The 121,701-nt window shown below is 50.7% G+C and overlaps 10 protein-coding genes and 3 long non-coding RNA genes across 21 annotated transcripts; 8 read left to right on the forward strand and 5 right to left on the reverse strand.

Moving 5' to 3' along the window:
• The first annotated feature begins 1,189 nt into the window (after positions 1 to 1,189).
• Znf335 (zinc finger protein 335) lies at positions 1,190 to 19,949 on the forward strand. 3 transcript variants are annotated; one of them, XM_027954219.3, is made up of 28 exons: positions 1,190 to 1,282; positions 1,922 to 2,172; positions 3,656 to 3,896; positions 4,697 to 4,774; positions 5,028 to 5,333; positions 5,423 to 5,557; positions 6,741 to 6,887; positions 7,725 to 7,977; positions 8,074 to 8,251; positions 9,181 to 9,293; positions 10,357 to 10,375; positions 10,514 to 10,630; positions 10,708 to 10,784; positions 10,859 to 11,019; positions 11,487 to 11,719; positions 12,622 to 12,715; positions 12,842 to 12,936; positions 15,337 to 15,596; positions 16,508 to 16,619; positions 16,705 to 17,079; positions 18,053 to 18,195; positions 18,275 to 18,429; positions 18,572 to 18,675; positions 18,766 to 18,843; positions 19,053 to 19,136; positions 19,222 to 19,287; positions 19,367 to 19,448; positions 19,530 to 19,949. In XM_027954219.3, the coding sequence occupies exons 2-28, from the start codon at positions 1,972 to 1,974 to the stop codon at positions 19,655 to 19,657; spliced, it is 4,035 nt and encodes a 1,344-aa protein (XP_027810020.2). In that variant the 5' UTR covers positions 1,190 to 1,282; positions 1,922 to 1,971; the 3' UTR covers positions 19,658 to 19,949. The 3 variants fall into 3 exon arrangements, with proteins under 3 accessions (XP_027810020.2, XP_027810022.2, XP_027810021.2); XM_027954221.3 differs by having other exon boundaries at positions 7,728 to 7,977; XM_027954220.3 differs by having other exon boundaries at positions 5,426 to 5,557.
• A 673-nt stretch (positions 19,950 to 20,622) lies between these two features.
• Positions 20,623 to 32,630, reverse strand: Pcif1 (phosphorylated CTD interacting factor 1). Of its 2 annotated transcripts, none has more exons than XM_027954222.2 (17): positions 32,308 to 32,630; positions 29,942 to 30,119; positions 28,496 to 28,638; positions 28,283 to 28,407; positions 26,947 to 27,084; positions 26,621 to 26,751; positions 26,349 to 26,503; positions 25,566 to 25,713; positions 25,405 to 25,488; positions 25,081 to 25,180; positions 23,628 to 23,790; positions 22,760 to 22,932; positions 22,544 to 22,630; positions 22,278 to 22,462; positions 21,535 to 21,628; positions 21,270 to 21,445; positions 20,623 to 21,164 (listed from the first exon to the last, which is right to left on the reverse strand). In XM_027954222.2, the coding sequence occupies exons 3-17, from the start codon at positions 28,617 to 28,619 to the stop codon at positions 20,915 to 20,917; spliced, it is 2,133 nt and encodes a 710-aa protein (XP_027810023.2). In that variant the 5' UTR covers positions 28,620 to 28,638; positions 29,942 to 30,119; positions 32,308 to 32,630; the 3' UTR covers positions 20,623 to 20,914. The 2 variants fall into 2 exon arrangements, with proteins under 2 accessions (XP_027810023.2, XP_071465146.1); XM_071609045.1 differs by lacking the exon at positions 32,308 to 32,630 and adding an exon at positions 31,689 to 31,811.
• On the forward strand, positions 25,708 to 27,452 carry LOC117794899 (uncharacterized). 2 transcript variants are annotated; one of them, XR_004618777.2, is made up of 2 exons: positions 25,708 to 26,122; positions 26,241 to 27,452. It is a non-coding gene; the product is annotated as an uncharacterized lncRNA (long non-coding RNA). The 2 variants fall into 2 exon arrangements; XR_011706814.1 differs by having other exon boundaries at positions 26,758 to 27,452.
• Positions 32,631 to 32,656: 26 nt separating the features above from the next.
• Positions 32,657 to 36,579, forward strand: LOC117794900 (uncharacterized). Its single transcript, XR_004618778.2, has 2 exons — positions 32,657 to 32,952; positions 33,636 to 36,579. It is a non-coding gene; the product is annotated as an uncharacterized lncRNA (long non-coding RNA).
• A 1,392-nt stretch (positions 36,580 to 37,971) lies between these two features.
• LOC114106984 (uncharacterized) lies at positions 37,972 to 47,977 on the forward strand. 2 transcript variants are annotated; one of them, XR_003585267.3, is made up of 6 exons: positions 44,490 to 44,901; positions 46,131 to 46,343; positions 46,918 to 46,956; positions 47,235 to 47,389; positions 47,523 to 47,661; positions 47,813 to 47,977. It is a non-coding gene; the product is annotated as an uncharacterized lncRNA (long non-coding RNA). The 2 variants fall into 2 exon arrangements; XR_011706813.1 differs by lacking the exons at positions 44,490 to 44,901; positions 47,813 to 47,977 and adding an exon at positions 37,972 to 38,062 and having other exon boundaries at positions 47,523 to 47,762.
• Positions 47,978 to 50,786: 2,809 nt separating this feature from the next.
• On the forward strand, positions 50,787 to 61,309 carry Pltp (phospholipid transfer protein). Its single transcript, XM_027954135.3, has 16 exons — positions 50,787 to 50,852; positions 51,442 to 51,552; positions 51,632 to 51,731; positions 52,502 to 52,630; positions 53,044 to 53,199; positions 54,510 to 54,573; positions 54,656 to 54,719; positions 55,342 to 55,433; positions 57,212 to 57,388; positions 57,474 to 57,533; positions 58,918 to 59,082; positions 59,180 to 59,247; positions 60,137 to 60,179; positions 60,275 to 60,338; positions 60,418 to 60,494; positions 60,883 to 61,309. The coding sequence occupies exons 2-16, from the start codon at positions 51,453 to 51,455 to the stop codon at positions 61,030 to 61,032; spliced, it is 1,509 nt and encodes a 502-aa protein (XP_027809936.2). The 5' UTR covers positions 50,787 to 50,852; positions 51,442 to 51,452; the 3' UTR covers positions 61,033 to 61,309.
• Positions 61,108 to 66,738, reverse strand: Ctsa (cathepsin A). Of its 2 annotated transcripts, none has more exons than XM_027954137.2 (15): positions 66,653 to 66,738; positions 66,287 to 66,465; positions 66,011 to 66,122; positions 65,691 to 65,741; positions 65,515 to 65,601; positions 65,130 to 65,285; positions 64,732 to 64,823; positions 64,325 to 64,409; positions 63,856 to 63,947; positions 63,700 to 63,778; positions 63,468 to 63,607; positions 62,862 to 62,937; positions 62,023 to 62,112; positions 61,766 to 61,870; positions 61,108 to 61,569 (listed from the first exon to the last, which is right to left on the reverse strand). In XM_027954137.2, the coding sequence occupies exons 2-15, from the start codon at positions 66,463 to 66,465 to the stop codon at positions 61,486 to 61,488; spliced, it is 1,428 nt and encodes a 475-aa protein (XP_027809938.2). In that variant the 5' UTR covers positions 66,653 to 66,738; the 3' UTR covers positions 61,108 to 61,485. The 2 variants fall into 2 exon arrangements, with proteins under 2 accessions (XP_027809938.2, XP_071465148.1); XM_071609047.1 differs by having other exon boundaries at positions 66,614 to 66,666.
• A 119-nt stretch (positions 66,739 to 66,857) lies between these two features.
• On the forward strand, positions 66,858 to 69,358 carry Neurl2 (neuralized E3 ubiquitin protein ligase 2). Its single transcript, XM_027954138.3, has 2 exons — positions 66,858 to 67,812; positions 69,122 to 69,358. The coding sequence occupies exons 1-2, from the start codon at positions 67,065 to 67,067 to the stop codon at positions 69,235 to 69,237; spliced, it is 864 nt and encodes a 287-aa protein (XP_027809939.1). The 5' UTR covers positions 66,858 to 67,064; the 3' UTR covers positions 69,238 to 69,358.
• A 94-nt stretch (positions 69,359 to 69,452) lies between these two features.
• Spata25 (spermatogenesis associated 25) lies at positions 69,453 to 72,216 on the forward strand. The gene is made up of 2 exons (XM_071609048.1): positions 69,453 to 70,316; positions 70,689 to 72,216. The coding sequence occupies exons 1-2, from the start codon at positions 70,262 to 70,264 to the stop codon at positions 71,318 to 71,320; spliced, it is 687 nt and encodes a 228-aa protein (XP_071465149.1). The 5' UTR covers positions 69,453 to 70,261; the 3' UTR covers positions 71,321 to 72,216.
• A 42-nt stretch (positions 72,217 to 72,258) lies between these two features.
• Zswim1 (zinc finger SWIM-type containing 1) lies at positions 72,259 to 95,857 on the reverse strand. Of its 2 annotated transcripts, none has more exons than XM_027954335.2 (2): positions 95,770 to 95,857; positions 72,259 to 74,289 (listed from the first exon to the last, which is right to left on the reverse strand). In XM_027954335.2, exon 2 carries the CDS (start codon positions 74,168 to 74,170, stop codon positions 72,800 to 72,802), a length of 1,371 nt encoding a protein of 456 aa, XP_027810136.1. In that variant the 5' UTR covers positions 74,171 to 74,289; positions 95,770 to 95,857; the 3' UTR covers positions 72,259 to 72,799. The 2 variants fall into 2 exon arrangements, with proteins under 2 accessions (XP_027810136.1, XP_027810135.1); XM_027954334.3 differs by lacking the exon at positions 95,770 to 95,857 and adding an exon at positions 75,281 to 75,564.
• Positions 76,611 to 96,368, reverse strand: Zswim3 (zinc finger SWIM-type containing 3). 2 transcript variants are annotated; one of them, XM_027954333.3, is made up of 2 exons: positions 95,770 to 96,368; positions 76,611 to 79,019 (listed from the first exon to the last, which is right to left on the reverse strand). In XM_027954333.3, the coding sequence occupies exons 1-2, from the start codon at positions 95,922 to 95,924 to the stop codon at positions 77,096 to 77,098; spliced, it is 2,079 nt and encodes a 692-aa protein (XP_027810134.1). In that variant the 5' UTR covers positions 95,925 to 96,368; the 3' UTR covers positions 76,611 to 77,095. The 2 variants fall into 2 exon arrangements, with proteins under 2 accessions (XP_027810134.1, XP_071465147.1); XM_071609046.1 differs by lacking the exon at positions 95,770 to 96,368 and adding an exon at positions 81,307 to 81,365.
• Positions 96,369 to 96,431: 63 nt separating this feature from the next.
• Acot8 (acyl-CoA thioesterase 8) lies at positions 96,432 to 109,907 on the forward strand. Its single transcript, XM_027954337.2, has 6 exons — positions 96,432 to 96,559; positions 97,806 to 97,942; positions 104,338 to 104,563; positions 107,135 to 107,292; positions 107,768 to 107,962; positions 109,670 to 109,907. The coding sequence occupies exons 1-6, from the start codon at positions 96,432 to 96,434 to the stop codon at positions 109,786 to 109,788; spliced, it is 963 nt and encodes a 320-aa protein (XP_027810138.1). The 3' UTR covers positions 109,789 to 109,907.
• On the reverse strand, positions 109,908 to 115,556 carry Snx21 (sorting nexin family member 21). Its single transcript, XM_027954336.2, has 3 exons — positions 115,221 to 115,556; positions 114,619 to 114,776; positions 109,908 to 110,971 (listed from the first exon to the last, which is right to left on the reverse strand). Exons 1-3 carry the CDS (start codon positions 115,480 to 115,482, stop codon positions 110,297 to 110,299), a joined length of 1,095 nt encoding a protein of 364 aa, XP_027810137.2. The 5' UTR covers positions 115,483 to 115,556; the 3' UTR covers positions 109,908 to 110,296.
• Positions 115,557 to 121,701: the final 6,145 nt, after the last annotated feature.

Genomic DNA, 121,701 nt, shown 5'->3' on the forward strand with positions numbered 1-121,701 from the left:
ATTCTAATACGTTGTTTCCAAGGAACCACAAGGTCTTGGGCCAATGAGTCTTTCCTCTGGGCCTTGCTCTCCCGTCTGTTCCATGGTATCATGACATGCTGCAATCTTGTGACGTGGTGGCAAAGGCCAGTCTCCTGCTCTATTCCCTCTAGCACAGAAGGAAACCTAGGAAAGGCAAACCTCACCTAGGGAAAAACCGGGGAACCTCCTCATGCTCCCCTCATGCTCGAGTGCACAAAAATAACAGCTCAAAGCACCTTTTGTCCCTTTCAATAGGTTTTCTCCAACAGAAGGATTTTAAGATTCTTTTCCCAAAAATGTGTATTTTCCAATTGAGGGAAAAAAAAAACTTGTGCAACACAAACTTAAGGACAAAACCAGGATACCTCGCTCCCTCTCCAGTGCGCTTCCATTGCAAAATGCTAATAAGCTTCAGGGGAAGGTGGCATTTGGGGCATCCTGGGGAAGGGGCATACATTTTCTGAAAGGTTGGAGGAAGACCTTTACATACACGTACGTTATTTATGATAGGCCCAGGCAGCTGTGGGAGGGTGTCGTGGCGGCAGCCCTATTAATGGGACCAGTGTATGCAGAGGACGCTCCAGTCCTCTGACTCCGCCATCCGGCTTCCCTCCTAAGTCCCTTCCTTGACTCGAAATGGAACCAGTCTTTCCCGTCTAGAAACCTCGGTTTCCCCACCTGTACGACAAGGACCACGTGCTCCCCTCCGCCAGGGCACATCAAACCGAATCGGACGAGATTCCCTCAGGCCCGAGGTCGGCGTTAGGCAATCGGTAAAAAGACAGGCAAGGCGATGGCAGGATTCACTCCTCTCCCGCCAAGTCTAAACTTCCCGCCGCCGCACGCTTTCCAGAGCGGCCCCGAAAGGGCGTGAACGACACACCAGGAGCCACGCCCCGGGAGAGCCGAAGCCACCGCCGCCGCCGCGCCCCGCCCTGCGGCCCGGGGTAGGGACCTGCAGTGACGTCACACGACTTCCTCCGTAGCCGTCCGCCGCGAGAGAAAATAGTCCCAGGCGCCCCCTCGGACCCGTCAGCTATACTAGGCAACAGGTAAAATTCTAGAGTCCCTCCTGACCCAATTATGGTTCTGAGGCCTCAGAGCGACCTTTCGGAACACTGGGAATCTGTTTTTCACTGGGGCTGCGGTGGAAGTAGTTCCGGCACACAGTAGGATGATGGGTTCCTCCGCAGCGGGGAAAAGAGGATGGCGACCTCGTCGATGCCGGAGCCGGAGAGGAAGGCGGCAACGAAAGCTTCAGGTGAGCGTCGGGTAATGTCAGGCCGCCACCCTGCACCCTGCTGTGGAGTAAAGCCCCACTGCCGAGATACCCGGCGGCGAGGTCCCGGGCCGGCGGGGCTGTCCGAACAGGGCCCCGGGGTCCCAGGCCCTTTAGTCGCTCTCGCACTTGCCTGAGCGGAAACCCGGCGCCGCCACAAGATGGCGTCGGGCCTGGGGCTCAGGCAGCGCCGGGGACAGCCCCGAGTCACCAGGCCCCGAGACCGTCTCTGTCAGCCCCCTCCGCAGGGGAGCCAGGGGCGGGGGGAGCGAACCACTGACCCAGGGGGCCTGCGGGTTGTACCACGGACCCCGCACCCGGGGGGACTGTGGGGGGGGCCGAAGGGCTGAACCACGGGGCCAGTAAATCGAGCCATTGTGCGGGGCCGGGGAAAGGGCCAAGATTACCGGCCAGTGACCCACCGTGCCAGGGAACGGCCCTAGCCTAGGAGGCAAGGCTTCCCCGTGCTCTTCCGGGAGCTCCCCTCGCAGTACACGTGAAGCCCCGCCCCGTCGGAGACTCAGTCTTCGCATCTGCAAAATGGGCCCAAGAGTGCAGATGGGGCAGTCGAGGCCAGGGAGGTGGCCCACTTGTTCCAGTTCTGGTCACCTCTTCTCGCAGAGTGAAAGCCCTAAACACTGCGCCCCGCTGTCAGGCGGCCCCCTGAACCGATGGAGGAGAACGAGGTGGAGAGCAGTAGCGACGCCGCCCCTCGTCCTGGGCGGCCCGAGGAACCTTCGGAGAGCGGCCTGTGCGTGTGCACTTCAGAAGCCGTGTCTGCCGATAGCAGCGACGCCGCGTCCGTCCCAGGACCCGGGGAGGCCGACGACTCTGGCGTGGGGCAAAGCTCAGACCGCGGTGGCCGCTCTCTGGTATGGACCGGGCTGGACGGCGTGGGTGGAGGCAGGGACCAGGGCAGCAGTACCTGGCAGCCGTGGAGCAGCAGCCAGCAAGGCTTGCTTGGTGCTAATATTGGTCGTTTCTGAGCCAGGCATCGTGCCAAACACCTGACGTGGATTTTCTCAGCTAAGCTTCATCTCTTGTAAGGCACACGCCAGTTTTTCTTTAAAGAAAAAGGATATCAAGGCACAGGCTGCGGACAGAGTCAGGACGCAGATCTAGGCTTGGGCTTCTCCAGTGCACGGCCCAGTGTCCCCACACCTTGAGAGGCGGCGTCCTGGTTCACGTCTTGGCCCTGCCTGCGTTCACTGGGAGACCTGTCTGAGAAGTGAAGCGGGGTCCCTGCTTCCCTGCCTGCGGGGTTGCCACCATTCTCTGGGAGCACTTTGCAAGCCATCTCTCCCTGGCCCTGCCACTTTGTAGCTCTGAGGTTTTGAGCAAGCTACCCAACTTCTAGCCCTCGACTTCCTCATCTCAAAAGTGGGAATGACAGCCATACTTGCCTTGTAGAGTTTTTGTGAGGATTAAAGGAGTCAGTATATGCAAAGCCGTTGAAACCTCTCTCAGCTCATAGTAAGCACACCTCACTGGTCGTGGTTACCTGCAGGTGGTGGTCTGCAGGACATCTCTCTACAGAGCTACAAAGCAATGGCCCTGTCTCTCATTGGGGTTTCATTAAGTCACCAGAGATGGTCCTGCCATGTGTCCAGCATGCACTAGACCCTAGAGATACAGTTGGGGCCAAGACAGGTGTGGTCCACGCCCTCATAGAGAGTACAGCCGGGCATGGGGGTGATGGTGGTGCAGGAAGCATCCTGCAGGTCTGGGGTTCGAGTGGGGGAGTGCTTCTGTAGTCCTGAGGAATTGCATCCACATTGGGCTTCTCCACTGCACGGCCAGTGTCCCCACCCCTGAGAGGCAGCGTCCTGGTTCACATCTTGGCCCTGCCTGGGCTCACTGGGAGACCTCTCTGAGAAAGCCTCAGAAGTGCAGAAGCACCTGCCATCATGTAGCACAGTGATGGGGACAGGGGTGGCCGCAGCACAGAGGACAGGGAGGTCCTCGCTTGGCCTTGGGCTCAGGGTTGGCTTTCTAAAAGAGGCACCACTAAGTGGTGCTGCAGGCTGAGTAGGGATTGGCCTCGGGCAGTGTGGAAGGTGTAGGCTGAAGGAAGGGTCCATGCCACAGCCCAGTGGGACGCCTCCAGCTGGCTGTGGCAGGGGTGTGGAGAGACCCCTTCTCTTATTTGGGGGCAGCCCCTGACAAGAGTCAACTGGTCTTTTTTTCAGTAGACTCTGACTAGAGAGCTGCTCCCACGGGGCCTCAGTGGGGCTAAGGGTGCGGGTGGCCCCATTTACCGTGTCCTGGGCTGGAGAGCCGAGGACAGCAGGGGAGCTGCAGGTTCCCTGGCTGCCCCTCCCTGGCTCCTGAACTGCCCCATTTCTTGCCACCCAGGAAGAGGTGTCTGAGAGCAGCTCAAGCACCGACCCTCTGCCTCATGGCTACCTCCCTGATTCGTCTTCCGTGTCCCGTGGGCCTGTGGCAGGGGTGCCAGGCGGGCCCCCAGCACTGGTGCACTCCAGCGCTCTCCCCGACCCCAGCATGCTGGTGTCTGACTGCGCAGCCTCCTCCTCAGACCTGGGCTCTGCCATTGACAAGATCATCGAGTCCACCATCGGGCCCGACCTCATCCAGAGTGAGTCAGAGGCCACAGGGCTGCCTCGCAGGGACTTCCCCACGAAGTCCAGCGCCAGCTGTGTGGACACACGCTACTTACCTTTCTGGGACAAGTGTGTGAGAGGGAAAGGATAACCCTGTTTCATGGTGGCAGATGACACAGGATTAAATGATTCAGTGCAGTAACGCTCTTCGTGTGGTGCCCCCGTGGGACAGCATTCGATTGATGACAGAAACAGTTACAGCTGACTTTGTGCTAGGGACACTTCTCACACTTCACATGCAGGAGCTCATCAATCCTCCCAGTAACCCCAAAGGCGAATACTGTCATTATCCTTACCGTCCAGAAGAGAAACCTGAGGCACAGAGTATGTCACCACTGTCACTAGGCAGGGGCGGAGGATGGTCCTGGGCCATAAGCCAAAACAGATAACCCCCGAGCTCATGCTGTTAAGTACCACGCTATGCTTTCTGTCATTAGTGACATGACAGAGGCCCTAGCAACTTACAGAGCCCTGGGACAGTCTGGGAAGCCAACTCAGAAAGTGGCACAGGGAACTCTTGACCCTGAAGAAGTTGGAGCAGGAGGAGGAGCACTTTCCAGGTCTCAAATGGCCAGGGACATGGGGTAGCCGCAGAATCCTGGTGACTGGGCCTGCGGCTCACCCACACCAAGCCTCCCACCTGCCCTGCAGAGATGCACCCGAGGGTCAGTGGACCATGGAGCTGGTTTCTAGTTGCAGGAGGTGGGGGACCTGTGAGTGGGCCTGCCCTGTCACCCCCTTCCAGGAGGGTGACCTTCGTCCTCTCTTTGCCTAGGCTGCATCACCGTGACCAGTGCTGAAGATGCTGGGGCTGAGGCCACTCGCTATCTGATCCTGCAGGGCCCAGATGATGGTGAGACCAATAGCAGCCCCGGAGCCCTGCAGGGAGCAGGGACGGGAGAGCACAGGTTCTGCCACAGATCGCAGAGCCCTGTGTGGTCTTGGCAGATTGTCCGCTGCTCTGGCCTCGCGTTTCTCTCTTGGCAAAGTGCCTCTGGTGGGGAATTTGGTTCTGGGATCCCTGGGCCTGCCTGGGAAGGACAGCTGGAGCTCATGGCCAGTCCTGCCTTATGCTAACCTCCCCCAATCCTCTGACCTGTTCCCAGGCGCCCCCATGACATCACCAATGTCCAGTTCCACCCTGGCCCGCAGCCTGGCCGCCATCGAGGCCCTTTCAGATGGCCCCACGTCCACATCCACATGCCTGGAGCCACCGGAGGAGGTGCAGGGTGGGGCCAGCTCCCTGGCCCAGCTGCCCCCAGCCTCTGGCACTGAGGAGCTGGACCTCCAGAGCCTGGAGGCCATGATGGAGGTGGTGGTGGTGCAGCAGTTCAAGTGCAGGATGTGCCAGTACCGCAGCGGCACCAAGGCCACGCTGCTGCGGCACATGCGGGAACGGCACTTCCGTCCAGGTACATCGCAGCAGCCTGCCTGGCGTGGACGGCATGGAGGGTGGAGTCCTGGGAGCCGGACACAGCAGGCTCGTCTACCCTTGCCTCAGCAGCAGCAGCAGCAGCCGGTAAGAAGGGACGTCTCCGGAAATGCGGCCCATCGACCAAGAGCCAGGAGGAGGAGGGGCCCGAGGAGGAGGAGGAGGATGACATTGTAGATGCCGGTGCCATTGATGACCTGGAGGGTAAGCCACCTTGGTTCCCAAGCCTGCCGTCCCCCCGCCCATCTCAGACACTCACTGAGATCCTTCTGGCCCCCGTGGGAGCCGATATACCCAAGGGGACTTCCACTGTAAGAGCGAAGGCCGGCTGTGGGACCAGGACTCTGCAGTTGTGCAGGCTGCAGGCTTAAAAGAGAGCCCGGGGCCTTATTCCCATTTATTCAACAGAAATGTAAGCAAAAATGCTGCCCGAGGCCGGCAGCTTCGGGGCTTTTTTTGTAGTCATGCTAAAAGTAAAAAAGAAAAAGGTAAAATTGATCATATATCTTGTTTACCTGACATCTGAAATACTATTTCAACACATAATCGTTTATTTTATTTTTAAAAAGTGAAGTCATTTTACTTCAGTTATTTGTGCTAATTTTTGAGATCATATCTCAGTTTGTCATGGAACTTTTTTTTTTTCTTTTTAGGTACTGGGGACTGCGGCCACTGAGCCATACCCCCAGCCCTATTTTGTATTTTTTATTTAGAAACAGGGTCTCACTGAGTGTTTATATATATATATATATATATATATATATATATATATATATATATATGTATGTATGTATGTATTTTTTAGTTTTAGGTGGACACGTATCTTTATTTTTTATCTGTATGTGGTGCTGAGGATCAAACCCAGGGCTCTGCGCATGCCAGGCGAGCACGCTACTGCTTGAGCCACATCCCCAGCCCCTAACACTCTCACTTTTGCTGAGGCCGACTTTGAACTCGAGATCCTCCTGCCTCAGCCTCCTGAGCCACTGGGATGACAGGCCTGTGCCACTGTGCTGGGTTGGAGGAGGCACTTTTTAAGTGCTCGGTGGCCGTCTTGGCTGGTGGCCGCTGGGTAGTGGTGCAGTTTGTGGACTCCTGTTCGCTGCAGCGGTTTTCTGGTGACTGTCTTGAGGAAGGGGTGCTGTTTTCTGCTTCACATAGAGATACTGCTCGAGCTCAGCAGGTGCCAGGAAGGACGCAGAGAAGACAGTGGCCTGGAGGGAGGTGCTGGCAGTCTATGGGGCCCAGGAGGGCTTCCTGGGGGGTCTTACTGGTAGGCTTGGGGGAGGAGCAGGCAGAGATGGGGAGGTGGCCTCTTCCCAGGGGAGCCAGCCTAGGGGTCAGAGCTGGAAGGGCAGGCCCAGCCACTGTCCTCCTTTTCCCATAGAGGACAGCGACTACAATCCAGCTGAGGATGAGCCCCGAGGCCGGCAGCTTCGGCTCCAGCGTCCCACACCCAGTTCCCCAAGACCACGACGGAGACCTGGCCGGCCCCGGAAGCTGCCTCGTCTGGAGACCTCAGACCTGTCTGCTGGTGAGACTTGGTCACGGGCAGGGTTGAGAGTGGGTCAAGGGTGGCCTTCCTCCCTGCGCGCTCCCGTGGAGCACTGAGTCTGCCCGCAGGGCAGCAGCCTTGCCCGGGCTGGCCCACAGGCTCTCCAGGCCCCAGCCAGGGAAGCTCTAGCACAGCTTGTGAAGGTGACGTCCAGTGGCAAGTTGTCACAGCAGAAGAGGCGTGTGGGTCTCTGTAACTGAACAGTCACCAAGTGTAAATATTACTGAACCGAGATCACAAACCTGAGGCCTGAGACCATGGGGACCGCAGCTAGAGCCGCAGTGCGGGGAGAACCTGGCGCATGCCCGCCACCTCCCACCTCTCATCTGTGAGGTTTGGTTCTTAAAGTGGCCGACTCGGCACTGGTTGAAGAGGTGACACACTCAGATGGCTTCCCTACAGAGGGTGTGAGCGGCACAGTGCCTCCTCCTCCCTGCCTCCCACTGGCCCCTGGCCACAGCCTCCCTGGGAAGGCCAGCAGTGGAGCACTGCTGTCACTTCCCAAGCCCACAGTAGACCACTCGACAGATAGGACAAATGAGGCTTGGAGGGGCGGTGACGTTTCCTGAGAACGCACAGCAGTCAGTGAGGAGCTGACACGAGCCCAGCATCCTGCCTGGGAGGTCCCCAGATCCCTTGCTGTCACCCCAGACTGTCCCATTTAAGCCTGCCTCTCTGACCTTGGGTGGTCTGCAGGTGACCCAGTGTGTGCACTGGTGGTCCGTGACTGGGTGTGGGGTTATCTGGCTGGCCTCTGGCCCGCCTGTCCACATCAGTCCTGTGCATCTGGCTGATCTGTGACCTGCACGTCTGTAGCAGGTGGGGGAGATCCTCTAGTGAGCTCGCAGAGCACCAAGAGCCCTCTGGGGCCACCAGATCCTGAGGCTCCCAGCTCCTCAGGCCCCGGACACCTGGAGGCCCTGGGCAAGGCCGGCAAGGTCACCATGGAGCCTGGTGTGAGCCAGTCAGACACAGAGATTGCAGCCCCATCCTGCCAGGAGGAGCCCGATGCCCCACCGCGCCGCCGTGGTCGACCTTCACGGCGATTTCTGGGCAAGAAATACCGAAAGTACGCGGAGCAGAGCTAAGGGGGAAGAGGCGGGTGAGGGGCTCCTTGGGGTCCCCTGGAGCTCCCAGCAGACCTCTCCCCACACCCTCTTGGCAGGTATTATTACAAGTCGCCCAAACCGCTTCTGCGGCCCTATCTGTGCCGCATTTGTGGCTCACGCTTCCTGTCCCATGAGGACCTGCGCTTCCACGTCAACTCCCACGAGGCTGGTGACCCCCAGCTCTTCAAGTGCCTGCAGTGCAGCTACCGCTCCCGCCGCTGGTCCTCACTCAAGGTGCCGCAGCAGGGGGAAGGGGAGACGCAGAAGCAGGCAGAGGCCACTGGTGGTGCTGGGGCGGGTGGCCTGAGCATGCTGCACCTGTCCCTTCCTCTCAGGACACCTCTGGCCTCAGCATGTGCAAAGCAGTAGTCCTTCTAGCCTCACTGGGACATTGGGAGGGGCCTGCAGAGGGCTGCTGAGGTGGTGTGGAGGTGGCCTAGTGACACCCTATTTTCACCGGTACCATTCCCATTGTGGATGTCATAGCTTTGCTTGTTGCCACCCCACTCTGGCGGGAGTGGCCTCTTCGGTCAGTGTTGGAGCTTTGCAGCAGAGGGAAGCGATGTGTCTCGAGAAAGGGGCTCCTTTTCCCCTAACCCAGGGTGCCACGTGGGCCTGCAGCAGCCCCGAGCCCGTCTTCGTCTGGCTAATCTTGTCCTCACATGGCCCACGAGGTGCAGGGTTTCAGGAGCCCCATTTTACTGTCCCGGCAAGCTGCTACTTGGCCCGGCCAGTGTGCTGTGGCAGGTCGCAGCTGTAGGGGTACGTCAGGCACTGGGGTCCGAGTCACAGGCTTTCTTTTTGTACTGCTTCCTGCAGACAAGGACCCTGACTTGGAAGTTGTTTTGTGGACGCCACAGGGGTGTTCCACAGCACAGTGGGGAGGGCGGAGCTGAAGAGCCGGGCCGCCTAGCCACGCTCCAGGCTCTGCATCTCAGGGCCTTTCACCCGGAGCTGTTTCCTGTTTTATCAGATGGCAAGTTGGCACAGGCTTGGCGCATAGTGGGTGCTCTTGCTGGGGAGAGTGCCCAGCCTTCACAGGCCTTGGCCCTTGTAACGCGCCTGCTGCCTGCACACCCTTGGTCTGTGAGCCCCGTGGAACCCCACGGCCGTGGGTGCACGCAGGGGAAGCCGGGCCCAGCCAGTCTCTGCCTCTCCTGCAGGAGCACATGTTCAACCACGTGGGCAGCAAGCCCTACAAGTGTGACGAGTGTAGCTACACCAGTGTCTACCGCAAGGACGTCATTCGGCATGCAGCTGTTCACAGCCGAGACAGGTCGGTGCGTGTGGGGTGGTGGGGAGGGGCTGCTGAGTGGGGAAGGTGGAGGTTCACCATGGTTCCCAGTTACCACACTCCTGCTCCGGGCCCACCCGATTCACAATGAATTAGAGACAGGACCAGGAAGCCAGGGTGATTATTCCCGTCAGGTCCGCTAGGATAGGGCAGGAGTGAGGCCTTGGGGCCCCCATCTGCTTTCTTTTCTCATCTGGAAAATGGGGACAGTTGAGGGGATTGAAGGGAATTTTGTGCTTGGGGTTTCTGTAAATGATGAGCGATCCTGTGCGCTCCACATCACACTTCTGTCAGTGCTGAGAACAGACCTAGGACCAGAAGCAGCAGGTGTGCCTGGAGGCTGGTGGTTGCTCACCAAATTACAGTCAGGTCTGCAGCTTCCGCAAGGGATGGTCTCCCTGGGAGCAATGTGTGAGCAGGTTGGGGGAGACCACTGGGGCCCTGGCTCAGAGTGGGTCTGTGGAGAGAGAAGTCGGCTTTCCAGGATGCCTGTGGGTTTCCTTAAAAACCAGGTGTGGGATTGCACACCTGTGATCTCTGCTACTTGAGAGGCTGAGGCAGGAGGGGTCACAAGTTCAAGGCCAGCCTGGGCAGTTTAGACCCTATCTCAAAATAAAAGGGCTGGGGTGTAGCTGAGTGGAGACAAGCCCCTGGGTTCCGTCCCCAGCAGTGGGATGTAGGGGGATAGAAGGAAAGAGGAAAGGAAGGAAGGAAAGGGAAGGGGATGCGGGGGGAATGGAAGGCAATTTGGGGGCCAGGTAAGATTGGGACCACCAGGCGGGTGCCTGTCACCCCACAGCTCTTTCCTGTGGGACTTTCTCAGTACTTTGTGATTGGGAAGGGAGATGGTTTCCCAAGGTGGCCAAGTGCAGGACGTGTCACAGCATGTCTCTCAGCATTGTCCCTAGTGAACCCTATCCCGGAAACCTGAGGAAGGATCTTAGGGGGGAAGAGAAGAACTTAGGACTAAGATGGAGTCGGGGGATGTGAGGGCGCATGCGGGCTGAGGAGGCTGAGCCTTAACTCCTGGGTCTTCCTTTCCTAGGAAGAAGAGGCCAGACCCGGTGAGTGGGGGCCCTGACCTGGGAGGATCCTGCCTGGGGGCCAGGGCTGAGACCAGCAGTGGGCAAGAGGTGAAGTCTGACCCTTCTCTCTTCTCTTTCTCTGTCCTCTTCATCTGGCCTCCTCTCATGTCTTCCCAGACCCCAAAACTGAGCTCTTTCCCCTGCCCTGTGTGCGGCCGCGTGTACCCCATGCAGAAGAGACTGACACAGCACATGAAGACGCATAGCACTGAGAAGCCCCACATGTGTGACAAGGTGAGTGGGCCAAGCCCTGGGTAGGGACGAGGGCCTTCCCCAGGCCTTCCCCCTCTGACTCCATCCATCCCCTGCAGTGTGGAAAGTCCTTTAAGAAGCGCTACACCTTCAAAATGCACCTGCTCACACACATCCAGGCTGTCGCCAACCGCAGGTACGTCCCGCCGAGTCCCCCGGTGATGGGAGCACCCCTCCCCTTGCTGAGCTTCCCCCCTCTTTCCGCCCCAGGTTTAAGTGTGAGTTCTGTGAGTTCGTCTGTGAGGACAAGAAGGCACTGCTGAACCACCAGCTCTCCCACGTCAGCGACAAGCCCTTCAGATGCAGCTTTTGTCCTTACCGTACCTTCCGGGAGGACTTCCTGCTGTCCCACGTGGCTGTCAAGCACACAGGTCAGGCTGGCACAACCCGCCCCCCACCCTCGGTTCCCCATGACCCAGGTCGGAGGCTCCTCTCCGTGGCAGCCCAGCCTGGGAGCACCTAGTCCTCAGGTGTGAACGGGCCTTCCCTGCGCGGCCAGGTCTCACCCGGGCTCCGCAGTGCAGCAGGCAGGCCCGGCGTGGAGAAGGCGGTGTTCTGTCCCCTTGGCGCCCAGCCGCTGGTCGGCACACTGGGGAGCAGAGAAAGAGCTGGAGTTCCCTTAGCCAGGTTCACTTTTCCCTGTGGGGGGTGTGGCCATGTGACCTTGGAAACTGTCACTCTTAGGAAGACTGAGTGCAGCTGGTGGCCTGATCCATTGCCGTCCTGGCCACCACTGTAGAAGCACAGGAATGATTTGCTGGGAGTGGCAGCGGAGAGGTCCCGGGTTGGGGACGGTCTCCTGGGGGCAGTGAGGGAGCACTCCCCGCTGTGCCCGCAGGAGCCAAGCCCTTTGCCTGTGAGTACTGCCACTTCAGCACGCGCCACAAGAAGAACCTGCGCCTGCACGTGCGCTGCCGCCACGCGAGCAGCTTCGAGGAGTGGGGGCGGCGCCACCCCGAGGAGCCCCCCTCCCGCCGCCGCCCCTTCTTCTCCCTGCAACAGATTGAGGAACTGAAGCAGCAGCACAGCGCAGCCCCTGGGCCACCCCCCGGCTCCCCGGGGCCTCCTGAGGTGAGCAGGTGGCAGTGGAGGGCTTTGGGGCGAGGGCCAGGTGTGATGCCACCTCTCCTGACCTCAGTGTCTTCCTTTGCACATTGGGGTTCAGCGGAACAATCCCTGCCCTTTACACTGTGATAAAGGCCAGCTGAGTCAGGTGTGCCACCTCAGGCTTAGAGCAGGCATGGCTTCCAGTATACGTGGAGAGAAGGGAAATGCAGGCAGAATTCCAAAGGTCAGGAGTCGGGGACCCGTGTGGCAGCTCCAGAGGACCGGGCTGTCAGCACTGTCACTCAGCCTTCCTAGACATATAACTTCCATCTTGCGGTTGCCCATGGTCCAGTCGGTTGTAGAAACACCAGCCTTCTCAGCCACATCCCATAGAGGAAGCAAGAGGGAGGGATGGGGGAAAGGTCAAAAGGATACCTGCCATCTGCCTTTCTATCTTTCCCTCGAACTTTACCAGAAGTCCCTTTTTTAGCTGCGTGGCCACACTTTACCTAGCTGTAAGGGAGGCTGAGAGGTGTAGTCTTCAAGCTGAGTATGTTCCTCCTGTGGTGAAACTCAGAGTGATGTTAGCAAGAAAGAAGGGAAGGATGGATTCTGGGTTGGTGGCTCTCCTTCTCTGCCACGTGAGCGCCTGCAGTTGCCCCAGAAAACATGGAGCACGTGGTGTGCTGGTAGAACACAGGCGCCAGAGGTGGACGGTCCTGGTTCCAGTCCTAGCCCTTCTTAGCCAGTCACTCTCTGAGCCTCGGTCAGTCCGTCTGAGCATTGAACTGGTCAGCATCTCTGGAAGAGTGGCTAGAAGGTGAACAAGCCAAGAGAGGTGAAATGCTGACACCTCCAGGGCACTCATGAGTGGCGCTTGAATCTGGGCCACCCCCCTCAGGCTCGGTCCTGTCCTCACTCCACAGATCCCCGCAGAGGCAGCACCTTTCCAGGTGCCTGAGACTCCCCCGCTTCTCTGTTCTGACACTCTGGGCAGTGCCACCATCATCTACCAGCAAGGTGAGCTCTGGGAGGCTGGGAGCTCCAGGTGGGCAGCGCAGGGTTAGGGTTAGTGCTGCTGGGGGACAGCGTGGAGCGGGTGCTGGGTGCCAGCCCTCTCTTAAGCTCAGGTGTCACCTCACCCAGGAGCTGAGGAGTCCACTGCAATGGCCACCCAGACGGCTCTGGATCTGCTGCTGAACATGAGTGCCCAGCGGGAGCTGGGGGGCACAGCCCTGCAGGTGAGCTGCCTGGGCCTCCACCCGGCACCCAGCTGCATGCTGGGTCCTGGAACGGAGAGCAGCAACCCGGGCCTGCCCTGCCCACGGAAGCTCCCAGTTAGTGGGGGCACAGGCCCACTGAAATCTGGTGGGCAGACTCGGGGACCTGGCTCACAGCCGGGGGGCTCTAGGAGACCAAGGAGGGCAGGGGATCTCTCTCCACTCTCCAATTCCTAGTGACCTCTGCCATTCTGAGCAGAGGTGATGTTGCCTGTGGCCTCTGGGCCCTATTCTCGTTTGGTTTTCCTCCTCGCTCTGTGGCTACCCTGCTCCTGCGGATGCTCCCTCAGGGTCTGAACAAGCTTCCCCTCTCAACAAGTCCCAAGCCATCTACTGCAGCCACAGACTCTCGAGACTGCCCAGCTCGGGCCTCTCTCGCACTCCAGTGACTGGCGTGTTTGCACCTCACCCTCAGTTCATCGTCCTCATCCTCACCCCTTCCTTCCTCCACCCACTGCCAGGGATCACCCACACTCCTCTCTGCCCCCACACATCCAGGCCACCTCCAAGGCAGAGGGCGTCTGCTAGTGCCTCCTTTGTCCCAGACCCTGGGAAAGATGGAGCATGTGCGTTACAGATGATGAGCTCTAAAAACTTGGAGCAGTAACATGCTGCTGAGCCAGGCAGAGAAGACAGAGGGTCTGCGAAGAAGGGCTGGCGTGGCCTGGAAATGGTCATGGAACAGAGTCCATGTGTTCGGGGCCATGTAGAAGTTTACGCTCTTATATAGTTGATGGGTTTTGCCCTTGATATGATCCCTAGAAAGACCTACCCCAACCTTTACTCTAAGAGCATAGAAACATGCATCTGTATTTTTTCTTAGGGTTTTATTTTTCACAATTGAATCTTTATTCCACCTAGAATTTGATTCTGGTGTATACAGAAAGGTAGTAGGGGTCTAACTTAATTTTTTCCAAAAGTTGTCTGACAAGGCATGTTAAAAAATCGTATCCCTATGGTTTGAAAGGGCCCCATTATCATGGGCTGGATTCCACATGTGTGGGTGAGTGTCGGGACTTTCTGGTTGTCCTGTTGATTGCTGCTCAGACGCCTGTTGCATGTGTTTTGTTTTCTAATTATAAAAGCATACACTTGGCTCAGGAGGCTGAGACAGGAGGATCGCAAGTTCAAAACCAGTCTTGGCAAAAAGCAGGGTGCTAAACAACTCAGTGAGACCCTGTCTCTAAATAAAATACAAAAAATAGGGCTGGGGATGTGGCTCAGTGGTCACATGGCCCTGACTTCAATCCTTGGTGTCCCCCTCCACACACAAAAAAGGTATACATACACTTGGGAAAAAACCATATCTAGGAACTGTCCAATCTACAAGGTGAAGTCCTTAACACCCTCCCTTCTTCGGATACCAGTTAACAGAGTAAGAACTTCTTTAGGATCTTGCCCATCTACACATACAACCCTAGACGTTCATTTCTTTAAAAAATGGGATCGCACCAGTTATGCTCCTCAGCAGCACCCAGCGCCTGCGAATCTCGTTTTCCACGTCTCCACGCCATGCTCTTCATTCATTACATAGATGTTCTGGCAGTTAGTCAGTTCTTTATTGGTTGGGTTTTTTCTAGTTTTTCACTAATTCAAGCAGTGCAATCTGATGGAGGCACATTTCATGGTCTTAGTTTAAAACATGATTGTAATTGAGGTTGGACTTCTTCATATGTTTGTCAAAGACCATTTTGCTCCTTTCCTGAATCACCTGCTTGTATCCTCCGTCTCTTTTTCTATTATCTTTGTTATTACTTTACAAGAACTCTTTTTTTATTCTTCTTTTAGTACTGGGGATTGAACCCAGGGGTGCTCTACCACTGAGCTACACCCCTAGCCTTTTTTGTTTTTCATTTTGAGACAGAGTCTTGCTGAGTTGCTTAGAGCCTTGCTCAGTTGCTGAGACTGACTGGCTTTGAACTTGTAATCCTCCTACCTCAGCCTTCCAAGCCACTGGGATTACAGGCATGTGCCACCACACCCACCACTATTGACATTTTGAGCCAGATAATTCTCTGTTGTGGGTACTGTCCTGGGAAGTGTGAGATGTTTAGCAGCTGGCTTCTACCAACTATATTCCAGTGACATCTTACTTTAGTTGTGACAAACAAATGTCTTTGGACATTGTCAAATGTCCCCTAGAGAGTACTGTTACTGTCCCATTATTATTAGCTCTTTCCAGGTGCTAAATGGGATTTGGAAAACCAGGGTGTGTTTTAGAAAACTTGGGCTGTGCACACGAGTGGTGACAGCACCGGATCTGGCCAGAGTGTGGATGAGCCTCGAGGCGCTGAGATGGAGGAGGGTCTTATCTGCTCCTTTGCCAGGCTCTGCCCATCATGCCCAGTCATGCCATTGCAGGTGGCCGTGGTGAAGTCAGAGGACGTGGAAGCAGGGTTAGCGTCTTCTGGTGGGCAGCCCTCCCCCGAAGACACCACTCCACAGGTGGTCACCCTCCATGTGGCAGAGCCTGGGGGCAGTGTGGCTGCTGAGAGCCAGCTAGGCACTCCTGATCTACAGCAGATCACCTTGGCACCTGGTCCATTTGGTGGAGCTGGCTACAGTGTCATCACAGCACCCACCATGGAGGAGGGGACATCGGCTCCTGGCACACCTTACAGGTGAGATGTGTCTTCTGCAAGGCCCATACCACCTTCTGAAGGTGTGCTGTGGCAGTCAGGTCTGGGCCCATCCCACTCACCCTAGGTAGTAGGAAGTCACAGGCTGCTGGAAGATTCTGTCCTTGGGTCAGGAGCTTCCATTCTTTGGCCACTTAGCTGTTCAAGGAACTTGATATCCGGATCTCATCTAGCTCATTCCTGTGAGATCCATGTCTCCCTCCTTTACAAACATCGAAGTAGGCCAGGGAGGTCAAGTAAGTGGACTAAGTCAACACGGGGGAGTAAGGCTGTGAAGCCTGGTCTCTCTGGTTTCTAATCCCAAGTGCCCTTCGTGTTCGATGGTCAAGGTGCTGCCCACATTTGAGGTCTAACCTGCACTTGGCTTCCCTTCAGTGAGTGAGTGTGAGCAGAGATGTTAACATGCTTGGGGAACTCCGGCCACTGCGGGAGCCGGAGTTCTGCAGTGTCTGCAGCCCTGGGCAGGCTGCCTCTGCATCTTCACTGTGCTCTTGGCTGCAGGTCCTAGTTGGCCCTGCCTCCACAGGGACCAGGCTCATGGTGGCAGATCCACCCATTTGTTCCTGCCCAGCCCTCTCCTATCCCACTGGCCAGACTTGGGTCAGACTCCTGGGGCTCTTTGCCTGGCTGCCTCCTGCCCATCAAAGGGACAGAGCCGACCATTTTTTGAGCAGTACAGTTTATTGAGCACTTGATAACCATTTACAGAAGAGACAGCAGAGGCTCAGCTGGCACAGGGCAGAGCCCCAGGGTTCATCCGGTGATGTCCAGATCATCTGTAATGGCAGTTGTCTGAGGAAGGGGTTGATGCTGGCTGCCTGGGGGAGGGGCTTCCTGTGGCCCTCATCCTCACCCAGAACTCCATCTCACCATCCCCTTCTCTGTGCCCTCAGTGAAGAGCCCCCAGGGGAGGCAGCCCAGGCTGTGGTTGTAAGTGACACCCTCAAAGAAGCTGGCACCCACTACATCATGGCTGCTGATGGGACCCAGTTGCACCACATCGAGGTGAGTCTTGCAGTAGCTGGCCCCAATCTCCAGCCCCTCCCAGCCCTTCCCTGGCACCTCATATTGTGCTGTGATCTCTCCACAGTTGACTGCAGATGGCTCCATCTCCTTCCCCAGCTCAGATGCCCTGGCCTCTGGAGCCAAGTGGCCCCTTCTGCAGTGTGGGGGGCTGCCCAGAGATGGTTCCGAGCCACCGTCTCCAGCCAAGACCCTCCGGGTAGGGGACTCCCAGCATTCTGCCTCCCCACCTCCTGCAGCCAGCAAAACCCTGGGCCTGGCAGTGCCCCCTTCCCCACCATCTGCAGCCACTGCAGCATCAAAAAAGTTTTCCTGCAAGATTTGTGCTGAGGCCTTCCCTGGCCGAGCTGAGATGGAGAGTCACAAACGGGCCCATGCTGGGCCTGGCACCTTCAAGTGCCCTGACTGCCCCTTCAGTGCCCGCCAGTGGCCCGAGGTCCGGGTAAGTGCTACCCCCACCATGCCTCTGCTGTCATTCATTTGGCCATGAGTTTGTGTCCTTTAGTTAAAGGCAACCCCTCAGCAAGGTCCCGCCTCTTAGGAAGCTCAGTGTGGTCAGAGGCCAGCCAGACTAAGTAAGGCCAGACAGCATTCCCAGTGTGAAGACAGCGTGAGGCAAGGGAGTGCCGCACAGTGCGAGTCAGTGGGGAGGATTGGGGAGTCCTGCTGAGGGGGACGCCACACAAGTGATGGTGGAGCTGGGTCTGCGTGGGCACAGGTGTAGAGGGTGACAGGGTGGGTGGGGAGCTTGAGCTGTGTTGGAGGCTGGCAGCGGGGTGCTGTGCAGGCACACAGGGCAGCTCCCAGGTGCATCTCTTGTTGAACTCTTCTCCAGTACTACTTCTCCAGACTGATCCCAGGGCACCTTACTACTGAGCTATTTCCCAGCCCTTTTTAGTTTTTGAGACATTGTCTCAGTCACATAAGGCCTAGGTTGCTGAGACTGGTCTCCATCCTCCTGCCTTGGCCTCCCAACTTGCTGGTGTGACAGGTGTAGACCAGGCCCAGCCATACCAACATTAGCCTAAGAATCCAGTTTCCAGATCTAGTCATGCACTGCATCCTAGCTCACTGAGGGGCTAGGACCTTGAATCCCGCCGAGGCCCAGCTAAGCAGGACTAAGCTCTACAATGTCACAGATTCCCTCACGCTGCACCTGTCAGTCACATCTGTATAGAGCCAGGACAGGATTTTCCAAGTGACCTAACGGTGGTGCCTCTGGCCTCGCACTCCAGGGCTGCAGCCGCCCCGTCTTGGTTTGGTGTGTTCTTTTCCACCCAGCTCCTCACAGCCTACAGGGTTTGGGTTTCCCTCAGTCCAGTTCAGCTGGCTCCATGACCAGTTGCTTCCGAGGACCTAGGGGCTTGTTGCCATCTGTCCTAACCCAGTGGTGCCCCTGACTGTGCCTTCCGCAGGCCCACATGGCACAGCACTCAAGCTTGCGGCCCCACCAGTGCAGCCAGTGCAGCTTCGCCTCGAAGAACAAGAAGGACCTGAGGCGGCACATGCTGACCCACACCAATGAGAAGCCCTTCTCGTGCCATCTCTGCGGGCAGCGGTGAGGCCAGGTGCGGCTGGGCAGGGGCTGTTGGGCCCGTCTGGCGGAGCCACCCTGAGCCGCCTTCCTTCCTATGCAGTTTCAACCGTAACGGGCACCTCAAGTTCCACATCCAGCGGCTGCACAGTCCTGACGGGAGGAAGTCTGGCACCCCGACAGTCCGCACCCCAGCACGGACCCCCACCCAGACCATCATCCTGAATAGTGACGACGAGACACTGGCCACGCTGCATAGTGAGTGGCTCCTGGGGCCACAGGGTGGGCACCAGGAGGGTCCAGAGACTTGAGCCACTGTCCCAGAATGCATCTCTGGACCGGGATAGTCTCGAGACCCCCCCCAGAACCCCTTGGTGAGCACCTTCCTCTCTCTACCCAGCTGCCCTCCAGTCCAGTCACGGGGTCCTGGGCCCAGAGAGGCTACAGCAGGCCCTGGGCCAGGAACACATTATTGTGGCCCAGGAACAGACGGTGACCAATCAGGTAAGAGCCAGGGCCAAGGGCCATGCTGGCAGGTCATGGACAGGATGGGGGCAGACAGAGCTGAAGCTAGAGCTGGCTTGGTCTTGGCAGGAGGAAGCCACCTACATCCAAGAGATCACCACAGCCGATGGTCAGACGGTACAGCACCTGGTGACCTCGGACAACCAGGTAAGCTCCTACTCACCCCTCAGTCTTGACCTCTTGCTGTGCCTCCTCACCATGCTCGCCCCACCTTGGGGGAGAGCAGTACTTTCCATGCCACTGCTCCCATGGTCCCTGTGTGCAGCTGCCACGGGTGTCCCTGGTTCTCCTGCCTTCCCAGCCGAGTACCTGGTGAGTGAGGCCCTACTATCTGCTTCCTCCCCGCTCCTCTGTAGGTACAGTATATCATCTCTCAGGATGGTGTCCAGCACCTGCTGCCCCAGGAATATGTTGTGGTCCCTGATGGCCACCACATCCAGGTAAGGCCAGGCTGGTGTGAGGTGGGTTTGGGAGGAAGGCTGTACAGCCTCCTTCAGGGGGTCACGGTCGGCTTCCTCTCTCCAGGTACAGGAGGGCCAGATCACACACATCCAGTATGAACAAGGAGCCCCGTTCCTCCAGGAGTCCCAGGTGGGGCACTGCAGGACTGGACAGGCTGGGCCTGGAGAGCCTCTCCAGGACCACATCTCATCAGTTTCTCCCCCTCCAGATCCAGTATGTGCCCGTATCCCCAGGCCAGCAGCTGGTCACACAGGCTCAGCTTGAGGCTGCAGCCCACTCTGCCGTCACAGGTACAGGGCTGGAGTATGGGGGCTGGGGCCACACGCAGTTCTGGGGCCTTGGGCTCACCATGCTTTCCCCTCCCCTGGCAGCGGTGGCTGATGCTGCCATGGCCCAAGCCCAGGGCCTGTTTGGCACAGAGGAGGCAGTGCCCGAACACGTACAACAGCTGCAGCATCAGGGCATCGAGTACGACGTCATCACCCTGGCCGATGACTGAGCCCAAGGGCCCAACGCAGATCATGGATATCGGGGCCAGCTCTCCTGGGGTGGGGGCATACACCTCCCTGTCCCACGTAGGTCTCCAGATACTGGGCAGCCAGCATCCTGTCACCCCCAGAAAGCCAGACCTGTGTTCAGGGGGTTGGGAGGCAGCCGTGGACCCCAGCCAGGACATGCTGGGTGCCCAGCCTGCAGGCAGGCTTTGGGAAAGAAATTTTATTTTTGTTTGGATGGACCCACTGGTCCCTCAGTCTCAATAAAGGGACCAGAGTCCAGCCCTGGCCATCTTATTTTGTCCACTTGCTGCTAACAGTCTGAACCAGACAAGGACGAGGAAGCAGAAGGCAGGCGCCAGGAAGAGCCCACCACAGGTGGGAGAGTGAGGTGGAGGCTACCTGGCCCCGAAGCACAGCTGGCCCTGCCTCTGTAAGTACGGTGGTCCCACCGCAGGGCAGACCCTCACTGCAGATGCCTCATCTCAGGAGAGGCCCAGCTGGAGGGAGCCTTGCCGAGCACCTCCAGCCTGCTTTCTACCCTGGGGTCTCTGCTCAGAGGTCCTTAGAGAGTAGGCACCACACCCTGAGGTCTGAGGCAGCTCTGAGGCTGACTCGCTTCTAAGCTTTGACTATAATAAAACATGTAGCTGCCCACTCACAGGGTGGCGCCAGGGCCAGCAAGTGGCTTTTGGCCTGGGTACAAGGCATAGCTGTTGGGCCTGCCCAGACCCTTCTGGGGGAGATGACCAACTATGGAGTTTGGAGCTAAACAGTGCAGGCTCTGGGTTCTTCCAACCTGTTATGCAAGGTGGACACCACCAGGGACCAGTTGTATCCCTTGATGGGGTGTAAAGGCCCAGGGGTCATGAGAAGGTGAGCCTGGGTATGAAAGGGAATTGGTCCCAGAAGTAGCTCCAGGTTCTCAGCCTTCTCTGTCCTCAAGACCCTCACAAGTTCGGGGGCGGGGTGTGTGTGTGTGTGTCTGTATTTCCTTTTACAAATGAAACAAGGCGCCAACAGGGGCAGCGTGAGGGGGGCATTGGGCCTATTTACAAGGGACTTGGAGTGAGTCTGAGGCAGGCAGTGGGGATGGGCAGGGAGGGGGAGCCCTGGCAGAGCCACAAGATTCCTATGTCATTGGCAGCCCAAGTCCTGCTGCCACCCCAGGGGCGGGCCCTGGAATCTGCTCAGCCTCCAGAGGCCCATGTCCCAGCAGTCCATACCAGCACCCCTGGGGCTCCTCCTCCCTGCAGGGTGTGTTAAGTGGGGTGAGGCTCGCGGCTAGGGCCTTGCTCGCGGCCTGAGTCCCGGTCCTTGGCCTCGGAGGAGGAGGAGGAGGAGGAGGAGGAGGAGGAGGAGGAACTGGAGCCATGGTTGCGGCCTGACTGCCGATAGGCTGCGTTTAGCTCCTGCAGCCGCTCAGGCGTCGGCCCCCACTTGGCAAAGCCAGGGTCGTTCTGCAGGAACAGCACAGCCGTGTTGTGCAGGGCCTTGTAGTGCATCTCCTCCCTGTGGACAAGGTGGGCAGCTGCTCAGGGTGGGGCTTGCCTAGGCCAGATGAGCCTGGCCTGGCCAGCCATCCCTCCTGGCCCTGCTTTCCCCCGGGGCACCCACTTCTTGCAGATGTGCTGGGAGCCACTGCGGTACTCATGCTCAAAGGCGGGCAGGACCAGCTGGTGGCGTTTGAAGTGGCTCTGCTCCATGCGGGTGAGCGCTGGTGTGGGGGGTTCCCGCCACTCAGGGATAAACACAATGAAGGACAGGGGCTCTGGTGAGCTCTCCAGCAGTTTCTGTGGGAGGAAGAACAGGGTGGACATCAGAGGCTGCCCTCCAGGTGGCTGGCAATTCTGCCTCTCCCCCAGCAGGGTGACACACCCACCTCGAAGTGAGAGACCATGGCATCCATGAGCTCCTCGCAGAATGGAGGGTTGGCCTCAAAAGAACCGCTCAGCGGGGCAAAGTCCAAGCAAGGCCTAGGGCCAGAGGTGAACACTCAGTCCCATCGGACCTACCTGTCACCCCCATACCCCATAGGCAGGCCAGAGGCTAACACTTGCCCTTCGTGTATCTTGGGACAAGGCATGACCCTGTACACTGAATGGGTGAGAGGACAGAGGCTCAGGCATGTTGTGGTGCCATGTGCTCCACACTAGAGAAGCACCTGTGCTGAGTTGCGGTTGCCACAGCACAGGGCATACCCAAGGCTCCCTGGCTACTGAGCTGTGGCCTCTTGCTCTTGTGGCCACTTCTTCCCCCTGAACACAGCTGTGTTCTTTCATCAGTGCTCATCCCACCCCGTGAATTTACCTGTGAGGGCTCTGAGGTGGACACTGCTCAGAGCTGCCCTCCATGTAGCTAATTCACCCAGAAGCCCCCCAGACCAGATCAGGGCATTCACATGCCTGCCCACAGAGCCCGAAAAGCTGAGGCTATCAGAGTTAAGTTAAGCCACCTGTCCAGGGTCTCACAGCTGGTAAGTGATGAAGGCAAGGACTGCCTCCAAGGCTGCTTGACTCCAAAGCCCTAAGACATTAGGAAGCAGCGGGCCAAGGTGGGCCCCATGCTCTGGCGGCCTGCTTCCTAGGCATGGGCAGAAGGGGCCCAACCACCCCGGGCTCTCACCCGCGGGAGCCAAAGTAGCCATCTGTGTCAGGAAAGGCGGAACAGTACTGGCGGAAGTAGCAGTTGAGGGGTGAGGCAAAGCACTCGAAGCTGACGCCGAATAGTCGGTGAAGAGCCTCAAAGACGTGTACGGGCAGTGATCCCTGCAGGCCAGTCCCCTCGTAGAGGCCCACACCAAACATCATCTGTAGAGTGGCTTCAGTGAGTGTTGGGCTCAGCCTCCCTCCTCCCCCAAGAGCCTTCCCGCTGGGACCCCAAGCCTGTACCTGGTACCGTCGGAGAAGACACCAGACCCTGGGCAGGAACCTCTCGAAGGCGGAGTCGTCAATGCAGCTATAGCGGTAAAGGAGCCACTGCAAGACCAAGGCGCTGACTTCAGCAGTGGCCCATACCCTGGTCACTAGCCGCCTCCTGAGGACTTGGTTAAGATCCCAGGCCCCAACTCATGCCATCAGCTAGGGCCCTTCTCCCTCGGCTCTTACCAGCTTGCTGAAGTAGTTGCGGCTGACCTTGACCATCTCTCCCTTATACCGGATGCAGACCACATTGTTCTCCATGTGCATCTCCACACTGGGCATGGGGGGTGCGGACACAGCCAGCCTCACTGGGTAGCAGTACACCAGGCGGGGCTCCACCTCGGAGGCCTCCGCCTCCTCTGTGGGCAGGGAGAGCAGTGAGGGGCTGTCCTTCCCCCATGGCCTCTGCATCTACTATGTGACCAAGCACTTTACACCGAGGGAGAGAAGTTTCAATCCATGGATCAATTAATTGTGGCTCAGTTTCAGTAACAGGGAACCAAAAACATTTTTAAAAGCTACCAGTTGGCAGAGGAATAAACCGGTGGCCTGTGTCCATGTGCTGTGGATATAGCTACTGATGCAGACCCCACTCGGCATGCCTTGGGGCCTAGTGTGCAAGTAGGCTTGGGACGAAGGTCTTGCTGCTGGGCACGGGTTTGAGAATCACTCTGCCTTCAACATAATAGTTATACTACCTTATTTGGGGACCCCTGGGGTCCAGGTGGCTTATTTGGGCTGCATGTGAGTATTCAAGATCCTATGGTCAGGTAATATGCCTCAGTCTGGGAAAAGTGAGGCCTGCAGAGAGTGGATAGAAATCCAGTCCACCTCACTGCTTACTGGCCTTTCTCATCATATCTCCGCATTTCCCCAAGGAGTGCTGAGAGCTCCTAGCCAAAGGGCACAGTAGGCCCTCCCCAAACACTGTGGGGAGAAATGCACTCCCCCAAGCCTGTCCTTGGCCTTGAGGCTCAGCCTTATTTGTTCCTTCAGTCAGGGTGTGGGACACAGTTGGTGGCATCACAGAGGCTCCCCACTACTTCGCCCCTACCTGAGATGTTATTTTCCTTGAGGATGGCAAGATGCTTCTCTCGGATCCGCTTGACATACTCCAGGGAGATGTGATAGATCTTACTGCAGATGCCTTCCACGGAGTCCTTGGCTGCTGCTGAGACATGGGGGCCACACTGCCTCCGCAGGTGTTCCAGGCGGTCCTGGAGAAAACTCCTGATCAAGACACTTGTGGGGGCCAAAGGGCCTCAGTGGGGCTGGCAAGTAACTGCAGGGCTCTTGAATTCCAGCAGTCCTTGCTTTGAAACTGGCTTCACTACTTACTAGCTGTGTCCCTTAGACAAATCCCTCAGGTTCTCTGAATATTACTCCTCAATGGTCAAAGGAACACAAAATACCTAACAGGGCAGTTTGAACATTAAATGTAACCAGGCCCCTGGGATACAACAAGTGTCCAACAAATGCCAGCAGTTTCTGTTGGGTTCCCCATGATGACTACAAGGGGAACAGACCAGCCAGGCAGTGGTCCCAGCTCACAGCATCTGTGCTCCATCTATCAGGGCACAGTGATTACAAAACAAGGAGCTTGGTTGGTGTGGATTTAGAAGTTGAGCTTTCAGCTACTTGCAAGGATGACTGCAGGCATTTGTAATTTTGCTGAATCACGCCTGTGAAACTGCAGAGTGAAAATGAGTCACTCCAGCTAGTGAGTACACCTACCTTTGTCACTCTCTACGTGTCAAGTACACAGTTACTATCGTGAAGTGCGAAACCTTGTCTCTTGTGAAAAATGGTCCTGAAAAGAAAGCCCATTGCTAGTGCTGGTGGAGAGGCTTAAGAAGTGAAAGGTTTTGGCCAGAAAACAGAATGGTTCTGGACACATTAAGAGCAGGGAGTTGAATCTGATGGTAGCTTTTAACTGTAATATAAACACACACAAGGAAAAGCAGTTTGTCAATCTGTTTCCAAAAATCTACTTGGGAGATGTTGAACATTCATTAAGTTGGAAAGGCAGCCATATGTGTGTGGCCAAGCCTAAGGTTCTGTTAAGAATGTTAAGGGAGCTGGGCTTGGTGGCGCACGCCTGTAATCCCAGCAGCTCGGGAGCCTGAGGCAGGAGGACTGCAAATTCAGATCCAGCCTCAGCAATTGAGTGAGGCCCTAAGCAACTTAGTGAGACCCTGTCTCAAAATAAAAAGTAAAAAGGGCAGGGAGTGTGGCTCACTGGTTAAGGCCCCTGGGTTCACTCCCCAGTACCAAAAAAAAAAAAAAAAAGAAGGGAAGGGATGAGGGATGTCCTTTGGGGAGAAAGCCAGGAGCCTAGACAGACGCCTCCACAGTCGTGAGTCTGGGGACTGGTAATGTCAAGGTCTGCGGTACTGCACGGGACAGGCTGCCACAGGAGCCCTGCCAGCCTGGGTAGGCAGAGTGAGTTTCCTGGAGGGAAGTGGCCAGAGAGCCTTCCCAGTGGCCTCACCCTGGGGTCCACTCACCATGTAGTCCTCCTTGGAGGCCGAGTGGTCTTTCCGAAGCCAGCTAAAAGTATCTTCCACGTTCCACTTGACCACCTTCCTGCTGTCAGGGGATGCGCTCCTGCCAGTCAAGGATGAGAGAAAGCAGGCTCAGCTGGGTGTAGGGCCCAGCCATTCGGGTATCTGCGCCACCCTCCCCTCCCAATTCCACGTCGCTGGTGTCCAGGGCATCAGCCCCCAGGCTCACTTCCCAGCCCTTGTCTGCCTGTGTGAGCACAGGCCAACTGGCCTGAGACCTCCACTCTGCCCACAGACCCATCCTGTGTGGTGCAGTGACGGCCTCACCTGGACTCAATGAGCCGCCTGGCAGCCTCTGCGTATTTAAAGAGCAGGCGCTTGGCTTCCTCCCGGAACTTGATTCGGGATAACCTGGGTTAGAGGGGGACAGAATTAGAGCCCTTCTACATGACTGGGCAGCACTGAGCGGTGCAGCTGCAGAGATGTACCTGATGGGAATGTCATTCATGATTTCACGAAACATGGAAGGTGACACAACTGGTTCACAGTTGCTCGGCAACAGGGGGTCAGATCCTTTGTCCACCACCTTGCGCTCCAGCATCCAGCGGTTGAAAGACTCCCGTGGAGGCTCAATACCTGAGGGACAGAGAGCTGCTGAGGCTCTGGATTTAGTCAACAGGTTCCACTTTGGGGTGGGCACACAAGAGGCACCACACTGGTCAGTAAACAAGACCTGGGCCCTGTTACTTCAGAAGTTTATTTTCTAGATTTCATTTTCCAAAATATATTCTGAGAATCGCTAGTTTATGGTTATGTCAATAAGTGTCACATAGGGTTAAAGGGAAGAGAAGGACCTACATTTCAGCAAAGTCAAGCAGGTTTATTTATGTAAAAGTTAAAAACTGCAGTTCACTAATAGGACACTTGGTCATTTCACTCACTGGTTTTGACACTTGTGAGATACAGGTATTCTTTTTATGTTCTTTTTCAGGTATGTGAAGAGTTGACAGTGCCTGGCAAACAGAAAGCTCCAGCCACCCTGTAGGTAAGCACTGCTTCTACTCCCTCCTTACAAGTAAGGGAACCACATGTGCAGTGTTGAGAGCTGAGCTTAGAATCAGAAGTAGTGGAACCAGGAGCCAACAGGTCTGTCCGCTCCACAGCGCACGCTCTGACCATCAAGCTCCCCTCACCATCCCTAAGACCAGATGGCAAAGCCCTGGCTCTTGCTAAGAGTGACTGGAAACCAGGGGACTGGGGCCCAGGATTACCCTCTCGCTGCTGGCACAGCTCCCGATAGTGCTGCCGCAGCTTCAGGATGAGCTGGGAGCGGAACTGCTCCACTTCAGGGTGCGGTGGCAGCACGTCAGAAGGCCCTCGGTGCTTGATGACAGCGTTGGTCTGGATGTCCAGGTCCCAGTACACCCTTGGGGCACACACAGAAGCAATGAAGATGCTCTGCTTGCTGCCACCATATCCCCCAAAGTCCCGGCAAGCTGACCGTTAGCAATGGGCACCCCCAAGCCAATTAGCAGGGACTCACTCAGTGGGTCGAAGGAGAGCTGCTTGCTGTTTATCTTCAGGGGATGCACCCCAAATCTTCAGCGTTGGAGTTCCTGGGACACTGGGGGAGCTGGGCACTGACTGGCCTGTGGGTGTCACAGGAATTTCAATCTACAGCAAAAGAGAGACAAAGGGACTGGATCAGAAGACTTAGCAACCAGGCTCCAACACTGCGTATCTGGTGAGCTGTGTCCTGGGCCCCCCTCCTGACCAGCCTGCCTAAGCCCAACTCTTGCAGGGAGCCTGTTGGCTGCCTGCCTGAGTTGGTCACTTACCAGCCAGGTCCTGAGAGCCCCGGACACTCACCTTGGGCTTCTTCACACCATTGCCGCTTGGCTGCTCTTCCGAGAGCTGCCGCTTTCTGGGCTTGTTCTCAGGCGGGGGGGTTTCCACCAAGCTTGAATCTTGGGGCAGTGGGGTCGCATTCAGCCCCAAAGGGTCCGACTGGTGGAGGGAGACCAGCAGAGTTGCAACCAGGGCCAGGTGCTTCGGAGCCCTAGTACTTCGGACTCTCATGCCCTCCCGCCCTGCTCTACTCAGCGGAGAACACGGAGGCTGGGATGCTGGCGGAGAACACCGGGCTCTGCTCCGGCCCGCTACCCGGAACTGTGTGGCCTTGGGTGAGCTACTTCCCTTCCTAATTTCCTCACCTTCCAAATGGCCACACAGAGCCCCACCTCACACTGGAGATTACTACGTGAATCAGCGAGTCCAACATACAGCATGAGATCGGTGCTTGGTACATTATTTTATTTTTCTTAAGAATGAAAGGAATAAAAGAGACTCAGAAATGTTCATATTCAAAAGATCAAGACCCTGTGAGTGGACCTCCTTTGATGACACCAAAAGTATGTGTGGTATGTGAGCATGTGGTCCTGAAATCACAGCAAAGTGAGTTCCTGCTCTGCCTACTGCTAGCTGTGAGGCATCAGGCCATTTGGTCCCTCTGAACCTCAGCTTCTTCATCTATAAAATGGAGATGCCAGGTGGCTTGCTTGTATCTAATAAAAGCTGCTCCAGCTGAGGAACCCTAAGCCCATACTCCCCCCAGACAGCCTCTCCCTGCCCTTCCTCAGCACTCTGACATTCAAGTTCTTAGAACACTCTTCTCTCCTCTTACACTTTCACTTAGTTAACTTCACCTTAAATGCTGATTCTCAGAGCAGTGCTTCCTGTACCTTCCCCTTCCCCAGACCAAGTCAGGATCCCTGCTGTCTGGTTTTTTTCCTTTGGGTGGTGCTGGGGATCACACCCAGGGCCTTGCACATGCTAGGCAAACACCCCTAACCCGCCCTGCTGTATTCTTCACACCATACTTCACACATATCTGCACCTGTAATCCTATGGCTCCACTCTAGTGAACTGTGGGGAGACGGCATGTCTATCTTTCTCACACCTGTCTCCCTGGCACAGTGCCCAACAGGTAGCCGAACTTCACTGTGCTACTCTATGATAATCATCTGTTTGTCTGTCTGCCCTATTTGAATGTAGGCTCCAGGAAGGCAGGGACTGTATCTGTCTTAACACTGTGTCTGCTGGTGTCAGCACAGGGCTGGGCACTAAGAGATGTTCAGAGTACGCTTGGGGAAGACGACCCATGTGCCAGAGGCTGTTGAGACCCCTGGGCTAGGCTGGCACTCACAATCACATCATGCTGGCCCAGCACGGGCATCTCCCACAAGGACTGGTTGGTGAATCGGTTGAAGTAGTAGGGACGGTTCTCCCTCCGGCTCCAGCACTTCTCCCAGCCCGCATGCACCAACTCCTCTGCAAACAAGCGCAGAACCCACCAAGGTCATGGCTGCCCTCGGAGGACCCTTTCTACCCCACTGCCCACCACTGCCCCTGCCAGTACCTGGGAGGTCCTGTACCAGGCGGACTGGCTTTGGAGAGCAGGGCTGGCTCTGGGTGGAGGTGCCTGGGGAGTGACTCAGCAGAGATGCTTCTTCCCGGGGGCTGCCGTGATTCTCATTGGCCATCTCAGCACCCACACGGGACCTGCCACACAGAGGACCAAAGAGTCAGCTCCATCTCACCCTCCAATTACAACCAAGTGCCCTGGTGACCACCGGCAGATGCGCTGAAATCTAACCCAGTCCTGCTCTGGAAGGCCAGTATGGTACTTCAGAAGGAGCCTTGGGACCTAGGCTGCAGTTCCCTCAACTATAAATTGGGTGCCCTTCTGCTGCTCCCCTGCCCAAAACAACCTTCCCCTCATTCTCTGCCTGGCTTGCCCCTAGGCTCACATCCTCCAACAAACCTTCCTCAACTGCTCCCTCCCAGACTAGATGGTCAGGGCCCTCCCCAGCGCCATGAACACCAGTGCTGAGTACTCAGATGGTTTGGTGTAAACTGGATTTATCTCCTCATTATAGATTTTTAACCCTTCCAGGAACAGGAATTCATGCCAATGTATCTCTCTCCAGAGCTCAACATAGTACCTGGACCCAAAAGGAGCTCTATTAATTCTGTAAACATTTACAAATCAAGACTGGCAAACAAGACAGAACAGTGTCTGCCCTTGAGAAGCTATTTCTACAAGAAAGAATGGGAGCTCCTACTCTTGAGAGGATTTTTACCGCTCACATCCAGTAGAAGATATATAAGTAAACCAAAGCACAGCTGGGGAAGGAGCGTGGGATCTAATTGGTCACTCGTTTTACGCTACAGGGCAGGAAGCAATCTGTTGCTAACAGAACCAGTGCAACCAAAAAAGACTACCTAATTCAATTCTTCAGAATCCCCAAGTGAAAACTAGCATTAAGAACTAGCAAGGAGGCCAGCTCCTTCAATTTGTATTCCCTACCAGCCCCACCCAAAGTACACCCAGCACAAGCTTTGATGACCAAATCGGTTTCTGGCCAGGGATTGTTATATCCCTAGGGGGCCAACCAAGATCAAATTGTTGATGCTGGAGTTGTTTTCAATATGTCACAATTGCCCACAATAAGACCACAAAAGCAGATTTAAACATTCATTATCTTTGCATGCTGAAATTTTACCAACTCATTGTGGCCACACTGATTAGCTCATGCTGATCAGGAGCTCTGGTTGGCTGTTGACGACATCATAGCAATCACTGGGACACTGATTTTATTGTACACTTAGTCATAGTCATCTTTGTTAATTTGGAAAGGGAAAAGTCAATGATTACTTCATCAGTACAGTTTGGCAGATAAAATGCAGGGGCACAGGATATATATACAACGAAAGAGTGCCTTGACAACAAAAGGGTTTGGAACTGTTCCTTGGGGACTGAGCCCATAGGTTCCAAGGCTGAATGAGGTCCCCTTTCTCTCACCCTCTGGGGTCTGCAATGCTAGCATGAGAGGGTTTTCTTCTGCAGCTGGACTGACCCCCACGTCACAAGGTCCCACAGAGATTGGGGAAGGCCTGCAGCAGAGGAAGGCTCAGCACAGGTGGGTGAACTGGTCAGCAGTGGAGTGGACAGGGGCTCAAGGAACTCCTTGTATCAGCAACTGGAGAGCAAACAAAAAGACAGTCACTGACCTGTAAAATGTTGCAGGGAGAGGACAATAGGGACAAGGACAAAGAGCAAGTTGGGAGACTAAGACACGGCAGGCAGTAGACAAACCCAGCCTGGAATTTTTAACACATACACATTTTTTGAGATGGGGACTCTAAGTTGCCCAGGCTGGCCTCAGGGAATCCGGAAACTCAGGAGATGAAAATGGTATTTGTCCAGTCTTCCAACCAATAGGTTTACTGAGTAGGTTTTTGGCCTGCATGGTTGCACCAGGACCATGTTCAAGAGGACCCAAAGCTTGGTTGGGCAAGGGCTCTACCAGCCCAGAATTTTTCAAATCTATATAACCAGATGTGGTGGTGCATGCCTGTCATCCTAGCAACTCCGGAGGCTAAGGCAGGAGGACCACAAATTCCAGGTAGCCTGGGCAACTTAGCCAGACCCTGTCTCAAAATAAAAAGGGTTGTGACTGTACCTCCGTGGTAAAGTGTCCCAATCCCCAGTACTGCCCAAGGGGGGTGGGGGCATGAAGAGGAAGAGAAAAAAATATCATGTATCTATATGTATATATACACACGTTTTTCTTTGAAGACAGCATATTGCTCTGTTGCCCATGCTGGTCTTGAATTCCTTGCCTCAAGCCATCCTCCTGCCTCAGCCTCCCCTGTGGCTGGGAGTACAGGCCACACCATTGGTCCAGCTTTTAATAATTTTTAAACAAAGGGCCCACGATTTCATTTTGCACACTGGGACCCACCAAATAAACTATCCTTAGCCCAAAGAAAAAAACGTATACACATACATATCACAGATCTGAGGGCACCAGGCCAAGCCACCCACACTGAATGAAAGACACACTTCTCTGAATGTCTTTAAAAAAATTAAAACGTAAACACATTATATAACACATCTCATTCATCTTTATTGAAAAATATTTTTCCCAAGAAACGTCCTGTCATACAGATGCACCAGGTAGATGCACTTTTTAGATGAGATGGCACAGTTTAGCTTGAGGCCAAATGAGGACACTGCAGTATTTTCAAAACTGTGCATCAGAATCATTTGGGGCTTTTAAAAGAAAATACCTCAGATTCCTCTATCTCACTCCACATCTTAAGAGCCAGAAACGGCGAGAGGAGGTTCAAGAGAATTTATAATTTTTACACACATTCCGGTAGAACTGGGACTCTAGATGACTTTATATCACTGGAAATCTTTACCAATTTAAATTCTCTAAAGGGGGGGGGGGGGTGCAGCTTGGTGCAGAGCGCTTACTTGACATACTTGAGTCCTTGGGTTCGCAAAATTAACAATTTTAAGAATTAATAAATTCGCTGAGTTTGGGGTGCAACAAGTCTGTGGCCTTACTGCTGATACAAGTACCAGCTTTAGGGTCGGACACAGTTCCAGGCCCTGCTGCCGCTTCCCGGCTTCTACACTGGCACCGCTCAACCTCTCTGCGCAGAGCCTAACCCCTCGTGAGAAGGGGTTCCGCACGAGAAGCTGTCCTTGTCAACGTAATGTACTCATTCCGCAGGTGGCCTCCCGACCCTCAGCGTACCGCAGTTCAAGAAGCGCAGCGGAGCCTAAGGACAAACAACTGTATCTGCGCAACCCGAGGAACCCACTAGAAGGAAGAGTCCGATTCCGGGATTGGAGGAAGACGAGGCGGGAGCATCTCAGCAGTGTACCAATCAGAACTTTCCGGCCCAGACAAGAGGAGCCACAGGACTTGCAAAGTACGCAGGCGCGAGGGCGCGCGAAGGAGGGGCAGGACGAGGCCCAGCGCGCGTGCACCTGCCCTTCTCCCAACCCCAGCGGGGGCGGACTGTTTGGCGCGCGCGCGCCGGCCCATCTCCCGGGCTCCGCCCCCCGCCCCGCCGCGCGCTCCCGCCCCCGGGCTGAGGCGACTCAGAGTCGGAGCCCGACACAAAGGCGGTGGCGGCGGCAGCAGCGGAGGGGCCCTGGAGGCCGCTCCGCCCGCGCTCTCCGGGCCCACCTTCCTCACTCCGGCCACCGGCCCGGCTGCCCACCCGCGGGTCTAAGATGGCGGCGGCGAAAGAGACCAGGCAAGCGGCAGCCCTGAGCGGAAAGCGCCGGAAAGGCCACCGCTGCCCGGCTTCGGATTCCCGGACCCTGGCGCGGCTCGCGGCGAGACCATGGCTTCCTGGGGTTCTTACCTGTCCGGAGCGGACTTGAAGAGATGCGGCTACACGTTCTGCTCGACCTCCCGTTTTGCCGCCTCCGCCTCGCCCTCCCCAGCGCCGCTGCCGCCATCTTGTGTCCCGGGCCGGGACTCCGCGCTGCGCATGCGCTGGTACCGCCTCTGAGGGACCTCGCCACGACTGTGCCGCCATCTTGAGTGTGGCCGGGCTGTCTGGCTCCCTAGAACTTGCTGGTTTCTGACCCCCTCCCCTTCCTCCCTTCTCTGCTGTCCCAAGCGTTTTTGAGGAGAGGAAAAAGCTTTGCTCCCCCCGGGTTGTGAACAGAGCGAGAAATGAATTCACCAACGTCCTTGCCTCAGTTTCCCCCGAGAGTACACCTGCAGGGTCCAGAGGACCCAGTTGGGCGCACCAGGGGACTCGGGGCCGATTTGGAATCTTCTGGGGGCCCGGGCTCAGACGCCGACCCGGGGGTGGAGTCCTGGTGACGTAGGCTTAACGTAGTGGGCACCTGGGTCCTAGCCTCCGCGGGTCTGTGCTGCCTCAAGCCAGCCTCTTGCCCTCTCTGGACCAGCGTCGCGTAGGGTTCCAGAGTGTGTTCCACCCCTGCCCCCATGTCCAGGCTGTGTGCGAGTGACCCTCCCGTTAGCGCCTGCACGAGTTGTAAGTGCTCGGAGTAGAAGACACTTAGCCGTGGGGCGGTGGAAGAGTGCTTGGGGGCGCTGAGAATGAAGGCGGCTTTGGGAGAGTTAGGAAATTAAATACTAAACTCATCGGAGAGGCTTTCCAGCACCAACGTATCGGTGGCCATTAGAGCTCGTGGGCCACGCATGAGCGAGGCCCTGGGTACTGTCCCCAGCGCCGCAGAAACCCGATCGCAAGCCTCGCTGAGGCCTCAGAGCCAGCGAGAGATTGGCAGCTTTGGGCGCCCCCTGCCAGCCTTCGGTGGGCGCTGGCGAGCTGCCTGGGATAGGCACCCTTCCGTCTGGCCTGCCGAGTGAGCCCACTGCCCGTAGCTTGGGAGGCAGGTTTGGCCCCTGCCGTTAGACTAGTGCTTGTGTGGAGCCGAGGGAACCGGAGCGCCGGCGTGATGCCGAGACGCTGCTGCCTGCAGATTGGGGCGGCGCCGGCTGTCAAAAAAAAACCACTAAGAACCAGGCATCTCGGCAGTCTGGGTTCAGATTCAAGATACATGACCTGAAGAATTTAACCTCTTTCGACTTTCGCTTCCTCAATACAACATGATGAACTCACCCACCTCCTTAGGGGTTGGAGAGGGTCACCTGAGGTGATGCAGCTGATGTACTCAGCACAGCACCTTACACTTAGTGCTTAATAAATGTTAGCTCCATGTAGATTCGAGCCCTCCAGAAACAAGAACAAGCCAGCTTCATCAGCGCCGCAGTGCAGCAGTCCTGTCCTCTCACCTTTTGATGGAAGACTAGGAAGCCAGACAGCTGGGCTCTATCTCACACCCTGCCTCGGAGGACCAAATGGCACGCCTTGCCTGAGACATGGAGTTACAGTCACTCTAAAGAGTGCCTAAATATACAAGCTCACCAGTAGTTCATTTTTACACTAAAGTGTAAGAACCATGTAGTGATATCTGTTCTCATTAATACTGATTGGTAACCAAGGCACCAAACTTCCCGAGTGCCTGTTCCAGTTTTACCAGGAGTTCTGAGTAGGAATGACAGCGTAGACTCTGCCCATGAAGAAACTGAGGCTAGGGCAGGTCAGGGATGAACAACCATGAAGTAACAGGACTGTAGTATTCTCAGAATCAGAACCTTAACCCTCCCTGGCTTGCCTCTCTGTGGGGAATGGAGTCCCAACTCCTGGGAGGTGACTCATCTGACTTCACCAGCTGCCATGGACTTACCACTTCAGTGTCTTCCGGGTTACTTCTAACCAGAGTGTTCAGCACTGCTCTTCATATTTCTGGGTTTTTGTGGTCCTGGGGCTTGAACCCAGGACCCTGTCCATGCTGCCAGGCACTCTACCAGGACCCTGTCCTTGCTCTTCACCTTAATCTGCCTCTCCTTCTGATGTATTTCCTATCTCTTTCCTCTATTCATTTTTTTTAAAGATAGAATTTTTTTAATATTTATTTTTTAGTTTTCATCAGACACAACATCTTTGTTTGTTTGTGGTGCTGAGGATCGAACCCTGGCTGCACGCATGCCAGGCGAGCGCGCTACCGCTTGAGCCACATCCCCAGCCCCCCTCTATTCATTTTTCACAGTCAAAATCAGCCTTCTCCCTCCATCTTCCTTTCCACTACTTTAGAGGGAGCCTCTGCCAGGAACGGTGGAGCATGCATGTAATCCCAGGGGTCTGGAGGCTGAGGCCAGGAGGATCCCGAGTTCAGAGTCAGCCTCAGCAAAAGCAAGGCTCTAAGCCACTCAGTGAGACCTTGTCTCTAAATAAAATACAAGATAGGGCTGGGAATGTGGCTTAGTGGTCAAGTGCCCTTGAGTTCAATTCCCCACCCCCAAAAAGAGGGAGCCTCATTCCTTTTTAAACCTTTTATTAAGAATAGCACATGTATCAGTTGGTAGAGTGCTTGCGTCACAAGTACAAGGCCCTGGGTTCAATCCCCAGCACTGCCAAAAAAAAAAAAAAAAGAATAGCACACATGGCGGGGCTGGGGTTGTGCTCAGTGGTAGAGCGCTCCTAGCACGTGCAAGGCCCTGGGTTCTACGATCCTCAGCATCACATAAAAATAAAATAAAGGTATTTTGTCCAACTACAACTAAAAAAAAATTAAAAAAAAATAACACATAATCTGGGGGTTGTAGCTCAGTGGTAGAGCACTCGACTGGCATGTGTGAGGCACTGGGTTTGATCCTCAGCACCACATAAAAATAAATGTACTGTGTCCATCTCTACTAAAGAATTAAAAAAGAATAGCACACATGGGCTGGGGTCGTGGTTCAATGGTAGAGTGCTCGCCTGGCATGCATGAGACACTGGGTTTGATGCTCAGCACCACATTAAAAAAAATATTGTGGCCCCCTAAAACTAAAAAATAAATATTAAAAAAAAAAGCACACATGAGCTAGGCATGCTTGCATGCCTATAGTCCAGGGAGGCTGAGGCAAGAGGATAACTTGAGCACACCAGATTCAAGACCAGCCTGGGCAGCATAATGAGACCCTGTCTCAAAAAAAAAAAAGTGTGAAGCTTAATAATGTATCTTCCCCCACCCCTCCATACTGGGGATAGAACCTAGGAGGCGTTTACCCGCTCAACTCCATCTCCAGCCCTTTTTTCGTATTTTGTTTAGAAACAGGGTCTCACTGAGTTGTCTAGGGCCTTGCTAAATTGCTGAGACTGGCTTCGAACTTGTGATCCTCCTGCCTCAGCCTCCTGAGCCGCAGGGATTACAGGTGTGCACCATCACACCTGGCCTGACTGCTTTTGTGGCAGTTATCCCTTGCTTTTGCAATTGTACCATCTGAGCATTTGTTCCTAAAAACTAGAGCTTTACCCCTTCCTTAAATTTTATATAAATGAAATCACAGAGTGTTACTTTGTGGCTGACTTCTTCTCATGAGCAGTGCACTTGCAGTACTCATCTGTTGTCACGGGGAGTCACAGTGAGTTCCTTTCCATTGCTGTGTTTTGTCTTCCACTGTACATTTATCTATTTGATTGTTAAGGGAAATTTGAAGCCTCGCACCTCCCATACCTCTTGGTTTGGGAGGTCTGCTGGTCTGCTGGTCTTCCAGCAGTGCCCCTCTTTTAGTCTATTACAATCTTCAGCCACAGGGATCTGTCTAGTCATATTGCAAACCTGACATAGTTGCCTTGTGCTTAAAGCCCTTGAGTGTTTCTTCAGTGCAGGACAAAATCCCAAACCCTTAGCTTGGCTTGCAAGGCCTGTAATTATAAAAAGCTACCATAGCAGAGCATTTACTACATTCATTACATTCACAGTCGAGACCTTTAAATTATCTCTTCTTGATCTGGTCCCAGCCATCTTGAACTGCTTGCAATTTTCCTCAATGTGCCAGGTTCTCTCTTGACCCTGGACCATGGCATATGCTGTGTGCTCTCACTCTTCCCTCAGGCTTCAAGTCAGCCCTTAGATGGCACCTCCACTGGCAACTTTCCCTAAAAGATATCCCATCTCTGGCGAAGTCAGCTCGGCTCTTCTGTGCTCCCCTGCTGCCCCATGCTCAAGTATCTGACCAATCTTTATCCTATAGACTGTGGGCTACATATGGGTGGGAGCTGGGGCTTGTGTGCCCTTATAGCCATCATGCTCAGCCTGTGTCAATCACACTGAATTGAAGTCTGAGTGATTTTTTTTCTGGTACCCCCATTTCTATTCCAGGCTCTGGTTTCTGTGGTGGGAACACCAAGGCAGTGTCCTTGGGGAGGCCAAGGAAAGCATGAGCTGCCTGTTTGATCTCTGTCACCAGCTGGAATCCTCTACACCCAAGATAGGGATGAAGCTTTCAGCAAAGATTTTGGGACTTTGAAGTTCTCCAGCAATGTTTCTGGACCAAGAAGCTTTGCTGACAGCAGGCCTGGGCTAGGTGGCTGAGATAAGCAGGATCCTCCAGCTGGGACCAGGGCAGCCTCGTGGGTTTAGAAAGGCCCTGTGCTTAATGTTCTGTCACTCTTTTTTTAGTACTGGGGATGGAACCCTGGGCCTCACACATGGCTAGACAGGCGCTCTGTTGCTGAGCTGTGTCCTTGGCTTCCGTCACCATATTAATCCTTCAAAGTTTTGAAAAAAGTTCTCACATTTTCATTGTACTCTGGTCCCTAAAAAATCATGTAGCCATTCCAGGCTAGGAACTCACTGCCAGGGCCTGTGAGGACCCCGGTCTCAACTCAGGACAAAGGCTGGCCTCCATGCTGAAGCAGAACATAAACATACTAGCTCAGTAGAAAGGATTTGGACTGTTTCAACACAAAGAAGTGAGGTGATGGAACCTAATTTATTATATTGATTTTCACTAAGGTTACTATTTGTGTGTGTGTGTGTGTGTGTGTGTGTGTTTTACCCAGGACTGAATTCAGGGGCACTTGGCCACTGAGCCTCATCCCCGCCCCTATTTGTATTTTATTTTGAGGCAAAATTGAGTCTCACTAAATTGTTTAGTGCCTCGCTTTTTGCTGAGGCTGGTTTTGAACTCACAATCCTCCTGTCTCAGCCTCCCAAGCCACTGGGATTACAGGCATAAATACGCACAGCTACTAAGTTTACTATTTAATTTTGGTTAAAATGCAATATATTTAGAAATACAAGAAAATATGCAGTTAAAAAAAAAAGAAATGGGATGATGGAGATGCCAGTTACCCTCATCTTATCATCACACATTGTGTATGTATGTTGAGGTGTCACATTGTGCCCCCTAAATGTGTATACCATTATGTCAAAAATAATACATTGAAAAAAATACCATATATCTTAGCCCCCTGTTCTCTGCCAGTGTAGTAAGAGCAGCAGTTGCGCATCAAGGACTCTCTGAGGTTGAAATTACACTGAGGCAATGTCCAAGGCAAGTGGGCCTGGCCCCAGGAAAGCTGTGGAAGGGAGGCTTCCAGCCCAAAGTGTGGTTGCAACAGGGAGTGGCTCTCTGGCCATTCTGGAACCAGATGGCAGAAGTTGTTTAAGCTAAGAATAGATGAGGGGAATGGGCGTCTCCTCTGGTCTTCCTGGCCCTGTGAACATCTGATATGGTGTGTGTTCCCTCCATTGCTTCACGTGGCCAGACCCATATGTACTGAGCCCGTCTGAGAGCCTTGAGAACAGGTAAGACAGGCCCTTTGTCTTCAGAGCCCACAAAGCATTGGGGGAGGCAGATCACAAAAAACCCTCGGCCACAGGCAGATAAGCGCTCCCAGGGACAGCCAGGCAAGTGGGTGTTTAAGGAAGGAGGCTTCAGAGGAGTTGACAATGAACTGAATCTTGCTAATAGAATTGGATTTTCCAGGAAGGCAAGGAAAGGGAAAGGGTATGGCCTCTACCTAGAGGTGTAGAAGGGAATGACGTGTTTGGAGAACTGGTCAACCTGAGCACAACAGGGGAATGTGGTCTTTCCAGGGCCTTGGGAATCCATATTCAGTCCCTGACCTGAATTAGTGCTCAGCATCTCCAGGTGGCAGTTGATCATATCAGGACAGGAGCAGAGGACACCTGGATTGTTTCCTCCATGCTCCCACCTATTCCCTAGGATACCCATTGTTTTTCTACTTTGAGCAGAAAGGCCAAGACCGGGATGTTTACATGAGAGTCTACAGAATTAAATTCCAGACTTCTCCAAAAAAGAAGACACGGCGACTGCTGGCAGCTTCCTGAAAGTCTGAGATCAGAGGAAACTTTGACCTAGAGAGGAGGAAGAGGAGGACATCTAGTTGAGATTGGGTCCCAGCTAAGGGGTTCCTCAACACTTGGCTTCTAACACAGAGACCTCAACACTAGGGGAGGAAAGTATCTTTAATATATTTATTAGGGTGTAACTTAACATACTATGAGATTCTCCTGTTTCTAATATACAATTCAGTGATTTTTAGTAAATTTACAGAGTTGTACAACTGTCACCACAGTCAGCTTTATTTTTTATTTATTGATGCTGAAGATTGAACCTAGGGCTTCACACAACTAAGCACATATTCCATCCACAATTAAGGATGACCTACATCCTCAGCCCTTTTTATTTTTTATTTCAAGAGAGGGTCTCTCTACATTTCCTAGTCTGGCTTTGAACTTGCAATCCTCCTGCCTCAGCCTCCTGAGTGGCTGGGATTATAGGCATACACCCATGCCCGACCACAATTCAGTTTTAGAACATTTCCATCACCCCAGAAGGATCTCTTGTACCCATTTGCAGTCCATCCTTATTCACACCCCAGCTCAGGTGAACATTAATCTGCATTCTGTCTCTATAATAATCTCCCTTTTCTGGACCGCTTTGCATGATGTTCTTGAGATTCATTCATGTGAAAGCTTGTGTCAGCAGTTCTTTATTTGTTATTGCTGAGTTGTATTCCATTGTACAGATATATCATATTTTATCTGTTTACCAGTTGATAATCTTTTAGATTATGTCTACTTTTTAAAAAAATTTTTTAGTTGCCAATGGACCTTTATTTTATTTATTGATATGTGGGACTGAGGATCGAATCCGGTGCCTCACACATGCTAGGCAAGCACTCTGCCACTGAGCCACCACTCCAGTCCCTTATATCTACTTTTTTACTATCAAGATTAATGCTGCTGAGCATTCATGTACAAGTATTTTATATAAACATACATTTTTCACTTAGTGGGGTAGGTACTTAGGAGTGGATTTGCTGTATGGTAAAATTTTTTTTTAAATATTTATTTTTTGTTGTTGGATACAATACCTTTATTTTATTTATTTATTTATTTTTATGTGGTTCTGAGGATCAAACCCAGGGCCTTGCACGTGTAAGGCAAGCAATCTATCGCTGAGCCATAACCCCAGTCCCTGAATGGTAAATTTTTTAACCTTTTAAGAAACTGCCAAACTGAATCTGGGGATATGTCTCAGTTAGTAGAGTGCTTGCCTTGCATGCATAAGGCCCTGGGTTCAATTCCCAGCACCACAAAAACAAACAAACAAACCAAAAAACCCTGCCAAACTGTTTTCCAAACAGTTTTAATATTTTACATTCCTGTCAACAGTGAATGAGCATTCTAATTTCTCTGTTCTATGTTCTTTTCAACATTTGTTCACTTATTATTGTCAGTCTTTGGAGTTTTTTGCTTTGTTTTTGTTTTGGTACTAGTTAGTGATTGGCATATGCTAAGCACATGCTCTACCACTGAGCTATATCCCCAGACCTTTTTATTTTTTATTTTGAGACAGGGGCTCACTAAGTTGTTTAGGGCCTTGCTAAGTTGCTGAGGCTGGCTTTGAATTTGTGATCCTTCTACCTCAGCCTCCTGAGTTGCTAGGATTTTCAGGTATGTGTCACTGTGCCCAGCTATCCCAGTCCTTTTTACTTTTTTTTTAAAATATTTATTTTTTAGTTGTAGTTGGACACAGTACTTTATTCATTTATTTATTTTTATGTGGTGCTGAGGATCAAACCCAGGGTCTCGCACATGCAAGGCAAGCGCTCTGCCGCTGACCACAACCCCAGCCTTCATTTTCACTTTTGTACTTTGAGATGGGGTCTCACTAAATTACCCAGACTAGCTGAAACTTGCAATGCTCCTGCCTCAGCCTCCTGAGTCATTGGATTATGGTCATATACCACGCTGCCTGGCCCAGCTGTCAATCTTTCTTGTTATACCCTTCTGCAGAACTTTTTTTTTTTTAATATTTATTTTTTAGTTTTTCGGCGGACACAACATCTTTGTTTGTATGTGGTGCTGAGGATCAAACCCGGGCCGCACGCATGCCAGGCAAGCGCGCTACCGCTTGAGCCACATCCCCAGCCCTCTGCAGAACTTTAAAAAATATACACAATGTCTTGGCTCTATCTCAGACCAATCACATCAGAATCTTGGGGTTTGGGACCTTGGCATAGGTATGCAAAACGAAAACCTATCTACTTTAAAAGGTGTTACTATGCAGAAGAGTAAGGGACTAGAGGTTCAACCTCCGATCAGAAGCTCTGCCTTCCCCAGCACTAAAAAGGGAGCTCAAGCCGGCCAGCGGTCTCCCCCACACCAAGAGACAAATGGTTTGGAGCATGGGAGACAAGATTCCCTCCAAGAAAGCACATGTGTGGTCCCAGGATGGGCCAGCTTATTGACAGGGCATGATGGTGCCCTCCTGTAATCCCAGAGACTCGGGAGCCTGAGGTAAGAAGATGCAATTTTGAGGCCAACCTGGGGCTACTCTGCAAGATCCTATTTCAAAAAAATTTTTTTTAAAATGAGAGGGTTTGGGGTGTAGCTCCACAGTAGAACAAATAACTGGCATGTGTGAGACCCTGAGTTTAATCCCTAGTATGGGGGGTGGAAGGGCATGTTGGAAGGGAAAGTGAAGGAGCTTGGAAGTGGGTTGTGTGAAAAAGTCCCAACTTCTCCAGGCATGGTAGTACATGCCGCCTGTAATCCTAGCTACTGGGGAGGCTGAGGCAGGAGGATTGCAGGTTCGAGGCCAGCCTCAACAACTTAGCGAGGCCCTGAGCAACTTAAAGAGACCCTACCTCAAAATAAAAAATAGCACTGAGCCTCCAGGTGGAACGCCTTGTATGGTGGAGCTGGCTGCTTCTGGGTTACCTCCAGCAATGCTGACGTAATGCTAAAACAGTTCATGAGAAGGCAGCAAGTTCCCATGCTCTACAGAAAGATTTTGCGAGCAATTTGCCAAGTTTCAAATGATTCTGATCTCAAGTACCTGAAAGACTGGGCAAGAAGAATTCAAAAGAAACAAAAGTGCCACCAAAGAGCATGCAATCCAGACGATGATTACTCAGGGCACTATGCAGCTAAAGGAGTTAGAAGAAAACACTTGCTTCAGCAAAATCTTAATATAGCATTATTCTGGAGGATCTTCAGTTGAGCCTGGTTGCAGTGGACAGCTCAAGGCCAAGTCAAACTGTATGTACAGTACTTGAGCAAAATATCCAGACAGACAGGCTGTGTTACAGAGAGCAGAGAAAATCACATCTAAGTAAATGCCTGGGGACTGAAAAATATACTTGAGTTTTGAAAATGAAAACTAATGATAAAAATATAATAAAAAAGACTGAGTGTGACCCATCACACACACACAATAAAAAAAGAAGGAAGGGAGGAAGCTGGGCAAGGTGGCGCACACCTGTAATTCCAGTGGCTCAGGAGGCAGAGGCAGGAGGATCGAGAGTTCGAAGCCAGCCTCAGCAATGGTGAGGCTCTAAGCAACTCAGTGGAATCCTGTCTCTAATAAAATACAAAATAGGGCTGGGGTGTGGCTCAGTGGTTGAGTGCCCCTGAGTTCAATCCCTGGTATTCCCCCCCCCCACAAAAAAAAAAAAGAAGGAAGGAAGAAAAAGAAGAAAGAAAAGTCCCAATTTCTGCCTAGCCAGCTAAGATTGCAACAGGGCACTTCCCATGACCTTAGGGGTCGGTCAGGCCCCTGGGGAGATTAGGGAAGAATGACATTCCTGGCTGCAGACCAACTCCAGACAACCCTGAAGAATCGCAGAGAGATGGATGGTGCCACCGGAAGCAGAGAGAGCTTAGAGGCTCAGCTGGGAAGTAGGCCAGGGCCACACAGGCTGCCATAAAATTCCTCTTTTTGAAGAGTCTGTGGAGGATAATAACCATCCATTCTTGAATTCCACAAATGTTTATGGAGCCCTTCCATGTGCCAGACTCGGCTAGGCACTGGACATTCAGCCAGGAGTAAGAATGCCAGGCTCCCTCCCACCCCCGTGGGGCAGCACAATCAATAAATATCTAGGCAGACAGAAGGACAGGCAGTGAGGGGACAGGGGCCTCTCATTGGGGTGACATTGGAGTAGAGGTCTGAGTGAACGGAGGAAGCCATCTACGTCAGGTATGTGTTTGAAGATGCACTGGCAGAAGAGCTGGTGGGAAGCCCACGCTGCTCAAACTGGTGTGTTCCGAACCGCGGGATAAGATGGAGCCACAGAGGGAGGGGACAGGAGCTAGGTCACCTAGAATGTCTTGGGGGTCACGACCAGAGATCCAGGTTGAATTTTGTGCACCATGGGGAGCCAATGGAGAGTTTGAAAAGGGTAGAAAAATGTTATGTCTTGCATTTTTCAAAAGATCGCTTTGGTTGATGCAGAGAAACTAGCCCTACAGTCGGAACTGTGAGGAGGGGGATGAGGCCAGTTGCCCAGGAGGACAGGACGGTGATCTGGACTCCTGTGGGTGCTCATGGGGACAGGATATGGATGTGGAACATCTTTTGGAGTTAGAGACACCAGGATTTGCTGCAATGAAGCATAGGATAAAAGGGGCAAGAATGTTTGACTTGAACGTTCACTGTGTGAAGGGCAGTGCTCTGATCTGGGATGGAGAGACAGAGAGGAACAGCATTTTACACTGGTGGGGGAGGGCTTGCTCAAACATGGAAAAGAGGAGGAAGGTCAAAGGGCTGTGATGTCCTGATTGCCGGCTATGGGTGGGCAGTCCTTGTTAGACCAATGCACATGCTATGTTGGGACTCCAGAGACTGTAGTATTAGGGCATCTTGGAAACAGTCAGTGCTGGAAGGTGTTGGCTGCTTCTTGCAACTTTTAGGAAGGCCCTCCAAAAAGGAGACAAGTTTAAGCTAAAGATGGACCTAACATTATTATCAAAAGAAACAGTCCCACCAGGTGTGGTGGCTCAACGCCTATAATTCCTGTAATTCAGGAGGCTGGGACAGGAGGATCACAAGTTCAAGGCCAGCCTCAGCAGCTTAGTGAGGCCTTGTCTCAAAATAAAATGGGCTGGGGATGTAGCTCAGTAGTAAAGCACCCTGGGTTCAATCTCCAGTGCACCCTCTCCCCGAAAAAGTCCCTACCACTTATCACCTCCTCCCTTCAGTCACTTTGAAATGTCAACTGGTTTATGAAACCCAGCCATCTAGGTGGCACTGTTACAGATGCCCCACCCCTTTCTCCAAACAATCTGAGGCTGGAAAACCCATGCAGAGTGTAAGGAAACCGAGGGTTTCCTTAGAGGAACAGAGAGAGAGGACTGGCCCCCATGAGTAAATCAGCGTCAACCAGCAGCTGACACAGGCCTAGAAACGGGAAGATGGGTGGAACCAAGAAAAAAGGAACTCAGAGGGAAAATGAGCTGCTCCAGGTCGACATTCAGGCCAAGACCGAGAGGGCAGGTACCAGTGCAGATGACCCAGGGCCCGGGAAGCAGCACCTTGTCAGAAACCTCACAGTCCTTGAGTTTCAAACCTGGAAAGTCCTTCAGGGACCAGGTGGCCAGCTCTGTCCCCGGATAAAGGAACTTGTCTTCAAGGAGGAAATGAGAAAGGAGAACACAGGGACAGGTCTCCTCCTAGCCTTAGAAGCCACAGAAACTCAGCCAACAGTTCTGCCCCGGCTGAACTTAGAAAGCCCCAATCTTTTTTTTTTAATATTTATTTTTTAGTTGTACTTGGACACAATATCTTTATTTTATTTATTTTTATGTGGTGCTGAGGACTGAACCCAGGGCCTCGCACGTGCTAGGCGAGCGCTCTACCGCTGAGCCCCAGCCCCCAAGTCTTATATTTCCCCTTTATTTGGTAACTGTCCAGTCCCCAAGGGGCTTGTTCTGTCCAGCTGTTTACATTGTGGGAACAGATGTAATCAAGTTCTTCCTGGGCTGCTATGTGTCCCCCTCAGGCCTCTCCCTCATTCCGACTGCAGCCCCTGTCACATGTCCTGGGCACACCCAGGATGACCCACACAGACACATGAGCTGCGTGCTCTTGGCCCGGCAGGGTGAACAGCAGGGGTGGTGCCATTTCCTGAGGAGCAGCTTGGCTGGACTGGAGGTTGGGGACAGTCGGAGGGTAGAGGAGCCGATGCAGCTTCTCCAAGCTAGGCGGAGATCCAAAGGACACACAGCTGGAGACAGGAGAAGCAAGCCAGGTGACCCAGCTGACATCCTGGGCAGAAACCCAGCTTGGCATCCTATGGCCACTGTCACCTGTGCTTACGTACTTGGACCAGGTATTTCTTCCTGCTGCACCTCAGTTTCCCAACTTGCAGAACAGGGGCAATACTAGCTCTCCCCAGGGGTCGATGTAACTGGGGTAATAAACAGAGAAGTTGGGGGAAGCTGGGTGTAGTGGTGCACACCTGTAATCTCGGCGATTTGGGAGAATTTGGGAGGCTGAGAGAGGAGGATCACAAATTCCAGGTCAGTCTGGGCAATTTAGCTGTCTCCAAATAAGAAATAAAAACTCCCTCGGGGGCTGGGGTTGCGGCTCAGTGGTACAGCGCTCACCTAGCACGTCCGAGGCCCTGGGTTCCATCCTCAGGACCACATAAAAATAAATAAAGGTATTGTGTCCAACTACAACTAACAACAACAACAACAAAAACTCCCTCAAAAAACAAACCAAAGCAAAAACAAAAAACAAGAAAGAGCTGGATGTGGGATTACATACCTGTAATCCCAGTGGCCCAGGAGGCTGAGGCAGGAGGATTGCAAGTTCAAGGCCAGCCTCAGCAATTTAGTGAGGGCCTAAGCAATTTACAAAACCCTGTCTAAAAATAAAATACATTAAAAACGGGGGGGTGGGGGGGGTGGGTGGATGTGGATTTTGCTCAGTGGTTAAGTGCCCTTGGGCTCAATCCCCCATACAAAAAAAAAAAGACAAAGAGTGGATAGTTGAGAGCATGGGCTCTGGAGCCAGACCAACTTGAGCTGATTACTTAACCTCTCTGGTCTCAGTTGCCTCATCTGGAATCTGGGGGATGATGATACTTACAGGATGTTACCAGGTGTAAGTGAATTAGGATTTGCCAAATACTTTCTGCTTGTTAACAACTGGCTAAGGCTAATTATCAGAATCGTTAATTGGGCCCTCTGGTACACCATGAAGTAGTTCTAGCACTTTATATGCTTTAATCACATAAAATCCTCACTTCTAGCTGGGTGTGTAGCTCACACCTGCAATCCCAGTGGCTTGGGAGGTTGAGGCAGGAGGATTGCAAGTTCAAAGCCAGCCTCAGCAATTTAGGGAGGCCTTCAGCACTTAGTGAAACCCTATCTCTCAATAAAATATAAAAAAGGCTGGGGTTGTGGCTCAGTGTTAATCGCCCCTGGGTTTAATCCATGGTACCAAGAAACAAAACAAAACAAAAAATCCTCACTGCTCCCCAGGACAGATCATCCCCGTTTACAGAGGTGGAAGCTGAAGCTCAGAACTGATTGGCTTTTCTATTTCCTCTAGAACAAGGGCTGGTGAACCAGGGCTGAGCAGGGACTCCAGCCAGCAGCCTGCTGTCTGAACACTCTGGAGTCGGCTTCCGAGACGCAGTGGTGGACTCAACAAAACCCGAAATACGAACCATCTGGTGCTTTACCGGAAAGCTTTGAAGAAGCAGGACTGGAACCACGTCTGTCTGGACCAAGCACTTAGTGCTTTCCTGCCTGGGTCTCAGTGGTGCGCCGAACTCACTCTAGATGTAGAAAAGCATCTTTCTTTCTTTCTTTCTTTCTCTCTCTCTCTCTCTCTCTCTTTCTTTCGCTGGCCATGTTTTATTTGTCCTTTTTCTTCAAACAGGACAGCCAAGATACAGACGTACTGAGTAAAATAAAATAGATGGACAGATCCTAAGAGACTGCGATGCACAGGCTACATTCAACCTGATTTTATTCATGCTTGCCTTGGGGTGGGGGAATAGATCATTCGGTAAAAACATACAGTAAAAATAAACAATGTTTTACCATGTACAACTTTTAAACTACAATAATTATGTACCTTAATTACTTCCTGCACACAGGTCTAACATTACAGTATTTTTAAAAAAAATAAACACAATTAAGACTTCTAGGAGGGCTGGGGATGTGGCTCAAGCGGTAGCGCGCTCGCCTGGCATGTGTGCAGCCCCGGGTTCGATCCTCAGCACCACATACAAACAAAGATGTTGTGTCCGCTGAGAACTAAAAAATAAATATTGAAAAAAAGACTTCTAGGAACATTTTATCATAAATTAATTCCTAATTTTTCTTTGTAGATAGATCAAGCACCTCCAAAATACAAATTCCTATCCACGGTGAGTACTTTACTTAAAATGTAGGAAAGATTTCTTCCCAGTCCCTCTGAGTGCTGGGAATACTCCTTTCCCTCTTCAGCGGAAGGGATTTGGGGATTCTCGTCTGTCATCCTTCAAAGCCAAGAAGTTTGGGGTCAGGGACACAACCAAAGCCCTTCCTCCAACATCACTCTGAGCTGTGAGGGCTGAGGACAGTTGTTGTTTGGTGCTGGGATTGAACCCAGAGGGACTTTACCACTGAGCCACATGTCCACTCCTTTTTATTTTTTATTTTTCAGACAAGGTCTTGCTATATTCCTTAGGGCCTCGATAAGTTGCTGAGGCTGGCCTCCAACTTGTAATCCTCCTGCCTCAGCCTTTGGAGTCACTGGGATCACGGGCGCGTACCACTGCAGCTGGCCTGAGGATGGTTTTGAGAGAAAGAGAAACCCAGGTAATGGAGAGGGGCAGGCTAGTGGGCAGGTCCCTGGAATCAGGGCACCTCTGAAATGGAAAAGAACCAAAGGAATGCCATTTTGCTCTGACCTGCCTCCATTTTATGCTTGCTTAAAATGTCTTCTTTCCAGCCTCCTGACGCTGTATCTGTGCTGACAGTACAGTAGGACCTTCCCACCCCCTGACTAAGGCCCTGATGTACAACAGAAATGACTCTGAAATGGATAATCAAAACAATTCTCTCATGTTACCAAAATATGTCTCAACAAGGTCTTTTCTGGGGCTTGGGATGTGGCTCAAGCGGTAGTGCGCTCGCCTGCCATGCGTGCGGCCTGGGTTCGATCCTCAGCACCACATACAAAGATGTTATGTCCGCCAATAACTAAAAAATAAATATAAAAAAAAAAAAAAAAAAAAAAAGGTCTTTTCTGACCTACATCTGGCTCAACTGTCTTTGTGGTTTTTGTGGGTTTTGCCTTTATAAACTCTATACTTTCAAAATTCAGGAGCTGGGAGTTCTGGGAGGCGCTAGCCTGCTCCCAACCGCTTGCCTGGCACACTCATTAAAGGACTTTTCCCCTTTCAATTTGGCTTCATAAGTGTGGTGGTCTGTCATTCTGCTCGCTGCCTAACACCTTCTCCCCCACCTGCCCAGCTCCAGGCTGTGCGGAGTCCACGGAGCTGAGGCCGACAAGGTGCAGCAGAGGAAAAGAACCCCAGGGTGCTCTAGGTCCTGCCTTCTCCCCAGGGTATTCCAGGGCTCCAAACCAATTCCATCACTGAGCAAATATGTATTCAGCACCTTCTGTGTGCCAGGCGCTGTTCTAAGCACTAGGGATAAAGTGTTGAACAAAATCCCAGCTCTTACAGAGACAGACAAATACACAAGAAAATATTTCAAAACATACCTGTCATCCTAGGGACTTGGGAGGCTGAGGCAAGAGAATTGCAAGTTCAAGGTCGGCCTCAGCAATTTAGCAAAGCCTTAGCAACTTAGCAAGATCCTGTCTCAGATTTAAAATTTAAAAGTGCTTGAGATGTAGCTCAGTGGTAAAGTGCTTCCGGGTTAAATCCCCAGTTATCCCCGCCCACTGCCCAAAGTAGTAAGATCTATAAGGAAAATAAACCAGGCCGACATGATTGAGAGGAACTGCTAGAGAGGCAGGGAGGGACACATCTCTGAAGTAACACCATTAAGCTGAGACCTGAATGACCAGGAACCAGCCTTGGGAAGTTCAAGCAGGAAAGTGTCCCAGGTGTCCCAGGTAGAGGAATGGACACATGCAAAGGCCCTGAGCAAGAAACAGAAAGGCCAGTGTGGCTGAAGCAGAAGGAAGAAGGCTGAGAGGAGAGAGATGAACCAGGAGAAGCCCCATCACATGCCTGGAAGCCAGAGCACAGAGGCAGGAATTTCATCTTCAGTTTGCTAAAAAGCCATGCCCATTAATGCTACAGACTGTGTACCTCGAGTTTTTTTGAGCACTAAGTACCAACTGCTTATTTTTTTTTTTAAGAGAGAGAGGGGGCGAGAGAGGGGGAGAGAGAATATATATTTTTTTAATATTTATTTTTCAGTGGACACAACATCTTTATTTTATTTTATGTGGTGCTGAGGATCGAACCCAGGGCCCCCTGCATGCCAGGCGAGCGCGTTACCACTTGAGCCACATCTCCAGCCCACCAACTGCTTATTAATCCTTCCAACATAATGACCTATTTAATGTCCACAAGCAATCCGAAAAGGGAGGTGCCCTGATTATCCTCATTTTGTAGATGAGGATACTGCGGCCCAGGGCTGTGGAAACACTGGCCCAGGGACACAAAGCTCTATTGAGTGCTCACAGGAGCTGTTGTAGGGACAATGGGTTACAGGGAACAAGACCCTGTAAGGGATAAAAATGATACAAAGATGGAGCTTGCATTTCAGCAAAGAAAAGAACAGGTAAGTTGGGTGCAGTGGCTGAAGTCTATAGTCCCAGCTCCTTGGGAGGACGAAGCGGAGGATCACTTGAGCTCAGGAGTTCTGGGCCAGCCTTGGCAATAGAGTGAGACTCTGTCTCACAAAATGGGGTGGGGGCCAGGCGCAGTGGCACATGCCTGTAATCCCAGCACCTTGGGGGGCTGAAACAGGAGAATTTCGAGTTCAAAGCCAGCCTCAGCAAAAGCCAGGCACTAAGCAACTCAGTGAGACCTTGTCTCTAAATAAAACACAAAATAGGGCTGGGGTGTGGCTCAGTGGTTGAGTGCCCCTGAGTTCAATCACTGGCACCCCCCCCAAAAAAAAAAAAACACCAAAAAAACAAAAGGGGGTTGGGAAATGAATGAGGAAGAAAGAGAGAGACGGAAAGCTAATGCCCACTATGTATCACTAAATTGCTGAGTTTGGCCTTGAAATTGTGATTTTCCTTCCTCAGGCTCCCAAGTTGCTGGGATTACAGGCGAGTGCCACTGAGCCTGACTTTAATGGCTATAAAACCCACCTCCCACTCCCCCATAAACACAGTCACAAAGTTGCTTCAACCTTTCCCACCAAAGAGAGCTCATAAGAGTGACATCACAGGTTGTTAGGAAATCATATAAGTTGGCCGAGATATAGAGTGACCAGCTCTCCTGGTTTACCTGGCACAGAGTGGGTTCCCAAGTCAGTTTTGAAGCCAGCTGGTCATCCTAACTAGATGAGTGCTTGGTGCTAAGACTCCTTCCCCTTTTCTGTTTCATTATTTGACAACAAAAAGGTAGCAGCACCTACTCCTGTCCTAGTTGCTTGGAACCTTGTAGGCAGTAGATGGGAAACAGGGGTACTGTCCGGAGCACCTAGCGCCAAGGACTCACCAAACCAGGGTCTAAGGAAACAGCAGACCCCCCTCTAGGGTGATTCCGGTCCCCTGAGTGTTGCCTTCCTGGGCTGATACACTTGTTTGGACTTGCTTTCCCAAATGGGAAGGGTCTCTGGGTCCTAAGGTCCCCAGGTCGACTCGGGGACTCCACAGCAAAGCTAGGCCAGGATGGCAAGGCCTAAGAGATAGTTCTTATTGTCACTCATATTTTGCTGGATGAAGAAACTGAGGCTCAGCGACCCAAGTGAAGCGATTTGGCCAAGATCATGCAGGAAGATGGTGCAGGAAGAGATGAGTAATTGGAATTCGATGGCTGTGCTTGAGCAGGCCTGCTCCTGTACTTCCCTCCCTCTTGCGGGGCTTGAGTCCCCCACTTGTCTCGACAGCAACCGAACTTGTCACGGGGCTCGGTTCAACCCTCTCCACCCTCCCGGCTGCCAGCGTCCCGCCCCGTCCCCTCCCAGCCCCCAGGGAGGAGGGGAGTGCTGCAGCGAGGAGGGGGGTCGCGGAGGCCAGGCTTTATAAAGGCGCTGGAAGAGCGCTGCCCGCCAGACCCTGCCGCACGGATCTCGAGCGCTGCCCGCCGCCCCACGTGACCGCGCCGTGCCCCAGCTCCACCGCTTAGTGAGTTGGGGCATGTCCCCATCCCACCCCGGCCCTGGCCGCGAGGTCCTTTGAACCCGGGTTGGGGAGGAAAGCCGACGAAGGAGGGCGCTGAGATGGGGGCACCAGGCAGAATCTCCAATGGAAGAGATTTAGGGCCAGAGGGAACCGGGAGACCTCGGAGCCCGCGGCCCGGCTGGCCATTGCGGCACGGGACCTAGGAGACCCAAACCTCGCTCCAGGAATGCGCGTGCGGTTGTTGCCACGGCAACGGACTAGCCAGAGCCCGCCGGTCTCCAGGGGAAAGGGGAGGTTGTTGGGGGGATGGGGCTGGTTCCCCGGAGGTCCAAACTCGTCACGCGGCGGTTGCACGAGGGAACTGAGAATGTCCCTTTCCCGGTGCCCCAAATCCTTCGGTAGACAAAGCGTTAGTCTCATGGCCTCTCTGAGCCTCAGTTTCTGCATCTGCCAAATGGAGGCAAGACTATTGGTTCCCAGCTCCCTGGCGAGTTATAAGCGGGTAACGGTCCGGCCCAGTTCCCTCTTATTGGACATCCCAGGAGCGGGTCTTAGCGGCCCAGACGATCCCTGCGACCCCTCCCACCCTCAGGCCCGCTGGCCATGGCCCTCTTCGGGGCCCTCTTCCTAGCGCTGCTGGCAGGCGCCCGCGCGGAGCTCCCGGGCTGCAAGATCCGCGTCACCTCCAAGGCGCTGGAACTGGGTAAGGCGTGGGTGCAGGCGCGGGGGCGGCAGCGGTAGCCGTGGGGGGCGCGGAGCTAAGGGTCTCACTGCTGCCTCAGTGAAGCAGGAAGGGCTGCGCTTTCTGGAGCAAGAGCTGGAGACCATCACTATTCCAGACCTGCGGGGCCAAGAGGGACACTTCTACTACAACATCTCCGAGTAAGTCGGCCGGGGGCGGGGCCTCGGGGCCGGGGCGGGGCCTCGGGGCCGGGGCGGGGCCTCGGGGCCGGGGCGGGGCCTCGACGGCCAGGGTGCCCTAGGCCTCCGGAGGGGGCGCTGACGGATCAAGGCCGAGGGGACTGGGGGCGTGGCCAAATTGAAAGGGCGGGACTTAAACAGGATGGCCCTAAAGGTAACCGCCAAGACTGCTACCGTCGGCGGGACCAGGAGGTGGGCGTGGTCTAGAGGATGTGGGCGGGACCAAGACGAACCCCGCCGGTGGTTTTGAAGCCTAGCCCCAGTGCCCTGGAAAGGCGGAGAGGAGGCATTTAGCAGTGGAGGAGAGTGAACTCCAGGGCATGGGTTGGAGCTAATGGGAAGGTGACTTAGGAGAGGAGGGATAGGAGAATTGGTGTATGGGCAGAGCTTAGCTGGGGAGGGTGTAGGAGGGGAGGGGGTGCAAGCAACAAGACTTCTAAGAGATGGGGTTAGCCGGCATGGTGGTCCAGCTACTCAGGAGCTAGGAAGGTTGAGGCAGGATTGTTTTAGCTCAAGAGTTACACACCAGCCTGGGCAACAGAGAGGGCGAAAGATGGGTGAAGTTTACTTTTAACACTTAGGTTAGCGGGAGCTAATCTCTGAGCCACCCAAGTCCAGGCCACCCACCAGCTTGCCCCGCTGGACTGGAAGAGGAGAGAATGACTTTTCTGTGGTTGGGTGGAATCTTCTCTTGGCCCTGGATCTGGATCTGACCCTGAGGCCTCCTACAGGGTGAGGGTCACGGAACTGCAGCTGACGTCCTCTGAGCTCCACTTCCAGCCCGAGCAGGAGCTTACGCTACAAATCACCAACGCCTCCTTGGGGCTGCGCTTTCGGAGACAGCTTCTCTACTGGTTCTTGTGAGGACACTGACCCTCAGCGGGGTGGAGGGAGTGCCAGCTGCACGGGGGTACTGTGGGCCTGTGGGCAACCCCTTACATTTTCCAAGTTTCTCCATCCATACACGAGGAACAATCGTGTCTACTTTGTAAATATCGATAGGAGGGTTTAGTAGGATGTCTGGTAAAGTATGAAGAAATGAGGCCTTATCAAGAGGTTCAAGCAGGGCACAGTGGTGCACACCTGTAGTTCTAGCAACTTGGGAGGCTAAGGCAGGAGGATTGAGATTTCTAGGCCTCCTCATCAACTTAGTGAGACCCTGTCTCAAAATTAAAAACAAAACAAAAAAGTTAATGTGGTTATCATGATGGAGGTATGGGGGGTTGGGGGGCCGTGCAGACTCGGTCAAGCTCACAGCCACTTCCTATGGCAGCTATGATGGGGGCTACATCAATGCCTCTGCAGAGGGTGTGTCCATCCACACGGGTCTGCAGCTCTCCCAGGATTCCTCTGGTCGGATGAAAGTGTCCAATGTCTCCTGCCAGGCTTCTGTCTCCAGAATGCATATGGTCTTCGGCGGAACCTTCAAGTGAGCCCCCGCCCCCCTGCATCCCCTTTCAGCCCCCCAGCCCATTTGCATCATGCAGGGCTCAGAAGTCAGACCCACAGCCTCCAGATCTTAGCTCCACTAAATGGCTGTGTGAACTTGGGCAAGTCATCGAAGTTCAGTGCCTCAGTTTCCTCACTGGTAAATTAGAGATGATAATATGACTTATTTTATAAGTTCATTGTAAGGGTTATTTTGTTAATATTTACAATATTATTATAATATTGTTGTAAACATTACAATATTTACAATAATAATGCAGTATTTACAATATTACAATATTTATATTATTTACAATATTATTAAATTAAATATCACAATATTTACAAAATATTTATAAAAACACTTAGAATAGTACCTTGCATATGATAAATGACCATATAAGTGCTAGTCACTGAGATAGGAGTAATTGTGAAGATTAGTATGGATAGTTGGGCATGACTAAGTTCTCAATAATTAGCTCTTTTTAAAAAAAAAAAAAAGTTTTAGATGTAAATGGAAACAATACCTTTATTTTATTTATTTTTATGTGGTGCTGAGGATCAAACCCAGGGCCTCACACGTTCTAGGCAAGTGCTCTACCACTGAGCCACAACCCCAGCCCCCATTAGTAGCTCTTTAAAAAAAATTTTTTTTTATATGTATTTTTTAGTTGTAGGGGGACAGTATCTTTGTTTTTATGTGGGGCTGAGGATGGAACCCAGTCTTCACGCATGCCAGCGCTCTACCACTGAGCCCCAGCCCCAGCCCCAGCCCAATTCCGAATCTGGTCTGAGAAGGGGACTTTGTGCTGCTCCTGGGGGTGGATTCCTCATCTGGGGTTGGTGTACTGTCAGTGTTCTGCCGAGTGTATGCCGAGCCCGAGGATTTGGAGAGCAGCTCAGGGCCTAGCTGGAGCCATGAAACATTCATCCTCAGGGTCCTGAGAGGGGCACCGAGAAAGCACTCTGGGATGCCGAGGAGGGTGATCTGGGTGGACTGTCTGAGTGGAGGACACAGGGCAGAGCACCGAGGGTGGAGGGAGGCGGAAGCCGCAGGAGCAGGATGCTCTGAGCAGCTGGGAGCCACTGGACCTGCAGGGCCCGGAGCAGGGCCGGAGCAGGCCAGGGGGTCTTGAGAATCAGGCTGGGGGTGGGTTGGGGCCGGATCTTGGAAACGTCTACGGAGGAGCTAGTAATTGAGGCTAAAGCTGAGGAGTCCCTGTCACCACCGTTTCTCTGGCTGCTGTCCTTTGTCCTGGATCTGGATGGGGTAGGGCAGGGCTGGGCTCACCGGCCTCTCCCCTCCTGCAGGAAGGTGTATGAATTTCTGTCTACGTTCATCACCTCCGGGATGCGCTTCCTCCTCAACCAGCAGGTGTGGGCAGGGGCAGGTCGGGGGCAGCAGGGTGGGCCTGCCCTCCTTTGAGAAGGCCTTGACTCTGGCCCCCGCCTTCCAGATCTGCCCTGTGCTCTACCATGCGGGAATGGTCTTGCTCAACTCCCTCCTGGACACTGTGCCTGGTGAGTTGGTGCTCGCGGGGCCAGGGGCCCAGGGGAGGCCTGGGGAAGGTGGGTGGGGAGGAGGGTGGCTGCCACCAGCACCCCAGGAGGCCCAGCCGTGGGAAGTCCCGGGGTCAGTGTGCTGCTGACTTGCTGGGTGACCTTAGGTAAGGACTCACTTCTCTCTGGGCCTTGAATTCTCCACCTGGTGGCCAGCGCCTCCCCTTGGGGTTGTCACAGCCCGTCCTCAGGCTGCGCACTGGACCCCACTCGGCTTCATCATCTGGCACGTAACAGGTGTTCAAGAACAAATTTCTTTTCCCCAGCGATGACCCCTTGCTGCTGTGAGAGAGATCTTACCCCATCATGGCAGGGTCTGGAGGGAAGGAGGAAGAACCAAGGAGAGGATTCCTTTGCCATTTTCTTTAGCAATTTGATGAAGCCCTTGTAGTATTCATAGTAGGAATAATACAGCAATAGAAGCACTTACTACACACCAGGCCCTGAGTGCTTTCCACACAGAACTAATGGGCTCCTCCTAACAACTTATAAGTGGAGTTATCACCAATTTATTGATGAGAGGCTCAGAGAGGTTAAGCACAGACCTCACACAGCTTTGAACGACTTGCGCTCCTCCTTGCAGTGCGCAGTTCTGTGGATGAGCTTGTGGGCATCGACTATTCCCTGCTGAAGGATCCTGTGGTCTCAACCAGCAATCTAGACATGGAATTCCGGGTGAGCCACCCAAGTTGGTGTGTGTGTGTGTGTGTGTGTGTGTGTGTGACCTCTGACCTCCCTCCCCCTCTGTGGCTGATTTTAGCTTCCTAAAGTAGAGCTCTGATGAGGCCACTCTCATTACTGAGAATGCCATAGCTCCCTATTGCTGCAGAAGTAGGTTCAACTGGCGTTTGAGCTTTGTTAATTACATCTGGCCCTGCCTTTCTAACTTCATCCCATTTCTCCACAGCTACTCTTTCCTCTCACTTCCCACCCCAGGGCCTTTGCTCATGCACAGCCTAGCCCCATCTCCCTGAAGGAGATGGACATAAAGTTCTACGTACATAATGTCATTTCGTTTTCTCACAACCTTGTGAGTGAGGTGCTAACATTTATACAGTTGTCCCCAGGATCCAAGCATGCTCAAGTCCTTTATATAAAATGGTATAGTGTGTGCACAGGTTCTATGCATTCTTTAAGCCATCTCACGCCTGTAATCCCCATGACTCAAGAGGCTGAGACAGGAAGATCCCAATTTCAAGGCCAGCCTCAGCAACTTAGCAAACCTTCTCTCAAAATAAAGAATAAAGGGGCTGGGAATGTAGCTCAGTGTTCATGGGTTCAATCCTCAGAACCTAAATAAAGATTATTTATAACTCTTAATGCAATGTCAATGCTGTATAAAGAGTTTTTATACTGTATTGTTTAGAGAATAAAGACCAAAAATGTCTGCCTGGGCTTGGAACAGATGCAATGTATTTTCTTTCTTTTTGATACTGGGGCTTGAACCCAGGGGCACTTATGCACTGAGCCACACCCCCCAGCCTTCCCACCCTTTTTAAAAATATTATTATTCTGAGACAAGGGTCTTGCTTAATTGCTGAGGCTGGCTTTGAACTTGTGATCCTCCTGCCTCAGCCTCCCAAGCCAATAGGATCACAGGTGTGCGCCACTGCCCGGCACAATTTTTCTCACTTATCAGTTGGTTGACTCGTTGGGCTCAGAGGGCTGACTATTCTCACTTTAGGATGTCAAGACTTGCTGAGGGAGGTGATGACACTTGCCCAAGGCCACATGGGGAGTAGGTGGCTACTACCTTCGCTCCTCTCAGAGAACTTTAGAGCACAATCTCCAGAGCTAGAATGGCTGAAGTTCAAATCCTGGCTCCGCCACTGAAGAGCTGTGTGACCTTATGCAAGTGGCTTAACTTTCTGTGCCTGCTTCCTCATTTGTAAAGGCCAGTGATACGTGTAAAGCCCCTCATAAGGGCTGCCCTATGGATTAAAGGAGTCCATCTATGCCAAGAGGCTGGCAGAGGACCTGGCACGGGGGACCCACTCTGCTTGTGCAAACAGTGGCTTTTTTTCTTTTTTGTACTGGGAAGTGAACCCAGGGGCGCTCAACCCCCGAGCCACATCTCTACCCTTTTTCATTATTTTATTTGGAGACAGGGCCTCACTAAGTTGCTCAGGGCCTCACTAAGTTGCTGAGGCTGGCTTTGAATTTGAATCCTCCTGCCTCGGCCTCCCGAGCCACAAACAGTGGCTTATTACTGCCCTCAGCTTTCAGGGCCCACTCAAATGCCACCCATCTCATGAAACCTTTCTTGATCTTCCCTTTTCCAGTCGGATGGGGTTGCTGCCTGCAGCTGCCGAGCTGCTCTCCTAGCCATGCCTGTGGGTCCCCCCAGAACAGCAGCCGGTGCAACCCCACCATCCCCCACAGGGCCAGCACAGGGCTGGGAGACACGGGCCGGGGCCAGTCTGCCTTGACTCTACCCTGACCCCTCACCCCAGGGAGCATTCTTCCCCTTGGCCGAGGGGAACTGGAGCCTCCTGAACCAGGCGGTGGAGCCCCAGCTGCAGGAGGAGGAGCGGATGGTGTACGTGGCCTTCTCTGAGTTCTTCTTTGACTCTGCCATGGAGAGCTACTTCCAGGCAGGGGCCTTGCAGCTGTCCCTGGTGGGAGATAAGGTGTGCCGGAGCTGTTGGCAGGGTGGGCAAGGGGGGCAAGGTGGAGCTCCCGAGGGCCCGGCCTCATCCCCGATTCCCTGTCCAGGTGCCCCACGATCTGGACATGCTGCTCAGGGCCACCTACTTTGGGAGCATCGTCCTTCTGGTGAGCATTGACTAGGGCTGGGGGTGTAGCCAAGCTTGGGGGGCATACCACCTACACACCTTTGAGGCAACTTGTGGAGGGGGGACCCCCGGGGCAGCCCTGGAGGAGACAGGCCTGGCCTCTTGCCTGTGGCCAAGTCCCCATCTTGCCAAGCCCATTCCAAGTCTGTGAAGTGGGGTCGCTACTTCCTGCCCTGTCTGTCTCCACACGGATGATGTGAGGCTGGGAGAGAGCCCAAGCCCTGCAAGTATAGGGCAGGATGGGCAAGGAATGAGGATGGATGTATTCTTTAACTCCCCCTGTTTAGGGCCGGGGTTGTGGCTCGGTGGCAGAGCGCTTGCTTCATACAGGTGAGGCCCTGGGTTGGAGCCTCAGCACCACATAAAAATAAGTAAACGAAATAAAAATATTGTGGTCGGGATTGTGGCTCAGTGGTAGAGCACTTGCCTAGCATGCGTGGGGCACTGGGTTAGATCCCCGGCACCACATAAAAAAATAAACAAATAAAATAAAGGTATTGTGTCCATCTATAACTAAAAAGATTTAAAAATAAAAATAGTGTGTCCACCCACAAATAAAAAATTTAAAAAAAAATTCCCCTTGTTTAATGGGGAGAGGGGAAGGAGTTCAAAACTTTGAAAGTTTTCAGTTATCATTAAAGGATATGTCCTCATTTTCAATTTTGTGAATCAAGTGCTGGAATTTGAACTTGGATTTGAACCTGGCCTCCTCTGCACTACACAACCTCACAAGGTGGTCATGAAAATTAAAATGAATTTTCAAGTAAAGCAATTGACAGCACCTGGTACACAGCAAGTGCTCAATAAACACCAGCTGCTGTTATGACGATCCTCTTCCTCCTCTTCACACTGGGGCCAAGCAGTGAAGAGCAGGGACTCCTGCAGGCTGTCCGAGTCCCCTCCCTGTCCCCCAACCGAATGCCTACATGGCCTTGGACAAGCCACGCAACCTCTTTAGGCCTTGGTCTGTCCGTCTCAAAAACGACAATAACAAAACCTGGCGCGTGCTGTCACAGTGAGGTTGAGAGGAGCTCACGGTGTGCAGTGTGCAGGGTCAAGTTCAGGGGTGAGTCAGCACTTGAACAGCTTCCTCCGAGGCCCCTGGGAGAAACCGTGCAGAACCTCCCCGGGAGAGGTAGCAGGAAGCTGGAATATTCATGCCCCTGGATATTGGGGAGAAAATACTGGGAAGAAAAGGAAGGAGCATCCCTTTGTGTAAGGCCGCAGCACGGGGCAAAGCCTAGGTGCACACAGGAGGGGTTGCGAAGCCCCAGCAGTCTTGGTGCTGGTCACTCCTGGGCTACCAGAGGGCAGGGCTGCGGGCGGTCCTCTGTGGTGTGACCTGCCCTCCTTGCTGTCCCCAGAGCCCTGCAGTGATTGACTCCCCGCTGAAGCTGGAGCTGCAGGCCATGGCCCCCCCACGCTGCACCATCAAGCCCTCGGGCACTACCATCTCCGTCACAGCCAGTGTCACCATCGCCCTGGTCCCACCCAGCCAGCCCGAGGTCCAGCTCTCCAGCATGATCATGGTGCGGGCCCCAAAGCAGGGGCAGCAGGTGGTCTGGGAGAAGTGGGTCGTGAATCTTCCAGTTCTGTGATGTGCGCCCCCCCTGCACTTTCCCTCAGGACGCCCGATTTAATGCCAAGATGACGCTCCGGGGCAAGGCTCTGCGCACACACCTGGACCTGCGCAAGTACGTAGACAGGGAGGTCCTGGGCAGGCCCCAGCCTCCTTGCCCTTGTCTTCAGGGTGACCACACCTGCCCCACAGAGACAGAACCCGGGCTAACACTGAGCCGCACCTCTGATCCCAGCAACTCAGAGGCTGAGGCACAAGGATCCCAAGTTTGAGGCCAGCCTCAGCAACTTAGAGAGTCCCAAAGCCTGACTCAAAATAAAAAGAGCTGGGGCTGTAGCTTGGTGGTAAAGTGCCACTTTATAGGCATGTGCCACTCCGCTCAGCTAGCATCTACCCCTCATGCTGTGCTGTCCAGCGTGGTATCCATTGACCTCGTGTGACTATTCACCTTTAAATTAACCATTTACTCAAGTGCAGAAAGCCATACTTCATTAGCCATAGAAGGCTAGTAGCTTCCACAGTGGACAGTGCTGTTTTACGAGCTAAATGAGTTAATGCAGGGTCATGGTTAGGGACTTAAATTCCAGAGGCAGGTTCTGATACTTATTGCTGTACGATCTTGGGCAAATTACCTAACCTCTCTGTCCCTCAATTACTCATCTATGAAGTGCATTCCTGATAGTGCCTGCTTCTTGGGGTTGTTGTCAGGACCAAATCAACTGGTAATTTAAAGTAGTTCAGATAATATTTACTTCTCTAACATGTTTAGTGTCTGACCGAGTAAGTAACCCCCGCAGAGCTGTCAGCAGAAGCGACATATATAGGTGCTTGGCAAATAAAAACTAGCAGACCTGGAGGAGACCCACAGAGGACACGGCTGGCTCAGGATGCACACCTGGGGCATGGTAGTGCCACCTGGAAAGGCTTGTAGACAGGTGGGCACCTCCCGCAGGGTGGCCCGCGGAAGGGGGCGCTCCCAGCCTTATGGCCACTGCTCTCCCCAGGTTCCGAATCTACTCGAACCAGTCTGCGCTGGAGTCTCTGGCAGTGAGTTGAGAATGGAGGTGGGCCAGGCGGGGGATGGGCAGTCCGGGAGAGGCCACCACCCAGGCACTGCCCTCTCTACCCCTCTTCCCTGCCAGCTGATCCCGCTCCAGACCCCTCTGAAGGCCATGCTGCAGGTCGGGGTGATGCCCATGCTCAACCGTAAGGCTGGGTACTGAGGGGGGGAGGGGGAGGGGAGAGCTGGGTGAGCCAGGACTGAGCCTGCTGCTCCCACCCACAGAGCGGACATGGCGTGGGGTCCAGATCCCCCTACCCGAGGGCATCAACTTTGTGCGTGAGGTGGTGAAGAACCATGCGGTGCGTAGGGGCAGAAGGCGGGAGGTGGGCAGGGCTTCCCCCTCCCGGAGGAGCCCCAGCCCTCCCCTGTCACCCCAGCCCTCCCCTGTCACCCCAGCCCTCCCCTGTCACCCCAGCCCTCCTCTGACACCCCAGCCCTTTCCCAGGCCAGGCCTCCTCCTGGAGCTCTCCTCCAGCCCAACCTCCACACCTACGCATCTTTCACGCCAGCCCTCCATGATGCCCAGTCAGTGCTTCTGTAGCCTCTTAGCCCCCTGGAGTCACGGGAAGGAACTGCTCTGCCCATCTATCCCACTAGTGAGACCCCTCAAAGTCACGGGCTCTCTCTCGCAAGCTCTGGCCTCAGTGACGGGATGAGTGACTGGGACCGTCTCTGCCCACTGCACAGGGCTTCCTCACCATTGGCGCTGACCTCCACTTCGCTAAAGGGCTGCGAGAGGTGATCAACAAGAACCGGCCTGCCAACGCCAGGGACCCCCAGGCATCCAGTGCCCCTCCATCCTCCACAGCAGCTGTTGCAGCCCCACCCCCACCCTAGTAGCTTCCGCTTGGGACTCCACCCCTCTCAACCCTCCCCTTTCCCCCTTTAGTCCCCAGTGCCAGAGAAGATGGGTTGAAGCCGTGCCCAATTTAATTTCATAATCGATCCATCTGCTGTAGTCCTTCCCCTCCCCCTCCCCCTCCCCAAGGGCTGCCCTGAGAGCTCAGCTGGGGTCCTGGGATAGGACCCACACATCCAGAAGGACATCTAAGCAGGGAGGGCCAGCCCTGCCCTCCAGGTACTGCTATAGGAATAAAGTGCTAACTTGTCCCCAGGCTGTCTACGGAGAGGCTGGGCCCAGGCTGCCCTGCACAGGGTTGGGGCTGTGGGAAGTGGGGCAGTCCTGAGTCGGGGACCTGCCCACAGAGGCGTTCTGCATAGAGGAGGAGCTCCCTCCTAGTGGGAGGGTTTAGATCAGACAGTGAGGGCTTCCACGTGTCCCCTGGGTCCTCAGTATGGCTCTTTGTTGAGGAAGCGGGAGAACATGGTAAAGGCAGCTTGGGGCTTGTCAGTGGGGACCATGTGTCCAGCGCCCTGGGGAACAAAGCTCTGTGAGATTCTGACCCCCATGGTTCCCTCCCTCCTCCTTCATTCTCAGCCTCCCCCGAGCCCCCCAAACTTGCCCTTACAGGGCCAGAAGTAACCCTGAATAAAAGGAGGTCAGGGGTAAGGATGGGTGGGCTCTGCCCTTCCCTCTGCCCCAGTTATCCCTTGCTGGTCCCAAGCCCACCTTGATGGTGAGAAAGGCAATGTGGGAGAACTCCTTCACGAAGCCAGCGATCTGCTCCCCGCTCTCGCCGTAGTCCACTAGCCAGGGCCGGCGCTGCACCTCCATCTGCCACCAGGAGAGACATCAGCCCGTAGCCCCACCGTCCCTGCCCACAGCTACAGCAAGACCTGGAGTCCAAGAACTACCCTCCAGGTTTGCCCAGCGTGGACCAGAGCCACCCCAAGCACCTGCCCTCCGGGATAGGAGCCCTGCCTTACCTTCTGGTTGAGGGAGTCCACAAACCACTCATCCCCCAAGAAGTTGCAGGCCATGTCCACGTCTCCGTTGTATAACAGGATCTGGTATCTCTGAGCAGGGCCAACGGGGAATGCGCTCAGGCCTAGCTCAGTTGTCGGCACTAGAGCTTGAACCCAGGGGTGCTTGACCATATCCCTCGCTCTTGTTTTATATGTTACTTAGAGACAGGGTCTTGCTAAGTCCCTTAGGCTGGATCTAAACTTGTAGTCCTCCTGCCTCAGCCTCCCAAGCCACTGAGATCACAGGCCCCCCCACTCAGCTCGGCCCCACCTCTTCCCTGGCTTAAGGTCCAGGCCTCCAGGGAATTTAAGGGGCCCAGCTAAATAGCACAGACCAGGAAATTCTTGTTTTCTGTCAACTTAGAGCCTGTCTGGTGAGCACTGATTAAACCATAATTATCCTCACTTTGGGACATCGTAGTTAAAGGTATTTAAGAAATTCCCCCAGGGTTGTGTGACTACTCAAAGGACTTGCCCCTGGTCTGGCAGGACTGTGGGCAAGCCCTCTCTTGCCCTGGACCTCCATTTGCATTGTGATGTGATCTAACCAGCTCTTCCCATTCTAAAGGCTCTTTGGTGGCTGCAGACCCCTTAGCCTCCTAAGCAGAGCAGCCTGGGGTGGAGACAAACCTGGGCTCAAATCTTTTCCCTGCCACCCATAGGACCTTGGCACAGGACCTTACCTCTTGGAGTTTTAGCTTCCCCTAGTCCTGAAAGCACTCTGAAGGGGCCCCCAGCTTGCTGAGCTACTCCAGAGCCCTACAGCTGCTATTAGATCCGGCTGTGCTGCCCCTACACACCTGTGAATTGAGCAGCTTCAGGTACTGAGAGTTCATGCTTTGGTAGAGCCGGCGGTACTGTATGTTCACCAGGAAGCTGCCAGGAGCATGTGCACAGGCCCCAGGAAAGCCAGGCCACAGGGGGAGAAACCGTCAACAGATCAGACCTCTCTCCCATCCCCGAGTTCCTGCCTGGGAGGCAGACAGCACTAACCTGGGGACAGGGGCTGGGATTCAAAGATCCTCGACCCACCCCCATTTAGAAAGGTCTAGGGATACTTTTGGTTGTCACAATGACTGGGATGCAACTGGCATCTGGTATCTAGGGACCAACAGGTTTGAAAGTTACCACATAGGACATCCCTGGATGGCCCCTGCTGTGCCAGCTGGAGGTGGCACTGGAGTAGGTCAGGCAGTGCCTATTAAGTTCAGAAGAGCAGGCGATGTGAACAGCCAGTGTGGCCATTTACAAAACATCTGGGATAACAGGTCATTTCCATGCCCTGGGTGGCCTTGCTGCATGTGCCTTTGAGAATTCTCAACCAGAGGACCCCTGGAAAACTTGCTGATGCCCTACGAGCCCCACAGCTCACCACCCCAGAGCCACCGTTGGCTGCAGAGCCTTACTTGCACATGTCCCAGCGGGGCAGCTGCTCGGGGATGTGGAGGGCCTTGCGCACATACGGGTTGTTGAGGTAGGTGGAGGCGGCCGTGGTGTTGGTGCAGGGGGGGTCCATGCGCACCTTGTCCCCGGAACGCAGCAGTGCCTAGTGGGGCACAGATACAGGGTCAGATCTTAATGTGCCTGCCCTGCCATACCCCACACCCCATGGGAAAGGTGCCCCAAGCTCTCGCACACCTGGTGCCACGTCCGCTTGAATGGCAGACGAGTGAAGATATTGCCAAAATCCTGGACCACAGCACTGTCCTTCTCATACCTGCAAGTGAAGTGGAGGGATGGGTGCTGGGCTCCAGGTGGGGCTGGCTGGCCTCGGGGGTGCAGAGCGGCACCTACCTTACGTGGCCAGGTACCCCCCCAGCACATGGGGCATAGAGGTTGTAGATGTTGAGGCCAGAGTTGCCCACGATTCGAGATACTTCCTGAAGCTGGGACAACACAACACACGTGTTACAGACCCCTGGTCCTCCATGACCTGGCCCCTCACCAAGATTCTTCCCGCTTACATCCCCGTCATCTCCCTTTACCCATCTTTTTTTCACAGGGAAACTGAGGCTCAGTGAAAGGAATCTTCCAGACCTGGGTCCACATCCTAGCACTACTCCCTAGCCTTGTGACCTCAGGCAAGTGACAAAACATTCTTGGCCTCGGTTTCCTCAATGGGGTTCCAGAGAACACATCGCTCAAAAGTGCAGGATAGAAAAGCAATGGGGCCGAGGGGACAGGGAGTCACTAAGGGGGGGTGCGGTTCTGTTTTCGGGATTGCGGGGGGCAGGGCTGAGGCGAAGTAGAAGCAGAACCTCACATTGGTCACACATTCCGGGTCTTTGTTGTCATAGAAGTTACACTTGTTCTGAGAGCAGCAGTGGGTCTGGAGCAAGGACCAGAGCCTGCAGGAAATGGGGGAAGGGCTCAGCTGTAGGCAGAGGTGGGCGCCCTCCTTCCTCTAACCTCCACCAGGACCTGACCCAGAGATCTGTCAGCAGAGATTAGGAAAGAGATCACAGGGTGTGGATATGGGTCTATGCCATACAGATGGCCCTCCTTAGTTCCTTTACATTCAGATGTCTACTTTTGACCTTCTAGCACCAAATTCTTCTGGCAACCCCACTAGCTCATAGGCCAGGGCAGGGCCAGGATATGGTGCCTGGAGGATGACCTGAGATCCCATGACTGGCCCCACCCTAGATTGCCCAACTCTGTCTCCCATACCTGTTCCCCAGAAGGCCATGGTAGTAGGCAAAATAGACGAGCGAGTTGTCGTTCTGCTCATAGGAGGAGAGTCCGTTGCCCACAGCCAGCCCCTGTGAAAACACCCAGGGCTAGCTCATCTGGAGGGTGGGGAGGAGGAGGAGCTCCCTGACCCACACCTAGACCTTCTGCAACCTAGAATCCCTGGGTGGTCTGTGGGGTGGGTTGGGGGGGGTCACTCAAGGTACAGAACAGAGCTGGCAGCCTGATAGGTGGTTTCTAGTCATGGGAGGCAGCAGGCAGATAGGGTCGCTGGTGGCTGGGAGGGAGACCCGCTGGGCAGGGGTGCTGGGCAGTCTGACCTTGGGAACTACAAGGGTCCCCAGGGGCCTCCCTGCCCTCCTGCAGCTGCCCTGCACCTGAAGGTTCATGCTGGGGTCCTGCATGAGCAGCACAGCTAAGGTGGGGATGTAGATGCCGGCATAGCTCTCGCCCGTCAGGAAAAGTTTGTTGTCCTTATACTCCGGAAAGAGGCGGAAGAAATCTTTAAGGGCTTCAAAATTGCCCTGGGCAACCTGGGGGTGGCAGGATGGAGAGAATCAGGACGCACTGACATCTGAGCTAGAAAAATCCTCAAGAGGTAATGAAACCAACCCTGGGTGTGAGAGGAAGTGACTTGGTTACAATCACACCAATAGCGCATGACAGCCAGAAATGGATCCAGAGGCCATGTTCCCACTCCCCTCTTCACGCCCCAGTGGAAGGCCAGGGAAGCTGGAGTGGGTGGGCAGGCACCAGACTCACCTCGGTGTCATTGGTGGCATAAACCTTGTCATCAGAGTAGGAGAAGCCCACCCCAGCTGGGGATTCAATGTACAACACATTGGCAATCTAGAGGGGAGGAGGAAATGAAGTGAAGAGGGGTCCCCACCACATTGGAGTGCCCAGACACCCCGGCAGGACCCACAGCTCAGCTATACCAGGTTCCATGAATAGGGGTTGTACTCCAGAGTGACACCATCTGGCTGGATCTGCGGAGGAAAAAGAGGGAATGAGCACCAAGGACCAACTGGGTGGAGGGGAAGGGCCCCAGTGCCAGAGGTCCTTTACACATGGACAACCCCCCAGCAGGTAAGGACAGTTAAGTAAGCCCCAGCACAGTGAGGAAAACAGCAAGGTTCAGGAAGAAGAAGACACTTGGAAGACCACGAAGTCCTTTTCTCCCCACCTTTTTCCCTTGGGTAACTGTCCCTTTCCCCTCTTTCCTGGGTCACAGGAGGAGACAGCAGCGTCCACTCACCAGGAAAGGGCCGTGCTCCGTCAGGAACCCATCTAGGGAGCTGCAGCCCGGACCCCCGTTGAGCCAAAGCACCACCGGGCTGCTCTCTGGATCTTTCTGGGACTCCACAAACCTGGGAGGGGTCAGAGAGAGTTGGTGCGGGCGGAGGGCCCCTCCTGCCCTCCCCGCTCGCTCCCGGGAGCCCTCCGTCGTCCCGGGAACTGCCTGCAGCCCCCATCCCGCCTGGTGGGCTTTGCCAGCCGCCTCCCGCCCGCCCTGGGAGGCAGGGCCGCCGACCAGTAGTGCAAGTGCTTGGAGCCGGCGGCTCTGAGGTAGCCCGAGAACTGGCGGAACGACGGCTGCTTGGCCAGTCCGGGGAGGCACTGAATCTGGTCCTGGTCGGGGGCTGCCTGGACCCGGGACGCCCAGGACAGGAGCCACAGCAGGAGCAGCGGCGGCAGCGCGGCTCGGACCATCTGCGGGAGGAAGTGGCGGCGCCTGCAGTTTACCCGCTCGCTCGCGGCCAGGCGCTCGGGAGCCGCAGTCCCCCGGGAGGAGCTGGGCGCGCCGCGAGGGGACCCCGGCCCGGACCCCGGCCGCCGAGGCCCCGCCGCCGCCACCGACCCTGGGCGGGGGGACCCGCTCCGGCCGAGGTCCCCTCACCTCTGCTTCCTCGCGTCCTTGCTCTCCGGGAGGCGCCGGGGACTGGAAGTCATGTGTACCCTGAGTCACGTGAGGGCTGGCGTCACGTGTCAGCCCTCCCCAGGCCCCCTTTTTGCTCTCTGAAGGCCTCAGGGGAGGGAGCGGTCAATTTTCGGGTCAAAGTCCGCGGGCCTCGAAGGTCGTAGTCCGGGAGCCAGCGACCAGGTGATCTGGGTGTGGACGGCCAGGTTTCCCGGCCCCCGGGGACCCCGGCTCTAGGCGGGATGCCTGAGCAAGCGGCGCTAGGACCCCCGAGTAGAGCCTCGGGAAGGGAGTCGGGGGAAATGCCTTACATGGTTCCCCGACTGTCACCATCTAAGTCGGTGGCCCAAAATAGCTCCGGGCGCCGTCTGTCCTGCCACATGGCCCCGAGATGGCTGCTGCCTCCAATCCTGTGGAGTTGGGTGCCTCCTGGGGACCCGCGCGCCCAGAGCCCCCTCCCACCCGCTTCCACCGGGTGCACGGAGCCAACATCCGCGTGGACCCCTCGGGGACGCGGGCCACGCGCGTGGAGAGCTTCGCCCATGGTGTGTGCTTCAGTCGCGAGCCGCTGGTCCCCGGCCAGGTATTCCTAGTCGAGATCGAGGAGAAAGAGCTGGGCTGGTGCGGCCATCTGCGCCTCGGCCTGACCGCGCTGGACCCCGCCAGTCTGGCCGCCGTGCCCGAATTTTCGCTGCCGGACCTGGTCAACCTTGGCCACACCTGGGTCTTCGCCATCACGCGCCACCACAACCGCGTGCCCCGGAACGGCCAACCGGGGGCAGAGGCAGAGGCCACGGCCCCGCGCCGCCCCCCGGCCCTGCTGGCGGAACCATATCTGTGCATTGAGCAGTTCCGAATACCCCGGGACCGCCTCGTGGGCCGCAGCCGGCCGGGGCTCTACAGCCACCTCTTGGACCAGCTCTACGAGCTGAACGTGTTGCCTCCCACCGCGCGCCGCAGCCGCCTGGGCGTTCTCTTCTGCCCGCACCCGGATGGCACCGCAGACATGCACATCGTCATCAACGGGGAGGACATGGGCCCCAGTGCCCGGGGGCTGCCCGCTGCCCAGCCCCTCTATGCAGTGGTGGACGTATTTGCCTCCACCAAGAGCGTGCGTCTGGTTCAACTCGAGTATGGCTGTAGGTATCCCACTCCTGGGCAGCGACCTCTCCTGGCCCAGTGTAGACACAGACACCTGCTAGAACCCGTGGGCCAGTTTCCTAGACCTTGGTCTCTCCAGCGTTAGTTTAGAAGAGGGAAACCTGGAGGGCTGAAATCTGTAATCTCGCTTCTGGAGGCTGAGGCAGTAGTACCACAAGTTCAAGTCCAGACTATCTCTAAATAAATAATTTTTAAAAAAGGGCTGGAGATGTAGTTCAGTGGTGAAGAGTCCCTTTAATTCCCAGTGAGACGAAACAGCAGCAAGAGCATCAAAAACAGGAAGAATCCAGCTTGGAATTGCACCTCTGTTTGTAGTTTTGCACCAGTCACTCCCCATCATTGGAGGGTCTCCTTGCCCATGCCTATCCCAGGTGATCGATTAGGTGCCTTGTAGGTCCCTTTTAGTTCTTACAATGTTTTCAATATATTTTTTTAATATGTATTTTTTAGTTGTAGTTGGACACAATACCCTCATTTTTTATTTATATGTGGTGCTGAGGATCGAACCCAGGGCTTTGCAAATGCTAGGCAAGTGCTCTACTGCTGAGCCATAACCCCAGCCCCAGTGTTTTCGGTATTAACCTAGAAAAAATGCTGATAGATTTAGGGGGGTCTATCCGTTTAGAAGCATAGAGGCATCATAGACCTCAAATTGAGAGCTTTTTAATTCTGAGATCCAGTTCCACTTCCTTACAGCCCTATCAAACATTTTATTTATACCTCAGATCCCATCTCATGGATTCAGGGAACTAGAACCTGCACTGGGAACTGTGGTTGTATGAGCAAATCAGACACTACCCTGCCCACAGAAGCTGCTAACTGAAGGGGGAAGAGCTTTGTGCTGTGCTGTTATAAAAGCAGGGTTACATCATTGAAGGTCTTCAGGAAGTGGTTTTTTTATTATAATTTTTTGATACTGGGGATTGAACCCAGGGGTGCTTAAGCACTGAGACACATCCCCAGCCCATTTTATTTTTCATTTTGAGACAGGACCTTGCTAAATTGCTTAAGGCTTGCTAAATTGCTGAGGCTGGCTTCAAACTTGCAATCCTCCTGTCTCAGCCTCCCAAATCACTGGGATTACAGGCGTTGGCCACCATGCCAGGCAGGAAGTAGTGTTTATTTCAGCTATATGATCAGCTCTGTGAAGCAAGCTGAGCCTGACAGCAGAAGGGAGTTACCCATGCTGATGGCAGAATGAGAACCAACGAAAACCTAGGTTTTTTTGGGCCTGGCCTCAGACCCACCCTTCAGTTTCCTGTGCCTTTGACCGCCTTCTTTCCACAGTGCCATCGCTGCAGACTCTGTGCCGCCTAGTGATCCAGAGGAGTGTGGTGCACCGGCTGGCCATTGATGGACTCCATCTGCCCAAAGGGCTTAAAGATTTCTGCAAGTATGAGTGAAGGTCTGCAGCCACCCAGAGGGCCCACAGGAGCACTCCTGGCCTTCAGACCCTGTCTGAAGCTGGTAACACTGCTGCCAACCAGGACTAGAAATAAACAGCTGATGCTGACATTCTGATCATTGGAGGGTCTCCTTGCCCCTGCAGTGTGTAGAGGCACTTCTAGAATCACTGCAAATCAGCAGGTCAGAGCAAGAGAGAACATTTTCGATGCCATCTAGACAAGGGCTTGTTTAATTGGGATACTTAAGGAGTACTGATGCCCCACACTCCCAGGAAACTTTCCTTTGATGGTGCAGGCCTGGCCACTGTATATTGAAAAAGCCCTCCAGGAGATAGAAGGGACAGCCAGGTGGAGAAACACTTCCTTAGAACAGGTTTCAGGTTTGGTGCATATTATAATTGCTTGAGGAACTTAAAGATACCAATATTGGTCTGGCTCTGGGATTATGACTTAATTGGTTTGGGATGAGTTGGGCATCACAGTTTCTCAAAGTGTCCCAAGAGATTCTAATGTGCAGCCTGGTCTGAGATCCAGTGCCCTACACCAACTATTTCATTTTGCAGAAGGATAACTGAGACCCCGAGATGAGAATGCATTTGTTCAAGGTCAAATAGAAAATGATTGAAGAGCATCCTTGTCTGGCACTACAGGACACAAAACCCTGGACTCTACTTGTATCTCGGATTATTTGGCTCCATACAGATAGATGGTCCCACCTCATCCTCATAACATCTGGTGGGGGTAGTCATCACTCCCATTTTACAGATGAGGACATTAAGGAACAAAACTGTCCAGGTGACTTGCCCAAGGTGAAGGCAAGAACCTAGAACACCCTGGAATTGGTACAGAGCTCTTTTAATCCCATCCCATTGTTATACATGGGTTCTAGAATGAACAGGTCAATGCTGTGAGATGGGTTCCAGGTGTAAAGGGGAGGGACTATGAGGTGACATTCTAGAAGGATAGGGTAGGACAGGAGGCATATGACTATTCCCTCACAAACAGGGCCTTTGGGGCAGCCATGTCCTACTTCATGTCTCCCCAGACTCATCCAGGTCTTCTACCTTCTAACCAAGGTGAGAGGGGTCTAATGGAACTGGAGGAGGCAAAGCAGCTTCACATGGGCGTTTCCTCCTGGTTCCAGGGAGGGGGAGGTTCTGCTGGGCATTTGGGGGCTGACCTTGGAGTCAACTCTTGGAAGAAAAGCCATTCCAAAAGTCCTTGCCAATTACTAACTACCACTTGCTCACTTAGTCATTCAGCAAACACTGCTCCATCATTTGCTCAGTGTTGGGAAGTGGGGATATGGATGTGAGTAACACTTAAGGCCTAACCTCTAAACAGTCCTCTTGAGCTGGTTTTAATTGCTCCTGCTCCTAAGCCCTGCCCCTCAGGGCCTCTTCTTCAGAGACCAAGAATAACATTCCATCTCATTCCTGTCTCTGCAGGTGGGGCTGCTTCTCCGGGTTCGTCCCTTGGCCTCTATAGTCCTACAGAGCCAGTGGTGGTGGCCTCTGGTGGATTAGGCCCACTGAACCAGAAAGCTGAGCAGGTGGTACCTGCTGCCCAGACCTGGGGCCCCACCCTGGCAGTGCCTGAAGCCAGGGTCTGCTCTGGGGGTGCTAGCTGGGAGATACCACGGAGAAAGGAGTGCAGCCGATACTGCCACAAATTCCCCAACGTGAGGCAACCAGAGAGCTTGGGCTGGGAGAATGGCTGCTCCAGAAGCAGAGCTCCCCACCTGAGTGGCCCCAGCAGGCCTGGGCCCCTGCTGCTGTGTGGGCTGTCACCAGGGGTTCTGCCAGTGCCCTCTGAGGCAGTGGGGAAGGAGGCCGGCTCCCAGCCTGACATCTGCATCCTTACCCTGGCTATGATGATCGCCGGCATCCCCACCGTGCCTGTCCCAGGCCTGCGGGAAGAGGACCTGATCCGGGCAGCTCAAGCTTTCATGATGGCCCATCCAGAGCCTGAGGGAGCTGTGGAGGGAACGTGGTGGGAGCAAGTGCATGCCCACACAGCCTCTAGGCAGATGTCCCTAATGAGATCCAGGAGGGGCCAGCCTCCTGGCTCCTGCTTGTAGCTGGATGAAATAGCACCAGACACATAGGGTGGCTTCTCTGTATGGTTTTTGGGTAGACAGGGTTGGGGGGGTGTATGGCAGGGGTAGGCTGGGCCACTGACAAACTCTAGTTCTTCATTAGGGTCCAGACCCCAAGAAGTTTCTCTTGCTGCCACTAACACAAGAGGTAGATCTTATCAGATAGATAAAACTGAAATTACCTACATAGGTGATCCTGTTTTGACAGTGGAGGCTCCTATATTGAATACTTGATCAAAATTTCTTTTTTTTTTTTTCTTCTCAGTAGTAGGGAATATCTCCCTATATTGCCCAGGCTGGCACTGAACTTGCTATCCTCCTGTCTCAGCTTCCTGAGTAGCTGGGATTACAGGTGTGTAACACCACACCCAGCTTGATCAAAGTTTCTTGTGAAGTCCTAGCAAGGTGAAATTTCCTCTTGCCTTAAATTTTCTAGCCTCCTGAAGGCAGAAAGGAAGGAAACTGAACACCTGGTTGAGCACCATGAAGCATCTGGATGAGTAGAATTCCCTCTTTTTTAATCTGACCAACCCTGTGAAGATGCCCATTTTTACAAATTGAGTTTAAAGAGTTGACCTATCCTGAGTCTCACAGCTAGTAAAAGATGAACTATGCCTTAAAAATAAGTCAGGGATGAGCCGAAGCTGTGGTATATGCCTGTAATCCCAGCTACTCGGAGGCTGAGGCAACTTAGTGAGACCCTGTCTCAAAAAACAAACAAAAACAACAACAACAAAAAAAACAAATTTAAAAGGACTGAGAATGTAGCTTAGTGGTAGAGCAACCTTGGGTTCAATCCACAGTATTGCCAAGGAAAAAACATCTGGATTCACGTGTACTATCATCTTCCAACTCTAAATTCTATTTCTTCCACAATATATCCCAAACTGCCAGGTATAAAACAAAAAACTAGAAAAATATTGGAATTTGCAACATTTGACTTTATTTATTGATCCCAAGATGGAGCCAGGAGAAAAAATATTGGGAACCTGGCTCAGTCACTTCCCTGAGCAGCTTCCTCTGTGGGAAGCTCCCGGGCCAGCTCAATCATGGGGTGTGCGTCAGGTGAGTGATCTCATGACTGGGGCAGCTGTTACCAAGCCCTGGTCCTCAAACTTAGCACCCATGTCTTGTCTTGGACCAGGAGTCGCCTGTTTTTGTAAGATCTTTGAGCTAAGAATTGTTTCCACTTTATGAAAAGGCTGTCAAAACAAAACCAAGAATATACAACAGCCACTGAACATGAGCATCTAAGTCTAAAATATTTACTCTTGGGCCCTTTACAGAAAAGATGCTGACTCCTGTCTTAAGGAGCCATTCTTAAAGACACCTTCTAGGTAGCAGACTATGGCAGAGTAGAAGACTCTTGTCCTTATTGTGGAAGGAGTGATCGTGGACGGACAACAGCATGAGTGTACGTAGGGGGAGTATGTGAGTGTACACATGGGGCATCAGGAGTGATCAGAGCTGCACCTGCTCGTAGGGGCCGATCCAGCTGTCAGCTAGCTCCCGCAGGGTGCTGTACCGCCGCTCAAACTCCTCCTTGCTGCAGTGCTGCAAGAGCTGACCCACCTCCTCGGTTAGAAGAGTCACTGCCAGGTGCTTATCCAGGGTCTCACTCCACGTGCTGCTCAGGATGCTGTCTAGACTGGTGGCACAGCTTGCTGTCCACTGAGCTGGCAGCATGTCTGGCTGGAGCACCTGGCGGCGGGCACTGAGCATAGCCAGGATGTGGCGGCAGGGCAGGTGGAAGGCCTGGTTGAAGTAGCAGCTGCAGCTGGCAGGGGGCTGAGGCTGCACCTTGTGGGTATCCTCCAGGATCTGTATGTTCATCTTTTCTGAGCCACAGCCGATGAGGTGCATGGATTTCTGGACCACAGCAAGTTCACCCAGGCAGAGCTGGGCTGCTGGCCCTGTGCAGATGGCATTGAGGGAGTGCTGAATGCGAGCTTCTACCAACTGCTCTGTTTTGGGGCTGTCGGGGCCGGCATCTGAGGGGCTATGATTGTTCTGGGGACTCAGGCCCAGGTTGAAGCTTGCCTTGTCTCCTGGGTTTTGCTGCATATACCGGAACAGAGAGGCCATGCCTTGTTTCTCGGATGGGGTGGTGCCAAAGAACTGACTGAGGATGCGGGTGGTGACCTCCAGGCTCTGGAAATAGCGCCTGCTCTCAGCTCGGCTCCTCCAGCGGTGTGCCAGCCAGATGCGGTCGTTGAGCAGCCAGTGTGGGTGGAGCTCGGGCAGCCGGGCTGGGGGGACACAGTTGCTCAGGAGTGTATACAACCTTCTCAGGTTGCCGGCTGTGGCTGAGCACATGGTGCTCTGCAGGGAGGTCAGGAGCACCCTCTCCATAGGCCGTTCAAGGGACAGCTGATAGAACTTGCCCTGGAGGAATTTGCAAATGTGAAAGGCTGAGAACAAGACCTCAGCTGTGGGGAACTCCATGGCTAGGGTGGGCAGGGGGAGGAAGTGGGGATCTACCAGGATGGTACAGACTCTCTCCCATGCTGGGTTAAACTTCTTGAACACCTGCAACATCTGGGCGAGGCCTTCAGCATCCTCCTTGGCAGGGATGGCAAAGTAGACTGCCCGAGCTAGAGGACCCTCCAGCTGCACTCGAGGTCCATCCACCAGGAAGGTGTACAACACCTTGCCTCTTGGGTTATAGGTCCGATGGATAAATAAGATCTCAGGGAAATGGGAAAAAACATCTTGCATGAAACAGCTCTGGTAGTTGAAGCTATCTAGCTGTGGAGCCCTGCTAACCTGGTGCAGCAGCACAGGTGGGCTTGAGTCCTTAATCAGAAGCCCATTCAGCATTGTTAGGGCCATGGGGAAGATGGGAAATGTCTAAACGCCCAGGTCAAAATACTTTCTCTGCAGGTTCAAGCTTCCGTAACTCAAGGCTTGAGGCTTAACTGTAGTTTCCAGATCTTGTTCCAAAGATGTGCCTATGGAAAGGAGCAGAAGTATAAGGAGACAGTAGGGACTTGGCTCTTCAATTATTCATCTAGGTTATATTGACTGAAAACATACTATGTGTCATCACTATAAGTAAACAAATAGGGATATATCAGATAATGAGGGTTACAAACACCATAAAAATAAGTAACAGGTTGGAGAATGAATCCAGGAAGGTGGACACTTTAAGGTGGTTGGGAAAGGTTTCTTTGGGGGTAAGGAAGATGACACTGGAGATGAGACCTCAACAAGAAGCTAGCCACAGAAAGACACATGGTTCCAGGGGATGTAAATAGGTGTGAAAGCCAAAGCTGCCTATAGTCTTTGGGTTTTGTTTTGTTTTTTTTAAAATTTATTTTATAGCATTCTAAATACTTGTATAGCCTTTATATTTGCAAAGTACTACTTGGCATCCATTCTTTCTTTTGGTCCTGGTACATATAAAAGTAAGTGGCTCAGACTTGCTGGGGCAAGTCAGTGATCACCTTTGAGACTCAATCCCTTCCACCATCAAATGGGATTAACAATGGTGCTTAGTTTCTCCTGCTTCTACACAGGCAAGGCTTGTTATTCAAACACTTCTAAACTGGGCACGATGGAAACACCTGTAACTCCAGCTACCTGGAAGGTTGAAGCTGGAGTATCACAAGTTCAAGGCCAGCCTGGGCAATTCAATGAGACCCTGTTTCAAAACCCAAAAAGGGCTGGGGGTGTAATCAGTGGTAGAACACTTGCCTGGCATGGGCGAGACCCTAGGCTCAATCCCCAGTACTGCAACAAGAAAAGTAACCTCTGGTTGGTCCCCAAATGGGTTTTCACCCCCATTTTACAGATGAGAAACCGAGGTTCAAAGTTTTTAAGTGATCTGCCCTCCATTACTGTCAGTAGATGGAAGCCAAGTTTTTGGCCCAAGATTCTGACGATTTCCCACAAGGTTCAAAAACCCGGAACTGAGAGGGAATGCGGGCTTTGACCTCTCACCTCTGACCCAGGTGGGAGATGGGGATGTCTGACGTTGGCTTTCAGAATCCAGCAGAGCTGAAGTCAGCCTCCCACTCTTCGGGAGCTGTGCGACGGCCGCCGTGGCGACCAAGTGGTTCACACCTCCACTCCCCCAGAGAGCACTCTCCTACCACCTGGCTCGGTCGCCATTTCCCCCAGTTGACCTGCCTGATTGACCTCTAGGCGCGCCAACCACAGCGCCAGCTTCGCAATGACTCAGGCCAATGACCTGAGGAACTTGGCTTTCGGTCTTTGATACCACGGACCAATCGCAGACCCGAAATTGAGGGCGGGCCCTGTTACCAGGGTTACGAGGGGCTCGACTGGCAGAAACCAATGAAAGTCTAAGGGAGTGTGCTCACCTCCGAGCCCCGGGGCTGAACTCTGGAGCCTCCCTTCAGGCTAGACACCAGGCAGGGCACCTTATTAGGGGAACTTCCCTCAAAGGCCAAAAATAAAAATGAAAATAAAGAGCTGTGCTTTACAGAAATCCTGTGTGTGTGTGTGTGTGTACACCCTCCCTTACAGAGAAACTGAAGCCCTGTTCTCCAATTCTGCCTCTTCCTTAGGGGTCAGGAACTTCCCCACTGGCATTGTCCAGCCCAATTCCTTCCAGAATTTTCACAACAGATGCAGAATGGCCTTGTGACTTAAGGTCCCAGAGAACTAATGCAAGCGCTGATAGACTTCCATCTTTATCTGCAGTTCCCCTGAAGACAATCTTGGAAAGATGAATGACTACCAGGCTTTAGACAACGAAGACCACCAACTAGCAACACCAAGTCAGTGTTGATTCTTATCACCGCATCAAAAATGTTTATAGAGACCTAGAGAGGAAATCCTGGACCAGAACAGGCCAACAGACTAATTTTTAAGAGGAGTTAAGCGGGTCAATGAAATTAGGGACTTGCTCATGTCCCTAATTAAGTTGCTGGCAATCTAGGATTCAGATTTCTTTCAGTCTATTTGGCGTCCTCCTACAAGAATATAAGGCAACCTGAAATCAATGCTGAAATTGGTAGGAAAAGGGCAAAGTAAATGGTGGCTTGCTAACTGTGAATTTATAGTAGTAGTAGGTTCTATTTGGCTCCACAACCCCATTAGACAATACTCAATTTCCTTTATAATTAACAAATCCTTCTGGAGCTGGAATGTAGCTCAGTAGCAGAGAGGCTTGCATTCAATCCCAGCAATAAGAACTAAAAAATAAACCCACCCCGGAGTGCCCAATTCCTAACAGTAGGGTCAGGAGTCCTGCTGAGCAATTGGTCTTTCTTTGCCTAATCAAGCGGAACACATTTCCCCTGGTAATTTTTTATTTTTTTAAAAAACAACTTTATTTAATATGAATAAAAATAGGTACAAATAACAGATTCTTCATAAAGAGCAGCAACAAACAAGATTCACTCTCCTTCTCTTTGTTCCTGAAAACAGGCCCCTTTTACCAGGCCCATTTTGTCTCATCCTGTCTTCGGGTAGGGGTTCATCTCTGTAGGGAGAAGACTTCTCTCAGGGGTTGGGGAAAAAAGAGGTAACCTTTCAGTATGGAGATAACTTTGGCTTTGAACAATGAATGCAGTGCCCATGGAATGCCAAAGGGGAGGGCTGAAAAGGGGCAGATTCACAGTGGGGTCCCTCTCCTATATATATAATTTTTTTTTTTTTTAAATAATCTTTCAATCCCTACCAAGGAAGACATTGGTCAAAACACTGACCCCTATCATGACCTGCCCACTCTGAACTCACAAACTTCCTAGGAGAGGGGTTTGGTCCAATTGTGCCAGTGCAAGTGATTCAATCCTGAATTGTGGCTTCAGCAGGAGGGAGTCCCTCTCCTTCTTCATGTTTTCCCCAGAGGAAAGGGAGGCAGCCTACGTCCCTGAAGTCTCCTGGCTGCTGAATGGACTCAGGAGGCTGACAGGGGACAGCCCAGATGTCCACAATCTTGCGCAGGGTAGAACAGCGCTCCTCCAGCTCTGGGCCCTCGGTCTGCATTAGCAAGTTTGCCAGCTCTCTGCTTAGGTCCTGAATCATATTGTTCCGACCTTGCTTTTCAGGCTGGTCTGTGTGTGGGATCACACCACGGTCCTGGAGCTCCCCATTGGGCCCCAGGAGGTGCTGATACTTCTTCTGCCACCGTCTGCACACCATGGCTTCACCCACGGGTTGCTGGCTGGTATGCAGCAGCGCCAAAATGTGCCGGCAAGGCAGGTGGTACCATCGCTGAAAGGAACAGCTGCAGCTACAACCATCTTTGCTAACTTGGTGAGAGTCCTCTAGCAGCTGAACATCCACCAAGGGTCCGGCCATGCCCACCAGATGGGTGGAATTCTGCACCACCTCCCACTCTTTGTTGCACAACTTATAGGCCAGTTCAGAGCCACTTTGGTTTAAGGTGTCTAGCATGTCACCCAGGGAGGGCTGCTGCTGCAACTGAACTTGCTGCGAGTCTGGCTTCGTCTCTTCCACAGAGAGCCCATTAAGGCTCCCTCCACAGATTCCAAAAGGCTTCTTGGCCTTTGGTGGCATGCTTGGAGGCCGAGTTCTCTTTAACTTGGGAGGAGCTGTGGGTAAATTCTTCAAGCCCTTAGTATTGAAGAAGTCTATGTAATCCACAAAGCGGAGGATGCAGTCCAGCAGGGACTGCTGTTCCCGAAAGAGGCTTGACACCTTGCTGGTGACTATGTCTAGGCTGTCCATGTAGGTATTACACGCATGCAGGCCCTTCCTTACGTGCATGTACCACAGCAGTTCACAGGAGAACCAGTGGGCCTGTAGGAAGCTGAAGAGATCCTCGTCTAGCAGAGTTTGGGACATCTGACAAAGATTTTTAAGGCTGGCTTCAGAAGTGACAAACACAGCCTCCCGCAGGGCTTCCTTCATGAGTCTTTTAAAGGATGGATTTGCTGAACTACGATGTAACTTCTTCTCCAAGAGCCGGGTTGTGTGGTAGATGGAAAGAAGGATGCGGGCAGCAGGGAAGATCTCCTGCAGAATGGGCCGGTGAGGGAATGAAGGGTCCACAAAGACCACCTTGACCTTGGGCCAATCAGAGTTAAACTCTGTGAAGATGCTCAGCATCTTGGCGACAGAGGTGGCTGTCTCAGTCTTGAGCACAGCAAAGTGGACAACTCGACCTTCTCGTTCCTTGTTCTCCACCAAGAAAGCGTAGAGGATGTGGCCCTGGGTATTCTCCACCCGGTGCAGCAAGAGATTCTCTGGGAATCGGATGAACAGGTCACTCATCTTGCTGCTCTGGAAGCTCAGCCGGTCCAAGTCTCGGCTGGTGCCCACACTGAAGGAAGCCATGGAACCCTTATCTACCCTAAGAAAGTTTTTCATCACTTTTGCTATCTTAGCCAGATCAGAAGGAGTGATGCCTTCCTGCTCTGGTTTTGAGGGCACTTGTACATCATTTAGACAAAACGATGGTTCTACTGGGGACTTCTCAGCTTTATCAAGGTCCTTCTTGAATGTGGGCAGCACAGGCTGGAGTTTCTGCAGACACAGTGTCCTTTGAGATTTGCAAACGGTGTCTCCTCCAGGAATAGCGGTTTTGGAATCAACGTGTACGTGGTGGGTGTTAAGTTCACTGATAAATAGTCTATCTAGTCTCTCGTTGTACCTCAGGAGCAAATATGCTGGGCACATGTCCGCCTCCCGTGTTCTCTTCCTGTTTGACTGGGTCCGAATACAGACAAATTTCACCTGCACATATCTAGGGAAGGTAGAGGTGACAATGAGAAAGGTGCTGACCACCCCCTCTCTCTTATATGATTAAGGCCCCGTAGGGATTTATATAGGCTAATGCTTCCTAGAGACTACAACGTAGTGTGGAATGGAAAGAATCATCTGGGTGCAGTGGTGCAAGCCTATAATCCCAGTGGCTTGGGAGGCTGAGGCAGGAGGATCGCAAGTTCAAAGCCAGCCTCAGCAACTGAGCGAGGACCTAAGCAACTTAGTGAGACCCTCCCTCTTAATAAAATATAAAAAAGGGCTGGGGATGTGGCTCAGTAGTTAAGTGCCCCTGGGTTCAATCCCTGGTACCAAGAAAGAAAAAAAAAAAAAAAGATTTACATGAACTCTCTAGTCCCAAAGTATTTTAGCTCTTTCTTTAAGACCCTCCTCAACTATAATTCCTCCATAGCAGTTCTAAGCCCCAACTCCTTTAATTCTCTTTCTGTTGCCATTTGTGATGACTGTCAACAGTTCAATCTGAGGCAGGATACAAGGGAAAGAAGACAAGCAGCAGGATGCCTGGCTGATTGCTCTCTGTTTAGAGTGTCCCCCTTGTTCCTGTTGTTGTCTTTTTTTTTTGGTGGGTGGGTGGGTGGGTGGGTAAGCTACTGCCTTCTTCTCTAGAAAGTAAGGATAAAAGTAAGGTTCAAAAGAAACTAGACTAGATCAGGGTTATCAACTGAGCTCTTCAGAGCCCTCAGGGGATAGGGTATATCTGGGTACCCTCAAACAAGGAACATCCCTGCTCATCTTTCATTTCAAGAAAAATATCCACACCCTAATTTGCGTGTGTGTGTGGGAGTGTGAGACAGGAACTGAATCCAGGGCCTCACGCACGGTAAGCATGCACTCCACTGCCGAACTACACCCCAGCCCTCTAAGAAAGTTTGATAACCACTGAGTTAGATGAGCTTTAGGGTCCCCTCCCCTTTTGATACTGGGGATTTAACCCAGGGGCACTTTGTCACTGAGCTACATCCACAGCCCTCTTTAGCTCCCAAATCTCTGGAATCACAGGCTTGTGCCACTGTGCCCAGCTCTTTAGGATCTCTTCTAGCTTTGGCATTTTAGGCTGAAAGTGATGATTCAAAGGAGAATGGCTATTAAACTGAATATCTGGTCCGGTGAGGGAATGAAGGGTCTCTCTCTCTTTCAGTACTAGGGATTGAACCCAGGGCCTTGCACACGCCAGGTAAGCTCTGTACCACTGAACTATATATCCCTGGCCTATTTTTTCTTTTGAGACAAGATCTTGCTAAATTGTTGAGATAGGCCTTGAACTTAAGATCTTCCTGCCTCAGCCTCCTGAGTAACTGGGATTTCAGACATGTGTCACTGTGCCTGGTCCTTCCTCTTTTTCTATTCCCATTCAACCCATGCTTCAGGATCCAACCAGATCCTACCTTGTTGGTGAAGCCTTTGTGGGTGCCATCAAGCCACAGTAATTGCCCAGTTCTGAATTTATAGCATGTATTCTAAAAGCTTGGCAGATTCTGTGTGTGGAAGTTATGCCTAATAGTGAGACAAGGGGGATAGTGGAGGCCAACAGCCTAGATTTGAATACCAGTTCTGCCACTCAGAAGCTGTTTAACCTGAGCAAGTCATTTCATGTCTCTGGGTAATTTGTTCATGGTATAGTGAGATAATCTCAGCTAGGCGAGGTAGTACACACCTGTAATCCCAGTTACCCAAAAGCCTGAGGCAGGAGGACTGCAAGTTCAAGGCCAGCCTAGGCATCTTAGTGAGACCCTGTATCACAATAAAAAATTTAAAATAGGTCTGGGGTTGTAGCTCAGTGGTAGAGTACTTGCCTCATACATGTGAGGCACTGGGTTCAATCCTCAACACCATGTAAAAATACAATAAATAAAATAAAGGCATTATATCCATTAACAACTAAAAAAATATTTAAAAAAAAATTAAAAAGAGGAGGGGAGAGGTCTGGGGAGATAACTAGGTGTTTTTGCTTTAGCCTAACATGTGCAAAGGCTTGGGTTCAATCCCCAATACTGCAAGTAAGTAAGTAAATAAATAAATAAATGATCATCTCATTAGGGTTATCATTAAGATTAAATGAGCCACAGGTAAAATATTTAGCCCAGAGCCTGCTTCAGACTTTTATTTGTTAATAAAAGCTAGCTGCTGCTGCTGCTATAATCACAGCTCCTGTGCCCACAACATTCTGTGGGATGTTTGTATAGTACCTTTCCAACTGGATGGGGATGTCTTCAAGTATCAGGATCAAGTTATGTATTCACACCACCTACCACAATGCTATTCCTTCTGCAGATATGATGAATGATTCATGGACCACCAGTGTGTGGGATGGGTTACACCCCTGCCTCCCCAGGGAGGGACCCAGCCTAAAAGCCAGAGGAGGGGAAAAAAATCTCAGCGGCTGACATCACGGAACCACCTAGAAGCCCCACCTACACATTTCCAAACACTCAAATCCAGCTGGTCCTGTTTGCCCACCCTCAGAGGGCAAGTTAGGAAAACAGGATATGTCAGTCCTGTGAGCACAGGGTGGAGGGGCCTGGGGCTGAGAACATCTGCATGTGGTGTGCACTGTGCAGGGGTGGCGCCATCTAGATCTGGGCCAGGAGGCTGGGTCAGTCCAGTACAATGGCAAGGCCGGTGAGAGGCGGGTGCTGTGTGGCCTAGGCCCACCTCACTAGTCTTGTTTTCCACCCTCTCCAACCTTGTTTTTCTGTCTTAGACAAATTGCCCACGATTTCTTGTGTTCATGGTGAGGCATTTCACTTCCGGGGCTTTACTCATATTTGTAAATTTGTCTGAAATTACCTTCTACTTTAAAAAAAAAAATTTTTTTTAGTTGTATTTGGACACAGTATTTTTATTTATTTTTATTTGGTGCTGAGGATGGAACGCAGGGCCTCCCATGTCGAGGCAAGCGCTCTACCACTGAACCACAACCCCAGCCTGACCTTCTGCTTCTTCATCTCAAAGCTTACTGTTTTTTAGGACTTTGAGAGACCATAATCTTTTATAAGAGGCCTTTTATCAAGCACTTAAATTGGGCTTTACCCTTCTGCTGGCTCAACATCTTGGACTACTCTAGCTCATCAAGTTATATTGACTGGCCTGGGCGCGTACCTCGGTGGTAGAGTGCTTGCATAGTATGTGTGAGGCCCTGGGTTCCACCCCAGCATTGCAAAAAACAAAAACATCATATTGACATTATGTGAGCTAACCCCCCAAAAGATACTGGTGACTACCAATCATAAAGCTCTTTCCCTCATTCTCTTGCTAATATCCAATGTGTTTTCTTCTCTCTCTTCTTTTTAAATGCTGATGAACAAACCAGGACCTCACACATCACACAAGCGCTCTGCCAGTCCCACCCCCACTTTTTTGAAATGATCTTGTTAAATTGCCAAGGCTGGTCTCAAACATGTGATCCTCCTGCTTCAGCCTCCCAAGTTGTTGGAATTATAGGCATGCACCACCATACCTGGCTTGTTAATAAATCTTCTCCTTCCATTGCTACATTTACTGAGGATTTGTTATACACCAGGCTATATTAAGTCCTTCATCTGTATTATTACTATTATTACTAGGAAAGGGGTTCTATTACCATCTACATTTTACAGAGGGAGAAACAGGCTTAAGGAGGTTCTCAAGATGAGAATTTAGAATTTAATCCTCCAACTAAGACCTGAACATCTGACTTGACTAAGTGTGCTTGTGTACAGTCTGACTAGTTAACCATTATACTGCCTGTTTCCTTCAAAAAATATTTCTCCTTTCTCTGAATTTCTTTTTTTACCCTTCTCTTCCTGACCCTCACCATACTGGCTAGGTTCAATAACTTCCTTGAAGATCTCTAAATAGGGCTGGGGATATAGCTCGGTTGTTAGAGTGCTTGCCTAGCATGCACAAGGCCCTGGGTTCAATCCCAAGCACCAAAAAACAAACAAACAAACCGCCCCCCCCCCCCCAAAAAAAAAAAAAAACCAACAAAGATCTCTAAACATACTGTCCTCACTGGCATCATGAATTTCAAACTTAATTCATATTAGATCGAACTTGTTTATATCTAAGTGCATACAACCAAGGTCTGGAAGGAGTTAGTTGGTTTCAACTCCTTTCTATCCACTCTTTAGGAGTTTATATTTTCTACTGTACTGACTCCAGGGTGCAGGGAGCCATTGTGCCCCCAGTGTCTGGCACTGCGTCTGGTACATAGTAAATGCTCTATAACCATAGCGAATAAATGCTTAATAAGTGATTGTGAGGCATAGTAAGCTCCTCCTATAAGACAAATAGTATTTTGGGAAGACCACTGGGGTAGAGTTCTGTCAGAGGCTTGGCTCCTAGTCTTAGCACAAGTAGTTACTGTTACTAACTATAGTTTTGGACAGACTCTTTAATTTCCAACATTTACTGAGTTCTACTATGCACCAAACTTGGTATGAGTTATTCTAAAGGTTACAGAGACAAATTAGAGAGTCTCTCCTCTCAAAGTCTAGTGAGAGGAAAGATTATTACACAAGTGGCCAGTCAAGTTAAAAATAACTGAATGGGTAGGTCTGGGGGAACAACTCGGTCATGGAGTGCCTGCCTAGCACGCATGAGGTTGTTTTTGATCCCTAGCATAGTGGGAAAAAAAGTGAATGGCAAGTAGACATTACATAATACAAGCAATATACATATAACTGAATAAAGAGTGATTTACTCTGATTATAGGGTTGATACATATTAGCTAAGGCTTTTCATTTATTTTACATAAGATAAATATCCCTGTATATAAATAGCACCTTGAAGAATAAATAGGTTTTATTTTTGGGCAGGGGAGAGTGCAAGGGTACTGGGCATTGATTCCAGGGGTACTCTACCAGTAAGCCATATCCCCAGCCTTTTTAAAATTTTTTTAAATTTTGAGACATGGTCCTGTGAAGTCATGATCCTTCTCCCTCAACTTTTGGAGTCACTAAGATTATAGGCATGTGCCACCATGACCAACTGAACAGGATTTTTACAGGTAGAAAATAAGTAAAGCCATTTTAGATAATGTAAGGAGTTAAGAATAAGACTTTGGGATAAAAATATGTTGAAGATTCTTTTTTTTCTTTTGTGATAATGGGGGTACCCTATCATTAACCTGCATCCCCAACCCTTTTTGAAACTTTTTGAGACAGGGCATTGGCTAAATTGCCCAGGCTGGCTTTGAACTTGTGATCCTTTTGTCCCAGCCTTGAGTTGCTAGAATTTTTTTTTTTTTTCCTTCCCAGACAGATTCTTACAATGTTGTCAAGGCTGGCCTCAAACTCCTGAGCTCAAGTGATCCTCCTGTCTCAGGTTCCTGAGCACCTGGGACTACAGGTGAACACTACCATGCCTGGTTTAAGATGTGAGTTTAATTCCGTTGTCAGCTATGTAACCTTGGATTCCTTATCTATAAATGTGGAAGTAAAAATGATGATAGTAGAAAACTGGTCTAAGAATACAATTGGCCTTCCATATCCCTGGATTCTATATCCTCAGATTTAATTTACCATGGATTGGAAATACTGGGGAAAATTTTTTTTATTTCTTCTGGGCATGGAGGATTGCAAGTTTAAGGCCAGCCTCAGCAATTAGGTGAGGCCCTAAGCAACCAAGTGAGACCCTGTCTCAAAATTTAAAAAAATAGATAAAAAGGGCTGGGGATATATGCTTCAGTGGCAAAGCACCTTTGGGTTCAATCCCAGTACCCTCCTCCCCACCACAAAATTTCATTTATATTGAACATACATAGGTCCCTCCTTTTTCATTATTCCCTAACAATATAGTATCACAACTATTTATGTTGTGTAAGGTATAATAAGTAATCTAGAGATGACTTAAAGTATATAGAAGGATGTGTGTAGGTGATATGCAAATATTAGGCCATTTTATATAAAGGACTTAACCATCCAGTGATTTTGATATACAATGGAGGGGTCCTGGAACCAATCTCCCTCAGGAACTGAGGGACAACTGTGATAAGTACCTGATCCAAGAACAATTAGCGCTACTTAAAATGAATTCAGTTAAAAGCTGTAATAGGAACTGTTGGTTGCCAACCCAACATCCTTTTGTTCCCTTTCCTTACTAACAAAGAACCAATTTTGTTCAGAGTGCCATTCCCCCTCCCACTCATAGCTACTTCTTTGAGGTTAGTCTAAGCCAATTAAGGTAATCCCATTAGGAATGGGCATGGATACTGGCCTGATTCTAGACAAAGGAGCATGATACAAAATCTGCAAGCAAGAAACCAAAGACTTCCCAGGCATGTGTCTTCTGCATTTGTGTCATGTGGGGAGCCATCTTGAGGGCAAGCTAAGACTTGAAGATGGTAGAACAGAAAGATGTAAGCAAGTACCCTGGGTGATGAAAAATCACTTTTAGATCTGGGCCTACTTGTATATTAATTGCAGCCCAAAACACCCAGAAATATTTCATAGTGATTAATGGAAACAAACATTTGAGGAGAACTTAACTAAAATTATAAAGTTAGTACTATATTTAATAAAAGGTTATAATGTTAGTTATATGCCAATTCTTAGAATATCAAAGAACAATTAAATCATTAACTGTCACCCCTCCCAGTACAATTTGCCCAAACACTGATGCTTCGTTTCCTGTCTCATTTTCACAACATACAAAGGTGAGTTTTATCAAGTTTCCCAATGGCTGAATTTAATTCTTTGCAATGCCAACGTGCTTTTCAAGTTCCTATCATCTTATGTCCTTGTTGATTTCCCTTTTCCATTTGTTAAATGGTATTGAGGCCGAAAATTTGCTTTCATTACTTTCAGGACTTCACCTAGTCCTGCAACTCCTGGGAGATGGCACCATTCCAGTTCACATGGTTTTATTTACGTTATTAATATCCTGATGTTTACATCTATTCATCAGCCAGATATTAAAAACACTGATTGAGCTGGGGCTATAGCTCAGCGGCAGAGCACCTGCCTCACATGTGAGGCACTGGGTTCGATCCTCAGCACCACATAAAAATAAACAAACAAAGATAGTGTGTCCATCTACAACTAAAAACACAAAAACAAATACCCCCCCCTCCCCAAAACCCAGATGTGGTGCACATGCCTGTAATCCTAGAGACTAAAGAGGTTGAGGCAGGAGAATCACAAGTTCCAGGTCAGCTTCAGTAATTTATCAAGGCCTTAACAACTTAATAAGACCCTGTCTTAAAATAAAAAAACAAAAAGGGTTGGGGATGTAGCTCAGTGGTAGAGCATTCGTGGGTTTAATCCCCAGTATACCTCCCCAACAAACCATCCCTCTCCCCCCAGAAAAATCCACAATGCTGATAGGACTGGCAGGGATAAACAAGCGGAAATAATTACTAAATAGTGAATTATAAGTAATTAATTTATTGGCAAATTTCTGTGTTATGCCCTTTTCTTTCCTATACAGCTTTGTGACTATTAATGAAAACTGTAACCTCAGCACAGTGGTGCATACCTGTAATCCCAACTACTTTGAGAAGCTGTGAGGCAGGAGGACATCAAGTTTGAGGCCAATCTGGGCAACTTAGTGAGACCCTGTCCAAAACAAAGAAAACTCTGGCTGGGGTTGTGGTTCAGCAGTAGAGTGCTTGCCTAGCACAAGCGAGGCCCACATAAAAATAAATAAATAAAATATAGATGATATTGTGTCCATCTAAAAATATATATATTAAAAAAGAAAAAATGAAAAAGAAACTCTGATAACCAGAATCTAGTTCAAAGTGTGTGGTAAAGATTAATAAGACAATGCCTGTAACGTTCCTAATAGAAAACCTGTGTTTTCTATATGTGCCAGAAAGTGCTAAAAACGGAAGCTATTAAACTGAATGCAGTGGAGAGAAATCAGAGTACTTCCTGGACCCTGAGGACCATCATCCCCAGAAAGTCATAAAAAGGAAAACACACTGTTATGGTTTGGACGCAAGGTGTCCCACAAAGGCTCATGTGAAACAATGCAAGAAGGTTCAGAGGAGAAATGATGGGGTGGCGAGAGCCTTAACCTAATTAGTGATTAATCATCTGATGGACTCAACTGAGTGATGACTAAAGCCAGATGGGGTGTGGGGAGGGGGTGGTGCACTGGGGCGTGGCTTGGGGTATATATTTGTATTTGGCCAGTGAAGGCTCTCTCTGCTTCCCCTGCCTCACTCTTTCCACAGAATGTCCTGCCTCACCTCGAGCCCTGAGGAATGGAGCCAGCCCTCTATGGACTAAAACCTCTGAAACCGTGAGCCCTCAAATAAACTTTTCCTTTTAAAATTGTTCTGGTCAGATCATTTAGTCACAGCAGTAAAAAAGCTGACTAAAACACACACCAGCCAAAAAATATGAAAGGATAAACTACATATAAAGTCACAGACTTCCCAGTTGAAAGGGATCTTAGAGAAAAATAAAAACAGAGGCCACAGTTTAGATATAAAGGTGATATTTTGAAACATATACTTGGTCTTTGTCCTGTTTCCTGGCATTTAACTCCTAAAACACTTGGGATTCTCCAAAGTGATGTGTGTTCATGTATGCTAATGAGCTGACCACTGAAGGCTGGCAACTGGCTGGGGACTGGTCACTGAAAACCTAAAGCAGATTAGAGCCAGGCTGGTGTAGGCTTGCATCTGTGATTCCAGAGGCTGATACAGGAGGGCTGCAAATTCAAGACAAGCCTGGGCAACTGAGCAAGACCCTGTTTCAAAATAAAAAATAAAAAGGAACAGGGATTTAGCTTAGTGGTAAAAGGCCCCTGGGTTCAACCCCCAGTACTGGAGGAAAAAAATTAAAGGAATCAGTTATAGACAAAACAACTTAAATACCTCTATTTGCTGTAAAAAGAATGTTAATGTGTAACAGTCAATTAAGAAAAAGGTCAAAATACTTCCATAAACTGCAGAGTGCTGCTAGAGGGGTATCTCACTAGGGTGGACTTTGAAGTCTCTGTTTCAAATTGTTCTTTTCCACAATAAACTTTGTAAGAATTTTCTAATTTTATCCCATTTTTATTTTTATTTTTTGGGTACCAGGGATTGAATTCAGGAGCACCCAACCACTGAACCACATCCCCAGCCCTATTCTGTATTTTATTAGAGACACGGTCTCACTGAGTTGCTTAGCGCCTCACTAAATTGCTGAGGTTGGCTTCACTTGAGATCCTCCAGCCTCGGCCTCCGTTCTGCCTCCCAAACTGCTGGGATTACAGGAGTGTGCCACCACGCCCGGCATGATTTTATTTTTTGACTGGAACTTTTTGTCATTTAGTGCTAATTCCTGTGGTACTTTCTTTTTTCAGTGTGTGTGGGGGGGGTACTGGGGGGGGGTACAACCCAGGAGTGCTTTACCAGTGAGATACATCCCAGTTCTTTTTATTTCTTAACTCCGACAGGGTCTCACTAAATTGCTGAGGTTATAGGTATGAGTCACAATGCCTGGTGTCATTTCTTTAACTCTCTTTAAAGTACCTACCACTTTCTATCATGCACTTTAGATAAGGCTGCAGCAAATATTACTGAACACTGTTTCAGCTAACATAGGCATTTTCTTTTTCTTTCTTTCTTTTTTTTTTGCGGGGGTGGGGTGGGGTACCAGGGATTGAACTCAGGGGCATTTGGCCACTGAGTCACATCCCCAGTCTTATTTTGTATTTTATTTAGAGGCAGGGTCTCACAGAGTTGCTTAGCGCTTCGCTGTTGCTGAGACTGGCTTTGAACTCACGATCCTCCTGTTTTAGCCTCCTGAGTTGCTGGGATTAGAGGCGTGCGCCACCTTGGCCAGCAAATACAGGCATTTTCTTATTTAATCCTCACCAAATTCTCATTTTATAAAGGATGAAACTGTCACAGAGGTTAAAAGTCTTGTCTAATGTCAAGGGCAAAAGCTATTTCTCTGACTCTGGAGTTCTCACTTTTAACCATTATGCCAGTTTTTCCAGAACTTGAATGAATACAAAAACTACCTGGACATCTTCCATAGCCATCCATGTAACATTTACACTATTATTTTCAAACAGTTTTCTTTAAATCAGCTTACTTCCTTTACTGTTTCTCAAGGAACTTATACTGACATAAACATTTACTGTTGAAATCATCACCCTAGTCACTCAGTAATATGCATATTTAGCTATGGAAACATCTGCTAAATTACCTCCTAAAAATGTTTCCACCATCTGCCCTCCAGTCTCTGAAAGCAGCACTTATTCCCAAACATCCAGGTATTTCTCAAAAAGCCCCAAACACACACCACAAAGAGTGTACATGATTCAAGAATATCCTTTGAATCACCCAACCCAAAACAGAAAAATATAAATAATACAGCCCTACCAGCAGTTGACTTGTCCCTGCCAATGCTGCTCAGGGGTTAGGGTGAGGGCTAGTTCAATCTCTGCCTTCAAGGGCAGATCTCAAAATCTACTCATCTTTGTTCCTCAGCTCAGTGCTAGGTCATTGGTAAACACCCTCTTCCTACAAATTTGTTGAAGGAATAAATGGATAAGCAACATTGGAAAGTTACTGGAAATCGCCAGGTGTGATGGTACATGCCCTGCCTGAGGCAGAAGGGTAGCAAGTTCAAGGCCAGCCTCAGCAATTTAGTGAGGTCCTAAGTAACCAAGACCCTGACTCAAAAAATAAAAAAGGGCTGGAGATATAGCTCAGTGGTAAAGCAACCCTGGGAAGGGAGAGAGGGAGGAAGGGAAAGAAGGTAGGTAGGTATTCAGTCGAACACCTAAGGCTTTCTTACAGTTTCTTGATATCTTCCCCCTTTTCCTGGGGACTTTTCCTCATTTCTGTTCCTTCCCATTCTTTTGGCTTTGACTGTACCAAATTCAGATTCCCCTGGCTTACATTCAGATAGCTCTGGGGTAATAATGCTTTTGTCACAGATTCACTTATTATTTTCCTCTTCAGGGTCTTGACTCTCTTTTTATTTATTTATTTTGGTATTGGGGATTGAACCCAGGTACATTTTACCACTGAGCTACATTCCCCAACCCTTTTTACATTTTTTTATTGAGACAGGATTTTGCTAGGTTGCCAAGATTGACCTTGAACTTGTAATCTTCCTGCCTTAGCCTCCTAAATGGCTAGGACTACAGGCATGTGCCATCATCACACCTGGGTTGTGTTCTGCTCTGCTCTTGACTGTATCAATCCATTCCTTCTCCATTTTTCAAGCATGTGCAACTCAGAGAAACAACCCTCAAAAAGTAGAAGAAAGAGCTAGAAACTATTTTATCTCTTAACATTTGACTTTTCTTGGCTGTGTCTCATCAGCAAAATAACAATAATGCTATTTATGGGACATTTTTAATGTGCTATGCCCTGTTGTAAGCACTTTCAAGAAATTAATTTGTTTAATGGGAATAACAAAACTTGCCCCCAACAAGATTATTCAGAGGACCACATCAGATAATGAAGTTGCACTTGCACGTGCTTTATAAACCATCTCTGCATAATGTCAGAGATAACAGTGTCTTTTTCTGACCAATAGCTTGCACTGGGCTGGACATGGTGGGGCACACTTGTAATCCCAGGGACTTGGGAGGCTAAGAAAGGAAGAACGTAAATTAGAGACCAGTCTCAGCAACTCAGTAAGACCCTGTCTCAAAAAAAAAAAAAAAATGAATAAAGGGCTAGTGATATGGCTCAGTGGAAGAGCACTTGCCCAGCATGTGCAAGGATAAGGGTTCAATCCTCATCAATGGAAAAAAAAAAATCTACAGATAAATAGAGCTGGGGAATGTAGCTCAGTGGTAAAGTACTCCAAGTTCAATCCCAATCTACCGCCAAAAAAAAAAAAAAAAAAAAAAGTGTGTAATGGTACAGTGTTCCTCCTGCACCCCCACAACCTCCACCACCAGACAGATTGTTTCTCTGTCATTTTGCCACTCAGAGCCCTGGACTTTGCCTTTGGAGCTCTTACCTCTATTTTAAGGGAATACTTATTTCTGTGATTATAGTTTAATATTTGTTTCCCCAACTAGAGAGGAAGCTCCATGGCAACAGACATCCATTTTATCTTTTTCAACCATGTACTTTCAGACACTAGCATGGAGTAACTTTTCAGGAAACAATTGCTAACATCTGTGAAATCAATAAAAATCAAATCAACTCAACACTGATATAATGGAATAAACAATGTGGAATTATCTCCCAGATTCACTGACAGGTGAGAAAAATCAGGTTTAGAAGGATATATATAAATAGTATGCTGCCACTTGTGTTAAAAAGGAAAAATTAGGACTGAGGATGTAGCTGTGTGGTGGAGTGCTCACCTAGCATATGGAAGACTCTTGGTTTGATCCCAGTACCACAAATGAGGGTCTGATTTTAAATCCCAGCACTGGGGGGACTGGGGAGACATACATGCATATATAAAATGGGCTTGTATGTATTCAGGTTCAGTGTCTCTGGAGGGTAACCCTGGTAGCCTCTAAATAGTGTAGTGAAAATAACACTGAACTTTACTCTTCTTTACTGTTTAAAATTTGTTTTTGAGTTATACTCCCAGCTCCCGTTTAAGCAGGGGGTACAGCTTAGTGGCAGAACACTCACACAGCATGCATGAGGCTCTGGGTTTGATTCTCAGCAACACACCACAAAAAAAAAAACAAAAACACCCCAAACAAGTAATTCAGATTTCATTGTTCATCCTCAAAAAATAAAACATAAAACTAATCCCACCTCTTGGTCCCTCCAATTTTTCTTTTCTGCAGCTCCAGCATAAATCCTTCCTTCTTGCTAAGCAGGTCTCCTTGCAGCTTTCTTTTGGTGTGTGTATGTAAACATAAATCACTGCTAACAGAAGCCTATCGTGTTAACATCAGCACTAACAACTCATGCCAGGATGTTAATTCTCACACAGAATGACCCCTCAAAGATGTCCTTATCTGAAGCTGGACATGGTGACACAAGCCTGTAATCTCAGTACTCAGGAGGCTGAGGCAGGGGAATTGTAAGTTCCAGGCCAGCCTCAGCAATTAAGCAAGGTCCTAAGCAACTTAGTGAGACCCTGTCTGCAAATAAAAAATAAAAAGGCTGGGTATGTGACTCAGTGGTTAAGTGCCCCTGGGTTACTTATATTTGTACACACACACAAATAAACCTGTGAATATGTTAGGTTACACAGGTTGCATAGCAAAGGGGAGTTAAGGTCACCATCAGGCCAGGCATGGTTGTGCACTCCTGAAATCCAAGCTACTCAGGAAGTTAAAGCCAGAGAATCTAAAGTACAAGGTCAACCTGGGAAACTCAGATCTTGTCTCAAAAAAATAAGACTAGGGATGTAGCTCGGTGGTAAAACATCCCTGGAATCAATCCCCAGTACCAGGAACGGATAAGGGGATAGAAAGGTTTCTATCAGATGGCTTTGAAATATGGAAATTAGCTGGAAGATAGCTTTGTGATAGTGTGTACTTGCCATGTACAGCCCTAGGTTTGATTCAGAAAAGGAAAAGTAGAGAGGGAAGCCAGGTGCAGTGGCATCCCAGCTACTTGGGAGGAGGCAGGAGGTCAGCCTGGGCAACTTAGTGAGACCGTTTCAAAATAAATAAAAAGATAAAGCTCAATGGTTGTGCAAACCTGTAATCCCAGCCTACCAAGCACCCAAGGCCCTGGATTCAATCCCTAGTACCAGAAAAAAAAAAAAAAAAAATGTGGAGGAAGGTAGAAGAAGGAAGTCTAAGAAGGAGGTGTGTAAGACAAGCAAGGTCAGAACAATGTGATGGGAGGACTCAACCCTGCAATTGCCAGCTTTGAAGATGGAGGGAGCCACGAACCAAGGAATGTAGACAGCCTCTAGAAGCTGGAAAAGACAAGAAAACAGATCCTCTTCTGTGGACTCTAAAGAAACGCAGCCCTGCGGACACCATGATTTTAGTCCAGTGAGATCCTAGTCTGATTTCTAACCTAGGGAACTCTTTTAGGTATGCTGGGTGTGGATGGCGCATGTTGAGGCAAGGAGGATTGCAAATTCAAGACCAGCCTCAGCAATTTAATAAGGCTCTAAGCAACTTAGTGAGACTCTGTCTCTAAAAGGACTGGGGATGTGGCTCAGTGGTTAAACACCACTGGGTTCAATCCGCAGTACCAAAAAAAAAAAAAAAAAAAGTTAATTTTGAGCCACTAAACTTCTTGTAATTTGTTAGAGCAACAAATAGAAAACTATTGCATGCAGCTCATAACACCTCCCCATATTTGTGAGCCCAGCTCTGTCTTCTCTAGTGCATAGTAGTTTTTCTTTCTTTGGTTCTTGCAGCACCCATTTCCCTGAGTCACATGTTTAGCACTTGATAACTCATTTTTTTCCTACAATTATTAAATGGCTATTATGGGCCATAGTCCATGCTAGATGCATACCTGAAGGGTACTTAAGGGTAACTTTTTTTTTGTATTCTTCTCATTGCTTAGTAGGGTGTTGTGACATGAGATGAAGCCCAAATATCTCACAACAGTAAGTAAAGACCCTTCATATAGATTCCAACTAACTTCATCTCCTGCCAAGTATGGCAGCCCACACTGTTTCTCTAACATGCCACCTTCTTTAATATGTCTGTGTCTGTTCTGACAGCTCTTTATGCACAGCTCCTTCTGGTCAAATCCTAGATGATACTCAGTAATTAACCCTTAATCTACTCTAGCCCTCTACATTCATCCACACTGGGAAGCCTTACCTACCTCCCCAGCATTTGTTATTTCTTTTTTTTTTTTTTATATCTCTCTTGAAGCATTTATCACCTACAGTTGTGGTTCCAAGACACCACAATCCAAAGATGTTCAAGTCTCTTATATAAAATGATGTAGTATTTACATATAAATTGCCATATACTTGGGGCTGAGGCTGTAGCTCAGTGGTAAAATGCTTGCCTCGCATGTGTGAGGCACTGGGTTCAATCCACAGCACCAAATAAAAATAAAAAAGATACAACTAAATAAATATTTTTTAAAAAATTGCCATAAATTTTAAATCTCTAAATTACTTATAATACACAACACAATGTGCTACGTAAATAGTTGTATGCTACATTGTGCAGGGAATGAGAACAAAAAAGTCTGTACATGTTCAGTAGGCAACAATTTCTTTCTTTTTTTTTTTTTTTAAGTATTCTGATCCTGTACTGGTTAGCTCACTTGAGTCCAAGTGTACCTCCTAACTCTTTTCCTTGGCAGTACTGAAGATCAAAACCAAGTGTTGTGCATGCTAGGCAGTAATCTACCATTGAACTTCAGAAGAGTAGTGAAAGACAGTCTGGCTCCCCAGTTGGGGAGTTTTGGCCAAACATCTCCATCCAGATCTCAAACTTAAGATATACTTTGATTCTCAGAGTTTGCTTATGTGGTATGTGTTCAAGTGTGAACTGAGTTCCAATTTCTAACAAGTGGACAAATGACGTAGTCTGGATTACTGACAACAAAATGTTAGCAACATCAAATCTTCATTTTCACACAGCAACCATCCACTGAGTTGACTAGATGGGCCTGCTTTTAATTTTGCGCTGTTCACATTTCTGCTTTATCCAGCACAAAGTCCTGATACTGGTTTTTATTTCATCTTTTTCTTTTTTTCTTCTGGTACTAGGGGTGCTTTACCACTGAGTCACATCCTTAGTCCCTTTTAATTTTTATTTTCAGACACGATCTTGCTAAATTACCTAGGCAAGCCTCCAATTTGTGAACCTCCCGAGTCGGTGGGATTACGGGCCACTCAGCCATTTTTCTTTTTCGTTTTTTGGTAACAGGAGGTTGAACCCAACCGGTTTTACTACTAAGCCACATCCTCAGTCCTTTTTATTTTATCATGAGACAGGGTCTCATTAAATTGCTTAGGACCTCATTAAATTGGGGAGGCCTCCAACTTGTGATCCTCCTGCCTCAGCCCCCAGAGTGGCTGGGATTACAGGCACTTGTTACCATGCCCAGCCATTCTGGTCTTCTTAAAGTAAAATTAAAGATTAAACTTTCTTATTGAAACGAGGTGCTTTACCACTGAGCTACATCTCCGGCCTTAAAAAAAAAAAAAAAAAAGTTTTATTTTGGCGGGGGGGGGGGGGTCTTCCTAAATTGCCCAGGCTACCCTTGAACTTGTGATCCTCCTGCGTCAGCGCCCCCACTCCCCCCTCAAGATTAAACTTCCTTAACACTAAGCTGTTTGCCTGAGCCCTAAAAGCATTTGAGTTTTCAATTTATCCTAGCCTCTAAACCTGTTTCCTCCTCCGTCGAATGAGAATAAGATTTATCTATAATTCTTAAAACCGCTCTGTAAAGCAAATCTTGAATAGAGAACGCTACCTGAGACGTGGTGTGGTAAGTGTTGGAAAAACAGCTGTCAAGAGCTCAAGAACTATTTACCAAATGAATCAATGAAGGAACGAAATTAACCAACCAATGGTCATGTTAACGCATTCTAAGGGGAGACCAAGGAAGGAAATGATCGCCAAGGCGTTTTTATCCATTTGTGAAGGCCACGCTTTGGGCGTGGGGTGCTGCAGAGGCTCAGAACCACTGGAGAAACCGCAGTTGGCACGACTGCTAGAAAAGCTTGTGCATGAGGCAGTGCGTGCAAATGAAGTGGGTGGCCGAAAAGCCATGCTGTGGCGGCTTCCCTCATTTCCTAAGGCACACAGCAAGTGCTCCTGGAGTGCCAGTGCCGGGACCCGTCGCATTCCCTCCTCCCCCGGGCCGCCCTCGGGACCGGCCTTCTCCCCACCCTCCTGCCGCGCCCCGCCCTTACAGGATGTCCTCGCGGATGGAGGTGCCGTGGTTGAGGTTGTGGAAGCGGACGGAGACGCAGTCCCTGAGAATGAAGGAGCACCTGTTCTCCTTTTTGTAGGCGCTGAAGCACTCCTTGAAGTCCTCGTAGGTCTTGAAGCAGCTGCCCAGCTCCATGGCTGTCCCTTCGGCCCACGCCAGGGACTGGTCCTCGCTGGGTCCAAGATCACACCAAGGGTCAGAGGTCACACTGAGTGTTCACAGGCTGGCATGGGCCCAGGACTCCTTAAGGGGCGACCCAACCTGGTGACCTAATACGAAACTCAAGAGGCTCCCGAGGTAGGACCTAGCTATTTGGGGCTGGGGGCGTCTTTGCTATCTGACTGAAAGGAAATGATACTCAGCCTATATTATCCATATCCAAGGCTCCGCCCCCTCACCGTTATACCCAATCACCCACGGAATTCCCAGACTGGCATTTGTTTACACCAATAGCTAGATAAAGATGGCCACACCCACTCGACAACTGACAGGAGCTCTGGCCAATCATAACCTGCACTCAGTCTCAGAGATCTGTACGGGACTTCCGGTAGCTAAGGCAGTCTGCCGGAAGCGCCGGGATCCTATGTAGGTCTCCGTGTGTCCAGCTCAGAGCGGTGTCCCGACCCACAGCAAGGAAACAAGATGTCGTCCCCACAGGTCCCGGAGGACGGGCAGGGCAGTGGCGACAGCGGCGATCCCTCCGGGGACCTCCGTAGCGTCCTGGTCACCAGCGTGCTCAGCCTTGAGCCGCTAGACGAGGATCTCTTCAGGTAGCTAGCCGCACCTGGTTCGCATCCCTCCTTTAGTACCGAGTTGCCTGATCTTGACTGTCGCCGCCGCATGGCCCCCAGCTCTGGGAATAGAACGGGCTTTGTGCGAGGTGCGAGATATGCTGCATTTAAGAGAGAACTTGTCCCTGACAGCTGTTCCTCTCTGACACCTAGGAGGTCTGGGCACATAAAGTGGGGACCTGAGATACCCTGTTCGTCCGCCTGCCCTGAACCTCCACTGGAGGAGCCAGCCCAGAGAGGGCAGAGATTTGCCCAAGGGCACACAGCTGATCAGGCTTAAAACCTATACACAGCTCCCTGCACACTTGCTATTCTTTTCCTCTCACATACCCCATCCCCAGCACCATTTGCTGGGGTCTGGTAGCTCATTACTCATTCTGAGGCCTGAGTCTGCTTCCTTCCCAGCATCACTGAAGTGACTGCAGCAGGGTTTTTGAACAGCTTTGACCTCCAAAGCTCCCTCTGGCTTTAATGGAAGCTCTCTTTGGTCTCCCTTCCTTCCCACTTAAGGAATTATAATTCACCAGTGGGGGCCCGGATGTTGTGGACAATGATAAACTCAGGCTGGGTAGGGGAGGCTTTAGCCTCCACAGTCCATGGGCTCCTCCTGCACTGAGCAAATCTTCTCACATCTGGGGCCCAACCAAGCCTTTTCACTTCTGGGGCCGAATCACAGTATCCTTGTCTGTATAAAATTTTACAGCCCGAGAGAGAGAAGCTTGCTGTCTGAGGGCCCTTCTAGTTCTGATACTAGTTATTGGAAGAAATAGGCTGTCCCAGTTGGGAGTGTAAGTGGCAGACCTTAATACTGCTCAGCTCTTGGGGTTCATTTTGGTCCATTCAAGGCCTTGAGAGGCTTCTGCCTTACCTTGGTTTGTGTAGAGAAAGAAACACTGGATGCGAGACCAAAACTCCCAAGTAGTGCCCAGGCTTGGCAATGTTTAAACACTTTGAATATGAACTTGCCCATGTCACTTTCAACCTCTGGTCCCTTTTCTCTATAGCTAGAGTCCACAGGAGGATTTGGATGGTCATAAAGGCTGTGAAATTTTATACAGTGAGGTGAGGATATTTACCTGGGGAAAGAGTCCACAGCTTTCAGCAAATTCTCTAAAGGATCCCAAATCCCAGTAATGATAAGAGGTCCTGTGCTAGAGGCTCATTGGAGGCACACAGAATTTGGAGCAGCCCTCAAGTCTTTCCCACTTTCCTCCTCTCCCCACAGAGGAAGGCATTACTGGGTACCCACCACCCAGCGGCTCTTTGGGGGTCAGATCGTGGGCCAGGCCCTGGTGGCTGCCGCCAAGTCTGTGAGTGAAGACATCCACGTGCACTCCCTGCACTGCTACTTTGTCCGGGCAGGTAAACCCCAGCACCCTGGTCTTGCGTCCAGCTCAGCCCTGGTGGACCAGGAGACACTTCTTTCTGGCTTTGGGGGCTGACTGAAGAGAAGGGGTAAGAGATGGGGAAAATTAGAGAAGGGAAAGGCTGAGGGGGAAGAGAAACAACCCCCTGCCTAGGGAGGAACAAGGTCTGGGGCCAGCAAAGGACCTTGGACCTCACATTCACTGAGGCTCACTGGGGACTTGTTTTTTTGGTTCCTGATGACACAAGACTTTGTTGCTTAACTGCTCCCAGTGGGCCTTTTGTTTTTCCTTCTTTACACACTTTCTGGTGCCAAGACTTGCTAGAACCTCTGGAATGTTTTAACCTCTGCTAGGGCCTTGGGGGCATGTGCATAGTTGGAGAAGGGTGGAGAAGAGGGAGCCTCAGTCAGAACAAGGAGAGATCTAGGGCCATTTCAGTTTTGCAATAATTTGCTATGGGACCTTTAGTGAGATTACCTCCCTTCCCTGGGGCTTGGGTTTTTTCATCTGTGAAAGGGGGGAGGGGTGAGAACAGAGGTACTTTAGTGGCATGTCCTCTATAGGTGCTTACACTTCTGGGGTCCATGAGGGAGAGTAATTCAAAATCCATGCTCTCTAAAAAACACTAAACAACAAAAATCTTGCTTGGGGGGCTGGGGTTGTGGCTCAGCAGTGGAGTGCCCGCCTGGCACAGGCGAGGCGCTGGGTTCGATCCTCAGCACCACATAGAAATGAATAAATAAAATAAAGGTGTTGTGTCCAACTACAAATAAAAATATATTTTATTTTTATTTTTACCTACCGATCCTCCTGTATGTATGTATGTATGTATGTGTATATATGTGTGTGTGTGTGTGTGTGTGTGTGTGTGTGTATATATATATATATATATATATATATATATATATATATATATATATATATATATATATATATATAAAATCTTGCTTTTCCTCTTTTTCCTTCCCCCTTAGGGCAGATGCCCCAGTTTTAAGTGCCATTATCTTTAGCATAGACCCACCAGCTGAGAAAGTTTTGTCAATTTTACAATATGTGCTGAGTGTGGTGGCACATAGGCCTGCCTGTAATCCCAGCCACTCAGGAGGCTGAGTCAGGAGGATTGTGAGTTTGAGGTAGCCTCAGCAATTTAGTGAGACTGTCTCAAACTTAAATAAAAAAGGAGGGGCAGAGATGTAGTTTAGTGGTAGAGTGTCCCTGGGTTCAATTCCTAGTACATAATAAATAAATGTTATTATAATTAATACACTTTTATCAGGTTCCTTGTTTTCTCATCCTTTTCTTGCTTTTCCCTCCCAGGTAGTCATTGCTATAAAGCATTTGAATTTTTTCCAGTAGGCCCAGCCTAGTCCTTACCCTTGTGTTAGCTGAGAGTAAAAGTGTATTTTATTACTTCAATTTGGTTGTAAGCTCCAGAAGTGCTAGCCTTTTAACATTGTAATCCTTCTGGTTTAGAGAAATACCTGACTGTTTTGTTTTGTGGAGTAGGGGCATTACTTGAACTCTCTGAATCTTCATCCTGTGTTGAATTCTGAATCTTTGCAGGTAAATACCTGCAAGGCCTGCATATGCAGGGCCTGGCATATTGCCAGTTTATAAATAATAACTATCATCTTGATAGTGAACTTATGGGAGCAATTAAAATATGCATGATAGAGAGCACAGCCATGTACACTATCTTCTTCAGTCCTCTTAAGCAGTGTCTTTATTTCTTCCCTTTGTACTGGGGATTGATCCCAGGAGTGCTTTACCACTGAGCTACATCCCCAGTTCTTTTTTTTTTTCCTTTTTCTCTTTCCACATTTTACCAGATCTTTATTTTTTCATTTTGAGAGAGGGTCTCACTAAGTTGCTGAGATTGGCCTTGAACTTGTGATCCTCTTGCCTCAAGCCTTTTATTTTAATTCTAGAATCAGGCAATACTTCATTCCATGAAACTGAATAAGTGCTCCAATGAGCTGAGCAGAGTAGGTTGGTTTTATAGACATAGAAAGGCTGAAGAAAAGAGACACAAAGAACAAAAAGCACATTGGCCACTTCAAAGCTACTTTCCTTGGGGCTGGAGGCGTAGCTCTGTGGTAGAGCACTTGCCTAAGGCCCTAGGTTCATCCCCAGCAAAGGAAAAAGAAAAAAATTACTTTCCTTGTAAGGTAGGGACAGGGAAATATTTTAAAATAACTTATTTTAAAATGATGTGGGGTTTTTTCTTGTTTTTTAATACTGGGGATTGAACTCAGGGGTGCTTTACCACTGAGCTACACCCTCAGCCCTTCTTATTTTTTATTTTGAGACAGGGTTTTCTCAGTTGCTTAAGACCTTGCGAAGTTGCTGAGGCTGGCTTTGAATCTACCGATCCTCCTGTTTCAGCCTGCCCAGCCGCTGGGGATTCCAGGCCTACATGGTATCCAGCTCCTTTTAGTTTTTATTTTGAAACAGGATCTCACTGTATTGCTAAAAGCCTCACTAAGTTGCTGAAGTTGGCCTCGAACTTTTGATCTTCCTGCCTCAGTTTCCCTAATATGTGGGATGATGGACCTGTATCACCACACCTGGCAGGAAAATCACTTATTGGTTAACCTCAGATTACCTTTTCTCTGTCACCAGATTAAGGGAACTTCATTATGCCAATTGAAGCTGACTTCTTTGGGAAATCTGGCTTTCTCTCACTCTGGTTTCTTTGAAGCTTAATTTTGGTTTTGGTGACTTGGAACTTCAGCAACAATGATTTCATTTAGAATTTTTTTTCCTTTTTTTGTTGTTATTTTTTAAAAATATGTATGTTCTCCATTTAGAATTTTAGTCTGATCTGTTAGGGCCGAGTATGGGAGCCTAGTCCAAAACAATGCCTTCTGTAGTGTTTGTTTAAAAATAAACATGAAGCTGGGCATGGTAGTATATGCCTGTAATTCCAGCATCTGTGTAGGCTGAGGCAGGAGGATTGCAAGTTTGAGGCCAGTCCGGGCAATTTAGTTGGACCTTGTCTCAATGTAAGGACTGTAGGTATGTAGTGCAGATAGAGCACCCCTGGGTTCAATTACCAGTACTGCCAGTACCAAAACCAAAACCAAGACAAACAACAAAACCAGATTAAGGGCTAAGGCATATTGTTGCAGTTTTACATAACATTTACCCACCCACCCACCCTCCCTCCCTCCCTCCCTCCCTTCCTTCCTTCCTTCCTTTCTTCCTTCCTTCCTTCCTTCCTTGTATTGTGCTGGGCATTGAACCCAGGGCCTTGTGCATGTGAGGCAAGCACTCTACTAACTAAGCTATATCCCCAGCCCCCATAACATTTACTTTTGAGTTTCCTGGCTGCAAGACAAAAAGGGAAGCTTTCTTATCAGTTTAGATTGCGATCCTCTACTGGGTACATCAAATATTATAACCAATAATGTTTCAATGATATTTTTAAATAAAGAATGGGGGCTGGGGTTTCTTGGTCATTTATTACATCAATTCTTTTTCTAAAAGCCCAAGAAAGAATGTTAATCAGTTGGGTTTTGTTTTATTTAGTTTTTCTCTACAGAGGTAAAATAATGTACAGTGGTCATTTGACTCAGTATAAAGTTAGAGCTTGGAGAATTCAGAGCAGGGGACAGCAAATATTCTAAAAAGAGCCAGGTAGTAGTAAATATTTTGAGTTCTGTGGGTGAAAGCAACTAGAGACAATAGGTAAACCAATGAATATTACTGTATTTCAAAAATTTTTGTTTTAAAGCATTTGTTTCCTTTTGTATTCAATGGGGATAAGACCCACTTTACATAGTCATTGTGAGACCAACACAAAAACAGCCTCTTATCTAACACTGCCTCTGCCAAGCATATAGCACTTAATCCATAACCATTACCTTCCTTCCTTCACTATGCTCCAGGATCTGTCTGCCCTGGTCCAAAAGAATGTCCAAGAATAGGTCTGGAATGCACACTGAGAGGTCAGTCACAGTGCTGAAAGTTCTGTGATCCTCATAGGGGAACTGCATTTAAGCTGTACCCCAAGGTACAATGGTAGGCAGAGGGGACTTCCTCCCCAGTCCCTGAAGTCAGATCCAGTGGATCCACATCTAGCATCTGACTCTTGGAAAGCATTCCTCAAAGGTCTTTGATCTTGAGGAGCTACTATTCTGAAAAAAGTGCCCTTGGGGCAATGCCTATAGCAGTCAGCTAACAAGTCAGAGACTTAGTGATACTTGTTGCTGTTGAGTGAGCCCCAATGCCTGGTTGGTTTGGCATCAGATTGGGGTGCAGGAGCCAACACTGCTCTAGATCTGTCTCTTTCATCTGAAAGTTGAAAATCTCCCCAAGATGTCTTATGGCCCACAAATCAGCATTCCCCAGGGTGGCACCTTCTCCCTAAAATTTCTCCCTAGAGGCTGATGATCCTTAATCCAGTGCCTTCCACTCTGCATTGGAGCACAGACATCAGGAAAAGGACCAAGTGATTTCCATTTATATGAGGGACCAAATGACTGACAACAAATCTTTCCTGAGAGAGACTGAATATACAAACGATGGCCAGACCTTATGTAAAAATAGAACTCTGACCCACAATAAGCAGCAACCAGCACAAGAAGTCAGCCTACTGCTGGGCATGGTGGCTCACACCTGCAATACCAACCACTCAGGAGGCTGAGATAGGAGAATCGCAAGTTTTGGGGGCTGGCCTCAGAAACTTAACAAGGCCTAAGCAATTTAATGAGACCTTGTCTTAAAAAAAGAAAAAGGGCTAGGGATGTGGTTCAGTGGTAAAGCACCTCTGGGTTCAATCCCCAGAAAACAAAAAAGAAGAGCCAACCCACTGTCTGCAAGTCAGACCTATAGGAAGTCAGATCATATCTCTAGTGATCAGTCTAGAAAGCCAAAGAATAATAATAACAATCAGCAAGCACCAAGTAGCCAGGACTTGATAAATAAGTGACAGCTTCTCTAATTTTTATCCATTTCCCAACTTGGGACCACTTGGAGAAAGCCAAATATGTACCCCTAACTAATTACATGAAATGTCCCATGTCTAATTCACCCACCTACAGCTTCCCCACACCAGCAGCCTCCAGCAGGGCACACCTGACATCTTTCCTTTTTTTTTTTTTTTTTTAAACTTTAGAGCTTCCCTACTCCTCTGCCTGCCTTTGAGATTCCGCTGAAAGCAAGTAATGGTGGCTGACTTACTACTCCATCAAGCTCTGAATAAATAGCCTTTGCTTGTTCTCAAAAAGAAAAAGCTGGGTTTGGTGGCACATACTGGTAATCACAGCCACTTGGGAGTGTGAGGAAAGATGATTACAAACTCACCTGGGCAACTTAGCGAGACACTGTCTTAAAATAAAAATGGGGGGCTGGGGTTGTGGCTCAGTGGTAGTATACTTGCCTCGCATGGGTGAGGTACTGGGTTCGATCCTCAGCACCACATAAAAGTAAATAAATAAAGATATTGTGTCCATCTACAACTAAAAAAATTTTTTTTAAATGGGGAGCTGAGCTGGGCATGGTGGCGCACACCTGTAATCCCAGCAGCCTGGGAGTCTGAGGCAGGAAGATCGTGAGTTCAAAGCCAGCCTTAGCAACTTAGCAAGGCCCTAAGCAACTTGGAGAGACCTTATCTCTAAATAAAATATAAAAAAGAACTAAGGATGTGGCTCAGTGGTTAAGTGCCCCTGGGTTCAATCTCTGGTACCAATAAATAAATAAAATGGGGAACTGGGAACGGGAGGGAGGAGCTCATGGGTATAGCTTAGTGATAGAGCGCTTGCCAGCATGTGCTAGACCCTGGGTGGGTCCCCAGCAACACACACATACACACACACACACACACACACACACACACAAAGACATCAGAAATAAGCAACAGGCCAGGTTTCTTGACCTGAGATCTAGAAGAATAGGTTAAGACTCATGACAAGATTCTAGACAAAGATGTGACAAAACAAAAGCTGGGAGTATTTAATTAACATACACATTTGTTAAAGCATTTACCATGTGCCAGATAGTGTTCTAAATGCTTTCCAACTATGAACTCAACTTAATTCTTATTAAAATCTGAGGTATGAGCACTATGATGATCCCCATTTTACAAATGATTATATTGCTCAGAGAAGTTAAATGCCTTTTCCAGGGTCACAGAGCTGGTGAGTTGTAAAGCCAAGATCTGAACGCAGGAAATCCAGCAATGTCCCTGTGTTCTGAGCTATTGATAGGGAAGAGCTCCCCCTGCACCGGGAGCAGCCTGGTGACAGGGCCTGGCATTCTCAAAATCCCCAATACCTGGGTCAGTAGTTCCAAGCAGAATGGAATGGAGGACAAACAGAACAGAGGTGACAGTGACAAGACTTATGGGGCTTACTCAGGGGCTTACTGTGTCCCTTATGCCCACTGTAGGAGACCCAAAGGTGCCTGTGCTGTACCAGGTGGAGCGGACACGAACAGGGTCGAGCTTCTCGGTGCGCTCCGTGAAGGCCGTGCAGCATGGCAAGCCCATCTTCATCTTCCAGGCCTCCTTCCAGCAGACCCAGCCCAGCCCTGTGCAGCACCAGTTCTCCATGCCTGCTGTGCCGCCACCAGAAGAGCTGCTTGACCACCAGGCCCTCATTGACCAGTATTTAAGGTGAGAGACCTGGAGTCTCTACAGTGTTTTCAAACTGGTTACCACCTGGTAGTGGGTCATAAAGCCCTTTGGTGAGTCTGTTTTTGGGGGGTGGATATGGGGATTGAACTCAGGGGCACTCGACCACTAAGCCACATCCCCAGCCCTATTTTGTATTTTATTAGAGACAGGGTCTCACTAAGTTGCTTAGTACCTCGCTAAATTGCTGAGGATGGCTTTGAACTTGTGATCCTCCTGCCTCTGTCTCCCAAGCCACTAAGATTACAGGCGTGTGCCACCGCGCCCAGCCTTTCATGAGTCTTGACTATGCATTTAAACATAAAAACCAGAGAGGAATTTGTGGGTGTAGCTCAGTTGCTAGAGTGCATGCTTAGCATGCAGCAAGGCCCAGATTAAATTCCCAGTGCCAAAGCAAACTTCCTTGCCTTCCTCCCTTTCTCTCTCTCTCTCTCTCCCTCTCCCTGTGTGTATAGATAGATAGATAGATAGATAGATAGATAGATAGATATAGATATACATACGTATAGTATATACATACACATACATATATGTAATTATTATTATTTTAATAAACTAGAGCCAGGCATGATGACTCACACCTGCAATCCCAGCAACTCAGGTGGCTGAGACAAGAGAATCACAAGTTCAAGTCCAGCCTCAGCAACTTGTGAGACGCTGTCTCAAAATAAAAAATTAAAGGGACTGGGGATGTAATTCAATGGTAAAGCCTAATGGATTCAATCTCTAGCACCAAAACAAACAAACAAAAAACCTAGAAGATACTACAGTGTCTTGTATGTCATGAGGTGAAGAATCCTTTTGTGAAACTTTTTCCATTGTGTGTTTCTGGTTTGTATGAGCAGATGAGCATGCGTGTGTGTGCTGGGTTATGACATAAGACACAGAGCCTGTTCTCAGAGAGTGCAGGCACTGTTGCAACTTTCCTGGTTGTTAAAACACTGAACTACTTTACCACCTGGTAAATAGCCACCTCCCCAGTCTCCTGAGTGGTCCCTCTTCCCCTTCAGGTGCTTGATTCAGCAGCTTTGGAGTTCATGCCTGGTAAGGATGAGTGTCCTCTAGGACCCTGGTGCAGAGCTATGGTTCACTCATTGGTCACTACCTTTGCCTTAGTGCATGTTAAATATTTTGACTATATTTCTTATTTGGAGTGAAGCCAGTAAAGTTTGAAAAATGCTGTTGCACGGGAAAGAGCACTGGGTCCAGACATAGGACACACGCATTCTGGCCAGGCTGTGCCTGCTGGTGATCACCAACTGTGGGACTTTGTGGAACTATCGAGCCTCTCAAGGCCTAAAAAACGAGAATGGTTGTTTATGCACTACCTGCTTCCCAGGTAGCAGGGAAAGAACTTCTCTATTTTGTAACCTGGTGTGTGGGATGATTGAGGTCTGGGAGCCCAATGGTCAGAATTAAAATCTAGACTCTGTCCCTAGTAGCTGTGACTTTGGGCAAGTTGTTTGCTTACTCTGAGCCTGTAACCTGAGTTATAAAGTGGTGCTAATCATAATTCCTACCTCATGAGACTGTTATGAGGATGAAATGAGGTAAGAGATCTAAGGCATGTGGTGAGTTATAAATTGTGTTTATACCACTCTTATTAGGAATAAGCCAGAGGCCTGGTGTGTGGTTGGAACTCAACAAATGTTTGCTGAAATGTTGTTAAAGGACCCTGAATTTAGAGTTGTGCTTTTCAGTAAGGTAGCCACTAGCCACGTGTGGCTATAGTAAACCAACTAAAATAGAAGTGACAAGTCTGTTCCTCAATTACATTAGCCACATTCAAGCACTCATAATCAATGTAGCAAGTGGCTGTCAGAGTGGACGGCACAGATAAACATTCCCTCCTCACTGAAAGTTTAGCTGGAGAGCGCCCCAGAGGATGGGGTGAACATGGCGGTGCCTACAAAGAGCACTGAAGGTCGTTGTTTCTGTGCTGAAGGGTGTCCCTAGAGATGGGCACCTCCTCCAAGGGATATGAGGCTTCCTGCTGTTCAGGGTTAGGTAACTGGGTCCAAGTCAGGCAGCTCATTTCTTAAATGTTTAGAGTAAGTCTAAGTGTACGAGCCATGGAAGCAGCCTGCTTGAGCTCATATCCTGCCTTTGCCACTCTCTGAGTGAGTTATGTGGATTCTCTGTGCTTATGTCATTTATCAGATGAGAGTGACTATGGTTCTGTCTCAGGAGGAATGAGTTGTATGTGCCCTGCTTGGAATTCTGTCTTGAAGGGTATGGCCTTGCTACAGTGAGACCTGGTTTTATATACATCATCGGTTTTTTTCAGTGTTCCCTATGATAGGTTACTATCAATTATTCACATTTTGCAGATAAGAAGATAGCCACAGAGATTACTAACTGGCAGAGATTACACATGGCTCTTAAGTGGCAGGGAAGGGTTCCAGACTCTAATATCTTGCCTACCACCTGGGAAAGAGAGGCGTGGGGATAAGTTAGGAGTCTCTGTTGGAAGCATGATGGCCATCAGAAGGGGCAGCATGGAAGGAGATCCCCGTCTCCTTGGGTCTTCCTGTCCCTCTCCTTTACTTTCAGGGACCCTAACCTCAAAGAGAAGTACCGAGTGGGGCTGAACCGAATTGCTGCCCAGGAGGTACCCATTGAGATCAAGCTGGTAAATCCACCCACCCTGAGCCAGCTGCAGAGAATGGAGCCCAAACAGATGTTCTGGGTGCGAGCCCGGGGCTATATTGGTAAGAGGACCCATGGATTGGAGGAAAGTACTCTCCAGGGGTCTAGGCCTGCCATTTATTTGTCCTGTGTGGCTTTGGGTATGTTACTTCCCATCTCTGGGCTGGTTTCCTTATCTGCATGATGGGGAGAATGGGTTTGTCACTGGAATTTCATTGTAGGACCTTTCTGGAGAAGTAAGACGACTTGTTGAGGTTCTTATAGATCTGTTAACCATAAGGTACCTTTGTGCACACTGGAAGATGTCCCTTCCAGGACTCAAAGCGGGAGACATGGGAAGACTGGATTTTAGTCCTTGCTTGCTCCCACCCTCCTCCATCTCCACCTCCTTTGTCCTTACACACACACACCATGGGCCAGGTGTAGTGACCAGCCTACACATCTGTGCCTGGAAGTCCCTTTTTCTCCCACCTTCCTGCAGGTCCTGAGCTGAAAAGCCCAGGATCCCAGGGCTGATGGGGCTGGAACCTGTTGCAGGGGAGGGCGACATCAAGATGCACTGCTGCGTGGCCGCTTATATCTCAGATTATGCTTTCCTGGGCACGGCACTGCTGCCCCACCAGTGGAAACATAAAGTGCACTTCATGGTCTCTCTAGACCACTCTATGTGGTTCCATGCCCCCTTCCGAGCCGACCACTGGATGCTGTATGAGTGCGAGAGCCCCTGGGCCGGTGAGTGTGGGGCCACGTGGGACAAGGGCACCAGCTTTGGGGTGGTAGGGCTCCTGCTTTCTTGGGTGATGCTCTCTCCTCCCCAATTCCAGGGGAACACTGCACGGGTCACTTCCTCTCCTGCCCCTCCAGGCTTTGGCTATTCATCTTCAAAATGGCAGATTAAGCAAGTGTCAGCTCACACTTTCTATAACATGTTGGGGCTAGGATTCACTTTGTCCCAGAGACTCAGTTCTAGTCCCCAGATCACTTCAGATTCTTTGTATGAACTGGGATAAATCCTGTCTCTCCTGTGAGCCTCAGTTTCCCCATCTAAACAGATTATTCCACATGTGAGATCAGTGGTGACCCATCAGATTGCTGCTTGAGGGGGAGCTTTTTAAAAATAGACTCTAATTCTACCAAGATTCTGACCCAGCAGGTCTTAGATAAGGTCCAGGAAACTGAATTTTTGGTACTGGGAATTGAACTCAGGGGCACTCAACCACTGAGCCACATCCCCAGCCTTACTGTATTTTATTTAGAGACAGGGTCTCACTGAGTTGGTTAGCATCTTGCTGTTGCTGAGGCTGGCTCTGAACTCACAATCCTCCTATCTTAGCCTCCCAAGCTGCTGGGATTACAGGCGTGCACCACTACACCTAGCCAGGAAAGTGAATTTTTAATAAGCCTCCTAAGTGATTCTCCTGATTGGTGGTTGGGGGTCAGGGTACTTAGGGTCTCTAAGGGCCTCACTACTTGGACATTCCTTGTAGGGAAGGAGAAAACCCCTATGCAGTGTCTAGCTTTAGAACAGTGGCTTCCTTCCCAATGAAATTCATTTTGAATGAAGAAAAGCTCTGCTTTATAAACAGGGGCAAAGCTCAGGAACTCTTTACCTTCTGGGGAGGGGTTCTCTCAAGGACCAGCGGCATCTTAGTACATGATTAACCACCTCGAGGGCTGGGGATGTGGTTCAGTGGTAGAGCACTAGCCTGACATGCCCGAGACTATGGGTTCAATCCCCAGCACTGAAAAAAAAGAAAAAGAAAAAAAATGACCTTAATGTTAGGACACCTGCGTTCAGGATTGGCCTGCTCCTGGGGCCAAGTTCCCTAGCCTCTTTGGACTTGAGCATCATTGGCAGGAAAGTGGAACAAGTGGAGGCAATTTCATTTCTCTATTGTGAACTCTGCTGTGTTTGTAGGAAACCAGCAGTTCTGTTCATGAACATGAAACTAAGGCCCAAAACCAACAAGGTGAAAGACTCTGGGCAGGGAGAGGTGGAGACCAGAAGACTCCAGGTCATCTCCCCTAGGCATCTTCCCATTGGCGGTGGCAGTGCTGGTGGTTTCTCATGAATTACCGGTTTGGAAGACTTGGCATGGTTATTATAAAAGGAACCAGTGGGTTTCCTCGCACAGCAGCCAGGGCTGCCACATCTGCTTGGCCAAGCTATTGGAGACTTCTCAGAGCTCCTCCCCTGGTGATCTTTTTGCAGAAGAGCAGGGACATGTGAAAGGGTTTTTAGACGTCAGGTGGAGTTTCTCTTGTAGGAGAACCCCAGTGACTGCCCGTAATAGGCTCAGAAAGGGACCCTTGGAGCAGTCACAGCATTCAGTGTGCCCTCCTGTGGGGTAGCCTTGTTCTGCCCAAACCCTTTGCAAGAAGTGCGTTTGGCTGCGCTGGAGCAAAGAAGGCTGTTTTCACCCCTCTCCTCACCCACAGGTGGCTCTCGGGGGCTAGTCCACGGGCGGCTGTGGCGTCGGGATGGGGTCCTGGCTGTGTCCTGTGCCCAGGAAGGCGTCATCCGAGTAAAGCCCCGAGTCTCAGAGAGCAAGCTGTAGCCAGAGGTATCAGCTTGCCTGGGTCTTCAAGGATCTCCCTTCTACCACCATTCCTGAGGTGGGGCTATGTGGAGGGCTGGACCTTCTGCCCCTCACACTTAATAAAGAGACTGACACCATTGGAGTGGCTGGCCTTTAATTTCCCTGGGCCAAAACTACAGCCCTTCTTCTGGCTCTCAACTGCAAGACTTCAGCCAGGCTGCCTTGCTGGCTTGGAGGCCAAGGAAAAGGGCGCGTTCAGCCTGACTTGGCTGCGAATAAGCTGGAGGGGCTGTGTCAGCCTTCCTCCATGTACCATTCCCTGGGTACCAACCCCCAGCCAAAGCTTGTCCTGAGCCCATCTCAACAACAACATTTCTTCCGTCCACTGCAAATTCTCTGTGGAACTTCTGAGGGCTCTCAGTACGCAGCCTTCTAGCTGCTTTCCATGTTCTCCTCTTCAGTCCCCTGGCCCCCCAAATCCTGGGGCAGCCCTTCTCCCCACAGTGGCTTTAAGACTAGCCAAGGGTTATCCCAGCACCTCCTTGATGAGCAATTCTTTGAGACTGGGGGGTGGCGTGGGGGTAAGGCCTGCTTCCTGCAGGGCCTGGAGCCGGGCCTCTGAGTGGCGTTTGTCCAGGCCCAGACGCCAGGAGAGCCGGACATGGGCCTCTAGGAAGGGTGCCAGGAAAGTATGGGGGCTCTTGTCTCCCAACAGCTGCAGGGCCTTCTCACAGCAGGCCCGGGCCTCCACAGGGTCCTCCAGCTCCTGGTGACACACAGCCAGCCCAGCCAGGGTCAGCAGAGGACGATCTGGGCCAGAGGGGGCATCCAGCTGGGTCTGCAGCTGCCAGGCATTGGCCCAGAGCGCCAGGGCCTCACGATAGAGGCCAGTACAGGTGAGGCTCTGTGCCCGCTGGAGCTCTGGCAGCACGAAGAAGTCCTGCAGGTCTGGGGCATGGCGTAGCTCAGGCACCGCCTGTAGGTGGCCCAAAAACTGTTCAAAGGCTCTGCTACGGCGGGCAATCGTCTCTGCGGTAAAATTCCGGCGCAGGCGCTTACGGGGGAAGGAGATGGCAGCCATTGGGCCCCGGAATTGCCGCTGCAGATTTCGGTGCAGCCGCTCAAAGTCTGAGTAGCGGCGAGAGATCTGGGCGGGCTGGCGATCTGGTGGCCCTGGACCCATCACGGCGAGGGTGTAGAGCTGCAGGAAGGGCAGGGGTCAGGGCAGGGGCAAACTGTCCACCAGCCTCTTCCCTCCCTACTCCCATCCCAGCTCTGATCCCCCACCTCTTCCCTTCCTCTGGGACTGGACCCAGGAGGGTGGGGCAGTGGCTTAGGAGGCCCACTGGCATCTTACCTGAGGCTTCTCTGAAATGACCCAGGCCCAAGGCAGCACAGGGAAAGAAAGAGAGATGAGCTTCAGTGCTTGGGGCTGCTACCCCTACTCCCACTTCAGGAAAGTCACCTCTTCCCATGGGACAGTTAGTTCTTCTGATGGCCCTCGGAAAACCAGGGATGAGCTGAAACCCAGATCAATCTCTTGGGGCTGAGCCAACTTAAGGACCAGCTTGGAGCAGTGTTCCACTATGCACAGAGCCCCCAACACACACAGGGCTGGAGAGGCTATTCCAAACCAGAGGGAGGACAGGTCCTCAGACTTCTCTAAGAGCAATGGACCAGGAGTTTACTGGATTAGGATTCAAGTGCTGACCCAAGGTCAGCCTCTCTCCTTCCCTCTGTGACCGCAGGCAAGGCAGTCTACCTCTGGGTCTACTTCAGTCTTTAATGAATGAACAAGTGCAAGTGTTGGTACATGAGGGGTTTTTTGGGGGGAGGGGGGGAGGGGTAACTGGGAATTGAACCCAGAGGTGCTTTACCACTGAACTACATCCCCAGCCCTTTAATTATTTATTTTTGGTGCTGGGGATTGAATCCAGGGGTGCTTTACTAATGAGCTACATCCTCAGCCCTTTTTATTTTTTGAGACAGGGTCTCACTAAGTTGCTTAGGGCCTTGCAAAATTGCTTAGGCTGGCCTCAAACTTGCAATCCTCCTGCCTCAGCCTCCTGAGCCACTGGGGTTTTAGGTGTATGCCACTGCACCTGGCAAGTACATGAGTTTTTAAAGATGGTATACCAGAGTATACTGCATCAGATATGGGAGGTGATTCCTCTCTTTAATTTTCTTTTTCATCTTTTTTATCTGAGAAAAGCATCTCCCTTTGTTGCCCAGGCTGGCCTCAAATTCCTGGGCTTAAGCAATCTTCTTGCCTCAGGCATTTGAGTAACTGGGACTACAGGTGTGTGGTACCACTCCTGACTTCCTTTTAAATCTCTGACTGTAAACTGAGAAGCTCTCAGTTTGGGTTTTATTTATTTATTTGTTTGTTTGTTTATTTATTTATTTTCTGGTACTGGGGATTGAATCCAGGTGCTCTACCACTGAGCTACCCACCCCCCAGCCCTTTTTATTTTTTGAGACAGGGCCTTGCTAAGTTATTAAGGGTCTTGCTAAATTGCTGAGTCTGGTATTGAACTTCTGATCCTCCTGCCTCAGCCTCACTCCCTGGGATTACTGTGCCAGGCTTCAGGTTGGTTTTTAAAAGGCAGTTCTCAGGTCAGGATCTTTTTTCAGGTGACAATATGGCCTTGAACTTGCAATATTCCTGCCTTAGCCTCCTGAGTCAACTGCATTACAGGCATGCACTATGACACCCAGCTGGCTTAAAATACTCATTATTTTATGTAATCCTTGTAATGTCCCACCAACACAGGGAATAATGATATAGTTCCATTAACTAAACACTTACCCTGGGCCTTGTACTATACCAAGCACTTTTCCATCTATGATTTCATTTAATCACAACAGCATTTCAAGGAAGGTGTGTCCTTATCTCTGTCAGCAAAGAAGCAGGCTCAAAGAGGAGGTAAAGGCCTCAAAGACTTGCCCCAAGTACCACAGCTGGCGAATGGCCTAGCTGGCATTCAAACCCAGGATAGGATTTGATAGGATTCTAAAACCTCTGCTTGTCACCCTCCCCACAGGTTATATGGAAACTCAGGGTGCCCATTGAACAGAGGAGGTGACTTGCTTCTCCATAGCCGGGATAAAATAGTTGCCATTCTACTTTTTTTTTTTTTTTGTCATTTTCTTCCCATCTGGGTACCCAGAGTCACCTCCATTCCTTCCTATTCTGAGCTGCTTGCTCCTTGATGACTGATCTTTGGTATTCCTTTCCTGTGTATGACCCCTTGCCCACTCCAGAGTTCTGGGACCTTTTCCACTTAAGATTGGACCATCAGGGGCAGCAGGGTAGCTCAGTGGTAGAGCACAGACTTGGCATGCAGAAGGACCTGGGGTCAGTCTCCAGTGTGCACACAGAAAGGCTGGATCATCAGAGTCAATCCCTGCTCAAATTGGAACAGCCACCCCATGGGTGTGGCCTTTGTTAGTAACAGCAACAGAGAGGAGTGGAGAGGCCCAAATGTGGGACAGGCTCTGGGCCCCCTTCCTGCTGAGTCAGAGATAGAGGAGGGTAGTGAAGACGGAGTGAGAAGCAGGGAGCTGCCACTGTCGGGAAGAGTCACCCACTGGGCTGCAGGCTCCACGGGGAGCAGAACCTGGCAGCCCTCATTCTGCATGTCGGTTTCTCCCTCCACAGCAAGGAAAACAGACCAAGGCCCTCTCTGCAGCTGTTCTTCACCCTAACCCCTACGGAACCCCCTATTCCACACAGGATTCCATGCAGAACAGTAGGATTATTCCACACAGGAATAGATTCACTTGAGTTATGAGGGGGCCACAGCAGGCCCCAGATGCCTGACATTTCCAATCCAAAGTTAAATAAGACTTGATTCAAAATGCTTGGGTCTGGAAGTGTTTCAGATTTTGGATTGTAGAATCTTTCTATACATAATGAGGTATCTTGGGGATGAAACTTAAATATAAGTTCAAAATTTATTTATACTGTGTGTGTGTGTGTGTGTGTGTGTTGCTGGGAATTGAACCTAGGGTATCCTGAGCATGCTAGGTAAGCGCTGTATCACTGAGATACACCCTCAGTCTGTTTTTTTTTTTTTTAATATCTTTATTTTTTTGTGGTGCTGAGGATCGAACCCAGAGCCTCACATGTGCTAGGCGAGCGCTCTACCAACAGAGCTATAACCCTAGCCCTCAGTCTGGTTTTATTCAGTATTTTAGTGTGTCTGTATTTTGACTGTCAGGTGTGGAATTTAAATTGTAGCATCATGTTGACACTCAAAAGTTTCAGATTCTGAAGTAATGTGGAACCTGAATAGCTGCCATCTTATTGAGCACCTCATAATGCCAGGCACAATGTTAAGGGCTCTTTTTGCATTGTCTCCTTTAACTCCTGCTCTAATCCTCAGCATTATCCTCATTGCTCAGATAATAAACCTGGGGGTTGACAAAATCACACAGCCCACCCAAGGTCAGACAGCTGGTAACGAAAAGTGAGATGTGAATCAAGGCTGACCTGGGTCCAAAGCACCTTTCCTTGACCACTAACCTGTGGCTCTCAAGTCTGTGTCTCACCACAGTTTGCAAAAACCTTGGGGAAAGGTGGAAGCACACATACCAGTTCTCAAAACTGGGACAGAAAGCAGGTCCTTAATCTACCACTTCACTCAGTCTCAGAGAAACTAAGTCATTTGCCTGAGGACTTGCTCAACTCACATAAAGTCACATCCCCTTTCTGGCCTCAGTTTTCCCATCTGTAAAATAGGGCAGCCACTTAGAACTACACAGCCAGAACTTCCATCAAGTTTGAATCTTCCCTAGTTTTTTTCCCCAGACTCACAGCCCAGGTGTTCCTGGAACCTCACTCACCACGTACTTGGAGGGCGGGTCCTTGACAACATTGGCGCTGGTCACCTCAAAGAGCAGCCGCTGGGGTACCAGGGTGTTCCGGGATTTCTTCCAGAAATCTTGTAGCTGCCGGGCCAGGAGTTGACTGCCTCGCTGCCCATCGGGTGGGGGGCACCGTTCTGCACAAGCACATGACCAGTCATATCAAAGGACCTCAGGTCAACATACACGGTATGCCATGACCTCACTCATCTAAGGTGAAGTAGGCGTTATTCCCCATTTTTAAAGAACTGAGGGTCAGAGAGGCACCTGGTACCAAACACCAAGCCCGGCTGACAACATCCCCAAAACATGGCTGGCACATCATCTCCATCTCTATCCCAGGTCCCGCGCACTTAATAGGCTTAAAACCCTGAGATGGAAGTGATGTCTCTCATTTGACATAAGGGAACTCTTGGATCTAAGGGGTGGTGACTCTCTCAAGGTCACCCGGCTAAGACATCGGAGGCGCTGCAGGCAGTGTCGGCGTGTCAGCTGGCTCAACTCAGCGCCCGGGATGCTCTCCACGGCCGGACGGAGGCCCAGCTACCCCAGCGTTCCCGACTCGCGCCTTCCACACTTGCCTGGCCCTTCTCCCGATGTTCTGTCCCCGGGAGACGGCGAGTCGGGGCCGGCCTCCTCGTCGTCCTCGTCCTCGTCGTCCTCGTCGTCCTCCGCGCTGGTAAAGCTGAGGGTGCCGCTGAGACGGGAGGACAGGCCCTCGGCGTCGTCGTCCTCCAGCTCGGAGGTCTCCGGGAACTGCTCGGCCTCAGGGCCCGCCGCCGCCTCCCCGGGGCCCTCGCTGGCCAGGGCGTGCCGCAGCCGGTGCAGGAGCCGCGAGGCCATGGCACCCGGGGGGGAGCGGGCGCCACCGGGTCCAGGGCGGGGTGGGAGGAGGACCCCCGCCCCGCGGGAGAGCAAGGGCGGGGCCCAGGCCGGAGGAGGAGGAGGGGCCTGCGGAGGCCCCGCCCCCGGCCGCTGCGGGCGCCGCCAGCCCCGGGGTCCCTCGCTCCCTCCCGGGGTCCGGGGGCCCTGGTCCCGCCTCTCTCTCCCCGTCACGCGCCCCTGCCTCCCGCGTTCGGGGTGAACTCCCGGGCGCCTCTCCGAGGGGTCCCGACGCGGCCCGCGGCTTAGCGAGGTTGACCTGCCGGGCGGCTCCGGCCGCGGCCGCTTCCTGCCGCCGCCCGCCTCGGCCCCGCCCGCTCCCCGGGCTCCCGGGAATCCGGTCGCCGTCCACGGGAGACCTGGGAGTCCTGGGCCGGCGGCGGAGCCCCGTCTCCCCGGGCCGGGCGCGCGCCTCCAGGAATCCCCGGAGAGCCCCAGGGCACCCCAGTTTTCCCCCGGGCTTCTCCAGCCGCCCCCGCCCTGGACTGGGGATGACCGAACCCCGGGGCTCTACCGCTGGCCTGCACCCCGGCCCTGTTTATTTACCTATTTTAAAACTTGGAGATGGGTCTCGCTAAATTGCCCAGGCTGACCTTGAGCTTGTGACCCTGCTGCCTTCGCCTCAGCCTCACGAGTAACTTGGATTACAGCGCAGGGCATCTGGCACTCATTAATTTTACAATGTGATTATGCGATTTAAGGGATCCCATTTCTCTGGTGAAAAAAATCAAAGTCTTCGGTTGGGCTCTAACGTCACTAAGCCATGACCTCATAGAGCCTAAAATTTCTTCCGTAGAACGGGAACAATAAGAAGCATTTTCTAGTTTTGGCTTATTGTTTGTTACTGTGTAGGCTCTGGAGATTGAGCCCAGGACCTTGTGCATAGCAGGCAAGCAGTCTACCACTGAGCCACACTCCCAGCTCCCGGATTTTACATCTTTTTAAAGAGCTTTAGTCTAGTGCCTCACGCAGGGCAATTACACAAGGATCATTGTTTCTGCAGTGTTCACAGACTTTCACAATCTCATTTGCGCCTCACACACACGAGAAATAGGCACGCTGGGAAACAGCCAGAGAGGCTGAGTTGCTTGTCTAAGATCACACAGCTTCCTGCAGGTTTCTGCACATTGTTCTTTTCCCAGGCATTGATCCTGGTAACCTCAGCAGCTTCTCTGGAGCTCTGTGGTTTATCTTTTACCGCAGGGTAACTGTAGGTCAAGAAAAATTTCTTGTTGTTTCCTTTCAGAAGATCTAGATATGAGTCCCTAGCAGGGCAGATTTTGCTAGTTCCACAATAAAACAAAATCTCTTTGGCAGCACCTCCTATATTTGAGTGACACAGGAGAGAGGGTTGGGGAAATACTTTTGAATGAGAACCGCCCTCCCTGGCCTCCATAAAGCAGAAGGTTCTCATCTTTCAGTTCCACTGTGTTCTACATCCAGTTCTAGGTTCTTTGCATATTTTCCTGTCTCACCCTCACAACATCCTGGGGAGGTGGGATGGGCAATCGTGGTCCATTCTGAAGATAAAGAAACTGAGGCAAATTCACTTCCCCAAGATCCACCTCTGGGAAATACGGGAGCTGAGATTTAAGTTCAAGTCCATAATTTCAGAGATTTAATTCCTCTTCCTTTGGCTTGCAGGTAGGATGTTGGGATAAAAAAGATGCACTTCATTTATTCACTCAACCCTCCCTCACTCATCAACTGTGGCTAAATATCAACTTGTCCTTGGCATATGTCTCTCAAGTCTGGCTGTAAAACTGGTGCTCATAAACTCAAGGCTATCAGAGCAGGAGGGTCCTTCAGAAATCTGTCCTGTCACTTCCATTGACAGGTGGATGGACTAAGGCTTAGTGAGGGGAAGGGACTTATGCTTCATTATATAAACAGGTCAGAACAAGGAGCTCTCTTGACGTCTCCACCATTTAGATTCTGCATGGCATTTCCCCACAGCCTCCCTAAGAGATGGGTATTCGTCTCCACTTGTACATACTCAGTGACATTACCTCTTGAAGCCAACCGTTCCTGTTATGGTTCAGCCATGACGGTTAGGAAGTTCCTCCTTCTAAAGAATCAAATGACATTCAGTTCAGGTTTTTTTTTTTTTTTTCTTCTCCCTGTGGTGCTGGGATTGAACCCATGGCCTTGTGCATGTGATGTAAGCACTCTACCAGTGAGCTATATCCCCAGCCCTACTCTTTTTTTTTTTTTAAATGCTTTTATTAGTGCATTATAGTTATGTGTAATAGTGGGTTTGGGTTCATGGTTCAACTGTTTAGTTTTTCTTATACAGAATACAGTATTAAACCCTGCTCAGTACCCGCTGCAGGTGAAGCCAGATTTAAAGATAGGTAGTTAGTGTAGTTGGGTAAATCGGGTCTAATATCCAGTAAGATAAAGAAAATGGAGGCCATTATTGAAAATGAAGTCCAGGAAACCAGAGCAGCACTTGGGGACATTGAAATGTTAATGTCCCCAAGGGCCAGAACCCATCCTAAGGAACTGCTGATGAAACAGCTCCCAGCAAACTGGGAGGTGCTGGTCAGACCGCCCCAGCCTTCCTGCCCAGAGGACTCCTCCAGCCCACCTGTCTCCACCTCTGCCTTCCCACCTGCATCCCATCACTGCAGGTCGGAGGGAAACAAAGGTCAGGGGTGTGGGAGGACTAACAGGAGACCTTAGCTGTAAAAGAGGGAACACCTCCCCTTCCACGGATTCAGCCTTTCGGTCCCCTTCTTCCTCCAGGAGAAGTCTTTTCTGCTGTCCTTTAATAAAGCTTCTACTTTCCACTCTACACTTGCCTCCACGTGCTTCTTGTGCTGAATTTTTTCTTTTTCCAGTATTGGAGATTGAAGCTAGGGCCTTCTGCCTGCTACCTAAGTGCTCTACCACTGAGCTATACCCCATCCCTTTTCTTTTCTTTTTGAACTTTATTTTGAGATAGGGTCTTGCTAAATTGCCCAGGCTGGTCTTGAAGTTATGATCCTCTTGCCTCAGCCTCTCTAATAGCTGGGATTACAGGAGTTCACCACCATGTCTGGCTTAGGTCCTGGGAGTCTTTTTTGTTTTTTGTACTGGGTATTGAACCCAGGGCATTTACCCACTGAGCCATATCCCCAGCCCTTTTAATTTTTTATTTTAAGACAGAGTCTCACTGAGTTGCTTACGGCCTTGCTAAATTGCTGAGGCTGACTTTGAACCTACAAGCCTCCTGCCTCAGCCTCCCGAGCTGCCAGAATTATAGGTGTGTGCCACCGTGCCTGGTGAGATTTGATGTTGAACAAGAAATTTTCTCTGGCCATGGAACTCAGAATCGGTTGCGATCCTGATGAAGTCAATGTTTTTGATGCTGTGACCCAAAGACCTGACACGAGCCAGGTGCTGTGGTACACACCTGTGATCCCAGTGGCTCAAGAGGCTGAGGCAGGAGGATCACAAATTCAAAGCCAGCCTCAACAATTTAGTGAGGCCTTAAGAAATTTAGTGAGGCCCTGTCTCAAAATAAAAAAATAAAAAGGGCTGGGGATGTGGCTCAGTGGTTAAGCACCCCTGCGCTCAATCCCTGGTACAAGAAAACAAAACAAAAACAAAAAAACCTGAGAACAATTTCAGAGGAGGAGAAGTTCACTTGGTGCTCAGGGTTTCAGAGATCTCATCTATAATGGAGAAGTCCACTGCTCTGGGTCTGAGGTGAGGCAGAACGTCATGGTGAAAGAGTGTGGAGGAGGAAAGCAGCCCAAACGTGGCCACCAGGAAGCTCTGCTCACAAGGACGAAATTCAAACCCAGAAAGGCACACCCCCAGTGACCGCCTCCTCTAGCCATTCCCTTCCGCCATGAGGTTCTGCCTTTTCTTGGGCCTAGAGCTATGGAGGAGTTGGCCTCTCAAACTGTGAGCCCCAAATAAACTTTTCCTCCTCCACGTTGCTCTTGTCAGATCTTTGGTCACAGCAACATAAAAGCTGACTAAAATAGCCGGGCACAGTGGCACATGTGACTCGGGAAGCTAAGGCTGGAGGATCACGAGTTCAAAGCCAGCCTCAGCAAAAATGAGGTGCTAAGCAACTCAGTGAGACCCTGTCTCTCAATCAAATATAAAATAGGGCTGGGATGTGGCTCAGTGGTCGAGTGCCCCCGAGTTCAATGCCTGGTACCCTCTTCCCCACAAAAATTGGACTAAACAGATTCTAAGGCATGTTCAGTGCTCTGATTGAGGGAACTACTGGAGACCACCTTGGACCTCCAGGCTGGGTGTAGGGAAGGGGAATCTTGGAGGAAGTGATTTTTTTTTTTCTGGGCCTGGGGATTGAACCCAGGGGGACTTTATCACTGAGCTACATCCCAGCCCTTTTTAAAATTTTTCATTTTGAGACAAGCTCTTGCTAAAGTTGCTCAAGGTCTTGCTAAAGAGTGATACTCCTGCATCCCTGAGTTGCTGGGATTACAGACATGTGCCACCATGCCCACTAGAAGATGTTAAAACCGAGAAAGATGACAGGTAAGCAGGCAGGTGAAGAGAGGGAAGATGGGCATTTCTGGCATCATATGCAAAGGCCCTGGGGTTCATAAAAGGTGCTGTTCACCGCCATGTTTAAGTCTGACTAGAGGAGAGCAACCTGCAACTGAGGGAGGAGAGAAAGAGGAAGATTGGAGAGACAGTGAGTGGGACCTTGCTCAGTCACACTAAGGAGTTTGATCCTTATCTATTTCTCTGACTAAACCTAAGAATAAATTAACGAATAGTGATTGAGGAGGGTTCCAGACCTTCTGTTCCAAAGGAATCAAGTGGTTCCAGTGTTTCTTGTCCAAATTGGAATCCCGAGTAGCAGTCCTTGGCCCCGCCTGGCCGGAGGCCTTATTTAGCCTGGCTGGCTCCTCAAGCTTTTCTTGGGAATGTCTATATATAGGGGCAGGGGGCAGCCCAGTTGCCACTGTCCATCTGACTTCCCCTGTGTCCAGTCTCCCTTTCCTGGCCTGTCCCTGCTCTTGGTGTCCCAGTGCTCCTCCTGTTGCCTCTGCCACTGTCGATGAGCCTTGCTTTTTACTCCGCCCGGCCTAGCATGAACCTAAGGGTTCTCAGGTGGCTTCCTTGGACTAGATCCCCCACCCCCACTTCTCCAGAGGGCTACCTGAGCTCCTCCACTTTCTTCTGAGCTCTGGGAAGGGGCCAGCTCTCCCTTTACCACTTAGAGCACTTTCTTCTACCTCCCCCAAAGTGGATCTCAAATCCCCTTTCCCTGGAGAAAGGTAACTTGAGAGAAGAATCTTTGTTTTCAATGCTTCTTTCTCCAAAAGCATACCCCTTTTCTCCTTTAGCCCTCTGTATCCTCCTCCCTCTGAAGGGTCCCCTGAGGACTGTCCCACCTTCTTCCCAGTCAGGATTAATAAGAATTGCCAAATCCAGGTGCACCGATATGACTGTAGTCCTAGCTACTGGGGGGGCTGAGGCAGGAGGATCGCTTGACCCCAGGAGCTCTAGGCCAGCTGGATAAATAGAGGCTCCATCTCAAAGAAAGACTTAAAAAGAAAGAAAAAATGTCCTCATTACTGTAGATCTTTATGATTTACTATGACTTACAAAGTCCTCCAGGCACTTGGGGATTGTAATAGCTGCCACCTCATAGGATGAGGTCATGTGGTTAAAATGCTTAGTACAGTGTGTGTCAGGTGGTAGAAGTTCAATCAACGGTAGCCTCCCCATCACTCTCCTCTTACCACTACCATGTCCCCTACCACTTAATATGGTTCAAAGATATGATCTTTCACTTGCTAAGCACCGGCCCTATGGACCTGGCACCAGTAGGTGACTTATACCTGGACTCCCATTGGCCATACTCTTTTCTTTCTTTCTTTCTTTTTTTTTTTTTTTGTACCAGGGATTGAACCCAGGGGCACTTAGCCACTGAGCCATATTCCCATCCATATATATATTATATTAGAGACAGAGTATTCTGGGTTGCTAGGGCCTTGCTGAGTTGCTGAGGCTGCCTTTGAACTGGTGATCCTCCTGCCTCAGCCTCCTGAGCGGCAGGGATGACAGTGTGTGCCACCACACCCAGAGGCCATGGTCTCTTTATGAGGAACCATGAGGAAAGGAGGCTCAGAGGGTCATCACCCAAGGTCAGGCAGCTCGCAGAGGCAGGCCTGGGTCTCGAATCTTGAACTTCAAGCTGTGTGC

The sequence above is a fragment of the Marmota flaviventris genome, chromosome 2 (genome assembly GCF_047511675.1).
Source record: "Marmota flaviventris isolate mMarFla1 chromosome 2, mMarFla1.hap1, whole genome shotgun sequence".
Classification (NCBI taxonomy): domain Eukaryota; kingdom Metazoa; phylum Chordata; class Mammalia; order Rodentia; family Sciuridae; genus Marmota; species Marmota flaviventris.

What these genes read in the sequence shown, in the direction of transcription:
- Zswim1 (XM_027954335.2), bottom strand. Translation starts at nt 74,170, where the DNA reads ATGGCCCTAACAATGCTGAATGGGCTTCTGATTAAGGACTCAAGCCCA.
- Znf335 (XM_027954219.3), top strand. Translation starts at nt 1,972, where the DNA reads ATGGAGGAGAACGAGGTGGAGAGCAGTAGCGACGCCGCCCCTCGTCCT. An exon ending in TGCCATTGATGACCTGGAGG is followed by an intron (nt 5,558 to 6,740) that starts GTAAGCCACCTT and finishes CTTTTCCCATAG; the next exon opens with AGGACAGCGACTACAATCCA. An exon ending in GCCAGTGGCCCGAGGTCCGG is followed by an intron (nt 17,080 to 18,052) that starts GTAAGTGCTACC and finishes TGCCTTCCGCAG; the next exon opens with GCCCACATGGCACAGCACTC.
- Zswim3 (XM_027954333.3), bottom strand. Translation starts at nt 95,924, where the DNA reads ATGGAGCTGGGCAGCTGCTTCAAGACCTACGAGGACTTCAAGGAGTGC. An exon ending in TCCATCCGCGAGGACATCCT is followed by an intron (nt 79,020 to 95,769) that starts GTAAGGGCGGGG and finishes TACCTTCCCTAG; the next exon opens with ATATGTGCAGGTGAAATTTG.
- Pltp (XM_027954135.3), top strand. Translation starts at nt 51,453, where the DNA reads ATGGCCCTCTTCGGGGCCCTCTTCCTAGCGCTGCTGGCAGGCGCCCGC. An exon ending in ATCTAGACATGGAATTCCGG is followed by an intron (nt 55,434 to 57,211) that starts GTGAGCCACCCA and finishes CCCTCACCCCAG; the next exon opens with GGAGCATTCTTCCCCTTGGC. An exon ending in AGGTGGTGAAGAACCATGCG is followed by an intron (nt 60,495 to 60,882) that starts GTGCGTAGGGGC and finishes CCCACTGCACAG; the next exon opens with GGCTTCCTCACCATTGGCGC.
- Acot8 (XM_027954337.2), top strand. Translation starts at nt 96,432, where the DNA reads ATGTCGTCCCCACAGGTCCCGGAGGACGGGCAGGGCAGTGGCGACAGC. An exon ending in CTAGACGAGGATCTCTTCAG is followed by an intron (nt 96,560 to 97,805) that starts GTAGCTAGCCGC and finishes CTCTCCCCACAG; the next exon opens with AGGAAGGCATTACTGGGTAC. An exon ending in CTCATTGACCAGTATTTAAG is followed by an intron (nt 104,564 to 107,134) that starts GTGAGAGACCTG and finishes CTTTACTTTCAG; the next exon opens with GGACCCTAACCTCAAAGAGA.
- Ctsa (XM_027954137.2), bottom strand. Translation starts at nt 66,465, where the DNA reads ATGGTCCGAGCCGCGCTGCCGCCGCTGCTCCTGCTGTGGCTCCTGTCC. An exon ending in TCCAAGCACTTGCACTACTG is followed by an intron (nt 66,123 to 66,286) that starts GTCGGCGGCCCT and finishes GACCCCTCCCAG; the next exon opens with GTTTGTGGAGTCCCAGAAAG. An exon ending in TGAAGCTGCTCAATTCACAG is followed by an intron (nt 62,113 to 62,861) that starts GTGTGTAGGGGC and finishes GGCCCTGCTCAG; the next exon opens with AGATACCAGATCCTGTTATA.
- Spata25 (XM_071609048.1), top strand. Translation starts at nt 70,262, where the DNA reads ATGTCCTACTTCATGTCTCCCCAGACTCATCCAGGTCTTCTACCTTCT. An exon ending in TCTTCTACCTTCTAACCAAG is followed by an intron (nt 70,317 to 70,688) that starts GTGAGAGGGGTC and finishes CTGTCTCTGCAG; the next exon opens with GTGGGGCTGCTTCTCCGGGT.
- Neurl2 (XM_027954138.3), top strand. Translation starts at nt 67,065, where the DNA reads ATGGCTGCTGCCTCCAATCCTGTGGAGTTGGGTGCCTCCTGGGGACCC. An exon ending in GGTTCAACTCGAGTATGGCT is followed by an intron (nt 67,813 to 69,121) that starts GTAGGTATCCCA and finishes TTCTTTCCACAG; the next exon opens with TGCCATCGCTGCAGACTCTG.
- Snx21 (XM_027954336.2), bottom strand. Translation starts at nt 115,482, where the DNA reads ATGGCCTCGCGGCTCCTGCACCGGCTGCGGCACGCCCTGGCCAGCGAG. An exon ending in AACATCGGGAGAAGGGCCAG is followed by an intron (nt 114,777 to 115,220) that starts GCAAGTGTGGAA and finishes GTGCTTGTGCAG; the next exon opens with AACGGTGCCCCCCACCCGAT. An exon ending in ACCCGCCCTCCAAGTACGTG is followed by an intron (nt 110,972 to 114,618) that starts GTGAGTGAGGTT and finishes CCCTTCCTGCAG; the next exon opens with CTCTACACCCTCGCCGTGAT.
- Pcif1 (XM_027954222.2), bottom strand. Translation starts at nt 28,619, where the DNA reads ATGGCCAATGAGAATCACGGCAGCCCCCGGGAAGAAGCATCTCTGCTG. An exon ending in CCTCCAAGGAGGACTACATG is followed by an intron (nt 23,791 to 25,080) that starts GTGAGTGGACCC and finishes AGTTTTCTCCAG; the next exon opens with GACCGCCTGGAACACCTGCG. An exon ending in CAAGGAAAATAACATCTCAG is followed by an intron (nt 22,933 to 23,627) that starts GTAGGGGCGAAG and finishes CCCTGCCCACAG; the next exon opens with AGGAGGCGGAGGCCTCCGAG.